General features: G+C 42.6%; 3 protein-coding genes across 7 annotated transcripts; 2 read left to right on the top strand and 1 right to left on the bottom strand.

Moving 5' to 3' along the window:
• The first annotated feature begins 27,422 nt into the window (after window positions 1-27,422).
• SLC35E1 (solute carrier family 35 member E1) lies at window positions 27,423-43,026 on the top strand. Its single transcript, XM_075280821.1, has 6 exons — window positions 27,423-27,900; window positions 36,326-36,396; window positions 36,808-36,945; window positions 39,731-39,856; window positions 40,915-41,160; window positions 41,530-43,026. The coding sequence occupies exons 1-6, from the start codon at window positions 27,546-27,548 to the stop codon at window positions 41,755-41,757; spliced, it is 1,164 nt and encodes a 387-aa protein (XP_075136922.1). The 5' UTR covers window positions 27,423-27,545; the 3' UTR covers window positions 41,758-43,026.
• Window positions 43,027-57,012: 13,986 nt separating this feature from the next.
• On the top strand, window positions 57,013-85,834 carry CHERP (calcium homeostasis endoplasmic reticulum protein). 4 transcript variants are annotated; one of them, XM_075281150.1, is made up of 18 exons: window positions 57,013-57,116; window positions 57,531-57,704; window positions 62,193-62,377; window positions 63,240-63,377; window positions 64,860-65,011; window positions 69,803-69,914; window positions 70,589-70,678; window positions 70,974-71,223; window positions 71,797-71,975; window positions 73,331-73,730; window positions 75,383-75,621; window positions 75,775-75,908; window positions 76,427-76,513; window positions 78,275-78,421; window positions 78,569-78,679; window positions 80,562-80,656; window positions 82,749-82,934; window positions 83,116-85,834. In XM_075281150.1, the coding sequence occupies exons 1-18, from the start codon at window positions 57,092-57,094 to the stop codon at window positions 83,151-83,153; spliced, it is 2,742 nt and encodes a 913-aa protein (XP_075137251.1). In that variant the 5' UTR covers window positions 57,013-57,091; the 3' UTR covers window positions 83,154-85,834. The 4 variants fall into 4 exon arrangements, with proteins under 4 accessions (XP_075137251.1, XP_075137235.1, XP_075137226.1 ...); XM_075281134.1 differs by having other exon boundaries at window positions 73,298-73,730; window positions 78,575-78,679; XM_075281125.1 differs by having other exon boundaries at window positions 73,298-73,730.
• Window positions 85,835-86,564: 730 nt separating this feature from the next.
• Window positions 86,565-116,301, bottom strand: C1H19orf44 (chromosome 1 C19orf44 homolog). 2 transcript variants are annotated; one of them, XM_075280809.1, is made up of 10 exons: window positions 116,187-116,301; window positions 113,024-113,134; window positions 110,640-110,953; window positions 110,240-110,531; window positions 104,629-104,968; window positions 100,492-100,562; window positions 92,857-93,340; window positions 91,144-91,230; window positions 89,584-89,750; window positions 86,565-87,307 (listed from the first exon to the last, which is right to left on the bottom strand). In XM_075280809.1, exons 2-10 carry the CDS (start codon window positions 113,126-113,128, stop codon window positions 87,293-87,295), a joined length of 1,875 nt encoding a protein of 624 aa, XP_075136910.1. In that variant the 5' UTR covers window positions 113,129-113,134; window positions 116,187-116,301; the 3' UTR covers window positions 86,565-87,292. The 2 variants fall into 2 exon arrangements, with proteins under 2 accessions (XP_075136910.1, XP_075136900.1); XM_075280799.1 differs by lacking the exon at window positions 116,187-116,301 and adding an exon at window positions 113,879-113,975.
• Window positions 116,302-120,086: the final 3,785 nt, after the last annotated feature.

Here is a 120,086-nt window from a genome sequence, read left to right as displayed (position 1 = left end):
AAGAGAATTGCCTAAATCTATGTACGATTACCTTTTATGAGGTGTTTTTTTTTTTGTTTGTTTAATAAATTTGAAAAGTTGGTTAAGGTAGGAATGGTCACAAAGGTTTGGTAAGGCTTGAACAGGGTTGTATTTCATATATACCTGCAGGGCCAGCTACAGGTACATGTGGGCCCTTGGGCAGCAGAACCTCAAGGAAGCCCCTTTTGAAGCATCTCAACAGAAATTGATTGTTTTTTTGCTGAAGCAGACCTACTGGAGTGGACTCTAACATAGTCCATTCCATACACGTACATAGAATTGGTGGACATCTGTAGCATCTCTCACACTCTCGACCCCCACATAGCATAGTGCCCCATTTCCACACACTATAATGTCCTACAGTGGCCCTGTCACACACGTCCCATAGTGTCCCCTATGGTGTTTCTTGCAAAAAAAATTTGGGGGATCACCACCCACAAGTTATTGTACCCTGGGTTCTTTTCAGACCCCCAAGTATAATGAGAGATAGGTAATTAACATTGTGGTTTTTTTTAGGTTTGCCAGTTGATGAGGCCAGTCCTGTATTCTTTCAAATGTATATTTATACTTTTACAGATGCGTTTGATGTCACAAAAAGGAGTAAAATTGACCAAGTTTTATTCTTGTGGCTGCAGGAAAACAATATATTTATGTTTTGTTTTGTTTTATATGTTGTGGTGTTCTCACAATTCCCATTCATACGTGGTTTTTAAAAAGAAAAAAAGACCGAGGCTGCATGTTGCGGAAATTCAATAGGGAAAAAAGTTTTAGTCCTAGAAAAGTGACAATGCTGAAAAACACCTGTGGGTCTTTTTTGTTAAAGAATAGAGATGAGCGAACAGTGTTCTATCGAACACATGTTCGATCGGATATCAGGCTGTTCGATGTGTTCGATTCGAATCGAACATCACGTGGCAAACTCCCAAAAAATTTGATTCCCCTCCCACCTTCCCTGGCGCTTTTTTTGCACCAATAACAGCGCAGGGGAGGTGGGACAGGAACTACGACACCGGAGGCATCGAAAAAAATCGGAAAAAGTCATTGGCTGCCGAAATCAGGTGACCTCCATTTTAGACGAATAGTGGATTTCAAATCCCGGTCATTTGAGAATGTGAACTTTGTGACTAAGAGACAGGGATAGCTGTACAGGCAGGGATAGCTAGGGATAACCTTTATTTAGGTAGGAATGTTATTAAAAATAACTTTTTGGGGCTCTATCAGGTGTGTAATTGTGATTTTTGTGACATAAACTTTTTCCCATAGGAATGCATTGGCCAGCGCTGATTGGCCAGAGTACGGAATTCGACCAATCAGCGCTGGCTCTGCTGGAGGAGGCGGAGTCTAAGATCGCTCCACACCAGTCTCCATTCAGGTCCGACCTTAGACTCCGCCTCCTCCGGCAGAGCCAGCGCTGATTGGCCGAAGGCTGGCCAATGCATTCCTATGGGAATGCAGAGACTTAGCAGTGCTGAGCCAGTTCTGCTCAACTATACCGTGTGCCGAGTGTGCACACTCGGCTCTGCTACATCTGATGTAGCAGAGCCTGCTACTGCAGAGACTTAGCAGTGCTGAGCCAGTTCTCAACTACACCGTGTGCCGGTCAGCCCATCTGATATAGTAGAGCCGAGTGTGCACACTGGGCTCTGCTACATCTGATGTAGCAGAGCCTGCTACTGCAGAGACTTAGCAGTGCTGAGCCGGTTCTGCTCAACTACACCGTGTGCCGGTGAGCCCATCTGATGTAGCAGAGCCGAGTGTGCACACTCGGCACACGGTGTAGTTGAGCAGAACTGGCTCAGCACTGCTAAGTCTCTATTCCCATAGGAATGCATTGGCCAGCCTTCGGCCAATCAGCGCTGGCTCTGCCGGAGGAGGCGGAGTCTAAGGTCGGACCTGAATGGAGACTGGTGTGGAGCGATCTTAGACTCCGCCTCCTCCAGCAGAGCCAGCGCTGATTGGTCGAGTTCCGTACTCTGGCCAATCAGCGCTGGCCAATGCATTCCTATGGGGAAAAGTTAGCTTGCGAAAATCGCAAGCTGACAGGGATTTCCATGAAATAAAGTGACTTTTATGCCCCCAGACATGCTTCCCCTGCTGTCCCAGTGTCATTGCAGGGTGTTGGTATCATTTCCTGGGGTGTCATAGTGGACTTGGTGGACCTCCAGACACGGATTTGGGTTTCCCCCTTAACGAGTATATGTTCCCCATAGACTATAATGGGGTTCAAAACCCGTTCGAACACTCGAACAGTGAGCGGCTGTTCGAATCGAATTTCGAACCTCGAACATTTTAGTGTTCGCTCATCTCTATTAAAGACCTTTCACCACCTGGGGCACATGCAGTGTAATACACCGCTAGAAAGCTGTATTCAGCGCACTATTGGGTTTCATGTTCTGTGCCCCCAGTGAAGAGCTATCGGTGCCGATACCGTAGCGCTTCAATGACAGAGGGGCCTTTCTGACAGTCAGTCAGGAACGTCCCTCCTCTCACAGTACAGCGCTACATACGCTGCTGTGAGGGGGCATTGCTTACCGCCCAGCAATGACCGTAAGCGGTGAGGGACACACACACACACACACACCCACACACGTGTGTCTATGGACAAGTACTATCAGGAGGGGAGGGAGTGCAGTACTCACAGTACAGTGCTATAGATGGTACTGTGAGGAAGGACGTTCCTGACTGTCAGAAACGCCCTTCTGATGGTGAAGAGCTATGGTACCGGCACTGATAGCTCTTCACCGGGGAACAGAGCGTGAAAGCTGATAGCACACTGAATTCAGCGCACTGTTGGCTTTCTAGCGGTATATAAAACCGCATGTGCCCCAGGAGGTGAAAGGTCCTCTTCAATGCATGTTAATTTTACATGCTTTTAATGCTGCATTTTCCCCATAGATTTGCATGTGGGTGGGGAAAAATGCATTTGTATTTTTTAGTTTTGGGGTTGTTGCTAAAGTGGGGAAGAAAAAAAACTCTAACCCTGGTCTGGTGTCATGGGAACTCTAACCCTGGTCTGGTGTCATGGGAACTCTAACCCTGGTCTGGTGTCATGGGAACTCTAACCCTGGTCTGGTGTCATAGGAACTCTAACCCTGGTCTGGTGTCATGGGTGTGGGGTGTGCTGGGTGTCCATCAGGTTTCTTCAGTTTTTATACTGAAATCGGATAGACCTCATAATTCATAGCAACCTAATTTTTCACAATGTTAATTGAAGACTTGCAATTTGCGGGTAAAATATTGGGCTCTGGATTCTCCTTGTCTGGATGAATGGTAGAATCCAGTGCTGATCTATTGAATGCGTCCTAAAATATGAACATGGAAGTAGTAGCTTGTACATCTCCATGGTTTTTGCTTCTTGACTTTGTCCCTGTTTCATTGTTGTTTGAAAATCTTTAATAAAAGTTGATTTAAAAAAAATTGGGGAAATAACAGGATGGATCAATACAACACTTGCTAAGGGCGGGTTCACTCCCTGGACAGGAGATGGAAGCCAGCAGGCAGTTTTCAAACCCATTCATTTGACTGGGTTTGCAAAGTGTCTGCCCGTGAGCATCTTCTGCTCTCCGCGGTTAAACGGTTTTTTTTTGTTTTGTTTTGGTTTTTTTTTTTTAGCCGGACACAGTCTGATATGAAAAACACCTTCGCCGCGGACAGCAGAAGTCACTCACGAGCAGACATTTTGCAAACCCAGTTAAATGAATGGGTTTGCCTGCCAGGTGAACGCTGAATGTCAGGTTTACGTCTCCTGTCGGCAGAAGATGAAAACCCACGAAGCAGAGACCGGGCACAGATGTGAACCCACCCTAATATATATATCCTGTTTCTGCATAGTTTATCTGGTTTATTTTCTGGTCATTAACCACAGTTGTGATGTTTCATTTGCTAGCACAATACAGCCCCTGTTGGGCAGTTCAGTGAGCAAATGAAACATTACAGCAGCATATGACCACCTTGCTCTTTGAAGTCACTCATTGGAGTGATTTATTGCCTGGTCAGATAGGCAGAATAGAGCGTTACTGCATGTATGAAAGAAGGGAATCCCAAGACAGACCCTGTGACAAAACGGACCCTGTAGCAGGTAGGAAGTTTGCACACAGGTGGGAGGGGAAAACCGAGAGTGAGGGCAAGCACATCAATCATAGGAAATGTAGTTTGTCCACAGATTCACTTCATGTAAATAACGATGAGCAAGTAAAATAAAGCCAAGCAAATGGTGCACAAGGGAACAGTTTATTTACATTTAAAGTGGTTATCTAGCTTCCAAATAATCAATATGAGACATCGGCCAATTGATAACTGAATTCCACCATCAACATTAATAATTGGCCTGTACACATTGGCATAGTCTGCCACTTTTGGGTTAACACTGATATTTTTTGGCCAGAAGCCTATGAAATAGCTAGAGCATGATCTACTTTTTTTTCACAGACTAAACAACTATTTGCTAAAAAAAAAAAAAGGGCCCCCCATAAAATGCTCCTTGCTCATCAATTATTTAATAACGCAATATAAAACATCGGCACATTCGTGACATTTGTTTCCCTGTATGTTGAACAAAAAGAGAATTTTTTGCAGACTTTTTTTTTTTAACAATCTAAATTGAAAGTCAGTCATGCATTGCCTGAAATGGTACCAATTAAAAATGCAGCTTGTCCCACAAAAAATAAGCACTTGACCAGCTCAGTCAATGGTGAGAGTGCAAAAAAATTTTTTATTTTTCAGCAAATGGATTTTTAATTTGTAATATTAGTAATGCATAATAAAACTGTATGTCAGGCATTGCCGTAATCGTACTGACCCATCGAATAAAGCTAAGTCATTTTTTTATGTTGTACGGTGAAAGGAAAAAATTGTGTTTTAAAATCTATGCCAGAATTGTTTGTTTTTTTTTTGTTTTTTTGGTGTCCCCCCCCCCCCCCCAATCTCCCAGAAAGTTAATGCATTTTTGTCAATAAGTTAGACACCCCACAATGGTTTCATTATAAAATGTATGTTATCCTGCAAAAAATAAACTTTCATATGACTACAGTCCTAGAAAAATTAAAAAAAGAAATCTATAGCTTGTACAATACAAAAAAAAAAAAATTGGGAAAAGTGGCATGAAAGAAATGTGTAAGCTGTACGAGTGAATATCGGGGTACACCCCAGATTTAGATTTTCAGGTCACCAGAGAAGTCACCAGAATTGATACCTCCACTCCCAAATATAGCAACTACTTGGAAAATAATAGGGAATTTGGGTACATCAATCTACTCTGCACAGCTTACATATTTACTTTTTATCATCCGTAATGCATTCTCATCTAGGAAAACTAATGCTCAGTATTCCCTTTATTAAATTCTTTGAGGGGTGCAGTTCTCAAAATGGAGTCAGTCCCTAGGGGATTCTACTAGGGTCTCTGTAAACATAACATGGCGTCTAAATTCCAAACCTCTAAATCTGGGTGTAGTTTCCAAAATGAGATCACATGTCTGTGGGTTTGTTTACTGGCAATTCAGAGGTTCTGCGAATGTGGTATGATTTCCAAAGTGTCCTCCAAAACTCAAATAGTGCTGGGCATTTCCAAAATCGGAGCACAACTGGAGAACTGACTTATTCACAGTGCCACAAACTGGGTATGACTTATTGCAGAAAAAGGAACCCATTGAAGTGAATTGGAGGCTTTTTTTTTTTTCGGTGCTGAAATGCCTCACCATTTTCCTCCATGCCAATACACCCTATGTCTTCTCCTTCCTTTTTCCTCCTTAAAACCATTAGTATTTATATGAGTGTTACCACCCACCACCACACTTTGCAGCTTCTACACTACACACTTCTAGAAGACTTTGTACAAGATTTTGGAGGGTATCAGAAGAGAGTTTGTGAGGTTAGACATGGATGGTGAATGAATTTCTGTTCTAGGTCATCCCAAAAGTGTTTAATATGGTTGAAGTCAGTACAGCAGTCTTACCCAGCCATACCATTTATAAATAGGGCGGGGGGCCCGCATCCTCTTTCACAGACTGTTAGAATACTAAAGGCCACAGTATTAATGGAGTAAGAAAAAAAAAAATATTGCAATCTTTGGGTTTCTGACTTTTTAAATGCCATTTGTAACAAAAATAAGTGTATATAAATTGTGTTGTTCATTTTCCTGAATTGGAACATGGTTAGTTGTGAATATGGCTACTGTTATCTAGGTTTAAGTCCATTGATACTAAATTACTGGGAAAATATACCGCTCTATGCCTTCTGTTGCAGGGTACTCTCAACTGCAGATTGGGCAGTGGTCTCTACTGACATCCTCTGGTCGGTCAAAACCTGGCTGAGCAGTGTCAGCTTCTCCTGCTGCTGTGCTTGCGCTTCCTGCTGTCGCCTCTCAGCTTCCATCAGGGCTTTTTGCTGCTGTGACAACATTTGCTGCTGCAGGATGACCTGCCCAAACTGTTTTACAAAGTCCTCCATGTTGGCAGTCTCCTTTTTAAATCTCTCCTGCTGCTTTCACCCATGACATAGGAGAAAGAAAAAAAAAAAAAGGGTGCATGTCTCTTTAAGACTGTAACTTGGGTTTGCCCGCTGCTGAAGCACCATATGTGGGGAAGGTAGCTTGGTAGAAGCAGTGGTGCGGATCCAGCCAGTCAGGGACATAAATCTTGCAGCAAAGTGTTTATTTTAGAAAAACAGCAAAGTGAATAAACCTTTACATCATGCCCAAAAATGAGCAAAATAAAATACAGCCTTAACTTCAGGCAAAATAATGTCAAACAAAATCCTGCTCGTCTGCGCTAATTAAACAGAAAATACTAACTGTGTGGCTTACTGCCAGCCACACGAACCAACCAAAACAACACCGTACCGTATCACACGGTTCTCAGTGTCAGGACAGACCCAGCCACCTCCTTCCTCTCCTTCCAGGATCTGCCCTGAAGTGCAGGCTCTGCAGCCAGCGCCGCACCTCCCATGAGGCGACCTGAAGCGAGCGCTTCAGGCGGCGCTATGCCATGGCCTCAGGGAGGGCGGCATTTTTGCTAACCTAAGCCAGTCCAGGACAAGCTGTCCTGGACTGGCTTAGCACCGAGCGGTGGTTTGGGGAGGCCACTGGAGCAGCGCTGCTCCAGCAGCCTCCCCTCATGCTCATGCAGAGCGCAGGCAGTCTCCGGGCCTGCTCTCTGCCGGCGAACGGCGCTAAGCCCCGCCCCCTCTGCTAAGCCACGCCCCCACCCGCCCCTCTCCCGGCGGGGGGGGGGGGGGGCGGCTTTCTGTAGTTCGTCTCGGGCGGCGAAAGGGGCAGGATCACCCCTGTCTGCAGCTCTTTATGGGCCAGTAACGAACCAAGGACCCACACCTGGGGCTGAAGCCTATTCAGGACCCGCCCTGGACCACACATAAGTCACGAATCTGGGGCTGATCTAGCAGAACTCCAGCACTCTGCCTGTCACCTTTCAACAAGACATAATTCTCACTTTCATCTAATTTCACATTGGCAAAAATGTTACTGATATACATAAAAAATAAAATATCTCCCCACATTTATCATCCGTGCCAGGTAACACAACATCACAGATTATTGCCAGTATATAGTGAATTAAACATGTAGTCTTCTCAATGTTGCTTTATAAAGGCGAAAATATGCACTGCACCAGTTAAACATATTGGTTATTAACCCCTTAGAAACACAGCCCAAAAGTGCCTTGAGGACCAAGCTTCGTTTTTCAAAGCTGACATATGTCACTTTATATGGCAGTAACTTTGAGACGCTTTAACTTACACAAGTGATTTTGAAATTGTTTTCTCATGACACATCGTAGTGTTAAAATCGAATCAATATTTGTGTATTTATTATATTAAAAAAAATAGGAAATTTGCAAAAAAAAATCGCAATTTTCAAAATGTGAACTGCTCTGCTTTTCAAACTGATAGTTATATCACACAAATACATGAATAAATATTATCTCCCATATCTCTGCTTTACATTGGCATCATCTTTTGATTGTATTTTAATTTATCTTGGATGTTACAAGGCTTTGAAGTGTAACAGCAATTTTCCAGATTTACAAGAAAATTTCCCAAACTAATTTTTTAGGGACCACTTCAGTTCTGAAAGGAATTATAAAGGCCAATATAATAGAAACCCCCCATAAATCACCCCATTTTCAAAAATGCACCCCTCAAATATTTCAAAACAGCATTTGGGAAGTTTTTTTTAACCCTTTAAGTATTTCACGAAAATTGTAACAATATGGAGGCGAAATTTTGACATTTCATTTTTTTGTATAATACATTATATAATAATAATAATAATAAATTTTATTTATATAGTGCCAACATTTCATATAGCCCTAAAATTAACACATTCCCAAAGGGAAAAAATGCATCTCACATTTTGTTATGCAATTTCTCCGCAGCACAGAAATATCCCACATGTGGGTGTAAACTGATTTTTGGGCACACGGCAGCGCATGGGAGGGAAGCGGCGACAGATTTTGCTGGAATACTTTACAGGCACCATGTCTCATTTGAAAAGCCTCTAGAGTACTAATACAAAGGACCGCATTTTGGAAACTACACCCATCACCGAATTCATCAAGGGGTATGTGAGCATTTAGACCCCACAGCCTTTTCACAGATTTTATTAACATTGGGATGTGTAAATGAAAAATTACTAAAATGTCACTTTATCTCCAAAGTTTTAATTTTCACATGGGGTTAAAAGACAAAAAGTCCCCCCCACATTTTTACACAATTTCTCCTGAACACGGCAATACCCCTAGTTTTGCAGAAAAAAAAAACAATTTGGGGAAAGAAATCAATTATTTTTGCATCGTCATCTTCTGAGATGTGTAGCATTTTTTTTTTTGGCTGACAGAGTTGATTGAAGGCTTATTTTTTGCTGGACGATCTGTGCTTTTTATTAGTACTGTTTTGGGGTATGTGTGACTTTTTGATCACTTTTTATAGCATTTTAAATAAAGTTAGATGGCAAAAAAAAAATCATTATTTCTTTGTTTAATTTATTTATTTTTCATAGACTTAAATTCTTTTTTTTTTTTAACTTTTTATTTTTTTAACTCTTTATTGATGTCCCACTAGGGGAACTTGAACCAGTGATCCACTGGATCGCTGATTCAGCATTATAGACGTGCAATACACTTGTATTGCAGTCTATGGACGCATAGGCTAACTTCCTTCAAAGCAGGCAGGAATATAGAGGCTTCATGCAGCCTGGGGTCACTGTCCAGACCCCGGGCTGCAGATACAGTACTTCATATGGGCACCGTCCCATCTAACTGCAGGGGGTGCCCAGAGGCCCCTTTACCCGGCGGAGCCCATTGTATACGGCGGTCATGTTTGCCCACCATATCCAAAGGGTTAAAACCCCCGATTGAAGCGCATCTTTGATCGGGGGTTAAGGAGCAGGATATTAGCTGTATGTTACAGCTAACTCCAGCTCCTGATGCCGCCGGCATTCTTACTTTCGCTTTGAAAGACCTAAGATGTGGCTATGACTATTGAAAGCCGCATCTTAGGGGTTAAACAACGGGGATCGGTGTTATCACCATCCCCGCTGTTACAGCGGGAGCTGGGCTGTCAGGCTCCCATGGTGTCGCACGGCCTCTGCTTCTGAGCCCATGCGATCTCCATCACGTACATGCACGTGGGAATGACGTGCACGTAAGTGAAATAACGCTAAGGGGTTAATGCATTACACTTAAAGGGTTTTCCCACAAAGATAACTATTTTTAAATTTGTAGATAATTGAAAGGTTAAACATTTTTGCAAATAAAAAATAATTTAAAATTTTGCCAAGTTTTAAATTTTTTCTCTTAATATAGTTGTTCTCTTAGTTGTTGTTCTCTTAGTATAGTTGTTGTTTTGATCGGTTGCCAATGGATAAGACCATGAATGCAGGACCTTTCTAATGTCAAGAAAATCAGCTAAGAGTTCCTTATTGTGGCCGGATATCTTCTCATACATGTAGTGTCCCTGCCTGATAACCCAACTACAATAAGAAAATCGTGGCTGTCTTCCTGACAGGTCCCAGACCATAGAAAGTTTTTGCATTTGTGGTCGTAACCATTGGCAAGCAATCAAAACAAAAAACTGTCACCACGAAGATGGTTAGAGAAAATCTTTAAAACAAGAATTTGTAACTATTTATGTTTGCAAAAATGTTTAAATTTTATCTATAAATATAGATATGATTATGTTCATGGGAATAACCCTTTCCCTGCATCCGCCATACTAGTACGGTGGACGCCGGGTGTTTAACTATGGCGGCTGCCATAGCTGATGGGTGTCTACTGTTTTACACAGTAGACACCCAGCACTAAAGCCCCCAGTCAGTGCCCGCACCGATTGGGGGCATTAATCCATTTGGCGCCTCGGTCAAAGCTTGGCCCGTCAAAAAAAGACGCCCTATACATCCCCGTACACAGAAGTATAAAAAAGTTACAGGTGTCAGAATAGGGCGACTTTTAGAAAGAAAAAAAATTGGCACAATTTTGGATTTTGTTAAGGGTTTAAAATGTAAATAAAACCATATAAATTTGGTATCTCCAGAATCGTACATTGTACAGAATAATTAATGGTGGCATCATGAAGAAAAATTTGTCCGTAAACATTAAAACCTCATATGGCTCTGAGGCGGGGGAGGAGTCAAAAAAGAAAATCAAAAAATGCCGTCGGCGGGAATAGGTTAAGAGAAACATTAATTTTGAAAAAGTCTAGGATCCCCTTATAATATTAATAATAACAATAATGTGTAAAACCATTCATTATAATATAATGTAATATGAATTACACCATCAGTTGAAAGATTGACAAGCCAATTTTTGGCTAGCAGAATGCTGTGAATGCTGAATGCTGTGGGGATTGAGCTGATTCTGATTTTACCTTTGGTGGGGAGTTTGCATCCTTGATGAGTGTGAGTGGGGGGTCATGGTGGTTAGTTTTCCCCAAAAAAATTACTGATACTTTATGTGGTTGATCTGGATTTTTTGGAGCTCCTGCTGGGTAGTTTTACAGGAACTAATTGTTGATGACAAGGTACCCCTAAGTCTGTAGTTCCCAGCTGCTGCTAAATAGTGTGGTGGGCAGATTGGCCGTCAGACCTTTGCAGCTCCAAGCACCTCTTTGCCCAAAATTCTCAGGGAACAGTTGTTTTAGGTTTTGTTTATGATTGGTTGATTTGAGTTCTGTTAATTATTAAACGTTATTATTATTAATGTTATTAACCCCTTCCCGGGATCTTCCTATTATGGCTGATGATGGGTGTCTAAAGATGGCAGCCGCTCGCGACTTGGGCGGCCGCCATTGCTGCCGGGTGTCTGCTGTTTTATACAGTAGACCAACGGTGCTAATGCCTGCACCGACTGCGGGCATTAACCCCTCTGGTGCCAAAGTCAAAGCTGACCAAGGCGCCATTTTACTCAGCGCCTGGGTGCCACCATTTTCCCAGGGATCACAGACGGGTGTCAGAATATGGCGATTTGTAGAAAAAAAAATTTTGGCACAGTTTTGGATTTTTGTTAAGGGGTTAACATGTAAATAAAACCATATAAATTTTGTATCCTTGGAGTCGTACCGAAACATAGAATTCAGATGACGTGTCATTTTGGCCGTAAATGCCATAAAAACAAAGTCCGTAAGAAAGTCGCACAAATGCACTTTTTTTTTCAATTCCACCCCATTCTGAATTTTTTTCCAGCTTCCCCCTACATTGTACAGAATAATTAATGGTGGCATCGTGAAGAACAATTTGTACCATAAACATTAAGACCTCATATGGCTCTGAGAGCAGAAAAATAAAAAGGTTATAGGGTTTGGAAGGGGGGTAGTGTGAACCAACCCTTAGGCTAAGGCCCCATGTTGTGGAAACACAGCTTTTTTTTTTGTTTGTTTCAGATTTTGTTGTGTTTTATTGAGCAAAAGGTAGAAGTATAAGAACTTTCTATATATTTCTCATTCTTTTTGAAGCCATTCTTAGTTTTGGCTCAAAAAATCACAACAAAATCTGCGTTTCTGCAACGTGGGGCCCTAGGCTAGGGCCCCATGTGGCGTCCCGCATCAAAGAATTGCTGTGAGAAACTCTGCAGCAGCAACGCATAGAGATTCTTCCCGCAGCGCTTTGGACAGAAAGTTCAGAGTTTTTCCTCTGAGTAATTTTTGCTTAAACTAGAACTTAGGGAAATTGCCAGCATTCCTGTAGGTATAACTCACATAAGATAAGATAATCCTTTAATAGTCCCACATTGGGGAATTTTCAGCATGTTAGAGCAGCATAGTAGTACAGGTACAGGATAATACACAGTAATATATTACAGACGTAGACACACATAAACTGAGAGGAGAAGATATACTAGGAGTCCATAGCAGCTAAGGAACAAAACGGAAGAGGAAGACCTCATGGTCATCGTCATAATCATTAGTTCTCTGTGCGGAGTGTCTTCGCTTGGTTTGATGTAGATTATACAGCCTGGTCGCGGTTGGAAGGAAGGACCGGCGATAGCGCTCCTTCTCACACTTTGGGTGAAGCAGACGGTCACTTACAGTACTGCCAAGTCCCATCAAGGTCCCATACATGCTGCGATTTCCAAATCCACAATGGTTTTGGAAATCGCTTCATGTCCGCAGCATGTATTTTAACGCAAAGTGGAGGATGAGAAACCGTGGCATTTTCTGTAACTATATAACAGCATTTTTTCCACAGCCTTTACACCATGTGGGGCCCTGGCCTTAGGCTAAAGTCCTACGTAGTGAGCCGCAGTTGAAAAATGCTGTGGAAAAGACCACAATGTAGAGTCATTTTAGCTTTTCTGCAGCGTTTTTCACAGAGTTTTTCTCTACTTCTCTACAGATTTTCTGTCTCTATTATGCCTATACAGAAAATGCTAGTGTTTCCTTAGGTATAATTGACATGTTGCGATTTACAAAAAAGCTATGTTTTTTGAGATCGCTGCACATCTGCTGTGGAATTTTTTCTGCAATATGTGTCTGGGATTACCCAGAATTTCATCCACTTTGCCCATTTTTTTTTGCCATGGTGTTTGCACCCTGGTCAATACAATGCATATTCACAATGTGGGGCCTCAATCTTATAAAGATTTTTTTTTTCCTCACGCTTAACCCCTTCCCGACATGCGCCGTAATAGTACGGCGCATGTCGGGTCTGTAACTATGGCGACCACCCGGGAGCCGGGCGGCCGCCATAGCCGCCGGGTGTCTACTGCTTTAAGCAGTAGACAACCGGCTCTAATGCCTCCGATCGGTCCCTGGACCGATCGGAGGCATTAACCCCTCCGGCGCTGCGGTCAAAGGCGCCGGAGGCGCCATTTTCCCGGCGGCGCATGGGCGCCGCCATTTTGGCCGGGATCACCGGCTCCTGGAGCATGCTCCAGGGCTGACGTCCCGTTGCCATAACAGCCGGGAGCCTTGTACAGGCTCCCAGGCTTGTCTGCAAATCCTCTCTTTTGCAGGCTGGTCTATGCAGCCTGCAAAAGAAAGGATGCTTTTTTGCAATGCATTGCAATGCATTAGCATTGTAATGCATTGCATTAGTGATCAGACCCCCTGGGGTTCAACACCTCTAGGGGGTCTAATAAATGCAAAAAAAAAATTTAAAAAAAAGTTTAAAAAAATATAAAAAGAATTAAAAGTTCAAATCACCCCCCTTTCCCTAGAACACATATAAAAGTAGTTAAAAACTGTGAAACATATACATGTTAGGTATCCCCGCGTCCGAAATCGCCCGCTCTACAAATCTATAAAAATATTTTTCCTGTTCGGTAAACGCCGTAGCGGGAAAAATAGTCGAAAGTGCCAAACCGCCGTTTTTTCACTGTTTTGATTCTGATAAAAATTTGAATAAAAAGTGATCAAAGCAATAACATTTCCCGAAAATGGTAGAATTAAAAAGTACACCTGACCCCACAAAAAAAGACGTCCTATTCATCCCCATACACTTACGTATAAAAAAGTTACGGCCGTCGGAATATGGCGACTTTTAGAAAAAAATTTTTAGGGGTCAAAATGTAAATAAAACCATATAAATTTGGTATCCCTGGAACCGTACCGAAACACAGAATATAGGGGACATGTCATTTTGGCTGCACAGTGAACGCCGTAAAACCAAAGCCCGTAACAAAGTCGCAGAAATGCATTTTTTCTTCAAATCCACCCCATTCTGAATTTTTTTCCTGCTTCCCAGTACATTATATAGAATAATTAATGGTAGCATCATGTCCCGCAAAAATTAAGACCTCATATGGCTCTGGGAGCGGAGAAATAAAAAAGTTATGGGGTTTAGAAGGAGGGGAGTCAAAAATGAAAAACGAAAATCAAAAAATGCCATTGGCGGGAAGGGGTTAAAAGGGTTGTCCCATCACAAGGATCCTATCTATACTGCTTGTTTATGTGGATGTAAGACTTTTCCTAAATACATTGCTTCAGCAAAACTGCTTTGTTTGTCCACTATCTTACTTTATTCAATTCTTTGTGGCCATAGCCCTGACTTAGCTGCTCATGAGTCAAGTGATGTATCTGCTGCTCTGAGGGGGGAGGGGCTAAGTGCAGGGAGCGAGCCTGTGTATCTAGCTATTCCTGTGTCTACACCACCTGACCTAGCTTCCTGCTATCAGATAGGGGAGAGGAGCTGCTTTCATTTCTTCTGTTCTCCCAGTTATCAGGCTAGCTAATACAATTGTGTTCATTATGGCAGAGACAGGCAGTCTCTGTATGTATCACAGAATGGAGTTGCTGCTGCCTGTACTTCATAGTTCAATATGGGTGGGCAGAGCTACATGCGAATTTGGGGGCGGAGCTAAATGGCAGGTTGCATGTGAAACCCCGCCCACCAAATGATGCAAGAAACCAGGAAGAAAGAAGATTTTACAGCATGGGAAGAATATGAAAATCTGTCTTCCATGATGTAATTAGGAAGTCAGCTGCTGCCTCAGTATTGCAAATCAATAGAGGGCGCTCACTGGAATGTGCAAGCCTGTCTTCCCTGATGTAGTTAGGAAGACAGAACTCCAGTGAAATAACCCAATAAAGGCTGCTCCCTTTCGCATCATGCTCGACTTTTCAAGAGGCCTTTGTTTTGCAATGACGCTGGGATTATTGCCAGGTATAGTCTCTCAATCGAGGACGGCCGTTTTGATGTACTTGCATCTCATCAGCTCGATGTAGAGAGGACTATAACCTGGTAGAGGTGAGAGGCTTAGACAGGGTTAGGGGGATATTGTCACTCCTTAGGGAGAGACCACCATCCTTTGCAAAGTGGAGTGCTAAAGGCTTAATAAGTCTCCACACACCTATATGGTGGTCTCTCCCTAAGGAGTGACAATATCCCCTTAACCCTGTCTAAGCCTCTCGCCTTCTCGAACTGTTTGTCTTTTATTTTGCTCTATGTAAATATGTTATTTTATGTGTATTTTATCCCTTTTTGTAAGTTCCCCTTTTTAATTTAATCCACTCTTTGGCTACCTGTTTGGTTGACTTGGTACAGCCTTAGCCAATCACAGTCCTCTGGAGACTGCATGTCTCCAGAGGACTGTTAGGAGTTCAGTTGAGTGTATGCTGCCAGTCAAGTGAAACGTTCTGAGGGTCCTCTGCAGCCCTTGAGGGAGAAGAAGTATCCACGACCCTACAGCAACATTGAGACAGAGTAGAAACTGCTGCCTGCCCACAGAAAGCCACCATCCAGGACTCAATTACATCCAGGTATCTGGACCCTGGGACTTTCAGTTGCCATAGCCAATAGTAGGAGAGGCAGAGACTTATTTATTGTCTAGAGTGGAGTAAGGACACCATTTTATCATCATCTTACTCTTGGCATCCTTCATCCCAAGTCTGGGAATAGTCATTGAAGTGGAAACTACTACCCCATCAGGAAGCTGCGTGAGTTGTGTGTTATAATTCCACAGAGTAGCGTTTCATCTTGGTTCAACTGCACCACTGCCTCCTGAGTCATTCCTGCACTTACCATCAGCGCCTTTCCAAACTCCACAACATGGCTCAGGGTAGGAGAGAAACCCTCTTCAATAGAGATGAGCGAGTACTGTTTGGATCAGCCGATCCGAACAGCACGCTCTCATAGAAATGAATGGATGTAGCCGGCACGCGGGGGGTTAAGCGGCCGGCCGGCGTCAAAGCGGAAGTACCAGGTGCATCCATTCATTTCTATGGAGCGTGCTGTTCGGATCAGCTGATCCGAACAGTACTCGCTCATCTCTACTCTTCAACTGGTATCACCCTAGGGTACAACTACCACCACCATCAGGTACCCTTCGCCAGTGTTCGGCCTGGGAGATTGAGTGTACTTGGACTATCTGTGAGATCACCACCACTACTACTACTCCCATTCTCTGGCTCCTCCACTGGGTTGCAGAAAAACAATCATGAAATAATGTACAAAGTTTTTGAACAGAACTATCCTCAAAATTCTGAGATACAGGAAAAAAAAATTATTTGATGACTGCATCATATAAATCATTTACAAAGGAGATTATGTCACTGTCCCAGCAGGAAAAGGGTTGCTTGGGTTTTAGAAGAAATCATTTTCTGTTGCGGAGATAGTTAAAGAATGTATGGCTGAGGTTGTAGACGCCATGTAAACAAAAAGAAGAAATTAAAGGAAAAATTAAACATATTCTCTTATCCGACTGCACAACAGCTTGCTAAAACTAAAGTAATTTCAGCAGCTTCAGCTTTCACAGCTTCAGGTTAGAGTTAAAATATCATATTGCATTTCATTATCTGTGGATGAATCATGTGATGCCCAGCTCATGGGGAGGTTTTATGATAACACACAAAATGTCTTTCATGAGGATCTGCTGGGCATGACTGCATTTCATGCTTGTACAAGAGGGGAAGGAATCTTTGGAGCAATAACAGAAATGCTGAAAAAAAGGACATAAACATAGATTCTGTTATATCAATTGAAGCTGATAGAGCTGGGAAAAGAGAAAGGTCTGGTATCATGCCCAGTGGGGTGTTGGGGGCCCATGGCCAGCTGGAGATGACTGTGGCCCTGCAGCACTATGATAGTGGTCAGGGTAAGTCTGGTTCCCCGACTACTATACATCTCAGGAAGCAGAGGTTATTACTCATCTCTGCTGCCAGTGGACGGTGCCGTTAATGGAAAGGGGCACATCTTATATGGTACAGACACACCAGGACCATTTCAAAAATAGAAGCTTGCCCAGGGAGGGCAAGAAAAAATAACAAAAATATAAACTCACCTCTCCTGGGCTTCCGACAGTCCCCAGCATGCCCTTCCAGCCTCCAGCTGGCGTAACACGCTTCAAGGATCACTGCTGGGGCCTGTGATTGGCTCTCAAAGGTCACATGGGGCATAATGATGCAAGGTAAGTATAAGTGTTTGTTATTGTTACTCACCTCCCCTAGGCCTCTACCTACTAAACTCTGTGGTCTGGGGAGACCCCAGTGTATAATAATAATAGCAAAAAGAACCAGAAGACTAAACCTCACAAATATTAATCAAAAACGAATTTCAAACTGTTCGACTGAAGCGGCCTAAGCTTTCAGAGCATATTATATTGGGGAGATGGGGCTCGTAGGAGAATATTATACTGCGGGGGGTCACTGTGGAGCTTATCATACTGTGTGGGGCCATTATGGAGCATTATACTGTGTGGGGGCTATAGGGAATATATTTTACTGTGTGGGCCCATTGTGGAGCATTATAATGTGTGAAGCCACTGTGGAGCATTATAATGTGTGGGGCCTCTGAAGAACATATTATACTGTGGGGCCACTGTGGAGCATTATACTGGGTATAGCCCCTTCACTATTTATATCACATACCATCTGTTTTACAGCAGCAATGCAATGCTATTACAGGCGGTAATTACATTGCAGATACTATGCGCTTTTTCCTGCCCCTTTTTTCTTCTCCCCTCACTCTCTTTATATTTTGTTTACATTACCTCACTCTTTGTATTCTTAAATTTTTGTGAAAAAATTTACAGTTAAAAAAACCCAAACAGATACTGTGCTATGCAAATAGTGAAGCATTCACGGTGCTCATAAAAGCACCATGGTACCTTTAAACAGCTGATCAGCAGGGTCCCCAGGTGTTGGAACCCCCACTTATCTCTTAGATCTTAGACTGATAGGACCTCTGTAGATCAGCTGTTTCCCAAAGCACACATCTCCCAGCATTGTTTATATACCAGGCACAGCCTGCAGTCATGGGAATTATCATTGTATCCCTTTCAAGTATCTGAGATATTAATGCAGTTCGTTTATCTGATAGTGATCCTGTTACATTCTGGTCAAACTTTGTTCATATCTGCGCCAGAGACTCCACCACAGAAATTGCCAGAAATCAACGGAGAGAAAAGTCCTGCATGGAGGTCCCAATGTTAGCGACAATCTTCCATTTAGTACAATGTTCACCAGGACTACATCATGCCCCTTATACGTTGATATACAGTCCTATGAAAAAGTTTGGGCACCCCTATTAATCTTAATCATTTTTAGTTCTAAATATTTTGGTGTTTGCAACAGCCATTTCAGTTTGATATATCTAATAACTGATGGACACAGTAATATTTCAGGATTGTAATGAGGTTTATTGTACTAACAGAAAATGCGCAATATGCATTAAACCAAAATTTGACCGGTGCAAAAGTATGGGCACCTCAACAGAAAAGTGACATTAATATTTAGTACATCCTCCTTTTGCAAAGATAACGGCCTCTAGTCGCTTCCTGTAGCTTTTAATCAGTTCCTGGATCCTGGATGAAGGTATTTTGGACCATTTCTTTCTACAAAACAATTCAAGTTCAGTTAAGTTTGATGGTCGCAGAGCATGGACAGCCCGCTCTCAAATGATCTGAAAACAAAGATTGTTCAACATAGTTGTTCAGAGGAAGGATACAAAACGTTGTCTCAGAGATTTAACCTGTCAGTTTCCACTGTGAGGAACATAGTAAGGAAATGGAAGAGCACAGGGACAGTTCTTGTTAAGCCCAGAAGTGGCAGGCCAAGAAAAATATCAGAAAGGCAGAGAAGAAGAATGGTGAGAACAGTTAAGGACAATCCACAGACCACCTCCAAAGAGCTGCAGCATCATCTTGCTGCAGATGGTGTCACTGTGCATCGGTCAGCAATACAGCGCACTTTGCACAAGGAGAAGCTGTATGGGAGAGTGATGAGAAAGAAGCCGTTTCTGCACGTACGCCACAAATAGAGTTGCCTGAGGGATGCAAAAGCACATTTGGAGAAGCCAACTTCATTTTGGAAACAAAGATTGAGTTGTTTGGTTATAAAAAAAAAGGCGTTATGCATGGCGTCCAAAAAGAAACAGCATTCCAAGAAAAACACTTGCTACCCACTGTAAAATTTGGTGGAGGTTCCATCATGCTTTGGGGCTGTGTGGCCAATGCCGGCACCGGGAATCTTGTTAAAGTTGAGGGTCGCATGGATTCCACTCAGTATCAGCAGATTCTTGAGAATAATGTTCAAGAATCAGTGACGAAGTTGAAGTTACGCCGGGGATGGAGATTTCAGCAATACAATGTCCAAACACCGCTCCAAATCGACTCAGGCATTCATGCAGAGGAACAATTACAATGTTCTGGAATGGCCATCCCAGTCCCCAGACCTGAATATCATTGAACATCTGTGGGATGATTTGAAGCGGGCTGTCCATGCTTGGCGACCATCTAACTTAACTGAACTTGAATTGTTTGTCCAAAATCCCTTCATCCAGGATCCAGGAACTGATTAAAAGCTACAGGAAGCGACTAGAGGCTGTTATCTTTGCAAAAGGAGGATCTACTAAATATTAATGTCACTTTTCTGTTGTGGTGCCCATACTTTTGCACTGGTCAAATTTTGGTTTAATGCATATTGCACATTCTCTGTTAGTACAATAAACCTCATTTCAATCCTGAAATATTACTGTGTCCATCAGTTATTAGATATATCAAAATGAAATGGCTGCTGCAAACACCAAAATATTTAGAACTAAAAATGATTAAGATTAAGAGGGGTGCCCAAACTTTTTCATAGGACTGTAATATCTTATGATGGCTTTGATGTAGGAACCAAGTTAATAAAATCTTGCTCTTTGAAAAAAATCAGTGCTATTATAAAAGATGAAACAGTTGTATGATAAAGTATGGTGCCTTTAGGGGGCATTCACACAATGTAACGCAGTGCTGATTCTTGTACGATAACTCGCGTAAGAATCAGCGCTGCAAAACAGAATCCCATTGAGGTCAATGGGTTCCATTTAACGTGCGTAACACGTTGAAATCAATGGGTTAAAAAGCCTCCCATTGATTTCAATGTGTTACGTGTGTTAAACAAAACCCATTGAACTCAATGGGATTCTGTTTTGCAGCGCTGATTCTTACGCAAGTTATCGTACAAGAATCAGCGCTGTGTTACATCGTGTGAATGCCCCCTTTGTTTGACAATTCCAGAGCCCTTATCCCTGTTTATTGTTTACAGCTGCAAAGATTGGGATTAAACAGACTCCTATCTTTCACTCTGCCAAATTTAGATTTTTTCCCCTATCAATGTCTTTGGAGTGAAGGAGGCAACCTACACAAACACAGTGAGAACATATAAACTCCTTGCAGATGGTTCCCTAGGCTGGATTCAAAACCAGGACTCCAGCAGTGCAAGGCTGCAGTGCTAACCACTGAGCCACCATGCTGCCATCGATTCTAAGACATGGAAAACAGTGCACATTGTTAACCCATGATCTAAGTCTATCTTCTCTTCTTCTTTTCTTTCTTATCTGAAAGGGATGAATATTTCATACTCCTGTCTTTACCCCTTTTTTTCCCAAGATGGTGCTGCGTGAGTGGCAGCCTGTTACAAAAGCTCCAAGCTGAGAGTAACCTTATCTTTCCTTTTTTTCACTCTTTTTGTCTGTATCTTCAAGAATCCTCTACTCAAGTACTCTTGCACTATCAATAGCTAACTATTTGAAATGGAAAAAACCTTCAGTCTATTTCTCTAAGGTATTCTTTTGTGTCCATTATTTATGCATGGAAGATGCCTGCAGTCAGCTGAATGGAATTTCCTGTGTACATATGGAGGCTTTGTTATAGCCTTGTTACCATCCCCTCAAAAGCTAATGGACAATGAGAGGCAGACAAGGTATGGAGGAGAAACTTACAAGAAAACTGCGGACTCTTTCTTTCAAAGGAAATCTTTTGGTGTCTATTGTTTATGCTTGGAAGATGCTTGCTGTCGGCTGACTGGAATTTCTTTTCCTGTGAATATGTGTAGACTTTGTTACAGCCTTTTGTTACCATCATCCCCATGAGTTAAGGAAGAATGGCAAGAGAGCAGATAGTATGGAGGAATAATCAGCACCCTGCCTCCCTGGATGGCTTCAGACTTCCTAAGGCAGATAGAACATGTGACAGCAATAAGAAGAAAGGAAGAGGGATTGCAATAAAAGATGGTGCACTTTTGAGGCATTTTTGTGGTTAAGGAATAATAGTGCTGATTTCAGATATCGAACTATCAGCTGTGAGCATGAGATCTTACTACCTACCAAAGGAACTATCTTGTTATCGTGATAGCTGCATATGTTCCCCACCTCTGCTAAAAGCTGATGTTGCCTGTTATGTCTATTTCTTTCTCTTTAATTGCTATGACTCCTAGTATCTTTTCTATCTGCTAAGAGCTTGTATGTGTTCTCTCTTGCTATATACTACTGTACTATCCATGGTGCATAACACACTGAATTTCTCCATGGTGTCACTATTAAAGGATTATCTTATTTTATCTTGGGCTCGCGATACAAGGCAAAGGAAGACGTTGACACTCTGTCCCAGATGCCGTAACGTTCTTCCTGGCAGCCAGCTCAGTGGCTCAAGTCTCCGAAATTCAAAAGATCGCTGCAGCGTCTACCTGAAACATCGTAACTTCTGGTTTGGCTGGCACCTGAGTTTTTCACTTATAGTCATCCTGCTTCCTTTACAGAAGACAGACATCATATGATAATCCAGGTGGAATTCCGTAATATGATGCGTTTTTTTTCTGCTAACTCACTTTGCTTTTATAGAGTTTGTTTTCACTAGTAGGTTTTGTGAAGTCTAGATAGGGTCAACAAAATACCATATGTCTGCTTCACTCCATCAAATTTGCCAAATCCTCAAATGTCCCTTTGTCCTTCTCAGCCTAAGACACTGAGAAGACATTCGATCAGGTCTACTGGAAATTCATGACAGAAATACTACCAAAATTTTGCATCTCATCTGCCTTCGTGACAGCAATTTTGTCGTTATATACTAGACCGACTGCCAGATTGAAGATTAATGGGACACACTCACCCTCCTTCTCCATATCTAATGAAATGAGGCAGGGATACCCATTATCCCCTTCCCTGTTCATCCTAATGTTGAAACCTTTCCTGCAGAAAGTAAGAGAACACCCGGAGATACAGGGCCTCAACTTTGGATCTGACGCCTTAACATCCTTGGCATTCGCAGACGACATGCTTTTTTTAGCTACTAATCCGGAGGTTGGATTACAAAAGATTCTGGAAGTCGCAGAAGACTGTGGTACCCTATCACATTACGAAGTAAACATTGACAAGTGTGAGATCGTATAGATCCTTTCCAGAGACATCTTGCAAGCTGCATCCTCGCCAACCAGCGAGGTCAAGACGTTGGCAGCGATGAGGGGCAGCTGCTCCTGCAAGTAGGTCTCCGGCAGGCCTCTAATAAGAAGATTGCGGCGGCGGGACTGGTTGTCTAAGTCCTCCATTGCCAGGTAGGTATAGTTGAAATGGGCAGCATGGGTGTCCAGGTGCTCAGACATGGAGGAGGCCACTTGTAGCACCTCTCCCTGACAGGACTCCAGCACATCCACTCGGCGGAGTGCACGGAGTGCAGCTAATTTGCTCAATACAGGAGCAAGTGCTTGTGAGAGAGCTTGAGAAAGAGTCTTCTTCAAATATCCTTTGGAAATGGGTGCCGAAGAGTTATCCTGCAGGGAGCCATTCCCGTCGGAGTCAGGTGTCACCTCTCTCAGCCGAACAGCATCTTCCGGAGCCATCTTCCTCGGGGGAGCAGGAGAGCCCGAAGGCTGTTTTTTGAGGAATTTCTGCATCCTCGCCGACTGGTTTTGACAATCCCTCGATTCGGGGGGGTTCACTAGGTCTGTCACGCCCGATCTTGACCATAGTTCAGTGAAAAATAGCTAATTTAAGGCGAACAATCTGGACTTTGAGACGGAGCTCACAAGTCAAGCAGCCATCACGCTCTGTGGCCAAGCTCCGCCCCCTCTGTCCTTCATCTCTACATTAGCCCAGTCACAATCTCTAAACCAGCATTTGTCGAGAAATGGGAAATAGAACTAAGTGTGCATCTAGATCCACTAGTCAGTAAATAGGTCCTGGAAAGATCACATGGAGTGTCCACTCATGTTCGATTCCAAGAATGGCTCCATACTCATGGTCTGGCAACATCACCTACCTGCTGGAGATGGCACTCAGAAGTTGGATCATTGCTGCATCTGTTGTGGTCCTGCCTCGTATTAGCCACCTTCTGATCATCGGTGAAGAGACACATTAGAAGATTAGGCTTTGAAGATTTCACAATTGACCCAGCCCTGCTTATCCTCTTTCTCCCTATTCCCAACATGGACTCTAAGTCGCAATTCCTGATTTATCATCTACTGACAGCGGCCAAGTCACTGATACCTCTTTTTTGGAAACAAACAGAGCCACCAGAAGTAGAGAGATGGATTGCAAAGGTGAACTAGATCTCTAGGCTGGTCTAGGATGACACACCCAAAATTCCTGGCAGTGTGGGCTCCCTGGCTAGAAAACAGGCCTCCGCTGATCATGTACTGAAATTTCAGACTCCTGTACTGAAGCTCGGTTCCTAGTCAGTTGGCCATCGCATAGCTGATACCTAGCGGTCGTCCCTTGCAGGGAGTGCCTAATTCCCCCTCCCCCTTTTCACTTTCCTTGTCCTCCTCCCTCACCCTTCCTTCTTTCTCTGCTATTCTTCCCTTCCTTTCTCTCTTTCTCCCCTTTCTAACTTTCTCACCCTCTCCTTTTGAACTTATTACATTTTCTCTTTGCATATTCAGTTTGACCACACATACTTATAATATAAAAAGATAAACGTTTGTTGACACTATCAATATTATTCTCTTATTGAAGGGGTGCACGAATTTCCCATCGATAATATGCCGGTAAGGTTAAAGAGGACCTTTCACCATTTTGCCCACAGGCAGTTCTATATACTGCCGGAAAGCTGACAGTGCGCTGAATTCAGCACACTGTCGGCTTTCCCGATCTGTGCCCGGTGTGAAGAGCTTACGGTCTGGTACCGTAGCTCTTCTATGGTCAGAAGGGCGTTTCTGACACTTAGCCAGAGACGTCCTTCTTCACAGCACAGCCTATCGCGCTGTGCTGTGAGAGCCGGGAGGAACTCCCCCCTCCCTCCCTGATAATGCTCGTCTATGGACGAGTACTGCGAGCAGATGGAGGGGGCATTCCTCCCGGCTCTCACAGTACAGTGCGATTGGCTGTGCTGTGAAGAAGGACGTCTCTGGCTAAGTGTCAGGAACGCCCTTCTGACCATAGAAGAGCTACGGTACCGGGCCGTAAGCTCTTCACACCGGGCACAGATCGGGAAAGCCGACAGTGCGCTGAACTCAGCGCACTGTCAGCTTTCCGGCAGTATATAGAACTGCCTGTGGGAAAAATGGTGAAAGGTCCTCTTTAAGCACTGTTTGACAATCACTGAGTTGCCTCTGTATGTTTTGCTTTTTGTCAATAAACTATGAATAAACAAAAATATATATATACTAAATATCTAAATATATAGTAATAGATATACTAAAGATAATGGGGTATTAAGACTGGTGTTTCATAAGCCAGTGTAAATTCAACATTTTTCATAAATACATTGCTTTGGAAATGCTGCTTTAAGTGAGATTATTCCTCTCTATTGTTTACACAGAGTTGCCTAGGTCCCTGCAGGGGTGAACCTGCCCCTTTTGCCGCCCGAGGCGAATGACAGAAAGCGGAGCGGAGGGGCGTGGTGGATTACAGGGGTGGAGCTAAGCGGAGGGGGCGGGGCTTAGCGGCATTCGCAGGCACGGAGAGGACCTGCTCTCTGCCTGAGCGTGAGGGGAGGCTGCTGGAGCTTGTCCTGGACTGGCTTAGGTTAGCAAAAATGCCGCCCTCCCTGGGGACCTGGCATAGCGCCGCCTGAAGCAGTCGCTTCAGGTCGCCTCATGGGAGGTGCAGCGCTGGGTCCCTGGCCTGTTCTTATCTAGCATCTGAGGAGGGGGACTGAGTTGTCAGGATGTGGCTTGCTCTCAGAGCTGTTATCTCCTGCTCATAGGACATGAGAAATCAGGTCAGCTAATTGCATTTTGCTAATAGAGGGGTCATAGTGTGAACTTGCTCAGTGCCTGTTATCTCTATATGTAAACAGAGATAAATGCTGAGATTAATACAAGCCGATCACCATCCTGGCAGCATGTAGGTTTATTTCTCTCCAAATCTGTGTAATGCAATGTACATTTACTGTGCATACTAGCTGATCTGCATTTATATTAGCTTTCTAATAATCATAATAAATAATCTTTCATGGTAAAGGTAATGTCTATATCTGCTGAAATACTTCATAGTGTCCTGTACTTCAAACAGCCAAAGCCCACCTACAAGCTTATTGAAGTGTGATGAAAGAACTCTACTTGTATGTATTATCAGTGGATTGTATGTGTGTATTATGTGATGATCAGAAGTAAAGAAGCATTCATACTTGGCCGCCTGCTGTGAGTCTGCCAAAATAGCTTGCCAGCAGTCAGTTTAAAAACCCATTTATTTCAATGGGTTTTTAAAGCAAACTGCTGATATCCGTATGCAGCCTCTCCATCATGAAACACACACAAATGCACAGACACAAAGTTGGACATGCAAGTGACATGAAACTTATGAGTTTGTAAACCGACCGCCGCCTTTAGAAAGGCTATTTAACACCTACCTTTTGTATGTAAATTGCCTCAGTAGATGTGGAATAAGTCCTTTTTCATTCATATGCTAATTAGCTTCCACCTTGCACCGGAAGTGTCTCTGTACAGTCTGCTCTATGTTTATGTACATACACATAGAGCAGGCGGTGCACAGACACACTTCCGGTGCACGGTGGAAACTAATTAGCATATGAATGAAAACGGAATTAGGGTGCATGCACACTACGTAACGCCGGGCGTGTATGAGAGCCGTACACGCCGGCGTTACAGCAGGGCTGCCGAGCACTTCCCATTCACTTCAATGGGAGCGCTCGTAAACGCCGCTGTTACGAGCGCTCCCATTGAAGTGAATGGGAAGTGTTCGGCAGTCTGCTGTAATGCCGGCGTGTACGGCTCTCATACACGCCCGGCGTTACGTAGTGTGCATGCACCCTTATTCGAAAACTATTGAGGCAATCTACATACAAAAGGTAGGTGTTAAATAGCCTTTCTAAAGGATATACAAGGATGTGCTTATCTAAAAATTACTTTTCCCAATGATAGAGCCCCTTAATTCATCCAAATTTCCCAGGCAGGAGAGGGGATACCCTGACAAGTGGCATGTCTGAATGAGTCAGTGGCTCATTATTACAAAGGTTGTAGGTTTTTCTCCCTTTCATCTTATAAATAGTTTTGACCTTTTGTCAAGTTCTGCCCTCAATCACAGTACCTTGTTGAGATGATCCTATAGATTTCTTTCTGTTACCCAGCTATGGAGCCTAATTTTAAGATAAATTGCCATTTTATCCATAGGCAAGGAACAGTGCTTTCCCAGGAATCTAGAGCTGCCACCAAATTCATATGCAAATTAGGTAAAAGTGCTCTGGGCGCATATTAGCATGCCTGGTCAGGGAACCTTTGGCTCTCCAGCTGCTGTGAAACTACAACTCCCAGCATGCTCCATTCACTTCCATGGGAGTTCCCAGAACAGCAGAGCCAGTATGCATACTGGGAGTTGTAGTTTTGCAACAGCTGGAGAGCCGTACGTTCCCTACACCTGAGCTAGGACATGGCCCACAAAGCACTTTTACCTAATGTGCATACAAATTAACACTAGTTTACCTATTGAGCTGAGTGGTAGTCTGACAGCTGGGGCCACCCCCGATCAGGAGAATAAGGCTATTCGGCATCCCTGTATGAATGCAGCGGCACACACCATTCATTTCATGATGCACATTTCCAAACTGCTGCTCCATTCAGGCCAATTCTCGCGATAACGGGACAATCAGCAGCACATTCTGTACCCGAAACCAATATCTGCCGACCAAAGTGCCTTTGGTCGGCCAATCTTCAGTCACACACAACCCCAACCACACGGAACAGCAAAGCAGACCGACACACACTCTATAGCGGAAATGACGATTGAATCATTGTCCTAGCGGAAGTGAGGTCATTGTGAAAATGCTCTATCACCACCCATTCTCTTGACGTCTCCACTTCCACGTCTCTCGTGTGTGTGTGTCCCGGTCTGGTGTGACGCTTCCCCCTAGTGGAAGAGGAGGAGGATTGGGGTCATGGCGGTGGTGTCCGGAGCGGGGGGTGGCGGACCGGCGGCGCTCGGTAATGTACGAGAGGGGGCCCGGGTGGCCATGCTATGCCTTCTCTGGTACTCTGTCAGCTCTGGTGGCAACGTGGTGAACAAGATCATCCTGAACAACTTCCCATACCCAGTGACTGTGTCCCTATTCCATATCCTGGCCATCTGCTGCTTCCTGCCCCCGATGCTCCGCGCCTGGGGGGTCCCGCACACCCAGCTGCCCGCTCGCTATTACCGCTGGTACATCATCCCGCTGGCCTTCGGGAAGTACTTCGCCTCAGTGTCTGCGCATTTCAGCATCTGGAAAGTGCCCGTGTCTTATGCACACACCGGTGAGTGGTCCGTCTGCTGGCATGGCTGTGTGCAGTGTGCACTCATACTAGGTTAGGGGCTTCTGAGTGTCAGACTGTCACTGGATCTGGAGCTAAGACACCTGGCTACTGTGAGGTGCTACCAGGTCCCTAAGGACTGCAGCATCATGTAGGAGAACTTTGGCTCCTCCTCCTTGACTCTCTGTATAGATAGCAGAATACAGTCCTCTTCTGAATGAGAGTGAATCTGACAGAAAGGAGGGACATTGGGATCATCGTTTGGGGATTTGATTTCTCATGACAGGTTCCTTTTAGGGTATGGTAACATGGGTCTTGTCTGCTGCTGTACCTGTGGCGTTCTTTTAGGTAGGTGCTGCAGATACGCCATCCTCAGGGAAAACCTGCAGCCACAATGGACAATGCAGCCAACAAGTCCACAGCAGATAAAGCATGGTGTGAACATACCTTTAAAGTAGCAAGTATCCTTGGAATGTGTTATTACTAATGCTGATCAATCAGATTGCCGTCTAGACTATAAGCTGTGGTCATAGCCAGCTCTGATTGTTTGTCTGCTTTGTGTCTTACACATGAGCCACGTGCACAGGGTCTGTATAGATGCCAGGATTGGGTAGTATATGGGTACCATAAGTAGCCCATAGGCATGGAGTTGAAATATTTTACAATTCTTCTTTTCCGTTCTGTCTGCAGTCAGCTTTATTGGTTTGTACTTTCAATGTTTGACATTTTCCTCCGCTGTTAAGATGTGTTCACATCTATCTGGTGAGGAAATCCATTCCCTCTCCATGAATAAGGAACTATGTGATCGGTACAGTGGACACACATGGGGCCCATCCTTCCCGTACTCAGGACATTTGGTCCAAGCTGAAGCCAGTTAGTATGCAGCATTTCTCAAAACAGGACTGATGGCTTTTAAAGTCATCTGGCAAGAAATACACTACATGACTTTGTGGTATAAAAGATCACGACTGATGATGCCATTTAAAACACTATGGTCAGTTTGCCTCAGTTTTCTTATGTGTATTAAAACAACACAACATATTCTGAACATTCAATGGATCTGCAAAATCTTTACATGTAGTAAATCCTATAACCATTCAAGTCATTCAGCTCGAGAGGCAAGTTCCTTGTTTACAGCAATGTGTGCTGTGTTGGTTCTCTAAAAGCTATAGTCACTTCTCCGTCTATACAGTTTGGGTACAAATGCTTAACGTGTTTGTCCAACTGAATTGCACAGGCAGGAGTACGTACCTCCTGAATTCACAGGATAGGTCATCAGGATCTGGTCTGTGACACCAAGCAGATCAGCTAGTCCTTAGCCAGTGGGTGCCTGAAGCTGCTGTAGTGAATGGGGAGCTGCAGCTCTACTTTTATTCAAGGAATAGGAACAGGGCCCAATCCGTTGTATATTGGTGGTTTTGGGGAACTGTAGCGCTGCTTCAATAGGAGCAGAGCTGCATCCGTTTGCTCTTCCACTTAGCAGCTGGTTTGGAAGCTCTGTTGTTGGACCCCACAAATCAGATACTGATGACCTATCCGGCGGACAAGGTGTATCTCGTATTTATTCAGTGTATAGTGCCATTAGAGCCATACAGGCTTGAACTGTATCTTTTACAGTTTGCATGATAAATTGCAGAGGTATTCTTTGCCAAAATACTGTAGCAGATATAGTTTGCATGAGCTGTAATGCAGACCCATACAGTGCTTTTTTAAAGGCAGATTTTGAGGCAGAATCTGCCGCAAAAGAAACCTCATAGCTAGACAAAAAAAGAAGCGTCATGGCCTATAGTCAGGCTGATTCTGCCTTGCAAACCCCATTGCAGAAAAATGCACGGAACTCCTATCGGTTTCAAGGTGCTCAGATAGGGATTCTCCCCAAGCACTTAGGAAAGTATTTCAGGCACTCAAGTATTCTTGTGAAATTCGTTATTTATTGAAGATGATGTTATGGAATAAGCAATCCACATACGGTGTGAAATGTTTTTCGTCTCATTATGAAGCGTTTGTCAGACCAGATTGCCTTTAGGTAGAAAAAAGCCAAAGTGATTGCATCATTAGGAGAAAGCATGCATTCTGGTCCGACACAGACTCCATAGTAAGCCGAAAAATGTTTCACACCATATGTGAACCGCTCATTTCATAATATACCCTCCAATAAATAACAAATTTCACAAGAATACTTGCAAACCCCATTGACATGAATGGAAGGGAGAATAAAAAGTTTTTTTTAATATATATATATATATATATATATATATATATATATATATATGATCAAAAATCTCTCCAAAAAAAAGCTAGTTTGCCTCCTTTTCACTTCACTGGGCATTGCAAGGCAGAATGATGGATCCTGAATCTTCTTTCTTCCGCTAGAGCAGGGGGCACGGCAACACCATGCATGGCTCATTTCCCTGGCACGGGCAGCCAGATTCCTTGCCCAGCTGTTTCAATGGGACCAAACATAGCTGAAACAAAACTGGATATTATTATACTGTAGGGTCTCCTCAGACCCCAGAGTATAATAAGTGAAGCCCCAGGGGAGGTGATGAAACATAAAAAAAAAACAAAAAAAAACTCCCCTTCCCTGCGCTATGCAGTGGCTCTGTTCTCTTCGACACTTCTGCCGGAAGCCAGTGACTGCTGAAGTGGGTCGCATGTGTCACATTGGTGTCTTAATGCATAATGACACCGGACGTAACCCCTGAGACCCTATCCGCGGTCTCTTCAGGCAGAAGCGCTGAAGAGAACAGAGCTTCTGCAGAGCGCAGGGAAGGTGAGTAACAATGGGGGGGGGGGGGGTTAATGTTTTGTCACTTCCCCTGGGGCTCTGCTTATTCCACTCTGAGGTCTGGAGAGACCCCACAGTAAAACATTATCTAATGAGTGGCAAAAATTGGAATGTTATAAAAGCTGGAATATAATACAGTGCTCAGGGACCGCGATGGGACATAATACTGTGCTGTGTGCAGGAGTCACTATGGGACATACTGCCGTGTACAGGGGCTGCCATGGGACTTTATTCTTTATAACGATTAGAGATGAGCGAACACTGTTTGGATCAGCCGTTCCGAACAGCACGCTCCCATAGAAATGAATGGAAGCACCTGGCACGGTGACCGGCCGCCGGCAAAGTGTACGTGCCAGGTGCTTCCATTCATTTCTATGGGAGCGTGCTGATCCGAACAGTGTTCGCTCATCTCTAATAACGATGTGTTTTTGCACAAAAACACAGGCGTTTTTTTTTTTTTTTATGCAAAAATACACCACGTGAACACAGTTTTACTTGGAAGTAAAAGTTCCAGTTTTCCATTTCCAAGAAATAGCAGTAAACGCATGCATCCTAAAGCATCTGGTGGCAGCACTTCTGTGTTATGGTTTGTGGTATAAGACTTTAGTATAGGGGCCGTCAGCCTTACGTTTATTGCACGGCACTCCAAGGACCTTATCTTTGATTTTTTTTTTTTTTAAATTTTATTTAAATTTGCACGCCAAACAAAAAAGGTTGCCTACCCCTGCTCTAGAGGAATAAATCCGCCTGACTCCCAATGAATTGAATGGGAGAGTTGAGAGGCGTTTTAGAAAGTGGATTGTGCCTCAAAAAATTCAACTGCAAAAACTGTGAACATACCCTAAGGCACTATCCATGCACATATACATGAAAGAAATCCACCTGGAAAAAAAGGCGAGAGCTTTGTTAGCTTTCATGTGCACCTGGAAGCTACTGGAAAATTTCCCACAAGGCATTTAATGGAAAATTAATATTGGTTTAGTTGACATACCTGTATAAACTGATGACAGTCTTGAAGCGGTTTGCTTAGTTGCAAAGGAAAAGTCTTAAGAAACTCTGGCTTCACACACAGGCAGACTTCCTAATGTGTTTGTGTGTCAAGAAAACGCCCTAAAACCAGGGGGCAGAAGTAATTGCTTGCATGTATTTAAAGCATAACTAAACTTTCAGATTTTTGATTTTCTGGGTGTTTTGTGAGTTTACGGAACCAGAGAGATGAAACCACACTTCATCAGTGACCCAAGTGTCTGGCAGTATTGCATTTAGGGAACATTTTGAACCTTGTTGCATGATGATACATGCACGCCTTGCAGAGTAATTTACATTTTTAAAGTTGTATTCCTGAGTGGGACACCCTGTAGTATATAACTAGTTAAGTAGATATAGTAGGAATATAAGTGATTTCTTATACAGAGGCATCTAATGAAGAAAAAAATTAAATGGTATACTGAGATTAATATATGGGATTTTTTGAGAGACAGAAGTGAAGGATGTCACTGTAAGGCTTGTCTTACACGACCATAATGATTCTACGGTCCGCATGTTGCTGATCAGTAACACTAGTTGCTGATCGGCAACATACACTCCGCAGATGTCCGTGTCCTGCCGCACTCGGCCATAGAGTTCTATGGGCGAGTCCGTGCAGTGCCGTAATTCACGGCCATTACGGACATGTTCTATAAATTGCGGACCACGGTTGCAGCCCGGCCACGCCACGGATAAAATATCCGGTGGTGTAAGAGGCCGCATTGAGTATAATGTGTCCGCAATTGAAAACCCTCAATTGCGGACTTACATTACGGTCGTGTAAGACCAGCCTAAGCTATGTATGGGGTAGTGTCAGACAAGGCTCTGAAAATGCAGTGTAAATGCTCCTTAAAGGGGCTCTATCACCAAAATCATGCTGATAGAGCCCCACATATGCGTGAATAGCCTTTAAAAAAAAACGTAAAAGTTATATTAAACTACCCCCCCCCCCCCCCCCCCCCCGTTTTAAAAAATAACTCTAAAACAGAATGTGATAAACTTACCCATAGTGCACGGTGGGCGGGCATTCAGGGTCCGCCATCTTCTTCAGCCACGCCTCCTCTTCCTGCTATGTCCTTGGGTCCCGTCCTACTCGCGAACTGACATTGATAAAAAATGGCGTGGGCGCATGCGCAGTAGCATGCGGCTTCTACTACGGCTACTGCGCGTGCGCCCACGCCATTTTGTTTTATCAATGTCCGTTCGCGAGTAGGACAGGACCCGAAGACATCACAGGAAGAGGAGGCGTGGCTGAAGAAGACGGTGCACCTTGAATGCCCACCCACCGTGCACGATGGGTAAGTAGATAACATTCTTTTTTAGGGTTTTATTTTAAAGGGGGGGGGGTAGTTTAATATAACATTTACGGTGCCTGAATAGCCTTTTTAAAGGCTATTCACGCATATCTGGGGCTCTATCAGCATGATTTTGCTGATAGAGCCCCTTTAACAAGGGTGTGTGATAAAACTATTATGTTACTCCTATAAATTGAATGGGACTGTGTAACAACACATCAAGGCTATAGAATAGGTTGTAAGAGTAATCTGAGGCATGGCTTTATTGACTCAACAACAACATTATCTGCAGAACCAGAGCAGTTGTTTATAGGATGTCTACATTACTGTTCCAGGATGAAGGTTTCTACACAATGTAAACCACTGGTTACCAGAAACCAGGACATGTTCCCACGGGTCACACCCAGGAATCAAGATTTTAACAATACTGAGCTTTTAACACAGTTCACACTAAAGGAATACCTTAAACTTCTTAGGCCCCAATGCTAAATCTGTAATGGGGTCTGTATCTGCCTTATACCATTTAGTATAGAGGAAAATTGTTTGTGGCAGAGGGGCCACTGGAGCTCTGTTTGGGTCATGGGCCTCATGGCAAAAAAAAAAAAATATGGATAGAAATGGATCTGCATTAACAAGGCCCGAATGAAAGGACCTAAGCAGAAGAGTGTGGCTGACTCGGGTGCGGAATTCATGTGAAGATAGGGCATGTCGCATATTTCGACATGTCGAAAAATCTGTGAGTGACTCCCATTGAAATGAATGGGAGGCGTTTTTGCAGGCGAATTTTGAGGTGGATTCCGTGTCAAAATGTGCCTGTAATAAACTATTTGCACATTGCGGAATTGTGGATTCTGTGGAGGATTGTCGGACTCCACATCTCAAGAATACCTGCTCATTAGGCCTATTCATCTGTGTCTGATCAGCAGTAGAAAGCTGCAACGGAATGCCGATGCCCTTCATCAGTATGCCATCGCAGCTAGAGTGCGGGCAAAAATACCAGTGGCAGAAAATGAAAAGAAACTCCTCTTCATTTTCCACCGTGTGAAGATACCCTTAAACCCCTAGTGGTATTGATTGTCTTCCCATTATAAGAGTGCCCTTCACCTGGATGAGAGTTCTTAGGTTCGGTTCACATCTGCGTTCGGTAATCCGTTCCGGGAGTCCGCATGGGGAAAATCCCATTCAATTGGACGATTAAAAAAATTTCCGAAACAAGTCTGCCTTGGGCTAATATATTGATAAACATTTTGGCAATGACATACAGCAGGAACCCAAGAAACCAGACATCCTGCCCTGCTGCCATCTGCATACATCCCTGGAGAGCAGGGTGCAGTGTTGGTGATATACAGCAGCTAACAGTGTGTGTTGGGCCCCTCTGCACCCATAGGTTTGTGTACCTCACTTATTAACCTGTTAATGCTTTGCTCTAATTAAATCGGTCACTCCTGTTATTTATGTGCTGGAGCCTTCTGCGGGTCATTGCCTTCCCCTAAGGTAGATCTCAGGGCTCTATAAACAAAAAAGTTAAAAAGCTAGTAGAGCCTCAGCATCGCCTGGAGATGTGGAACTATACTCGGGTTAATAGAGGCTTTAACCTCCATACAGGTCAACATATGGTTACTGGAGATGTTTAGTTTCTCAACACTTGACATTGTAGGTGATATATAATGTACGTATTGTAATACACCAACATACATTGTTAGGGCGGTGTTATTGGGGCACCCTTAATCATTGAATCCAGGTGCTTCATTCTGTCCCATTGCCATTCAGTCCCCAACTATGCAGTATGTTTTGTCTATGGGATACTGCAATTGGAATGCCATTATTGCAACAAATAAGTTTGAGACATTTCTTCCCTCTTAGATATTCTACCAACTTTGAGTCATATTATTAAAAAGTAGAAACTTTGGCGGCCACAAAGTTACAGATCACTGCTGAGATACATAGTGCTTAAAAGCCAGTAACACTCTGCTGGCTCCCTAACTGCAGAGTGCCAAACCTACAGTAGCATTAACATGAGCCATGGGACACATGAGACGTGTATCGTGGGAGCTTCAAGGCATAGAATGTCGTGATCGAGCACTTGCGTACAAGCCTTACATCACCAAATACAATGCCAGTAGTGTGGAGTATTATAAAGCACACTGTTACTGGGCTGTGAATCTTTGGAAATGTGTTCTGTAGAATATTGAATTCTTTCTCTCTCTGCTGATGGCCGGGTTTTGGCGCTTGCCACGAAAATGTTACCTGCCTGAATGCATTGTGCTATGGAGGAGGGATAATACTATGGGGTTGTGTTTCAGCAGTTGGCCTATGCCTCCTAATTCCAATATACCAAGACATATTGAACAATTGTAAGCTTCCAACTTCATGGGGACAGTTTGGGCAAAGCCTCTTTGTTTCAGCACAACTGTGCCCCAGAGCACAGTCTATAAAGATATGGTTTAGTGTATTTGACTAGTCCGCACAGAGCTCTAACGTCAACCCGAATAAACACCTATAGGATGAACTAGAATCGAGAGTGTGAGTCAGGCCCTTTTGGACATCAATGCCAGGTCTAAAAATTGCTCTTCTGGATGAATGGGAAAAAATTCCCACCAACTCTCTCCAAAATCTTGCAGAAAATCTTCCCATAAGAATGGAGAGTGTTTTAGCTGAAAAAAGTGTGGAGAGGAACTTCAAACCATTGCTTATGGCTTTACAATGTGATTCTGTAAAAGTAGGTGTCACATACTTTTGTCCATATAGTGGTTTTCAGATGTCTCTTAAACTTAGTGTGTGGCTATATATACATATTATTGTGTATATTATGCAGTAGAAGTTGAATGTGGTTGGGGAGGTGGTATACTCAAATTAAAGCGGTTTCAAGGCAAAAAAAAATACTGTTGACACATACAGTACTAAGAATATGTTATCAATTATCAGGTCGATGGGAATATGACAAACAACCCCACTGATCACCTGCTCTGAGCAGCTGAAAAACAGAGAATGGAGCAGGATGCAGATATCATTGTTCTCAGGTTATTGCAGCTAGGCTTCCATTCAAGTAAATGGGAGCTGATCTGCAGTAACCTGGTTTGGCCACTACCCAACGATCCCAATGGCATCCGTTTTCTGCTCCATTATGTGTTGCAGCTGCTCAGAACTGCAGATCGCTGAATGTGACTGTTGTCAGACTCCCACCAATCTTATCTTGATAACTTATTCTTTGAATAGGTCCTTGATATTTTAACCTCAGAAAACCCCTTTAACTTTTTAAATTATTATTTCAGGCAATATCACCCAGCCTTTCCTCAATGTTCTTCTCTTTGCATTTTAGTAAAGGCGACTATGCCAATATGGGTGGTACTTCTTTCAAGGATTATAATGAAGGAAAAGCAAACAACTAAGGTGAGTGTTAATAAGGACTACATAAATCAATGTTGTCATGTATGTCAGCAGAATAGTTGGGGTGTATTTAGACGTTTGTATCTGAAGGCAGGGTTTACATGGTGCTTTGTCTTTGAGCTGTATGCAGTTTTTAATTGCAGCAATACCTTGCACATGCTCATACACATACGCATTCAACTGGCATACTGGTTGTTAGCATACAGTTGAACGGTATAGTAACATGTGCTGCTGTTAAAAACTTATTAAGAGACCGCTTTGGGGGCTGGCTGACTATAGCAAAGTCAGGCCCCATAGTACAGGAGGCAAAGTCTAAATACATCTAACGTCAGTACTTCATAGACTATATATATGCATTTATTTATTTATGTATTATTTCTTTAATTTTTTTATTTATTTTCTTTCCCCCTTTAGGTGTACGTTTCTCTCATTCCAATCATAGGAGGTGTCCTCCTGGCCACAGTCACTGAGATCTCCTTTGACATGTGGGGTCTGATCAGTGCATTGGCTGCAACTCTCTGCTTTTCTCTGCAGAATATCTTCTCCAAGAAGGTTAGTGTTACCAATTTCCACTTTACATATCCCAAATACATTTCTATACACTTTGCATGCAGTCTTCTACAAAGAAACAGGAACATTTGTTATGACTAAGAGGATTAAGTCCCAGAAACGCGTAAGCTAAATCTTTTTCTGCATATCATGGGCTGAATTTTTAATGACTTTTTAATTTTTTTTTTTTTTTTTTTTTTTTGTGCAAATGGAATAAAAGTTAAATTTTAAGGTACTATTCCGTTATCGGGCCAGCAGCAGCGCATTTCAGCACCAGCTTTCGGGACAGCAGTTCAGTTCAGCAGCGGGAATTACAATGACATCCGAGGACTGCTGGCCCGATGCTTGTGCCCAGTAGCCAGTACATCAATGACCCCCCCTCCATCTCCTCCTCCTTCCAGTGCTGCCCCCCAGCTCTCCTTACATCTACCCCGTACCCTCTCCCCGCCACATGACTAAGCCGATGCTGGCCCGATGATAGAGGCCGTGCTTGTGTGTAGTAGGCAGTACATCGATCGATGCCCTCATCCTCCTCTTCCTTCCAGTGCTGCCCCCCAGCTCTTCTTACATCTGCCCCGTACCCTCTCCCTGTAATAGGCCTCACCGTAAATCTTGAGCAATGAATGCTACTAGATAGCCGCCGGACGCTGCAGAAAGTTTGTCCCTCTGGCTCGCCGTAGCTCACCGTTCCTATAGTCGGCGTGTTTCTTGTCAGGGCCTGGATTGAGCCCCGGTGTCTTTCCTTTCGGTCTCGGTACTAGCGCTGAGGTGAGGCCTAGTCGTGTGGCGGGGAGAGGGTACGGGGAAGATGTAAGGAGAGCTGGGGGGCAGCACTGGCAGGAGGAGAAGGATGGGGGAGGGGGGTCATCGATGTACTGGTTACCGGGCACAAGCATCGGGCCAGCAGTCCTCGGATGTCATTGTAATTCCCGCTGCTGAACTGCGCTGCTGCTGGCCCGATAACGGAATAGTACCAATTTTAATATTGTGTCTAGCTCTATCCATCTTTCCATCAACTCTGACCAGCTTCCCTGTTACTGCTGAAGAAAAGCCTCCCCCACAGCATGATACTGTGACCATCATGTGTCACAGTGAGGATGGTGTGTTCAGGGTGATGAGCAGTGTTACTTTTCCACCACACAACGCTTTGCATTTAGGCCAAAAAGTTCAACTTTGGTGTCATTTGACCAGAACACCACCTTCCACATGTTGTTGTGTCCCCTATATGGCTTGTGGCATACTTCAAACAGCACTTCATATGTCTGTCTTTCATCAATAGTTCTCTTGCTACTCTTCCATAAACACCAGATTTGTGGCGACTTATATTTGTCCTGTGGACAGATTCTCCCACCTGAGCTGTGAATTTCTACAGCTCCTCCAGTGTTACCATGGACCTCTTGGCTGCTTCTCTGACCAGTGCTGTGATTGCTTGGTCTGTCAGTTTAGGTGGACGGTCATGTCTTTGTAGGTTTTGCAGTTGTAGAATACTTTTTCCATTTTTGGTTGATGGATTGATCAGTGCTCCTTGCTCAAAGCTTGGGATAGGTTTTTACAATGTAATCCAGCTTTAAATTGACTTGTCTGGTGAGTTCCTTGGTCTTCATAATGCTGTTTGTTCACTAGTGTTCTCTAACAAACCACTGAGGTCTTCACAGAACAGGAAAATACAAGCAAACAAGGGGAAATCAAATTGAAATGTGTTAAATAAAATAAAGCTTTGAAATACATTTTCTATTCTCTAAAGTCTATTTCTAGTCCTATATTCCTTAATCAATAGGCTCCAGCTAGGCTATTTACTGTCACAATTCCTAGCTGTAGGAGAGGTGTGGTTCCCCTTCTATAGCATTGGGGTTCTTACTCTTACCCTCACGCGCTAACAGCCTGTAAGAAACTAAAGAGTTTATTACAGATGGCTTTAGTGCTGCCAAGAGGCTTTTCCTCATCTCTGTTGGCACAGCGTGCCAGTCATATTTGGGGCTGATTAGATGACTGATCTGTTTAAGACAGTCTGATTTGTGGGGATTAATTATCCACCAACCACAATCCTTCATTGATACTGTGGGGAGCACATTGCTAGCAGTTGGCTCAAGTTACCTATATCTTTAGTTTACTAAGCTGAAGCCAGCAAAAAAAGAGCAAGGGTCTGTTCACATGAAGGAATTTGCTGTGGATTTTGTCGCGGAATCCGCCTCCCATTGTTTTCAACGGGTGGCAGAGATCGCAACAGGACATGTATATCACACGTGGGGTCTGCTTCTCGAGACTCCCTCCTGATTAAGCCCATTCAAACAGCCTAATCAGGATCAGGGTGCCACAACAGAGTGCTGATGCACTGCATCGGCATCCCTTCACGGCTAGACTGCGGCGTAAATGCCGGTAGAAGAAAATGAAGAGAATTCTTCTTCATTTTGCACCATGTGAACACACCCAAAGATGGCGAGGCAGTTTTGATGACTTTCTCAACCCTCTTAGAAGTATGCACATGGCATCACATATTAACTAGAGAGCCAATGTGTGCATGTACTTCAGTAGTATATTGACCAGTGGACTATGGTCAGTCAGACATTGCATTGTAAAGTGCACATGCGGATTGTGTATACTTTAATAGATGAAAAAGAGGTGAGGGTAGAATACAGTAATTTAGCTCTGACATCGTATACTGATATTAAAAGACTTGAATCAAGCTGACTGCTTTTAGTAATGCTGTCTTTGCTCCATTGTTTAATGCACAGCATAGTACATCAATATGTCTTTACTGTTATATAAGATGTCCTCTTTCATTCTGTAGGTGCTCCGAGACTCCCGCATTCATCATTTGCGCTTACTCAACCTCCTAGGCTGTCATGCTGTCTTTTTCATGATCCCCACTTGGGTGCTGTTAGACCTGTCATCCTTTTTAGTGGAGAGTGATCTGGTGAGTTGATTTATTTGCTGATCATTCCACCGATTGTTATATAAGGAATACAGGACTACATTATTCTTTCTCACAGTTACCAGCTATCTCCATATGCAGTCACTAATGACTGTTAGAAAGAATAATTGAGTCCATGGGGTGTTTCTGAGCATAGAAAGAACAGAGAAAAACATGGATAAATGACAAGTTATACTGAAGCTTTTCCCATAAAACTATACATCAATATACTCGGCTCCTCCTAGTCAGGAGTGAACCTTCCCCTTTCGCCGCCCGAGGCGAACTACAGAAAGCCCCCCCCCCCAATCCGGGAGGAGGGGGCGTGGCAGAGCGCGAAGGGGCAGGGCGACAAAAGGGGGCGGGGTTTAGCGGCGTTCACAGGCAGAGAGCAGGCACGGAGAGGACTTGCTCTCTGCCTGAGCGTGAGGGGAGGCTGCTGGAGCAGCGCTGCTTCAGCGGCCTTCCCAATCCACCGCTCGGTGCTAAGCCAGTCCAGGACAGCTTGTCCTGGACTGGCTTAGGTAATCAAAAATGCCGCCCTCCCTGGGGCCCTGACATAGCGCCGCCTGAAGAGCTCGCTTCAGGTCGCCTCATGGGAGGTGCGGCGCTGCTCCTAGTCTACAATATGCTGCCTGCAGGTTACACAGCATTTTCTTGGTAACAGGTTCCTTTTGAAGTTATGGAAACTTCTGAATTCTGTTTTCAGGCATTAAACATATAACCCCCTCCCCCAGCAGGAAAAGCCCTGCATAGGGCCAAATGAGGTGGGAACTAGGAATTATTTGCCTGCTATTGTGGATTGTACCCACTTTACAGACCTTTGAACTTACTACCAAGCCCTCCTCATGCTCTACTACACACATGACAATTTCTAGACAGGAGAAACAGCTTGTCCTTACAAGTGGTTTGCAATAGTTGCGCTTGGTACTCACTATGTCAGCACATTCACACACAACTGATTGCTGGACTTGAAGGTTCCCTTAAATGAACACCTTGGTAAAGGAAATCCTATTTAGATTTTACCATTGTTCCATTTTTGTACTTTTCTGTTTCTCCTTCAGACTTCTGTTTCTCAGTGGTCATGGACGCTCCTCCTCCTCGTGATCAGTGGAACATGCAACTTTGCTCAGAATCTCATTGCATTCAGCATTCTGAACCTTATCAGTCCACTCAGTTATTCTGTGGCAAATGCCACCAAAAGGATCATGGTGATCACAGTGTCTCTCATAATGCTTCGTAACCCTGTGACTATAACCAATGTTGTTGGAATGTTAACTGCAATTCTTGGAGTATTTCTTTATAACAAGGTGAGTGCAGAACATTTTAAGACCATGGATCTGAAGATAGTTGTATTGTAAATATGTGCTGTGGTTTGGAGGACGTATTTTCTTGTGTTTGGTGTCATTCTTACTTAATATGAAATGAGTTTTTGGGACTACAAAACAGATGTCCTGTCCTTATGATGGGCCATCAGCTAACTGAAGGGGTCACAATGTTCCACCAAATGCCATTGTTTACCTGGGACATCTCTATACTTTTGATAGTGATTGTACCTGATATTTGTTCTTAAGTTAAAGGCCTGAGCTGCAGTACAAGATTTTACTATTAGCTGCTCTATAGTTTTGATCATACATGTCGATCTTGATTTGTACATTGACTTTGTATGATTATTTCAGGCCAAGTATGATGCTAACCAGGAGGCAAAGAAGCAGTTACTTCCTCTTGCAAGTTCAGAAATTCAGGGGTTGGACCACCATCGTGAACTTCCAGAAAAGCTCCAGAATGGCATGCCCTCCTTTACTCCTGCAAGGGACTATCAGTATGGTCGGACCAGTGTTCTGACTGATCACTTTCAGTACAGTCGACAGAGTCACCCCAACACACATAACAGATATGATGTCTGAAGCATCTTTCCCGATGAACATTCCTTCTTCCTCCTCCATCCCGCTTCACATTGCTCATATTCTGAACGCAACAAGGCATGTTGTGTACTCTTCAGTTTTGTCCACCCACCAATCATTGGCTGGTTTAGAATATGATGTGTTGCTTGTTCATTGGAAGCAGAGGAGCTACAACGAAAAACTCTTCTATGGGCCCATGGTCAATTCAGTTTGACTACCTGGTTCACCATGTTTCCATATTAACTGTTGGACTGCAGACGGTGCAGGGTATGCGGACTAAATCACATCTTGATCATCTATTGAATCGTTCAGTTCTTCCCACATCTTCAGAAGTATCTGAAGGCTGCTGCATGCAATTCTTTGACCTTTTAAGGAGTGGGATAACTTATTTTTTCATGTCAACAATTTTTTTTTTTTTTTTTAAAAGCAAATCAAATGTATAAAAAGACCTGATGCCAAATAGTGGCTCATTCTTGGATTTTAGAATTGTACAAATTGGAGTGTAAAGTAGTTGTGAGTATACCTACCCATTTCTATTTGAGCTCAGATTTAGAATGAATAGTTTTAAGTAATGCTCTGTTGGCCATATTTAGGGTATTCTCCTCTGGTAAGCATGAAGGAGCACAAATAGTAATGAAGTTACTTTAACCCATAGATCTGACAAAACATATCTGATAGCTAAGAGTTTCAACACATTGGTTTTTGCACAGTTTACAACACACTTAAGACATTTTGCACATTAAAAAAACAGCACAATTGTTGCATCAGAATAAATGGTTAGTGAATGTAAAGATAGCATTGGTAAAACTGACCTGTGGAGATGAATCTATTGTGGTTTACGTGATTTTCTAGGTGTAAGTAAACCATGAAAGCAAGCATCTAATGCTTAGTGTTACAGACCAATACTGGTCCTGGCACGTTAGAGGCCCTGTCACCATTGCCTCTGTGGCTAAATGTTTGCTTCAATGACTAGTGAAGCAAAAGTATAGCACCTTAGCAGTTAACTGACAAGACCTTAAAACACTGGGTCTCAGTTGTTATCAGATCAAACAATACTTCTCCTCCTGTTTTTAAGCCTGCTCTTGGAAAACAAGGGTGCAGTTCGGTGAGTCATTCTGGGCAAACGCTGTGCTGTTGTAAATACATGAGGTAGATTGGCAAATCTTTTATGTTCCTTTTAAATATCTTCTTTAAGGGGGCGTTCACACTACCGTCGGTGTCGGACAGGTAGTGTCTGCTCCTAGTGTCCGCTCAAAATCTGGCATGGACATTAGCAGCGGACACTAGCTAGTGTCTGTGACACTTGTCATTCACTTAAATGGCGATCGGGTGCGTTCTATTGCACTCCGTGCCCTTCCCTCACTGTCCGCTTGTAAAGATGTCCGACTTTTCAAGTGGACAGAAAAACCCGACATGTAGGTTTTTTCTGTCCGCTTGAAAAGTCGGACATCTTTACAAGCAGGCAGTGAAGGACAGGCACGGAGTGCAATAGAACGCACCCGATCGCCATTTAAGTGAATGACAAGTGTCACAGACACTAGCTAGTGTCCGCTGCTAATGTCCGTGCCAGATTTTGAGCGGACACTACCTGTCGGACACTGACGGTAGAGTGAACGCTCCCTAACCTGGTATTTATTAAAACTGGCTTTTATTTTCTAAAGAGTAGACGAAAGTGATGGTGCAACTTGTCCAAGACTAAGTAAATGTAAGATACAAAGCATACACATACTGTGCATAGCACAATAAACCTATTGATAGTGTGGAACTCTGTTTAACCTGGACCTGTCTTTAACAAAATCCATCATTAAACAGCAACTGCAAACCAGTCTTTGCTTCGGTCCGTATTGTTATTAAAACTCTTAAAGTTTTCTATTCCAACATTTGGACCAAAACATAGAAGAAATGCTTCGGCATAAAGAAAGCAGCTAGTAATTTATGGCAAAGGTATATATGGTTTAAGTAGTTGTATAAGATTTATTGTTTTCAATCATGAAAAACTGCAGCCGCCATATTGTTTTCTTTTAATGGGTGTTGGATCTTCAATGACCCAATTGTTGATATTTAGTATTCATTGATGAAAGGTCCACTTTAAACAGAATTGCACCCTGTCTTTGATATACAAAAACTGTCCGACAGCAGTTATCTCACACTTTCCTCTATACACATGTATGGGCAGTGTACGTATGTTCTGAAAAGGCAGAAAGAATACCACTCTTACACCTCTCTGGTTTCTTTCCCCAAATTTGAGAGACCCTATCCACATTTGATGGGTGTCTGGTACTGCAGAAATTGGTTGCATTGGCCCCAATACATCTAATGTGTATGGTCACCTTGAGTAGCTATTTCATTTTTTTTTGGTCACATGTACTTTTGTTAAGTTCATGCACCTACATCTTGCACTTTTATGTCTACATTTAACGTGTCAGTGAAAATTGGACCAGGCCAGGGTGGCTTTGCTTATGTGCTGCTTACTGTAGCTGTTATAATGGAAACGTTTTAATCTGTATGTAGCAAACATTAGCCAGTGTTTTAAAAGTAACTTGTAGTTCTCTACATTATTGAATCTTCTGAATACCCTTTAAATGACTGCTTTTCTACGGTTAGACCCTCTTGTCAGGTTAGTGGGAGATGTAATACCAGTAGTGGATTAACCCCCTGAATACTGGCTGCTGTACTGAATCTCCCCTGGTTATAAGTTCTTTTTAACCCTTAAGTACCATCATGGTTTCTATCATAATGATATGTGTATGGTAGTGGTATATGATAGACACCATGATAGTACTTAAGGGTAAACTGACAACGTGGGCAGTTGAAGAGTGTTTTACCTACCTCTAAAGTAAATATCTACCAACCCCAATGAAACGTGAAGATCTTGCTTCTAAGGTACATAGTATCATATACTGCTGGTGCAAGGCTTTGCTTGTGCCACCAGTATTTTTGACTCGAAGAATAGCAGCCTGCAATACTATTGTTACTGTCAAAAATATACCAAATCCTCAGAGGGTGACCTTCTTTATAGATTAAAGTAATCTGTAAATAGCTGCCATTACTCCTTTATAAACGGAAGCTATGCTGCTAGTGTGAACAAACAATAATCTCCAGACAGTGTTGAAGGGCCAAAGTGGTGCTTCTGTTGCTTTTTTTATGTACCATTAACTGAAGGGGTTTCCCTATCTTGTAAAGTAGTGGCATATTTTTGGAATATGCCATCACTTTATGATCCACAGTAAAAGGAACGTAGTGCTGGTTAATCACTGTCTCCTCCCCCCACCTTTTACAGTTGCCCCGGCCACATCACTAAGTCCTGCTGCGTGGGAGAAAATTTGAAGGGGACCCTTCATCCATTCTGAGGATGATTAGTGGTCCCAAAGATGAGACCCCCCCCATAAGTGATCATAAAGTGATGGCATGTTCTAGTTCTAATGGCTACGAAGGAATGGTAAATATAAAAGGAGGACTGCTAAATCCTCCCCCTAGTTTTGGCTTTAAAAAAAAAAAAAAAAAAAAAAAAAGCCTTTCCTCAATGTTTGGCCCAGACTGACATGCTTATATCAAATTACATAAAACATGGCTGTTGTCTTCCAGATTTGGAACACAGATGTGAATTGGCTGTATGATATTGGAAAAAAGCTCCGTTAATTGGTCTGTACCATTTCTGGAGTAAGGCTACCAGGATTCCTGACCTCAAAAACCCTTTGAGGCTAAGACCTCATGGGGAAAAGTGAATGGGTTTCTAGTGAATCCCATGTCCACTTTGGGGTAAAAACTGCGATACGGACATGCCACGATTTCCAAAACCAGCACGGTTTTGGAAATCGCATCATGTCAATTATACATATGGAAATGCTGGCAGTTTACAAATAGGTATAATTGTAACAGTGCTGCAGGGAGAGCAGTGATGCGTTACCGCCGCAGTTTGTCCCGCTGCACTTTTTTGCTGCGGAATGCCCCATACGGCCTTAGCCTTTAAATGAATGAAGGGTTATGTGTGTATTCTGTTCTATTCAACCCTTGAGTTGTAGTAGGATGTAATATTGCACATCAGATCCATTTGTAGTTTCCACAACAGATCAGCTGTAACCCAGGTTGGTTATACCACCATGGATGGTAGTGGAGCGTGCTGCTGGGGTCCTCTTCTGTGAGATGAATACCGGCCTGTTCTGTGTCTTACGAATAAGAGTGCCTGTGTTTAAGACTGACCCAGATGTAAATGTGAATTTTTCTGTAAATACAGTTGGGTATAATATATAGATTTTAAATAAAAGTGTGCGTGGCTTTGGATATTGGATTGAGTTATTAGAAGGCTGAGTAAAAGTAGATTGTAAATGAAGATCAGATATTTCACACATGTAGAAGTGTAAAAAGCTTGGTGAGGCATTTTAAGCAATATGCTGTCCCAACCAGCCCAGTAGATGCACACAACCTCCCAACAGCAACCGTGGGAGAATCATTTTGCCATAAGTAATATCCGTTTATAAGCTACAATAAACTATACAAACATTTCTTTCTTTATTTTTTCAGCCTGTTTTTTTTGCGTTTTTTTTGTATTTGTATTGAGTTTAGCCGAACTCCACAGGTATATTTAGAAGATCTGTACAATGTCACACTATGATACAGTTGTGTTCATGAGGCCTTACAATTTGAGGATACCCGTCTGCATCTTATTGGTTATCCATTAAAAATATGCACTTTTTCATTAAGCTTGTCACAGATACAAAGATAAACATATGTGCCAGTGAACTCTGTTTACAGCATCATAATGTCAAAGCAATCAAAATATGGGTTCAATAAAGGTGCTAGAACATTAGATAATCCTATATTTTGCTATGGAAATCATATGGTCTATGGTCCTCTTAAGGTCTTTTTCACATAAGTCAGGCTAGGTTCACATCCATGTTGGAGACTCCACGCAGATTCCGCCTTGGACTTTTCTCTCTGCTGGTTTCACTATTAAACCGGTAGACCGCTTCTTTAGCGGACGGGCTCTCCGTCATTTGGATCCCCATGTGGACCTGTAGGATGGAGAGACCAATGCTGTCTTGAACCTAGCGTCAGAGTTAGGAAAGGAATAATTTAAAGAAAAGACGAAATCTGCATCATGAGAACCATGTGTTGTTCAGAAAGGACTTTTATTCCCATTAGTTAACATTTAGTGTATTAGTCCAATGTGATTAGGATTCCAGCCAACAACAGCTAGTAGGAATTCCTATATATATATATATATATAATCTATCACACACGCTGTATGCACTGAAATGTGTGTTGAACTATTCTACTGCTCTTGTCTGCCAAGACCAGGGTAAGGCATATACTTCATGTATATGACCCTAGATAGTGCCATTCCAGTCTCAGAACACTTCCCTTTCAGGCGACTTATAATTGTTTTGGATGGATTCATGTATAACAAAAAGACTACTAGACTCTCCTCTCCTGGCTGTGGATTTAAAAAAAAAAAACAAAGCAAAAATACTAAACATGTAAATCCAGCCTCTGTGATTCTGATCAATTATTTGTACAGAAAAATAGTGAAATTCTTTTTTCAAAAGGGATTTTCTGAGATCCGTATATGGATAGCCTTTGCTTGGGTTAAGTGATCAGTATCAAAATGGCTCTCCTCTCAAGACTCTGCTGGTTAACTGTTTTAAGTATGTAGCGCTCATGTATGTGCTGCAGCATCATCCATGTTTAGCTTAACCTTTCTACCAGCATGTCATCTACATAGTAGTAGCAGTGCACAGGCTGTTGCATTTTTTTTCATCGTATAAGCACTGCGGCCTCTTCAAACATATAATCCATTGGGGGACTGTGAGTCAGACTCTTAGCCATCGGATACTGATGGCCTATTCTAATAAATACCATGTTTGCCTTTCAATGGGAAATTTTGTAGTGTCAATGGTCTCAGTTAGGCCGGGCTTGGCAGTGACTGAGTTTCCAGGTTAAAAGGTGACCATCCTTAGCCTCTGTTCAGTCTCGGCTGTTTTGGTCTGACATGATGGCATAATATGCAGCACTGTTCTTGGCAGCCACACAGTCTATAACCTGAAGGTACCCAATAAAGCTAAGATCTGAAGCTTGGATTTCTGGTAAGCCCAATCTGGGTACATTCAGGTGGCTATATTATGGCTCTGTACAGTAGTATTTGTTCTACTAAAAGCAATGTTACAGACACTACTCTAGGAAGGTGTATCTAATACTTCTAGTTCATCCACAGAGCCATATTACACTTATTTGCATTTGTTTTAATAGTAATAAAAGGGAAGACCTGAAGCTGAACAGCATAATGGAACATGCTATGAGATTATAGACCCAATGAAGAAAACCTGACATACGCCTTTACAGTCAATGAAGGCTGTTTGGTATCTCTTTCCATCATGTAACTTATCCAGCACTAGTGGTTTTATTTTTGCGGTTTCTAGCATGGTACAGAAAAATGGAAATATTAGTGTGGATGCGAAGCCATCCTAATAAAGCTATGAATGAAGCAAATAGGACGACTTAGAACAAGGGAAAGGATCAACATAATTTAGACTCGAGCTGTTTTTTAATTTGTTTTAATGGGGTTAATGAATTTAGCAGCAGCATTTAATGGGGTAGTGATGTAACATATGAAGTGTTTCAGTAACAGTAATATCTGATTTAATACATCCTAAGGATTTCTACCTGCATGCAATAGTCTGGGCGATCACTGCTGTACCTCTTATGCTCCTTCAGTTGTTCCTGGACAAAGTAAAACACTGGCTTTATATGTAGAATGATCCTATTTATTGGCAGAGTTTGTATATAGAAATGTTACATTTTATGTACATATGATCATTAAATGTGTCCTATAGAAAAGAATGAAGCCTTCTAGTAAACTTTGTGTGCTGTCATGAGATTCATAATCTCAAACTGTATAAAGAGTGTGATTTGGATTGTTTGTCAGTTTTTGTTTTTAGGTTTGTTTGTTTTTAAATTAATTTTGGGAGAAGATGACTGTTTGGGGTGTTATTTTTTTTATCTTTACTGTGATTATGGATTGCATCCTAAAAAGAAAATAAAACTAGAAACTGATACACATCTTATTCTGGATACAGAGCCTTTTCCCTCCGTCTGTCAACACTTCTTACATTTTGTTCTTTTCTGTTGTAGGTTGGGTGGTTGCCTTTTTAATAAACTTATTTTTGACACATTACATTACTTAAGTTGTTCTATATTTTAGTCTTTGTTGAGTTAAATATAGCTTAAGACCTTTTACAGTGTGATGCAATTTCTACCCTTCACTTTCTAACAAGACAAAGTGTAAGGGTAGGTTCACACAGAAGAATCTGCCACAAATTTGGGAGTGGATTCTGCCCCCAAATCCATGGCAGATTCCGCTTCAAACCTGCTTCCCATTGAAAACAATGGAGGTAGAGGCCGCATCAGGAAAATGCTCAAACATGCCATGGATTTTGTGGCTCAGTAGGCGCTGCAACAAAGGAAAGCCGTGACAGAACGCTGATGCGCTGCATTCTGTTGCGACAACACTGCGGCCAAAAATGAACAGGGAATGTCTCTTCATTTTCCGCCAAGAAAACGTAGCCTTAAAGGATGACAGGAGGAGAAGACATCCTATGGCCTATCATTAAACAGATATGTCCAGGTACCAGGCCTTTCACTTATGTTGAATACTCCTATCAAGGTATTGCTGAAAAATAAGATCCAAATATGAATGTAGGTAAAGGGAGGAGGAAAAACACACAGCTCACTCAGTGTATCCAGAAATTGCTTGTAGTGTAATCTTGGATCCAACTCTATCCAGTCAGGAAAGCTCTGCACGGATTTGTAGATAACCCCCTTTGGCCAGGGTGAAGATGCATATCCAGGCACAAGAAAAAAAATCCAGCAAAGCATGAAATCCGATAAAACATAACTTTTAATTAAATAGACATGTAAAAATTAAAAGTTCAAGAGAGGGGAAAAAAACGAGTAAAAAAACAAAACCCATGTCCTTATACTGTGCCTGGCTAATACGTTTCGGAGGTAACCTCCTTACTCCTAGCCATGCTCTGAGGGGGGTCCAATTCAACAATGCCTGTGATCAGAGTAGATAAATTCTGGGTCTCCACTGTACATTAGCTGGTGACCAGCTGCTAGTACAAGAGTCACGGATTGGACCCGGACAGTTGAAATACTACTTGGGACAGGGTGGGGTTCACTCTCAACGATGCTCGCAATCAGAGTAGAAACTGATCGTGGGCATTAATTCCTAGACCCGGTACAGTAGCTATGGTAGCTGTTCTGCAGAAAAGCAGCCGCCATCTTTAAGGACCTGGCATCTGCCGTAATTGCATGGCAGATGTTGGGAAGAGGTTAAAGTAGCTAATGCTTAATTTTGGAGTAAAGCCTATACTTCAAGCCTACTCCAAAAAAACCTGGAAAATCTAGCTAGGGCTTATTTTCGGGGTAAGTCTTATTATTGGAGAAACACGTTATGTCTTATAATTATTCTGTTTTAGCCAAAAGCAGTGGTCTTGTTAAAGACAAAGCTGAAAAACTAGTGCATTGTGGTTTAGATATGAAAGGAATTATTCCATACACTCTAGTCTCCAGGAATTTAAACCTTAGGGGGTTATCAAATATAGGATTATATATCATAGCCGTAACTTACTGAACAAATCATGTGTGAATAAGGCCAGTAAACTATTCTTTTTATAGGGGCTCTATCAGCAAAATCATGCTGATAGAGCCCCACATATGCGTGAATAGCCTTTAAAAAGGCTATTCAGGCACCGTAAATGTTATATTAAACTACCCCCCCCCCCCCCCCCCCGTTTTAAAATAAAACCCTAAAAAAGAATGTTATCTACTTACGCATCGTGCATGCTGGGCGGGCATTCAGGGTGTGTCTTCTTCATCCACGCCTCTTCTTCCTCCGATGTTCTCTGGTCCCCTCCTCCTCTGGCGCTCGCGAGCAGACACTGATATAAAAAAAATGGCCTGGGCGCATGCGCAGTAGCATGCGGCTTTTACTACAGCTACTGCGCAGGCGCCCAGGCCATTTTTTTTTTTTTTTATCAGTGTCAGTTCGCGAGCGCCGGAGGTGGACGGGACCGGAGGACGTCGGAGGAAGAAGAGGCGTGGATGAAGAAGACGGCGCACCCTGAATGCCCGCCCATCGTGCACGATGCGTAAGTAGATAACATTCTTTTTTAGGGTTTTATTTTAAAACTGGGGGGTAGTTTAATATAACATTTATGGTGCCTGAATAGCCATATGTGGGGCTCTATCAGCATGATTTTGCTGATAGAGCCCCTTTATTCTCTTGTTAAAAGGAGTCTACAACTAAGAAACTCAATTTCAATCCAGTCATTGTGTATTGCACGGCATATTACACTCAGAAACTGCTGTGCAGGTTGTCTGTGAACAAGAGGGAAATGGGGGTGCAGGGCAGGTTGTGTTTGAGCAAAGGGAGGAAATGGCGGCCGTGTGTGAGTATGAGGGGTGAAATGGGGGTGTGGGCTGTGTCAGAAATAAGGGAGAACTGTGCAGGATGGTTGTGAATGAGAGGAAAATGGGAGTACAGGCTATGTGTGAGCAAAATTGGGAAATGGGGGTACAGGCTGTGTGTGAGCAAGCAGAGGGAGGGGGTGGAGGTACAGGCTATGTGAGAAATCGGGGTATAGGCTGTGTGTGAGGGGGAAATGGAGGTGCAGGCTATGAGAGAGCGAGGGGGGGGGGGGGTACTGGCTGCGTGAGAACTAAAGGGCACTTAGAGTGTAGGGAATAAAGGGGAAATGGAGGTGCAGGCTGTGTGTGAGCAAAAGGGAGAAATAGGGGTAGAGGCTGCATGAGAAATAAAGGGGAAATGGGGGTGCAGGCTGTTGTGTGTAAGGGGGGGGGGAGAGAGAGAGAGATAGAATCTCCATTGTCATGATTGGTGGGAGTTGCAATGTGTTTACAAAACACCAGAAATTTGTGCTGTAATGTAGCAATTAAGATGCCAATTTACATCACACAGCCCAACATGTATACCGTATATACTCGAGTATAAGCCGAGTTTTTCAGCACAGTTTTTGTGCTGAAAAAGTGCTCCTCGGCTTATGCTAGAGTCATTACAGTAATTTTCTGCTAGCAGGCCAGGAAGGCAGACCCCCCCCCCCCCCCCCCACTGCTCCATCACTGTCTGCTTCCTGGCGTGCAAGAAGAAGTACCGTAAGTACTTCTGCAGTTTTTAATGTACAGCATCGCCATGCTCCACCGGCCCCATACCTTTAAAGTTGCCTGGCAAACAAATCAATGATTGCAGGTTAAAGTCCCCCAGGGAGGGCTAAAAAAAAAATAGTAAAAAAAAAAAAAAAAAAAGTTTTAAAAAAAATATAATAAAAAATAAAATAAACAAAAGTTCTAAATCACTCCTTCCCTAGAATACATATAAGGGCGGGTTCACAGCACCCGATCTCAGTTATGCAGGTTTCCGTTTTCTGTCGGCAGAAGACAGAAACCGACATTCAGTGTCTAGCGGTGAGCATCTTCTGCTGTCCATGGCGAAACAGTTTTGTTTTTGTTTGTTTTTTTTTTTTACTGGAAACAAAGTCCTGCATGTCCAACAAAAAATAAACAAAAAAACGGTTTCGCTGCGGAGAGCAGAAGACGCTCACCGGCGGACACTTTTCAAACCCATGAATGTTTCTCGGGCAGGAAACGGAAACCTGCATAACGGAGATTAGGCGCTTGTGTGAACCTGCCCTCAAAGTAGAAAATTACTGTGAAACACATACACATTAGGTATCCTGTGTCTGAAAGTGCCCGGTCTACTGAATATAGGAGATCTGCAGTGCTTCTATTCCGTCGAGAAGGGGTTAATAGGAGCACTGCAGATACCCTATATTCAGCCAGGCTAAATTCCAAGTGGGGGTAAAAAACCCAGTCCTCAAGCTCAGGGAAGGGGGAGACAGACAACCAAAACACCCCCTCCCCTTCCCCGGCACTTACTGCACCCAAGAACTCCGGCCATTTTAATTTTAGGCTTACACTCGAGTCAATAAGATTTCCCAGTTTTTTGTGGTAAAATTAGGGGCCTCGGCTTATACTCGAGTATACTATTTTATTAGTCATCAAATAAATACATTAAAAAAAAAATAAAAACTACCCACTGTGGATCATGATACTTTCTGCTGCCAAATACACATATTTCGTAACTACAAGACAGACAGCACATCCCAATTAGAACTCCTCAGACCCCAGAGTATAATAGGTAGAGGGCCAGAGAAAGTGATTAAAAATAACACTTATACTCACCTTGCCTCACCTCTACTGGGCATCCTCGCTCTGTCTGGCTCTCTACGGCAGCTACTTCGGTTCTCTTCTGTCTGCGACTTAAGTGGTGCTCCCCGGACATCACTGCTGGGGCCTGTGATTGGGCCTCAGTGGTCATGTGGGATGCACGGACGTCATTACACTTCAGTCACAGGCCAGAAGAGCCGTGGAGAGGATACTGAGGACTGTCAGAAGCCCAGGAGAGGTAAGTATAGTATTTCTTATTTTTATTCACCTCCCCTGGACAGGCATTTATTGGAAAGGAGCCGAATGACACACCAGGCCCTTTTCCATTAACAATATGTATAGTAGTCGGGGAACTGGGCTTTCCCGGACTGTTATGGTGGTCTGGGGCCCTGGTCATCTCAAGCTGGCAGTAGGCTCGTATTACTCAGGGACCTGTTGCAGTCGCACCCCGTTACCCCGATTGTTACACCCGTGCCCCTGGGCCACCGTTTATTATACTCTATGGTCTAAAGAGGGCACAGATTATAATAATACCTTGCAAACATCTGGAATATTTATCAAAACAAATTTCGAGAGGTATGCTTGAAGCAGTCGAGGCTCCTGGGCCATTGTGGAGCATTATACCAGGATCCAGAGAAAGTACACGTTAGATAGTGATTACAAGACCCAAATTGTTGACCTGATGCAACATTTCCATGAAAAGAATTACCCCAAGGGATTTATAGAAGGAGCCCAGAAAAAAAGCTAGCTCGCTAAAACAAACTGACTGTCTAATTCCCAGAATACAACTGAAAGATTTCCAACCAACTTGTGTTGGTGAAAGACCCTTTTCTGAAGAGCTCAGTACCTGACCTACCTGGTATCACTTTCAGAAGAGCCAAGACCCTGAAGAGCAGGCTGAGATAGTAAAAAGACACCCCTTAAGACATTCTGTCTAAAAAGAATTGCAGGGCATCTTTCATTGCAATCACAGCAAATGCTACCTGCATGGTGAATATGCCATGCATTAATAGCCAAAATTTCAGCTCTGAAAGGTTTAGGATATCTCCTATAGACCAATGATTCTGAGTAACCACCATCTATAAGCTGAACACGCTCACCCCAGAAGATTTGAATGAGGTTTTAAAAAAATATTCTGGGTCAATACAATTTCATGTACTTATTTATATCCTGTATCTTTAATATTTTTTATATATTGCCTTAATGTGTTCATAAAGCTGAACCTCACGCATTGTTTATTATAGCTAAAACATCTGTTCTTATCAATTTAATGTTAGTTCTTATATTATCGATTCACATTGCTCAAAAAAATAAAGGGAGCACTCAAATAACCCATCCTAGATCTGAATGAATGAAATATTCTCATTGAATACTTTGTTCTGTACAAAGTTGAATGTGATGACAACAAAATCACACAAAAATCTTCAATGGAAATCAAATTTATTAACCAACAGAGGCCTGGATTTGGAGTCCAACCCCCCCCCCCCCCAATTAAAAAAAAAAAAAAAAAAAGAATTAAAGTGGAAAAACACACTACAGGCTGATATGACTTTGATGTAATGTCCTTAAAACATGTCAGAATGAGGCTCAGTAGTGTGTGTAGCCTCCACCTGCCTGTATGACCTCCCTACAACGACTGGGCATGCTTCTGATGAGATTGCGGATGGTCTCCTGAGGGATCTCCTCCCAGACCTGGACTAAAGCATCTGCCAACTCCTGGACAGTCTGTGGTGCAACGTGACGTTGGTGGATGAAGTGAGATATGATGTCCCAGATGTGCTCAATCGGATTCAGGTCTGGGGAACGGGCGGGCCAGTCCATAGCTTCAATGCCTTCATGGTGCAGGAACTGCTGACACACTCCAGCCACCTGAGGTCTGGCATTGTCCTGCATTAGGAGGAACCCAGGGCCAACCGCACCAGCAATATAGTCTCGCAAGGGGTCTGAGGATCTCATCTCAGTACCCAATGGCAGTTAGGGTTGTGTGGCCCTCCAAAGAAATGCCACCTCACACCATTACTGACCCTCTGCCATACCGGTCGAAGGATGTTGCAGGCAGCACATCGCTCTCCACAGCGTCTCCAGACTGTCACATGTGCTCAGTGTGAACTTGCTTTCATCTGTGAAGAGCACAGGGTGCCAGTGGCGAAGTTGCCAATCCTGGTGTTCTGTGGCAAATGCCAAGCATCCTGCACGGTGTTGGGTTGTGAGCACAACCCCCATCAGTGGAAATCGGGCCCTCATACTATCCTCATGGATTCCGTTTCTAACCTTTTCTGCAGAAACATGCACATTTGTGGCCTGCTGGAGGTAATCTTGCAGGGCTCTGGCAGTGCTCCTCCTGTTTCTCTTTGCACAAAGGTGGAGGTAGCGGTCCTGCTGCTGGGTTGTTGCCCTCCTATGGCCCCCTCCACGTCTCCTGGTGTACTGGTCTGTCTCCTGGTAGTGCCTCCAGCCTCTGGACACTACGCTGACAGACACAGCAAACCTTCTTGCCACGGCTCGCATTGATGTGCCATCCTGGATCAGCTGCACTACCTGAGCCACTTGTGTGGGTTGTAGAGTCGTCTCATGCTACCACGAGTGTGAAAGTACAACCAACATTCAAAAGGGACCAAAACATCAGCCAGAAAGCATTGGTACTGAGATGTGGTCTGTGGTCCCACCTGTAGGACCTCTCCTTTATTGAGTGTGTCTCAATAATTGCCAATAATTTCCATCTGTCTATTCCATTTGCACAACAGCATGTGAAATTGATTGTCAATCAGTGTTGCTTGGAGTCACATTGTGTTGCTTAAGTGTTCCCTTTATTTTTTGAGCAGTGTATATTGTGATGTCTATATATTTTTATTCTTTCATTTTAGACATCTATTCACATAATATGTAGTGTTGTTTTTAAGGGCCTTTATATTTATTTATTGTATAGATTTAATGTACATTTTGTACATATTTTTTTATGTACAGGATATGTATGTTAGCCCATCTGTAGAATCCATATCTTTTATTTCTATAGTGGAAGGACCCACAGAGTCTGACTGATTTGTTGAGTCTGTGGACAGGAGTCTTTTATACAGGTGACAATATAAGACAGCTGTCTTTAATGCAGGTAATCGGTTGCTTAGGAGCGTCTAACAGGTCTATAGGAACCAGAACTCTATATGGCTGGTAGGAGATCAAATGTGTTTTTTTTGGATTTTATTTTTGATATTCTCTCTCTCACTGTTAAAATTTACCCTACCCTTAAAATTATAGACTGCTCGTGTCTTTGTCAGTGGGCAAACTTACAAAATCAGCAAAGGATCAAATACTGATTTCCTTTACTGTATCGCTAGCGGGCAATGAGACCTGGATCTTTAGCCCCCTAGGATTTAGCATCTCTCTCTATAGTAGCTTAAATCCCAATGGGCAGAGGAACCTGGTCCGTTTGCTCAAAACTAGATATACGTAGTGGGCAGAGTGACCAAGTCCTTTAGCGCACTAGTATTGGCATCCTTATATACAATGGGCTAAATCCTAGCGGACAAATGGACCTTGTCCTTTTGCTCAAGACTAACTACAGAGGGATCTGGTACTTTAACCCACTAGGATTTAGGATTCTTATATAGAGAGGGCTATATCCTATGGGAACACCTGGTCCTTTAGCCCACAGCATTATACTTCAATATACATTAAATGTCCCTTAGCCAACTTGGATTTAGGTTTCTTATATGGAACAAGCAATATGTTAGTGGTAAGAGGGACCTGGTACTTTAGCCCACCAAGATTTAGACTCAATCACCCTTTCAATGCAGGACGCCGTAAAGCAAACAACTAACTGTCGGAAGGACTTTTTACAGATGACATGTATATGCACTGAATAAAGATCTTTTTCATACTCTCCCGCCGCCAGAGGCGCGTACATTCATTCTCACTGAGTACACTGAGCTTCCGGCGCCTGTTTCTCGTCAATGGCCGTATTCCAAGCCCGAGCCGCTGCTGCCATAGCAATGGGTCGTAGAGCGAGGAGTAGTTTTGCGACGCTTCCGGCTATAGTGGACGAGTGGTGGCGTTCTGTAGTGAGCGGTCGGGCTCGGTTTAGGCCGCGGTCTACACCATGGAGGTCCCGCTCCCCCCTGAAGGTGAGAAGCAGGAGTTCCCTCTATAATGTGAGGTGGAGAGAGTGCGCATCCTTGTCGTGGCCTCTCGTGTGAGGCTTCCTCCTTGTATGCATGGCGACATTTTCTTCACATTGAAATTGGTGATTTTCTCGGGACAGACTTATGAGTAGTCCTTGTCTACACTGCTGCGTTATGCAGAATTACACTTGGGGTTGGTACAGAAGTTCTAATTCCTGGGAAAGCTGTGTGACCGTGGGTATCCAGCTTTCCTGGAGGTCTTCAGGGAGGGGGTTCTGTTCTGAACTGACCATGGGTTTCTGGGCTGGCTATGACCCCTATTGGCTTGTAAGTCTCCTTGTGACTACGCTGCAGTATGACATATATATGGTAGTGTATAGAACCTGCATATAAATGTTCTATTGTCCTTTTCAATAGATCAAGAATTACGCAATGTTATCGACAAGCTTGCACAGTTTGTTGCCCGAAATGGGCCTGAATTTGAGAAAATGACTATGGAGAAGCAGAAGGACAACCCAAAATTTTCATTCCTATTTGGGGGCGAGTTTTACAGCTACTACAAGTGTAAACTTGCCATGGAACAACAACAGTGTAAGTCTGAATTCTCCAAATAACGCCTTTATGTATATCATTTTTTTGTTTTGTTAAGTATATGTATTACAGGCAAGTGTCTCCTCTTTCAATCCAAGCTTCACATTTCATTGAATATTTTTGCAATATATAAAGGAAGCACTGATCAAATTGGTAACATCTCTTATAGGTGTATAATCACATGTGGATTCGTTACAAATCTTTGTGAATTTTTCCCTTCCTATCAGCCTTTTGTCTCATGAGTTGACAGCTATCTGGATTTGTGCATGTTGATGGATAATAAATACTTTTACATATGTGTTAGTTAACATCTTCTCACTCAGCTCTATACTATTGCATTGTGAACGTTCAGCAGTATAGCAGCACAGTTCTATCTTGCTAGAGACACTTGAGCTGTGCCTGTGGCATGACTTCTAGGCCATAGCTGTATTACACAGCCATAACCCTGGACTAGCTGCCGAAGTCGGCATATACGCCAACTCTGGCAGCTGCTAGGTATCCCAGCTCGTGTACAAGTTCGCACTAACAATGTTATTTATCCCATACGGTAAACGCCATAAAAAGGATTATACTGCTATGTGCAAACTAATTTATTGTGGCCACCTCGCCTCTCTAAAAATATGAATTCAGCACACTGTTTGCTGCCCCAGTGGTGGAGATATCGGTGCTGTTAATTTCTGAACTGATATCTTTCCAGTGTCAGAAGGGCGAGCCTTTTAGCTCAGTGTCATCACTTTGCTGTGAGGAATGTTCCCCTTGACTGTACTCCAACATAGCCTTGTACTGACAGAGGAGGTGTTATTTAGCACCCAGAGATGACACTGAGCTGTGAGGAACATTTATAAACTTTTCTGACATTATTCATTATTGATGGTACAGTTAATAATCACCATATGCTCCATATTATATATAATCATATATTTGTATTTGGAGCACACTTGAGTCATTATTTTAGTTTATTCTTGCAGTGTCTGATGAAGGTTACATTAATTCAACCAAAATGTCACATGTATTTTGGATTGTACATCACAATAAATGGGAGTGCTGAGTTTATTTGTATGTTGATTATTAGAGATGAGCAAGTACTATTCAAAACAGTTTCAAATAGTACACATCCATAGGAATGAATGGACGCAGGGGGTTAAGTGACCTTCTTGTTCTAATGGTATTTTTCCCTTTCTCAGTCTACCGAGATCAGGGACCCACAAGTTCCCTTTAGCAATCCATGTGGATGGGAAAGTGTGCAATGGGCTACCATTCCATTAACTTCTGTGGGACTGTCAAGACGGCAATCTCAACAAGTACCATTTCTGGTATCCCTGCAGTCAGACCCTCAGCAGTCAGATGTTTATCCCCTATCTTGTTAATGTGGGATAAATGTCTATAGTAGTAAACACTAGAGATGAGCGAGTACTGTTCGGATCAGCCGATCCGAACAGCACGCACCATAGAAATGAATGGATGCACCTAGTACTTCCGCTTTGACGCCGGCCGCTTAACCCCCCGCGTGCCGGCTACGTCCATTCATTTCTATGCGAGCGTGCTGTTCGGATCAGCTGATCCGAACAGTACTCGCTCATCTCTAGTAAACACCTTTAAATAGAACCCTGGTGCCCTTAAGGTTGACTGATGTACATTGTTTGACACAAATATTTACATCTAAAATGCAATTTGAATACATTTTGAATTATGAATGCCTAGTCACACTGTACCTTTAGTTTAATGAAGTTATGGATAATAGGTTGACCAGCAGAATTTGGCTGGAGTTGTGATATATTACGCTAGGTTCACACTAGCATTCGGGTCTCCATTCTCAGCTTTCCGTCTTCTGTATGCAGAAGACGGAAAGCTGTCAGAGCGGGTCCGGCGGTGAGCGTTTTTGCTCTCCGCCGCGAAACCAGTATTTTAAAATCGGACACAGAGTACTGCATGTCTGACTCTGTGTCCGATTTAAAAAAAAAATGGTTTCGCGGCGGAGAGCATAAAACGCTCACCGCCGCTCACGGCCGGACATCTTTCAAACCCATTCAAATGAATGGGTATGAAAGAATCCTGCAGGTTTCCGTCTCCTGACTCTGTTTTGTGCAGGAAGCGGAAACCTGCGTAACGGAGACCCGGGCGCAGATGTGAACGAGCCCTTACCGGTATTTAAAAAAAAAAAAAAAAAATAGAACACACTTTCCAAAATTGATAAACTAATTATATTTGCCACTGTTTTTATTTCAGGTAATTCTCAAGTTCATGAACTCCTTTAGGCTAAGGCCCACATAGCGGGCCACAGCAAAAAAAAAAAGTGCTTTTCGTAGCACTTTTCACAGAAAGTCCACAGACTTTCTGCTTCCGTTATACCTATAGGGATACTGCTGGCATCTCTGTAGGTATAATTGACATAGTGCGATTTCCAGAACCTGCATATATTTCTTTGCAGTGTGCAGCATATATTTCTCCACTGCTTATATTTCACTTTGCAGTGACTGTATAAAGCTATGATTTTTGCCACAACGTTTACGCCAAGTTGGTCCCTGGCTGTAAAGTGTTTGTTTGTTTTTTGTTTGTTTTTTTATCATTCTGGAATAAAATTAACTGATGGACTGAAAAAAATAATTGCTAGATTTTCCATTTCAATTATAAAAGATAAGAATTGAGGTGCAGTTAGACATCTGCCTGGCAATGAGCTGTGTGTACCGGTTTGCTCATCACATGATCATGAACTGATTTTTGTCCACTGGTTAACTAGTTAACCCCCACGATAAAAATATATAAATTTGGTATTGCCGTAATCGTACCAACCCGCAGAATAAAGGTAAAATATTATACAATATTCATGTGACGCTGGGTTCACACCAGCACCTGAACTCCGTTTTCAGGTTTCCTTCTTCTTCATGCAACCTGTCATGCCGAGTCTGGCCGTGAGCGTCGGTGAGCGTTTTATGCTCTCCGCGGCGAAACAGTTTTTTCTTTAAACCGGACACAGAGTACTGCATGTCCGGTTTAAAAAAAAACGGTTTCGCCGCGGAGCACATAAAACGCTCACTGCCGCACACAGCCGGAAACATTTCAAGCCCATTCAAATGAATGGGATTGAAACATGCCGGCAGGTTTCCGTCTCCTGCCCCTGTTTTGTGCAGGAAACGGAAACCTGCAGAACGGAGTCCCGGGCGCAGATGTGAACGAGCCCTGAGCAGCACTCTCCTTAGCTTGCAGATAGGTGAACTTATTCCATCGGTGGCTCACAGGAACCCACCATTTTTAAATAGAAGCTTGTTTTAAAGGATGGACAGCAGTCCAGGTAGTTGAGCTTGCTTTTGTAAGTTTTATTTAATTCCATGCTAGAGCAATATATCATATACAGGGTGTAGATATTGTAAGAGCAAAGAGCCGAGAGCAATGTTTCAGGCTGCACGAGCCCTTGCTCAGGCAATTAGAATCTGAATAAGAAGGCGTGATGGCTGTCACATATCTAGCACAAATATATTTCTCGTGGTGCCCAGGAGAACTGATCCTGGCAAGGAACCCAAGGATGGGGAGATGTATGTCTTTCCTTAGCAAGCTCTGGAAATATTGTTTGTGTTTTTTGTTTGTTTTATTTTTTTCTTAAATGGACATCTATTTGTAATAGTGGGTCAATTTTCTGTGCAATTCCCCTCAGCATCTCAAGGGGAGGGTTAGGCCTAGTTCACACGGTTACGGAATAGCGTATTTTGGTCCTGATTTTGACATGGGAAGCCGCGTCGAAATGGGGACCAAAATACACCTGCCCCAACTGTCAGTCACGGCTTCCCACTCCGGAGTAGGCCCAAGTCTGGAGGGTGCTGCTGTGACGCGGACGGCGTGGTTAAATGAGCTGCGGAATCCGCCTGAAGAAGGGGCAGCTCGCAACATGCTGCTGACAGAAAAAAGATCGCTAGCGGTCTCCATAGACCACCATTGTGAGGGGGTGAATTATGATGTGGATTCCACGCCAAAATCCACCCCCTCTGTCCCCGTGTGCATGAGCCCTTATAGGTAATGAGGGGTACCTGACCCGATTGTACTATTTTGTACTGTAATAACTCACATCTTACTGTTTTGGTGACTCTGACAATATGGTTTTCAACTGTTTGTAAATAGTAGCAAAAAATAGAAAAAAAAGCTTGATCTGTTTGTTATACCATCTACTCTATCCCTATGCACTGGATGTTTTTAAAAAGATGAAGTAGTGTCTTCTGCTTTTAAAGAACCTGTTGTTTGGTGAGTGCCCTGCGCTTATTTTCTATTTTTTGCTACTTTTTGGATGGACTTCTTATGCAGAGAGCACCATTTGGCAAGCTTGTTAGCTTTTATATTTGACAACGTGGTTACCTGTACTTTATGCTCCACCTCATTGCATCTGTTTTTCTCAGGAACAAAGAACTTTGTGTGTTCGGTAGTGCCGCTTTTTTTCTACTTTTCTACTACTTGTTTGTAAATAGTAATATTCCCTTTTAAATAGTTTCTTTCTCATTTCAGTGATTTGTAAGCAAGCTCAGGACATGGAACCCAAGCCTCCGATCTCCACAATTCCTCCACCAGCTCTGCCTCTGCCCCCTACTTTAGTACCTCCACCACAAGGTGCACCTGCGATAGAAGAGTTGATTCAGCAAAGCCAGTGGAACCTTCAACAGCAAGAACAGCAGCTACTCACTATGAGACAGGTATCAGTCAGTGTTATTGTCCCTTAACATGTTCACAAGCAGTCACTTGACATACTTGGTGTCATCACTGTGCAGTCATGTGTTTTAGTTGTATCACTGTGCAAATATGCTAGAAGCATAATGCACTACTGAAATTGAGTTTAAAGGGGTTGTCCACTTTAATGCATTTATAAAATAAGACATTATACAATTTTCTGTTATACATGCATCTAAAATTTTGCTGACATCTCTCACATATACCATGTTATAGACCACCTTGTCAGGGGACAAAATACAGCCCTGCGGTTTCCATAGGATGCACTCCTATAGACTGAAGATGGCATTAGTCTTATAACCCACTACCCACTTTATGTGACCTCCAGTACTGCCCAGGTGTCTCGTGTCGTCTCATCGTGTCCCATATTCTTCTCAGTTTCCTCTGTGTGTGTTTTTTTTTTTGTAACACTTTGTACGCACATAAGAGAGCAATGTAACAAACACCATGTTTATTCTTGTTCATGGATGCATTACACAGAACTGACTGGTCTATGGACTATACCATTCTACAGTGTAAAGACTGGATTTACCAACTGGTATAACATGGTTATGTTAGCAGGATTTTAAATACATGTGTATTACAAAATTGCATGATTTTCTATTTTCCAAACAGATGCAAATATTAAAAACAAAACCCCAGAAAACTCTAAAGTAGACCCTTTAAGGTGAAGTTTTCAAATCCATAGTATTCTCTTGCGCAAATTCCGAATGTTCATTGTGCTAATTTTGTTATGGAGATGCATTCTTCAGTTTGTGAAATAATGAAGGTTATAACAGGTTATGGTCTACTTTTACAACAATGGTTTGTTCATGTTTTTCTTGTCAGGAGCAAATTACAGCTGCAGTGGAGCATGCAATTGAACAGCAAATGCAGAAGCTGCGGGAGGAAACCCAGTTGGATATGAATGAATTTGATAACTTACTCCAGCCTATCATTGATACTTGTACTAAGGATGCCATATCAGTAAGTCAGTCTGTTTCATTCACATGTACATTATTGTGTTGAAGATCTTTAGGATAGGTCATCAATATCAGATTGCTGGGGTCTGATATCTAGCACCCCCACCCATCACTGTTCTGAGCTCCATGTACTGGCCGTGTAGGGTGCTGAAGCTCATCTCTCATTCAACTGAAAAAAATCAATGTTTATATTAAGAGTATTCCCATCATATGAATTAAAGTTATATCTGACTGCAGATGGATCTATCGAGCCCAGGAGAACAGACTCCTGTATAGACATAAACTGCGCAGAACGCCAGGTGCTGCCACATCCTTATTTAGGCAGCACCTGGCACTGCAGAAGTTTTATGGGAGCTGGATGGAAAAATGCTGTAGGTAACGTTTTTCCATCTGGCTGAGGCACAGATTCGGCGACAGAACCAATGCTTCTTGTTCCATAACCGATCCCATAAAAAACTCTGGGATCATTCTGGCATTAGTTTCCCTCTGCTTGTGCGCACCATGCCAGAGAGAAAAACTGATAGTGAGCTCTAACTTCCATTTTATTTTGCTGTTTTGTCAAGGGTTGTTAGGTTAATAAGTATATTACAAAAATGTTTACCAATACAACTGCCTTTTAATAGAAATCAGGCTCTTTTTTTTATTCTCGCTAACAACCCTCACGTCAGTTGTTGCTAGTTAAAATCTGTACACATTTGTATTGTGAATATGTACAGCTGTAGCATTTTCAGTGTTATTACAACTAGAAAAATGGTTCTGGCATCCCATGAAAGCTGGAATTCTGACTTTTTTTTTTCTAGGTTGTATGAAACCTGAGGTACAGCCAATTTAAGTGACCATCCATTTCAGCAAATGCTACAACTGTCCATACTGCATTGAGTACAGGTGTATTGGATAGACTCTCCCTGGTAATGTTTATAACCTGTTTTCTTTTAAAAGACAGGTAGGATAATTAAAATGGTTTTCCTGGCAAAAATTTTATATATTTAGTAGCCCGGGGAGGTGAATTATTATTTTATTTTATTTTTCTTTAAATCATATTATCCTTTCTCCAGTGCCTCCCAGTGTGGTCCGGTCCTGTCAGTCCATTGTTGTCTCCCGGCAGGAAGTCCCTGCCGCACATGACTGCTGAGGAAACTGATTGGCTTTAGCGGAAGGCACCAGTGCACCGTTTTTTGGGGGGGTTTTTTGTTTGTTTTTTTACACCTTCCCCAGCCTATTTTTAAAAATATTTTTTTTGTCCAGAATCCTCTTTAAGTTTATTACAAAAATGTTGATTCCACACAATAACAATAAAATAAATAAAATGTGAGTTTCCCTTTAACATTACTAGCCACAAACTTAAAGCGATTAGCCTGTTTTGGAATTTAATGACTTTTTAGGGTGTGTTCAGAGATACACAATTGTACATGAATTCAAGCCAAAGGTAGACACTTGGACAAATTATGATAAGCTAGTGATACATGCATGAATATTCTATTTTTAGGGTGGCAAAAATTGGATGTTCAGCAATGCAAAGTCCCCACAACACTGTGAGCTCATGGCTGGTCACCTTCGCAATCGTATTACGGCTGAAGGAGCACACTTTGAATTGCGCTTACATCTTATATATTTGACAAATGATGTCTTACACCACTGGTAAGTAATTCTTATGTTATAGTCAAGCAGAGCAGTTGTCATTAAAACATAGGCTGTTACCAGAAAGGATAGTTAGGAGAAGAAGCAGTGTCCTCCATGCTCCAAAAGACTTATGCATCTGCGTATACGGAAATACAAACAAGTTACAGGTGTCAGAATAGGGTTTGGGGTTTTTTTTGTTTATATAAGTGTTTTATTTCTACCAATCCACAGAATAAAGCAACACGTCATTTTGGTTGCACAGTGAATGCTGTAAAAATGAAGCCCATTAGGTTAGGTTTGCAGGTCCCACCCAAAATCGACAAGAAAACTCTTTTCTCTCTTTTGGTTTTAGTTTAAAATCAGCAGACCCTATTATAGTCTATAGGTTCCGCAGGTAACCACTGTTTAGTGGACAAGCCCAGCGATAGTGTGAGCCTAGCCTTATCTTTTACAAGCACAGTTTTTCTCTATTTCCACCCCTTTCTGAATTTTTTTTTCCAAATTCCCAGTACATTCTACAGAACATTAAATTGAACCTTTTATGAATTAAAATGGTGGGTAGTAAAAAAACAAAAAACATTGGCTGTGGTGGGAAGGGGTTAAAGAAACTTCAGTGAGCTTGCACAGAGAGAAGCAGTGTGATAATGTCTTTATTATTTATTTGGAGGACACAGCACCATGCGTATACCGTATTTTTCGGACTATAAGACGCACTGGACTATAAGACGCAGGTTTTAGAGGAGGAAAATAGGGGAAAAAAAATTTGAAGCAAAAACTGGTAAAATATTTAATATATGGGAGTTGTAGTTTTGCAACAGCTGCAAGGCCACATTGACAGGTGACCCTGCAGCTGTACGGGGACGCATAGAGCGTTTTTTTTGCGGGGCCAGCTGTAATTTTTAGTTATACCATTTTGGGGGATATCTATTGCTTAGATCACCTTGTATTGAAAAAAAAACAGGAGGTGATTTAGAACTTTTATTTCATATTTTTAAAGCTTTTTTTTTTTTTTTTTTTTTACTATTTTATTCCCCCCCGGGGGCTTGAACCTGCGGTCACTTGATCGCAAGTCCCATAGACGGCAATACAACTGTATTGCCGTCTATGGGACATTCTGTCTATTAGTATTACGGCTGGTCATAGAGACCATCCGCAATACTAATATAGCCGTGACAGGCCGGGGAGCCTCATTAGGCTCCCGGCTGTCACCCGAACAGGTCAGCTCCTGCGATATCGCCGCGCAGGAGCCGGCCTGCAACTTTACAGGTACGGGGCCGGTGGGGACCGGCCCCGGGGGAGAAGGGGCCGCTGATACTGACCCGGCATCCGCTGTACGGCATCCGCCTCAAAATCCTGACCAAAAATACGGCCCCCATTGATTTCAATGGGAGCCGCTCAGGTCTTTTTTTCCGGGAGCCAGTTTGATCCTGCTCCCCGAAAAAGAAGCGAGATGCTCATTCTTCAGGCTGTTTCGCCTCGCGATTCGGACTGAAGACACTCTCTCCTCCGGACTAGGCCCATTCATTGGGCCTAATCCAGAGCGGAGTGCGCAGCTGGATGTCTGTGCAGTGCCCTGGCTTTCAGTCACGGCTACCCGGTTTTTGGTCCCGAACCTCAGGTTCCGGACCAAAAAAACTCCGTCTGAACTTACCCTAAAGCTGACACTAAGAGTAGCAAAAGATGTCGGCTCTGTCTCTGAGCTATACCCTCTCCACAGACACCACGCTATCAGTTTTAGCCTAGTGTCCGTACGACGCAGACACGACCTGACTTTGGTCTTTCTATTTTGCATCATTTTTATTTTTACTTTGTTTTTGAGGTGCAGGTTTTTTTTAATCATGTACGCCACATTAGTTGCACCCTGCAGCGCTGCGATCTGTTAAGAGCACCTTACCAGTCACCTAGTCCCTACTATCGCATCAGCGGATGTAGTGTGGTGACCCCACTACCATGTGTGAGGTCTCGGAAAAGGGATACGGTGCCAGAAACGGCAGCTCGGATAAGTACCTGAAGTTGCCACAATATATCCAGGGCACAATCCTTGGCCATCTTTCCTCTGTGTGGTCCCTTCCCAGAGGTGGGGCTGCCTTTTTGGCAAATAAGCCCCTTCTTTTCTTGCTGGCACTGGGGCCTCTGTTTCTCCCTGGGGACACCTATTTTCCAGTGCCCTCCTTGCCTATTTTCTGAGGTCCATTTCCAGGCCAATGGCTTACTTTTTTGGCCCCTGCTGGGTCTTCCAACCCCCTGGTGGGGGTGCCTTGCCACTGGCTGCTGCCTTCTCACTGAGGACGAAGCCACAAGTAAGACTCTTTGTTTTGGTTTGTTTTCGGGTTCAGGACATGATGGTTGTTGGTTCCTTGTTCTTTGTTGCTTTATTGTGTCTCTCCTACTGCTGCGACACTAACTGGTTAGTATAATGTCTGTGGGGCAGGTATAGCCCAGAGGCAGAGCCGACGTCTTTTGCTATTCCTAGTGTTAGCCTCCTAGTGGTCAGGTCTATTCCCATGGTGCTGTGTCCCCCAATTACCGTATTTTTCGGACTATAAGACGCACCTAGGTTTTAGAGGAGGAACATAGGGAAAAAAAAATTTGAAGCAAAAAATGGTAAAATATTTAATATATGGGAGTTGTAGTTTTGCAACAGCTGTAAGGCCACATTGACAGGTGACCCTGCAGCTATACGGGGATGCATAGAGTGTTTTTTTTTTTTTTTTTTGCGGGGCCAGAAGTACTTTTTAGTTATACCATTTTGGGGAATATCTATTGCTTAGATCACCTTGTATTGAAAAAAAACCCGGTGGTTTATGATATGCTTTTCTACTTTTATATATATATTCTAGGGACAGGAGGTGATTTAGAACTTTTATTTATTTCATATTTTTATTATATATTTTTAAAGCTTTTTTTAAATTTTTTTTTTACTATTTTATTCCCCCGCCCAACTGTATTGCCGTCTATGGGACATTCTGTATATTAGTATTACGGCTGGTCATAGACCCAGCCGCAATACTAATATATAGCAGTGACAGGCCCGGGAGCCTCATTAGGCTCCCGGCTGTCACCCGAACAGGTCGGCTCCTGCGATATCGCCGCGCAGGAGCCGGCCTGCAACTTCACAGGTGGAGAAGGGGCCACCGATACTGACCCGGCATCCGCTGTACTAGAGAGGCGGATGCTGGCGAGGGATAGACGCTGGCACAGGTGCCGGGGCCTGAGACATCACTATTCTCCTCTGCCCTGCATGAAGCCAGCGGTGGGGGGACGGAGGAGCGGAATAGCATCGCCGCTGCTGGCTTCATGCAGGGCAGAGGAGCGCAGCGATGTCTCAGGCCCCGGCGTCTATCCCTTGCCGGCTTCCGTCTCTCTATTACAGCGGATGCCAGGCGCCACATTCGGACTATAAGACGCACCCTTCTTTTTTCCCCCAAATTTTGGGGAAAAAAAGTGTGTCTTATAGTCCGAAAAATACGGTAATACAACCAGAAAAGGATTTTACAGTGAGTACAAAAATCCAATTTTTCAGTTTCCTTTTCCTCATATCCACCCATGCCCATCTTTGTGTATCCCCCCCCCCCTTTTTTACACTTTTTTTTTTTTTCCCCTCCATACTTTTTTATATTTAATATTGGCATTTGGACACTGCTACTTTTTTTTTATCTATTACTTATGTTTGTCTTGTTGCCACTCGATGCAAAACTATAGAACTTTAAAAAAAAAAAAAAAATCCAATTTTTTTTTTTGTATTTAATGCTGGCTTGCTTGTCCTACTACCAAGCTATTGACTACTGTGATAAAACTGTTGATCATAGATTGTGGGGGGCAGCCAAAATTACATATCACCTGTATTCTATGGATTGGTACAAATACCAAATTGATATTTTGTTCTTTTACAGTTTAGCCTTCAAAATCCAAAACTGTGCAAAAAAAATAAAAAATTCTTTGCCTTGTCTTATTCTGACTTTCATAACGTTGACATGTACAGGGATGCATAAATCGTTGTTTTTTTTCCGGGTCCAGGTGCATTTTTTTTATTTATACCAGTTTAAGGAGTGTCTGATGGTTTGATCGCCTTTTCAACAATTTTTTTATTTATCTTTTATTAGCCACCTATAGGCGGCTTGAACCTGCAATCTTTTCATTCTATACACTATACCTATGCACTGTAATACAGCTGTATTGCTTTTATGAAATATTTGCATCCATGATCAGAGTGAACTCTCATCATGCCCATTAGCTCAGTATATTTGCTATCCAACACAGTGGAGACCTGGTGGCTATTGTGGCCCCATGCTTCAAAGCAGATGCCATCCCCCCGTACTATTGCAGCAGATGTTAGGAGGGATTAATTACAAAAAAAGCATTTCAAGAAATGGCGCCCTTTTTTACAAGAGCTTTGTGTGGTTTGGCCATTTGGCCTCATTCAACTGCATTAAGTAAAGTGTGTTCACTACAAGGCCAGTTGGATGATGTAAAATTGGTAAGAGAGTTAACAATTATGTAATAAGCATGTAGGTTTTTTCTGTCTGCTTGAAAAGTTGGACATCTTTGGGAACGGACAGTGAAGGACAGGCACGGAGTGTAAAAGAACGCACCCGATCGCCATTTAAATCAATGCAAAATGTCACGGACACAGCTAGTGTCTGATGCTAATGTCCGCACAAGATTTTGATTGAACATTATGAGCGGACACTACCTGTCGGACACTGACGGTAGTATGAACGCCCCCTAAGTGGTGAAACATGTCTGAGAAATAATCCTATACCTAACAAGCATAATACAGATGTGTGTTTATAATTGTTGTTTTCACAGTCAGCGGAAACAAGCACGGGATCTCCTGGCTGCTCTGCAGAAAGTGGTTGTTCCAATTTACTGTACCAGCTTTTTAGCTGTGGAAGAAGACAAGCAGCAGAAGATTGCACGTGTAAGTAGTACTCTTTCAGATAGAGCTAATTTATAGGGCCACTTGAGGTTAAAATATTTCATAACCTGAAATAAAATACACAGTCTTTGTGCTTCTAGCACCAATTATTTAATGATGCTCATTCATAGGATTAAAAGGGTATTTGCATCTCAGACATAAATGACATCAACAGAATATGCTATAAATATCTGTTAGGAGGGACTCTACCAATTTCTCTGATCAGAGATATATCTGACTGCGCTCATTGCCACCCAATCCCCACTATCTAAAACACCTGGCGACTGTTGTGCCCACTTAGCTCTTCAGTGAGCACCATATATAACTGCTCACGTTTCACACAGATTACCTATGGACTGGTCAGCAAGAAGTGAAAATGTTCCTCCAATTATGAAATGTGTAAATTAGACCCACGCCTAGTACACTTACAGGCTGACCTGATATCTGTAAAATATTTATCTCTGTATTGTTTTATCGGTTTGTTGCCAAAAAATTGATATTTCTGCCTCTACATGACACTAATATTGGTTTGGGAGGAATTTTGGATCTCCCATTTCATTTTAAACAAAGCGTGAATTTCAGGAAAACAAAAAAAAAAAAGATGCATTATTCACTAGACAAGCAGTAATATGTTAGTAACGTAAAAATATACATTAGAGTGGTCCTTTTCTCTGTAGCTACTTCAGTTATGGGAGAAGAATGGATACTTTGATGAGGCTACTATCCAGCAGCTGCAGAGTCCTGCTCTTGGCTTGGGACAGCACCAGGTAATTTTGACTACCATAGTTCTAGTCTAAAATCCATGAAATATTAAATTTCGATTTCAGTATGTAGTGTTGGTCTCCTCTTCTTTTTTTTTTTCTTTTTTTCTTTTTTTTTGTTTGGTATGTCAGTATGTTTTTAATGACATTTTTGCACTCAGTGTCTTTGTGATGATTTTTATCTGAACTTTGTTTTTTCATTAAAAGCTACGTAATTATTTTTGGATTTCTTCGCTATGCTGGACACTTCTTTTGCTTTGCTTTCAAATATTAAATTGACCTATGTTGGGTTTGTCTTCAGGCTGCCTTACTGGGTGAGTACTCTACTGTAGTGCAGCCAATCCTTATGGCATTCCAGCAACAAATTCAGAACCTAAAGACACAACATGAGGAATTTGTGACTGGTCTGAAACAGCAACAACAGCAGCAGCAGCAACAACAACAACAGCAGCAGCAACAACAGCAGCAGATTCAGATACCTGTAATGGAGCCAATTCCTGAACCACCAGCTCCGGCCCCAGCTCCCACCCCAGCTCAAGTCCCCCCACCAGGTAATCGTTGTCACGTGTATGTTCTTTCTTTCAAAACCGTTTTTGAGTACCAAAAAAAAAAAGAAAATACAGTAAACATATTTTGCGTGTATGTAAAATTGCAAGCAGATATGCGAAATACAATACTCAAATTTTATTAATAGGGGAGAGGAACCGAAGTGGGGGGAGGGGGCACTGCATGGCCGGAAATAATAGAGCGGCCAGACCAAGCAAGTGGGAAGCGAGGATGAATTTTCATGGCTAGTGCTCAAAGAGTGCCTGTTTAATCGATAACCATGGGGTCCAAGTCTTGAGGGAATGTAGGTTTGGACTTGGTGTTCCAATTCTTCCATCCTATAAATGTTGTTGACCTTACTAACCTGTTGAGAGAAGGATGGGTGGGTGGAAGGTCTTCACAACATGGCAGGGATTAAGAGTCTTGCTGCTGTTAGTAGATGGCGTGGGGGGGGGGGGGGGTCTTCTCTGTGTAGCTGGAAATTGGTGTGTCAAATACACGTTCTGTGCAATATCTCTCTCTCTATATCTATTATTTATTTATATATATATATAATAATTTTTTTTTTTTTTTTTCAGAGGATGTGAAACCTGCACTTGCTATTCCAACTGCTGCTGAATTTGAGCCTCCTGGGAGTGTATCGGATCCAGGAAATGCAGGAACCAGAGGTCCAGTGCCTCATGAAGCAATTCCCCCTAATAAACCACCTTGGTTTGACCAGCCACAACCTATGGCCAACCCTTGGGGCCAACAGCAGGTATTAGTTGTTTGAAAAATAATGTTAAAAAAAAAAAAATTAAAAATCAAGTCGCTTATAGGTACCGATGCATACAACTAGAATAATACTTAGAATTACAAAATACTCATTCTTCATACAAGGTGCATTGTGCATTTTTAAAATATTGTAAGCCATATTTTCCATTGCGATTGGTGACTCTTGTGATAAGAGGTAGTATATTATGTAAGCCACACAGTGAATGTATTACTTTTCTGAAACAGGACATCTTAAAGGGGTATTCCGACGTCGCATATTCACCTGGTTTCCCTGCTGGAAAATCTTCTTTCTTCCTGCTTTGATGTGTCATTGGTGGGCGGGGTTACATATGCAAAGCCAGCGGCCTTCTATGCCGCCGGCTCTGCGTGCGCGCTCCCGTACGGCATTGTGAAGACCAGTCTGTTCCCCAGCCTTCACAATGCCAATACAGACCCGGCATCCGCTGTAATAGAAAAGCAGATGCTCGGAAGGGTTAGACGCCGGCACATCGCTACACTCCTGCCCTGCTACACTCGCTCCTCGCCCCCCCCCCCCCCCCCTTCCCGCGGAATAGCAGCATTGCTCCTGCCACTGCTGGCTTCATGCAGGGCAGGAGTGTAGCGATGTGCCGGCGTCTAACCCTTCCCGGCATCCGCCTTTCTATTACAGCGGATGCCGGGTCTGTATTGGCGGCCCCTTCCCCCCAATGTAAAGTACCCCCCACCGACCCCATACCTGTACAGTTGCAGGCCGGCTCCTGCGCGGCGATATCGCAGGAGCCGACCTATTCCGGTGACAGCCAGGAGCCTACTGAAGGCTCCCAGGCCTGTCACTGCTATATTAGTATTGCGGCTGCGTCTATGACCAGCCGTAATAGTAATATACAGAAAGTTCCATAGACTGCAATACAGTTGTATTGACATCTATGGGAATTGCAATCAAATGACTGCAGGTTCAAGCCCCCTAGTGGGGGGGACTAATAAAATAGAGAGACACAGGCACGCTCCCGAGAACTTAGCCCCTCCTCCCTCCCCCCTCACAGCAGGCAGCTAAGTCACTGGACTTTTGACCAGATAAGTCAAGGGATGTGTAAACAATAATTGAATAAAGTAAGATAGTGGACAAACAAAGCAGTTTTGCTGAAGCAGTGTATTTAGAAAAAGTCTTACATCCACATTAACAAGCAGTATAGATAGGATCCTTGTGATGGGACAACCCCTTTAAGGCGTGTGTGTGTTTATTTCTTCTTTTTGAACTGTGAGCACATTTCAACTCTGAGCAAAAGTACCATTTTTAAATTCTTGTCATTTTAACTTTATCTATAGCCCTGTGATCAGCCCCCTTTTCCTCATCATCAGGGCCCCCCTCATTGCCCTCCATGGAATAATAGCCACGAAGGCATGTGGAGTGACAGAGATCCAAACTGGAACAATGAACCTGAACCAGCATGGAACAATCAAAGAGAACCTCCATGGAATAACCAGTTTGATGCTCCCTGGAGTAACCAACATGATCAGCCACCGTGGGGCGGTGGTGCTCAGAGGGACCCACATTTTCGCATGCAGCATCCTCCACATTTTCGAGGGCCATTTCCTCCTCATCAACAGCACCCTCCACAGTTCAATCAGCCACCTCATCCTCATAATTTCAACCGATTTCCACCACGTTTTATGCAGGATGATTTTCCCCCACGCCATCCTTTTGAGAGACCACCCTTCCCTCATCGTTTTGATTACCCTCAAGGAGACTTTCCTTCAGGTATTGTTGACTGTACTCCATGCTACTAATATCCTTTTCTTCTTAGATGATTTTGCAAACATATGCTTCCTTATGACCTTGATTTAAAGTGTAAGTTGCGTTTCACCTTTCTATCTTTTCTCTTATTGAGAACATTTTTTGTATTGTACTTTCTTAAAGGGGCTCTATCATTGGGAAAGCTCATTTTTAACTAAGCACATACTTGCATAGCCTTTAGAAAGGCTATTTCACACATACCCTTTAGATGTAAACTGAATTTTATTTGAAATTTTCAAAAAAAACAAACAGATAAGACCAAAGGACAATACAATATTGCAAAATGAAAACAAATCAAGAGCAGTTCAAACATCCTGAAAACAACAGAACAATGTCCAAAGTGAACGAAACAAGAGGAGCATGCGCCTGCAGAATTCAATGCTAAAGAACCCCAAAAGGAGCATTCTGTAGGCACAGCACGGCCCCTAGAGCGGGACCACAGACACACATACCCTTTATATGTTAATCCCCTCAGTATGACCACTTTAAATGGCTGTATCTTCAAATAGGTTAATGAAATATCTTACAAAAAATGTTCACCAAGCTGTATTCAAGTCTGATATTGCCCCATATAAATGGTTTAAAACGGAAGAACTATGTAGGATAGTGAGCAAGGGCTCCAAGGCCAGGAACTGAATTTTTATTAAATTACTCGAAAAGCAAACCTGTAGTGACACAAGCTTACACTGCTCAAGGTCATGGCTGTGGTGTCTACATTATTTATTCTTTTTAAATATAACAAATATTACCTCAACTTAACCCCTTAAGGACACAGTAGTTTGTACATTAATGCTCAGCAACTTCTCGTTTTTTGTTTTTTTTTTATCTTCCCTCCCTGTCTTCCAAAATTCAATACTATACTTTAATTTGCCACCATTTTGGGGTACATATAATGTTTTGATTAGCTTTTATTTAAGTTTTTGGGGGGCGTTCATGGGAAATAACCCACAATTCTATCATTTTTTGCATTTTGCTTTTACTGTGTTCACTCAGCATTAAAAATGACATGGCGGCTTTTCGAGTTGGGTCATTACAATTACGTTAATACCATATTTATATTGGTTGTTGTAACATTTTACGGCTTTTACAAATAAAATGTCAGTTTCTGAAAATGAATGATTTTCCTGTGGTCACCATATTCTGACATTTTTATAATTTTATTTTTTTTAAACTGTAGTGATGACTGAGATATGTCAGGGCTCTTTATTTGTGGGACAAGTTGTACTTCCATTGGCACCAATATTTATGTATGACTTTTTGATCACTTTTTATTAATTTTTGGAGAAAGCAAAGTGACCAAAATACGTTCATTAATTTTATTTTTTTTTTTTACAAATTATCTTTAAGTTTTTTCCTGACTAGAAACTGGGATCTGAAATCCACACATTAGTTCCTATGTTAATAATTAAATAAGAAGCTCTGTTTCAATTTCCCACTTTTTTAAGGTTTTTTTTTTTATTTGCATGTAATATTTAGCACATCTAAAAAGAACAATTAATGAAGATGCCACAGTCATGACCTTGAACTGTGCACTATAAAACTGCATAGAAATGATCAGCCAGTTTAGTAGATTATCGTTTTATTTTAATATAATTATGTCTCGTCAACTCCTTTAGAGATGGGGCCTCCACATCATCATCAAGGCCACAGGATGCCACACCCAGGCATGAATGAACATCCTCCCTGGGGAGGACCCCAACACCAAGATTTTGGCCCTCCTCCACATGGTTTTAATGGGCAGCCACCTCACATGCGTAGACAAGGACCTCCACATGTCAACCATGATGATCCAAGCCTTGTTCCAAATGTTCCTTATTTTGATCTTCCAGCAGGACTTATGGCTCCATTGGTGAAGGTAATATCTCCTGGCTGTTAAAGGCATTAGTTTGTATTCTATGACCACAGAAATTTTGTATTTGTGGTGGACATATAATTTCCAGTTTCATTATCATTGTAGTGGGTAGTAAAATACATTTATTAATATCTTATTTATTTCACTTGCCTACAGCTTGAAGATCATGAATATAAACCTCTTGACCCCAAAGACATCCGTCTCCCCCCTCCGATGCCTCCAAGTGACAGACTTTTGGCTGCTGTTGAGGCTTTTTACAGCCCCCCATCACATGACAGACCTCGGAACAGGTTGGTTTTACTTTTGTGGTAAAACAAGACATGCTTGTGCCTTAATTTTACTAGGGGTGCAAGAAATTAATTTTTTGCTTAAAGTAAACCTCAATTGAGAACTATTTTAGTACATTTTGGAAGTGCAATAAACGGTACATGCTGAGGTGGTCATGGGTAGCTGTAACTGTATTTTTCCCTTCACAGAGCCATATGAGGGTTTAATGTTGGCAAGACAAATTGTACTTCATGTTGGTACCATTTAATATGCTATACACTGCACTGGGAAGCTGGAAAAAAATACAGAATGGGGTGCCACTGCAGAAAAACTGCATTTGTGCAACTTTCTTCCAGGCTTTGTTTTTACAGCGTGACAATTTCCAAAAATCATTAGGACTTCAACCAAAACCTTTGATACTCTGGAAAGCCAGGAAGTGAAAGATGCACTTTTTTGTTTTTACCATTTATATTACACTACTTATGTGTCAATTGTTTAGGCCTTTAACACACATATATTTGTTATCCTTATTTTTCCCCAGTGAAGGATGGGAGCAAAATGGGCTGTATGAGTTTTTCAGAGCAAAAATGAGAGCTCGGCGGAGGAAAGGCCAAGATAAAAGGAGCAGGTATGAACTGCCTTATGTTTAATTACATTTTCATAGACCAATACAGATGAACGCAATGTATAGGAACCAAGTCAGTTCAAGCCCTACCGAGTTACAAGAAAAAGTAAAGTATAGTAACTACCTTACAAGTAACTACCTTACAAGTAGTGAACCCTGTATTATGATAAGAAACTCAATTACATGTGAGAGCTTTAAAGGGGACCTTCTACCACCTCCAACAAGTCCTGTATTCCTGTAAGGCTTGATTCCAGTACAATTGAAGTTTATGTTTTTTCTAGATCCCACTGTTCCAGAAGTACTGTTAGTTTTGGTGCCTGATATGCTATTTAGACTCTGTGCTGTGAAATGGGCAGTGTCAGGCAGGAGCAGGCAAGGGGTGTGATTCTGAGCTCTGATTCTGGCTGCTTTAGATTAGAACTGAGAATCACACCCCCCTGCTTGATACAACCTTTCTGACATTACAGAGGTTAAATAGCATATCAGGCACTGGAATCAGTGGAGCTGTACCTATTAAGAGATATTAAGAACTAGAATTGGTGTAGGCAGTGGGTCTCTTTAAAGGGGCTCTATCATTAGGAAAAGTCATTTTTAGATAAGCACATCCTTGCATATCCTTTAGAAAGGCTATTCCACACCTACCTTTAGTATGTAAATTGCTTCAATAGTGTTTGAATAAGTCCATTTTTATTCATATGCTAATGTGCAGCGGAAGTGTCTGTGTGCACTGTGTGCTCTATATGTATGCAAAGCAGAGACGAGTTATCAGCACAGCAGCCTCTGCTGTACATACACATAGAGAAGAGAGTGCACACAGACACTTCCGGAGTGCACTGAGAAGCTAATTAGCATATGAATAAAAACGGACTTATACAAAATCTGCTGAGTCAATTTACATACAAAAGGTAGGTGTGGAATAGCCTTTCTAAAGGCTATGCAAGGATGTGCTTAGTTAAAAATGACTTTCCCAATGATAGAGCCCCTTTAATCTCCACAGCAGAAGAACACATGTAACACTACAGTCTTCAATTTTGTCAATCCCTGTAGCACCGAATTTTTTTGGGCAGACATCTGTGTGTTTCTTTTTGTTTCGTTTATGAAAGTAACTGAAATTGATTTTATTGTATATATTACTTTATGAAATATAAAGGACTGTTGCAATTCTATTACTAGGATTAGGTATATTATATAGGTTCAGTAGTGAAACGGATAGATTGTATGTTCCCTGCTAAACATGTACAAAGGGATATACTGCAACCTTTCCAAAATAGGAACTTTTGGTCTGGGCATCAAGGAATGACTGCGTTAATAAATATATAAAAATGTATAAACCGATTTGTAGAAAGACGTGGTATTTTAAAGAACATTGAATACTTAGGGTCTGTTCACACAGAGTTTTTTGGTGAGGAAAAAAAAGCCTCCCAATAGAGTTTGGGAGGCTTTTTCTGGAGGCTGACTTTGAGGCATCAAAATCCTCGCCAAAAACCTCTGTGTGAACTGACCCTTATGAGGGGTGGGGATGACTTTATAAAGAAAAAATAATTAATAATTATGCGTAATTGTTTTTAATTAGCTCATTGTATTACAGTTACACATAAGGATTTGTCCAGGAAAAAAAAATGATATGCATAAGTTGTAAAAAAAAAATTCAGCAGTTTTTATTGCTGAATTTTAAGATGTTAAATGATTCTAAGATGTTTATGATTTTAAGAAGGTTTTCTTTTTTATTATGACTCTCTATAAAGTTACTGTTGTTTTGGTTAGGCCATCAAGGTCCAACAGTCGATCAAAAAGTCGTGGCCGGTCATCATCACGATCCAACTCCAGATCTTCAAAGTCCTCTCGCTCATACTCTAGGTCTCGGTCAAGATCTCGATCCAGATCTCGTTCTTATTCTCGATCCAGATCAAGGTTAGGCATGCACTTCTATCCAGCATTTGGGAATTTTACTTTGCTATGTCCTTGGGTTTTGTTTTCAGTACTTTGATATATATGCAATATGTGCTCCATTAATTTAATAATTATTATAAAATTGAATTGTACTCATGTTTTTCTAAGGAGCAGAAGCCGATCTAGGTCATCCCGAAGTCGCTCCAGGTCTCGATCTAGATCAAAATCCTTCTCACCAGGAAGAAAACGTAGATCTCGATCTCGCAGTGCAACTCCCCCGTAAGTAAAGACTACAATAACAACCAAGTACTGTGGGGCCAGTGACATTTCATTTATATTGCCAAATGAAAGCATCTTCAATACCCTAACCTAATTGCTCACCAAAAAAAAGCATTGTGGTTTTTGTTCACCTTGCCATATATGGTAGGTTTCTGTCCTTTCAATTCCATTGATCATCTGGCATCAGGTGAAAACCTTCCTGCAAGGAGTGGCGCTCTGTACTCCTCCCCCCCGTCCTCTCTGGGATCTTTAATATCGTCCATGAGGTGCTTTGCCTTCTGTGCTGCAAGATTGCCTTCCTGGTGTCCATTACTTCCATCTGTAGGCCCTCTGAACTGGCTAGGAAGTCCCAGTGCCTCATTTTTTTTGTTCTCCACAAGGACAAGGTTGTTGTTCATCTGCCACCTTCTTTTATGCCTAGTATGGTGTTTTTGGTTGTTTTTTTTCCTTCATTCTTTGCCGGGATCCAGATCTATTTTTTTTTCCTCACTCTGCCCCTTCCATCATTCGGACACCTTGTTTTGTTTTTTTCTTCCTGAAGGCCCTCACAGGGGCCTGGCTGCTTCCAAGACTTCCATCTGCAGGTGGATTTGGTTTGCTATCAGGAAGGTCTATTGACTCATAAACAGGCCACAGCCTCTCTGTGTGACTGAGCCTCTTGGGCTGTTCGGCATCAGGCTTCTGCCGAACAGTTCTGCAAAGCTGCCATCTGGGACTCTGTCTACACATTCTCCAAGTTCTCTCCTAATTCTGCGGTACGAACTGATTAGCATAGTGTCTGTGGAGAGGTTATAGCCCAGATTCAGAGAAGACATCTTTTGCTATTCCTAGTATCAGCGCCAGTTTATCAATATGTCCATACATATAATAAGTATAGAAATGTCAGGAGCAGAGGGTGCATACTCATTGAGCTTGGCAGTCGGGAGGTGTGGATACTTCGTGGGAGCTGTAAGTATAGAAGTGTCCGTAGCTGAGTACTCAGTACTGAAGTGCAGCCACTGTGTTGAGCTTGGCAGTCAGGGATGTGAAGGGGAGTGAAAGGAGTTGGTGTCAGGGCTCATTATATAGAAGCCACTTTACATAGCGCTCAGCTACCTTGGGGAGAGACAGAAACACAGGAGCTGTACTGAGAAACTGTACTTTGACTTTTGTAGCTGAGCTCTGTGTACAGTGGCTGCTGTATAGTGAGCCCTGAAACCAATTCCTCTAATTCCCCTCCACACCTCCCTGCCCGGACACAGTCTAGAGGTCAACACGATGCAGCTGCAAAGCCCTGTAAAAAGACTGACTTAGGCTCAGCGATCTGCATGATGTCAAACAAGGGGATGTGTGCACCATTCACATGCATACCACCTGCCTATCAATACACTCCAATAGCCCGCACACCACACCCCCATATTCATCAGCCTAGAAATGGAGTACTGATCTCAGCAACTGAAAGAAGTGCCAAAGATACAAGCAAAGGAATAAAGACCAAAGAGACAGTTTCAGGCACAGTTGTACACTATTAAGAGGCACATTTTGATTAGGAAGTAAATTATAGACTTAATTAACTATGCAAATGCTGAAAAAAAAATAAAAAATTTAGTTTATTAAGTTTAGTTCCGCTTTAAGAGCATTCCCTTTTTAGCCAAGCACAGGCAAGGTGTAAGTGTTTCTCCCATAGAGGTAAATTTCAGGATATTGAAACTGCTTAGCTCAGTGAGCTCCACTCTTTGCATAACTTCAGGAGTTTGGGCTTCATTTGACTGATGGAGACTGAGATACGAATATTCCCATCTCGGACGTGATAGGCTGAATTGGGAATAACCTTTTAATTGTTAGCTTTATGTAGAGGAAATCTAACTGGGCTAAGAAATAACGTGATAATGTGCTTTTCTAGTTCTTCTTCAGGCTTAGGTTCGGGGCCTGGAGGAAATGTGCCCAATGTACGTCTAGGGGAAGAGAACAAGGGCCATCAAATGCTGGTGAAAATGGGTAAGACATTTATTGGTATTTCCATATTTATAGATAAGGATATGTAGGTATTTGTAGCCAATTGTAGTGCTCCTGTGTTGTAAATGTCTTCTTTTAATTCAGCCCCCCTCACTGTGCTTGGTATGCATGACTTTTTGATCACATTTTGTTGCTATTCATTTGGGGAAACGAGATGCCCAAAATGCATTTTTTTACATTGTGGTATATATATTTTTACAGTGTTCATTGTACAGGATAAATAACACTATTTTTCGGATAGTGGGTAAATATGCGCACGCGGGGATACCTAACATGTTTGTTTAGCAGTGTAAACTACTGAACCAGCGATCAGAATAAAAAGAAAAAAAATGTGAAAAAGCAAAGTGTGTTAAAAAAAATAAATGAACTTACTAGGGAAATGATACCAGAAACATTCAGAGGTCTATTTCCCAAGATGGAGGTCATGTGTCAGGAGATTTCTCTTTATTGACATTTCAAGGGTTCTACAAACTTGGCATGACGTTGAAAAACCAAAATGGCGCTCCTTTACTTCTTTACCCAAACAGCAATTTATCCTCGCATATGGCATTGTTAAGCACGTTATCCTTGGTACAAGTGTCATACACGTGAGCATAAACTTCCATTTGAACACGTAGCAGGAGCCCGATATATGAAGGAGAGCCATGTGCTTTTGGAGTGCAGATTTAGGTTGTTTGGTTTGCAGACATCATGTCACATATGTGGAGACCCTAAAATTACCCCTGCAAAAAACCATGTGACAAATTTAGCCCCCTCTCCAGTGTTTGAAGCAGGGTCATAAATTTACACTCATGAATGCGTCGTTCTCTCTTTGATTTGAAATTCCCTCCCATTTTCAAATCAAAGAGAGAACGGCGCATTCATGAGTATAAATTTATGACCCTGCTTCAAACACTGGAGAGGGGGCTAAATTTGTCACATGGTTTTATGTCATTTTACAGAAATCACGGACCTGAGAACTGATAAGGACCTGTAAGTGTTTACATTGTTTCTACCAATTACTAACAATCCTCCACCCCCCTTCCTCCTGGAATTCTATCCCTATGTGCCCTTTTTGTATATAAATATGCATCCTTCAGAAATGGTTCTAAATTTACTTGAGAAAGGAGCCTAGACGTTCCGAAACGTTGTAATCTGTCATCATTATTAGTTAGCCATTAAAAAGGTGTCAACTACTGAAGACTCAAGTTTTTTTTGTTTTTTTTTATGCTTTATATGTGAAATTATTCTTCACATTGTTTGTACACCTTATCAAGGAACTCTGCCTGTTCTATCTCTTTAAGATGGTTGAAGTGACTCACTGCTCTCTGAACTAGAGGTGGGCTGAGTTCTCTGAATACTTTCAGAGCTGTTTTTTTCCTGCTATTAGGTCCCAGGCAATCATGTCTGCTAATTGCAGTTTGTTGATAAAGGCTTAGACAGTTTAAGTTTACTGCAAGTTCACTGTCAGTATGGAGCTTCCCTTACTTAAGGGAATTTTAGGACATTTCTTTAAGGGGTTAAGGAAGCTGATATCCGTATTCCACCACAGCTCATAGTTAAAGGGGCACTCTTAATGGAAAAAAAATTAGTCTCCAGCATGCACCGGGAAGTCTTTGTACACTGTATATACAGCAGGGAGAGGAGAGCTGGCTGACAACTTCCTGTGCACAGAGGAGGCTAATTAGCATATGAATAGAGATGAGCGAACACGATTCAAAACAGCCGTTTTGAATAGCACGCTCCCATAGAAATGAATGGACGTAGCCGGCACGCAGGGGGTTAAGCTGCCGGCAAAGTCTGCATGCTGGCCGCTTCCATTCATTTCTATGATAGCGTGCTATTCGAAATGGCTGTTTCGAATAGTGTTCGCTCATCTCTACATATGAATAAAGGCGGACTTATTCAATCACTACTGAGGCAATTTACATACAAAAAGTAGGTGTAGAATAGCCTTTCTAAAGGCCATGCAAGGATGTGATTAGATAAAAATGACTTTTGCCAATGGTAGAGCCCCTTTAAGGAATCCATGGTGTGTAGTATTTGTGAGCCAGAAAGCTTTTATATTTCGTGGGTTTTTGTTTCTTTTATGTAGGATGGAGCGGAGCTGGAGGCTTAGGTGCCAATGAACAGGGGATTCAAGACCCAATTAAAGGTGGTGATGTACGTGACAAGTGGGACCAATATAAGGGTGTCGGAGTTTCCCTAGATGACCCTTATGAAAATTATCGTAGGAACAAAAGTTATTCTTTCATAGCACGCATGAAAGCCAGAGATGAAAGTAAGTAAAAATAGAGCATTGTTGTATTTTTGGAGACCAGGATTGCCACATTTCATTTGGGTGTGTGTGTGGGGGGGGGTTAGATAATTAATCTTGGATATAGTGTTTCTCTGGAATAACCTTGCTTAGAAACAGATCATGCAGTAAGAAAAGTGGTGTAATTTTCTTCTTTGTATTCCAGTAAAGCGTGAGGGCCAGGATCCTCCAGCCCAAGAGTGATGAAGCACACATTAAAGGACATCTCTGTCTCATCCTGAATAGTTGCAGCAAACCGTATATTTGGAAATACAGACTGGGGGCAGACTATTATATTCATCTAAAGTAATCTCCAAGATGGCTTTTGTGCTGCTCAATAGACTCCAATTCTAGTTACTATTCCCCTTGCACAGGGATTTTTCTTCTTCTAAGATTTAAATCAAGGTTACCTATGTGTGATGATCACAAAAGAGTGAATTGGGAACTACTAGCTGTTTTTCTGATCCTGGTTTCAGATAGCAAATAGGTGTGTATCATGGCCATGACTGATATTCCAGGATGCTCACCAGTTTTGTCACCAGCAGTAGGTTCATATAATGTGACTTTTGCAACTTGATTACATTTTTAGCTCCATAGCAGATATACCTTAAGCTGCACAATCTCAAGGACCCCGACCCTGCGGTATCTCCTGACAAAAGTATTAGTTCCATTTACTACTGTTTTGCCTTGTAAGAGGGTCTTATTTTGTGCTGGTTTTTGTTATGGAAAAGTGTATTTGTGCTACAGGTAAGTATGACCGCAGCGCTTTATTTTTATGTGAACTTCCCTTCTCTTCCAATTTATTTTGTAAAATAAACTATGGATTTGGACACACTTTTGTTCAGCGATAACTTAGACAGTTTGGTCATATAATGGTATAGCTCACCAGCAATATTGTAGCAGTCTAGTTTAATTCCTTCCAGCTATGTTGCGTCAACACATTTTGAAACCCTTTAAATCTTTCAGGACCTCTTGGCTTCAGTGTGGTTTCCTGTCCTTGGAGGACAGAGATCATGAGAGCTTCCATTTAAGCTTAGATATGTTAGGACCTCAGGACCAAACATATGACGACCAGGGTCTAGACAGGTCTATGTGGGTATCCTGCAGCTCAAGTCCCCCAATTGGAGCAGCGACACTTGTGCATCCCCCCCCATCCCCTTCATATTCACCCTGTTGTAAGGGCTGTTGTGATGGACAGGTTGACCCGTGCTGCAGGCTGCATATTCCAACATTGTGCCAATGGCCCATGCCGGATGGACAGTGTGACTTCCTCCTCCTCTGCATAGCTTCAGCCAAGAGTCAAGTTGTCCAGGCAGGGGGAATCCATCTGATATGGGCAGGAAGCAGAAGCTCCTTACGTCACATCCGGGAGGAGCAAGATTCCGTTCCCAATCCAATAATCACTTTGCCAAAAGGAAAGGTTCCTTTTTGACAAGGACATATTTGCGAAGGAGGGACCTTTCTCTTGTATATTGACAGCAAGAATTAAAAACTGCATTGGGGCCTGACAAAAAAAACAAACAACAACCGCCGAGCGGCACAGAGCGTGATACTGTAAATAAAAATGTAATATAGGTGTGATAGTGAGAAAAGCTGGGTGCACCTCACAATGTGAGAAATGCAACAACGGGCACTCGAAGGGAAAACAGAGATGGCAATTAGTGACAACTGGTAACTGACAGTGGCAACTGGAACAGCACACAATGTTAAGATTGCCCCCTCACCTGGTATGGTTGTGAGTAGTCACAACCACTTTACAAACACGTTACACCAATATCATAGCTGCAGGGCCTGCCAGCGTCAGGACTGCACAATCCAGGCGATAAAAAAATAGTAATAGCAAGGAATTAAACTCCACTTGATAGAGGATGTCTGTGCTTCTTTTTTGAGAGTAATCCACTTTATTGAAAGCTCATATGAGGGGTGTGGTTTCTAAAATGGGGTCACTTTTGAAGGGTTTGTATTGGTATTTTAGGGGCTTTACAAATGAGACATGGCACCTGAAAACTATACCAGCACTATCTACCCTCCAAAAGCAAAATAGCTCTCTTTCCATTCGGAGTCCCATCATATACCCATACAGCAGAGTATGGCCACATATGGGGTATTGCCGTGTTCAGTAGAAATTGTTTAACAAACTGTGGGAGGGCTTTTTCTCCTTTAATACCTTGTGAAAATGAAAATTTTGGAGATAAAGTGACGTTTTAGTAATTTTTATACATCCTAATGCTAGTAAAATCTGTGAAACAGCTGTGGGGTCAAAATACTCACTATACCCCTTGATGAATTCATTCAGGGGTGTAGTTTCCAAAATGGGGTCACTTTTGGAGGGTTTCCAATGTATTATTGGTCTTCTAGGCTTTGCAAATGAGACATGGCACCTGAAAACTATTCCAGCAAAATCTGCTTTTCAAATGTCCAGTGTCGCTCCTTCCAGTCCGTGTGGCCAAACATCAGTTTGCACCACATGTGGGGTATTTCTGTGCTTGGGAGAAATTGCATAAACTGTCAGATGCATCTTCATCTTTTAACCTTTTGAGGATGTGTTAATTTTAGGGCTAAATAAAGGGATTTTCCCTAAAATTATATGTCTAGATTTTACCTCCATATTGTTCTAATTCTTGTGAAATGCTTAAAGGGTTAAACTTCCCAAATGCTGTTTTGAATTATTTGAGGGGTGCAGTTTTGAACATAGGCTAATTTTTTAGGGGTTTCTAATTTATATGCCTCTATAATCCCTTTCAGAACTGAAGTGGTCCCTAAAAAATGAGTTTGGGAAATTTTCTTGTATATCTGGAAGATCACTGCTACATTTGAAAGCCTTGTAACATCCAAAATAAATTAAAAGATGATTAATAGATGATGCCAATATAAAGCAGAGACATGGGAGATGATATTTATTCATGTATTTGCATGCTATGACTATCTGTCTGAGAAGCAGAGCATTTCACAATTTTGATTTTTATTTTCCAAATTTCCTATTTTTTATTTTAGAAATAAATACAAAAATATTACAATCTCAAAATCACTTGTGAAAGTTAAAGTGTCTCAAAGTTCTTGCCATATAATAAATTGACATGTCAGTTTTGAAAAATGAAGCCTGGTCCTTAACACACTTTTGGCTGTGTCCTTAAGAGGTTAACTGCAGTATTTTACAATATTCAGGTTCAGACTTATGCCCGGTTCCGTCCGAATGAGGACCCCCTGGGACGGAGTGCAATCGCTGTGCAGTTAAATCGCATGGACCCCGGGGTCCATGTGCTTGCAGCGCACTGCCCAGACGAATGATTTGTGCTTGGCAAGCACACGGACCACATTATAGTCTATGGGGTCTGTGCACTTTAACTGCACAGCGCTTGCAGTTGCGCTTGTATTCTGTCCGGGGGGGGGTTTCTCATGTGGACTACTTGCGGGCGGAACACATAAGTTAGTGTGAACCGACCCTTAGACTATTATAGTCACTGAAGTGTCTGCCTAGGTCAAAGAATAGCACCTCCAAACAGTACCCAGCTGAAATCCCTTATCGGCTACTGCCCTTACTTCCATCTGACTTGGACTTCAGAAAGAGGGTAAAGCACTAACCTTTACTGGTACAGAGTGCAATGCTTTCCTCATTTACAAACAGTATGGTTTCGTAGTTGCTCCTAACTGCTACTTGCTACCCCTCACATGCACTGTAGTTAAAGGGGTATTCTAGTAATAACAAGTTAACATGTATCCACTGCTCCATTCAACAACTCTTAGCTGTGGTCTTGCAGCTGCGGGGAACACGGAACAAGAGATGCCAGTTTTCCAGTTCTGGCAATGGTGGAGATCAGACCTTCACTTATCTAGCAGTAATCACCTATCCATATGGTGGGCGATACACTTGCTTTTGCCAAAATACCTTTTCAAGTCTTCAGATGACACCACAATACATTTACACAGTTTATTACTGTAAGTTTAATAGGGAAGGCTTTTTATTTTTTTACACTTTTGGTTTTGTGCCTTTGCAGAAGACATAAGCCGGTCTTTGCTTCTAAGACCACTCAGCAGAATATTTGCTATGCTATTACATTTTATTACTTTATACAATAGAACATGACGGTCCATATATGCGGGAGATTTATGAACCTACCAAAATGAAAAGACTTTAGTTCACTAGAGCTCTGCTATTGGAAAATGAAGCTGCAATGCGAAGGGTTTGCTTTGGACAACAGACAATCTTTCTGTCAGACAGTTTCAGGGCTCTGCAGCAGTATACCTTCTGTGCATACAGTTACATTGTCACTGGTCCTGGTCTCAATACAAAGAATGAGATCCACTCGATCCCTCTCTCGCTTCTGCTTCCATTTAAGAGCCATCTACTGATGACTAACCTAAATGAGAAAAGAAAATTGAAGTAAATGTTAAAGCAGGATCAGGATGTGCTGCTTAATAGGGTCAAGATGCTAATACTAGGCTCATGTACAGGTCAGTAGGTTTTCTCAAACTATACTATTCACAGGAAAGGTCGTCTAACTACTTGTACAATCTTTTCTCTGGAAATGAAAGAGAAGTCTAATGTGCCATTTCTGTCAGATTCATACACATCACACATTTATGGTTGGTCATGTGCATGGGTGAGAAATATTGTTTCTGGGAAAACCACTTTTGGCTAAGGCCCCCACGTAGTGGACTGAAGTAAAAAAAAAAAAAGTAGTGCGGGAAAGACCAAGGCGGCAACGCTTTTTGGATTTTTTGCTGCGTGAAAAACTTCAGCTGTTTCCACTGCAGACTTTCTACTTACATTATACATATAAGAAAACTGCCACCGTCTCTGTAGCTATAATTGGCATGCTTCGATTTCCAAAACTGCGCCGGATTTGGAAATTGCAGTGTTTTCACTCCGCTTAGTAACTGCAAAGTGGATGGGATTCTGGCAAATCTCATCCACATTGCAGAAAAATGTTTTTATGGCGGTGCATCTGCTGCAGCCAAACCATGGCATTTACGTTGCGTGGGGCCTGGCCTTAAAGTACTTTAAAAAGAGAAAAAAAAAAAAATCTGTGCTACAACTTAGACAATTGCCTACACTGCAGAAGTCCAGTAGCTAACAGCAGTATTACATTAGTATCAGGTCAGTGTTGCTCCATTTAAAAGTCTCCCCCCCCCCATCCCACCATCATCTATACCCCACAAGACTCTACAGGATAATTTGTAGGTCAGATGAACGTCGTCTAACCAACAGTGTTAACAACAATAAGCTGCATTATCCCATCTCTTCCATTAAAATCCATGTCTAGAGTGTGCAAAGTCTCTTCAGATCCATCAGACCTGTGTGTGTGGCCTGACCCTGCAGTCAATTACTTCATTCCCACTATCCCCTTCTCTTGTTAAAAGGGCAATTCCACTTGAATAGAAATGAAAAGATGACAATGCTATTGTAGCACATGGCCCCTTCAAAGTTTATCACTTAAAGCCATACTGAAGCTGGTGGCCAGAAACACCACTGTGCAAGGAAACAGCTGACGGGGTTTCTACATTTTCATTCTCAGAACTAGTAGGATTTACATAAGTTGGATCCCCATACATCATAATGAGGCATATCCTAGTAATATAACATCATGTGCTGGGAAAATACTTAAAGGGATGGTCTGGGATAAAAGCTAATCCCTACACTAATCTATACACCCTCACCTACTTTCTAAATAACAATCAAAAATGTATATTTACCCATATCCCTTGGACAGTCATGTGACCGCCCCAGGGACATTTGCTGGTTATCCGGTGACAATCTCTTTCCCCGATTTTGGAAACGGAACATCACTATTACTCCTCCTCCCCCACCCACTCCATCATACTTACATATCTTCCTTCCAGACTTCATCCTATAGGACTACTCTCTTTTCTGACTTCAAGTGCATACTACTGTCCCAGTGCTACTCTTGCAGCAGGTCCCATGCCTGTGCAGTAGAGGTGGATCATCAGCTGCAGAGCACACAACAGCGCTGGGACAAAAGCGTGCGTAGGCAGAATCAGAAAAGAGGGAGGAGCCGTCCCGTAGGAGGAAGTCTGGAAGGAAGATAGGCGAGTATATATTGGAGTCGGGGGTTAGGCTGAGTAGGTAGGGAAGGGCTAGTAGTGTGTGGGATAGCAAGAGAGATAGGGAGGGGGTGTATGGGAGGGAGGGAGGAGGTGTATGGGAGGGAAGGGGGGAGTGAGGTGAGAGGGGGGAGTGAGGTGAGAGGGGGGAGTGAGGTGAGAGGGGTTAGTGAGGAAGTTACATAGCAGGAAGCTGAACCAAAGTAGACAAATGCAGAAGATACCAAGAGCTCCCAGAGACAACCAGAAATCACTCAAAATACTGCTAAAGGTATATGATTGCATTTATTAACCCATTAATAGCTCTTACAGAGATTTAAAAAAAAATTGCCTGTAAAACCCCGTAATGGACAGTAGAAAGAGGGGATATGGAAAACCATCATACATGACTGCAGAAACAGACCATACACAGGCCCTGTAGTCTAACCATGGAGACAAATAATACTGCCTTGGATTCTGGGGCACTTTTTATAATCGAGACTCTTGCATCGTTGCTTCATTTTTATTTTATATAAACTGAAGCAATAAAGAAAGTTCAAAAAAGACATAAAACAAAATCTATAAAGCTTACCGCCTTAATATTCTCCAGTGTGGTATAGCAATAAGGTTCATTCTCTAAGGACTTCACAGTAGAAAGATATAGCTGTTGAGCCATGTCGACAAATGAACGTGTGAGGAACAGCTGCTGCTTTATCATATCATTCAGTGCCAGGGCCATTGGACTGTATGTGGTCAAAGCTGATGGAATGGGTATAAACAAAAAAAAAAAACATAAGCATTATCTGCATATGATTTACATGTATTTTATAGGCTCAAGCTTAAAGGGATTCTACCACTAAAACACATTTTTTTCTAGTTAACACGTCGGAATAGCCTTTAGAAAGGCTATTCGTCTCCTACCTGTGGAAGTGCTCTCCGCCACACCGTTCGTTCAAAATACCGGTTTGTACCGGTATGCTAATGAGTTCTCTCGCAGCGATGGGGGCGTCCCCCATTGCAGCTCGAAAACCGACCGCAGCGCCGCCTCTATGTTCTTCTGTATCCTCCCCTTGCTTCTTCAGCGTCTGTCGGAGGCCTGCGCAGTACGCTCTGTTCGGCGAAGATTGCCGAACGTACTGCGCTTGCGCGAAATTGCAGTGCCCGCACTATGGCTGGGGCCGCAATTTCGCACATGCGCAGTACGTTCGGCAATCTTCGCCGAACAGAGCGTACTGCGCAGGCCTCCGACAGGACGCTGAAGAAGCAAGGGGAGGATACAGAAGAACATAGAGGCGGCGCTGCGGTCGGTTTTCGAGCTGCAATGGGGACGCCCCCATCGCTGCTCCTGCGATGGGGGACGCCCCCATTGCTGCGAGAGAACTCATTAGCATACCGGTACAAACCGGTATTTTGAACGAACGGCGCGGCGGAGAGCACTTCTAAAGGTAGGAGACGAATAGTCTTTCTAAAGGCTATTCCGACGTGCTACCTAGAAAAAAATGTGTTTTAGTGGTAGAATCTCTTTAAATCAAGTAACATTTAGAATAATATAGAAATCAGGCAATGACAAAGATGATGGCTGAACAGTTAATGTTTCCACTAATGTTCCTGAAAAAGAAGTATAAGGTTTTACAGCATACGTGGGTTAAATGGGTTTTATAAGGCCATTTCATGCAAGGATACAAGACTAGAGCTTGTGATAGGCCGGAGATGTGTCACCAGTGGCGTAACACTTGTTTTATGTCTTTTTCAGTTCACTACCTGATAACAATTGTGAACGCCATACAATTCCTTGCACATACCTTGGAACGTAGGAAACTCCGTGAGATGATAATAATGAAAATGTGCCTGCGCAGAAACACGGCCCAGCCTACATGTAGGGTTTTGCTGTCCGCTTGAAAAGTCGGACATCTTTGTGAACGGACACTCAAGGACAGGCACGGACAGTAAAGGATACTGCATGGGGTGTCCCATTTAAAATCATGCAAAATGCAACGGACACAGCTAGTGTCCGATGCTAATGCCCGCGCAAAATTTTGCACGGACATTAGCATTAGACACCGATGGTAGTGTGAACGCCCCCTTGGTTTTAGTTGTTAGCTGCAATGTTCAGTCACATCCTATATGTAAAAACCCAATGATAAGAACATACCTTCAATTAGATCAGGGTTCACCAAGTGACTGACCATTGACACTGGATCCATAAAATGTGCAGTAGTGTGGTTAATGCCAATACTTGCTGTAAACAGAAAAGCAACAGTCAAATAAATATCACAGTATCATGTTCAATATATAAAGAGCTATAGTGTGATTGCCACTTATTAGCAGGAACTTATCAGCAGAAGATGACATTTATTAAACCAGGTTTTTGCGTTATTTTTCAAAATAACTTTTATTAAAGTTTAACCCCATTTCATTGACTTTTGTGTTGGGGGTGGCTGTGGTAACATTTTTATAATATATTTTATTAATCTATCAAACTTCCTTTTAATAGAAAACAGGCTGTAAAGTTCCTATAAGCAAAGATCTAACTAAGCAATGCCAGAGACTGTCTGTACACTTGTAGAGATGAAGCATTTACCAAAGAGGGGTGGTCCATTCAAATACTGATATGTTTGGTTTTATACTGCCGAGAAAAATGGTATCAATAAACTGAGATTCTCAGCCTTCATATGATGCAAAGATTTAAGAACTAGCCAAAACATAATCTGAGATATTATCAAGGCTCATTCACATCTGCGCCCGGGGTCTCCGTTTTCAGGTTTCCATTTCCTGCCCGAAACTGGGCAGGAAATGGAAACCTGAACGGTGAGCGTTTTATGCGCTCTGCGGCGAAACAGTTTTTCTTTAACCAGACACAGAGTCTGACATACTGTGTCAAATTTCAGCAGCAGCCGTTCAGCCGTGTCTAACATAGACGCTGCTAGAACACTCAGACAAGACAACCCCTGTGATCCAAATTGCCCGATGAGCAGAGCTGAGGCAGCGCGGTACCACAGCTTGCTCTGCTCTCCATACGGAGGTGCATACAGCTGGGGCTGCTGCACATATGCACAGATGTAGCAGAGCTGATACACGGACGCAGGCGGATCACCACCAACCACATTTGGCTAATTATAAATGGCTCATCACCAACAACAACCCGCAGACGAAGCCGCGGGCAGAAGCTAGTAATATATAATTTTTTGGAGGCAATATGACCAAAAACTGGCTACTTTTTATGTATTTTTTATTTAATAGACAGGTAATATTAAATAAGGACTTGAGCACTAGAGGACATGACTGCCTGTACAGTATTCTGAAATTTCTGTTTATTAGTTTTCCAAGTGAAAAATAACTATTTAAGATTGTAGATTTACGTATGTTGGTGATCTGAGACCTTCAGTATCCCCCCTCCCCCATCACAATAACAATGCATCACTATTCCATGATGGGCAAAAAGGGAATTAACTCCAAAGAGATCACCTAGATGCCACCATCTTTGTTGACGGTGGCATCTAAAGGGGTAAATGGCGATGAACAAAGTTTTCACCAGTTGCAGCCATCAGACCAGCATGTCATCTGTGTGTTGCAGCTGATATTCTCCTCATGGCACCGGCACAGCCACATCTTCAGCTTCCCTTATTTCACTGGGGGACACAGCATCATGGGTATATACCCAGCCGGCAGAAATGATTTAACAGTTTCTTTTGGTCCCTGCTGACTGGTAACAGGATTGACTCAAGGTACCAGACCTTGCCTTAAGTAAACAACTCTCTTTTCCTAATTAAAGTCATTTAGCATATTTTTTTTGTCAGTCATTTAGGAATTTTACTATTCCTGGAGAACCCCTTTAACCTGTCTATCACTATAAAAGGTTACTTACCATGTGGCCACTGATAGATGAATCGCTCATCATTGGTCTGCACAGCAATTTCCTTTACGGTGACTCTCTGTATGTTCCCAGCTCTTTTTCTCCTTTGTCTTGCTTTGTGGGACGCAGTTACAGAATGACTCGAGGAAAGGGCAGATTTTTTTGCTGACATAGATTCAGAGTATGAATATGAATCAGATTTTGAACTAAGTTTGGTATCGGTAAGCACAGATTCTTCAAAATCCTCCGAATAAATAGAATTAACAGTGGATTCATCTGAAGAGGACGGACTGTAGTGCTCAGAAGAGCGAGAGTCTTCAGAAGTTTTAACCCTTCCATACAATGAATCTTTGTTGGGCTCAGTAACGGCTTCTAGAACAGATTCCTCTTCGGATATGGACTGTCTTGTAAATAACTTAGCACCTCTGCTAGGTATGTGTCTTTTGTCTTGACTAGAAAAGATATGTTTACTATCCTTTGGTTTTTCACTAATCACCTGCGATGAGAAAATACATACCGTAATCATAAATAGCAAAGATTATAGAACACTTACACTACAGTCATTACACTATTTATAGAATATTCAGGTGTACAGTTTTTCAAGTGTCAAATCAGTTGTATTTTTCTGATCTTTCACTGTTCATAAATTTGTCGAAAGTGCTATGCAACACAAATTTTGGCATAATGTAGAAAGAAAACGGTCAGACTTCTATTGATAAATATGCCCCATTGTTTTACTAGATGCCTTGTAGTGGCTGTGCTATTGCCTATAGAAGAAAAGGCATACTGATGTATACAAATGCAACAAAAAAACTATAATACAGTTTTTTTGGACTTCATTTTATGCCTGTGTGTGCATTTGATATTTACCTAGATACAGCACCTTGCAAAAGTATTCATACCCCTTTTTCACATTTTGTCACCTTACAACCACAAACTTACATGCATTTTATTGAGATTTTAAGTGATAGACCAACATAAGTAGCAAATAATGGTGAAATTGAACGAAAATGATGCTTTATCTATATTGCCTTGTCTATCCCATCCCTGTTTGCCAGATACTGCTCATTCTGCCTCCCTAATGTTTATAGGTCATTGACTAGGTTACTGATCAGCTCTCTTTATCTAGCTCTAGTGGTTGGCTCATGACTCAGTAAATGTTCCGTGCATATAGTGGCTTGCAAAAGTATTCACACCCCTTGGACTTTTTCACATTTTATCACCTTATACTTAAATGTATTTTGTTGAGATTTTAAGTGATAGACCAACACAAAGTAGCAGATAATTGTGAATAGGAAGGAAAATGATACATGGCTTTAAAAATGTTAATCAAATAAAAATCTGAAAAGTGTGATTTATCCCCTGTACTCCAATTACTCTAAATAAACCCAATGCAATTAATTGCTTTCAGGAGTCACTTAATTTTTTAAACTCGTTTTATTGAAGGAGAGGTAACATAACAGACGATGCAATCAGGAAAATACAGGCAAATAAATTCAAAAATAAAATACAAAGTAAATTCCAAACAAAGATCTACCCACCGCGGTCCACCATCAGAACACACACAGGGAAATGCAGCAGGAAGTAAAGCAATTCGACAACTCCTACTCAAGGTGTAAAGGCACCCAGCGCCGAGCGCATGGAGGGGGGGGAAAGAGTACTGGGTAGCAGGAGAAGCACACCATGCTCCCCAAATCTTAAAGAATTTCTGGGGGCAGCCCCTACCCTTATCTATAATTTGATTAAACAGGAGGGTTGAATTGACCAGTCTCCGCCACTGAGATACCGATGGAGACTGCGAGGCCATACACCAGAGGGCAATGGCCTTCCTGGCATAAAACAGACTCTCTCGAAGGAAGATCTGGATGTGATGTTGTAATGAAAAATCATAAGTAAGCGTGGGGAAGCCATTTTGTCTGAGGTCAAAGTCAGGCAACTTCAAATGGAGTAAACAAGTACTATATTATATCATCAGCAAATACTATCGAGCCACAGCTGTTATCGCCTCTATTCAGAGCAGTGGGCTCCTTCTTGGCAGTCTTCCCATGGGGATGGCCACTCTGTGGAGGGATTTCCAAGAAAGGTGATGAATAGCTCGCAACTAGCATATGCGAATTGCGTGCTGTCCAGGAATAATCCGCCAACAGGTTATATAAAGTCGATGGCAAACATCAGCCAGTAGTGTTCACTCATTCGGTGGGGGTGTGGGGACGCCCGCATCATCAAAGTCCACCGATTGGAACTGTCACTGAAGGCTCGATGGGAACCGATCGGCATCGATGAGGTTGTGACAGTAAGTAATCCTAGCTAATCTACATAATAAATTTATGTTAACCTGATAGTATGTGTCTGGCCTGTCTTTTTCTTTGTTCTATTTAACGGAATCCAAAAGAACCTTAGCAATCTTACAGGAATCCAGAGATCCCTGTCAATTTTGCAATACAGATGTTGCCACAGCTCCTCATCAAGCACTCCAAACAGACAGACCTCGGGAGAGAGTGGAACAGGACGGCCCAAAACATCGGCCAGAAGGTCCGTCACCCCTTTCCAGAAGGCCTGCACAACAGGGCAACTCCACACCATGTGCCAGAAGTCCGCCTGAGGACACGGACACCTGAGGCAGTTTGGGCCAGGTAGACGACCCCTCTTAAAAAGACGGGCCGGGGTCAGGTAACACTGATGTAAAATAAATATTTGAATCAGTTTATTATTAGCCGAGGGTGAAACGTACAAAGGAGATTCTAGAACATCCTGAAATGTCTCATCCGTCAGCTCCGGGATATTGGTGCGCCAGCGTGCCAGGGCTGGGGCCTCGGTCAAGGAGACCTTTGCGTAAATTAAATATTCATAAAGAACGGAAACCAGACCCCTCGGACACTGGGAACGGAGTACACCAATAAGCGGGTATTCAGAAATAGCACATGGCTGAGCGGGGAATATGGAGGAAAGGGCATGCCGTATTTGGAAAAAGAATTGATGGCGGGGGATTTCACGTGAGGAGATTAGGGAATCAAATGTAACAAAGACACCTTGTTCGTATAAATCTGATAGGAAGGACACACCATAACGGGACCAGGACTGGGCATCAGGCAATCTATGGAGATCGGGCAAACCAGGGTTGTCCCATAGTGGGGTCTCTGCAGGGACGTCAGAGAAGGAAGACACTTTCCTGGCTTGCTTCCAGACCTTCGCTGCCAAAGAGTGAAGGGGCAAGAGTCTGCCCCTAAACAGTCGGGGATGTTCCAACACAGGCCACAAGCTACGCAAGTGCAGATGGTGAGCCAGGTGGGCCTCGGGGCCCGGAAGCAATCCGGGGGAGAGCCAGGGTTTGAGAAAACGAAGCTGGCCAGCTAAGTAATAAAGGAACAGATCAGGGAGAGATGTACCACCAAGCTGTTTCGGCCTCCGGAGGGTAGACTAGCATCATGGTGCCCCCCACCGCCGCTGAAGCTCGGCTAATGAGCATATAAGAGGATTTAGACCAATTAGTGCGGAGGCCAGAGTAATTACCAAATACATCTATAAGCTCCATGGCCCAATGCAACGCTACAGAGGGATTAGTCAAGAAGAGGAGGAGATCGTCGGCATAGAGCGCGACTCTCCCCTCTCGGGAACCAATGAGAATACCCCGGTAGACAGGGTCTCGCCTAAGAAGTATGGCCAGGGGTTCTACAGCTAGAGCGAACAGCAACGATGACAGTGGACAGCCTTGCCGCGTGCCTCTACCTAGTGAAAAATACGGTGACAGCGAGCCATTGATGCACAAAGCCGCCCTAGGGGAATGGTACAGAAGGGACACCCATGTAATGAAGCCGTCACCAAAGCCATATCGGTGTAGAGAGTGCAAAAGAAAAGGCCACTCGACCAAGTCGAAGGCCTTAGTTGCATCCTAGGAAGCTATTGCCCAATCCTCTGAACAGGCCAAACCAATCTGGGTCACCACCTGGACACGTCTCAGATTGACAGACGTGGACTTGCCCGGGTGGACCAGATCAAGGACCACCAGCCTATTAGCTAACATTTTGGCCAGGAGTTTATAATCAATGTTTAATAGACTTATAAACCTGTAAGAGCCGCAGTCCAGCGGGTCCTTATCCGATTTAAGTAACAGGATAATAGTAGCATCATAAAAGGACACCGGGAGACTGCGGCCCTCAAAAGCTGAATTATAACATTCAAGCAATATAGGAAGAAGGACATCCTTATACTGGCCGTAAACCTCCACAGGAATGCCTTCCGGGCCCGGGGATTTCCTCATTGCCATACCCGACAGCGCCTCCGTTAACTCTTCTAAAGTAAAAGAAGAGTCCAAAAAAGCACACTGCTCGGCAGAAAAGGTGGGAAAGGGGATGGAGTCACGGTACGCATAAAATTCCTGGTCACTAGTCCTAAGTTGGAAGCGATACAACTCACTATAGTATTGATGGAATCTGTCACGAATATCCCGGCTGTTAGAAATAGTGTCGCCCGTAGCCGAGCGCACACGAAGAATAGGAGGGGAAGCCATATTCTGATGCACCAAGTGCGCTAGTAAACTGCTCCATTGGTTACCCAGTTCTAAAAATCTCTGCTTATCAAAAAAAAAAAGGGATCTACGGGCTTTATCGTGCAAGGCATGCAAATATTGTCTACCAGCATGGAGCTATCGGGATCTAGTGTCATCAGTTGGGTTGGCGACATAAGCCGCCTCTAAGGAGGAACATTGAGCCGCTAAACTAGTTTCCAACAAGGACTCCCGCTTAATATAGGAGATGGAGGATTTAATGTAACCTCTGAGGTAAGCTTTAGTAGTCTCCCACAAAAGAGAAGGGGGAATACCAGGGGAGTTGATCTCTAAAAAAGTCTGCAACTGATCAGGGATCCGGTCAGTGGGCAAAAACAGCTTGAGCCAAAAGGGGTGTATGCGGTAAGTCCGATGTGATCTAACAATATCTCCATGATTCAACGTGAGGAAGAGGGGAGAATGGTCTGAAACCGCCCTAGGTAAATATGATGCAGAGTGTAAAAGGGAACACGTTTTCACATTCCCAAAAGCATAATCTATACGTGACAGGACGTGATTATGGGCAGAATGGAAGGAGAAAGCTCTAGTCAGCAGACAAAATCCTCCACAAGTCCAGCCATCCCAACTCTTGGACCAATCTGGCCAAGGGAGTGGGACGAGAGGAGGGCGGAGGATCCGAACCAGTATGAAACCGGTCCAAGGCATTATTCATCACCCTGTTAAAGTCACCCAGGCATAGCACCATTGCCCCAGGGAATATGGCTACAAATTGGGCCGCTGACAGTACAGACAGGTCAGACGCTGGGGGCAGATACACTCCTAATATCACATATAAGGCCGAGTCATTCCAAGCCTGGACATACACATACCGCCCCTCTAGGTCTTACTCAACCACCCCCAACTCCCATCTGAGATTGCGATGCACCAAAATGGACACCCCTCTGGAGAAAATGGTGTGCATAGAATGAGTGGCCCATTGAACCCACGGCTTCTGCAACCACTGGGAAGTCTCGGATACCAAGTGGGTCTCCTGAAGACATACTATATGAGGATTAGACTGCCTGATCAGGGAAAAAACAGAGGAGCGTTTACGTGGGCTACCCAACCCCCTCACATTCCAGGAGAGAACATTAAGTGACGCCATAACAACCTATTACCCTATCAATACAAACCAGGAAATGCAGGACACACAGGCAAGAGAGCGCGTGGCAGATCGCGAACCAAACAAAACATAAGTAAGACATGACAGCGCACCCACAAAAGGTGCAAACATTAGTGCAAACAGATCCAAAACAACAGCAAGGGGCACTGTGTAATCCATCATCTAAAAATGGAAAAAGTATTCTACAACTGCAAACCTACCAAGACATGGCCGTCCACCTAAACTGACAGATCGAGCAAGGAGAGCCCTGGTCAGGGAAGCAGCCAAAAGGCCCATGGTCAATCTGGAGAAGCTTCAGAAATCCACAGCTCAGGTAGGAGAATCTGTCCACAGGACAACTATAAGTTGCCACAAATCTGGCCTTTATGGAAGAGTGGCAAGAAGAAAACTATTGTTGAAAGAAAGACATATGAAGTGTGTTTTCCACTGTAATCCCTGCAAGGATCACTTTGCATACAGCAGGTGCTGCATTTAATGCCAAGCCAGGACCCATTACAGAAGACATCAGCCATTTCATTCAGAGGGACAGTGGATTACCTTTTCCTACAGCTCTTTCTCCAGGGGTAGGTGTACCAGAGAAAGGGACTGATTGGCTGAGCAGAGGAGTATGGGAAAGGTCTGCACAGGAAAGAAAGAAGGAAGCCACATGGCTGCAGAAAAGGCTTCAATCAACAACTGCCAGGGGGCACATAGCTTGGTACTGGGTAACCCAGGACATAGACAGTCCTGCCTACTCACCAGCTCACTCTGAAGGAAGAAGCAGCATCCCAGCAACAGTGGCACCACCTGTCCAGATTGACCAGACTCCTAGGAGATACCCAGGGCTGCATCCAAGAAGACTCCTGCCTCATATACTCCATTACGATCCTCTCATGTGAAAGCTGCAGCCCCCAGTGATACTCCAGGCTGGCAACAGATTCGCAGCAAGAGGTAGTAAGTAAACTTTGCTGGAAATTTACTGTACTGCTGTTAGAGAGTTTATAGAATTATTGCAGAAAGGATCTGCTGTGTCTATAGTGTACCAACCTTTCCTAAAGGCACGCCATCGTCCACAGCAACTGGGCCCCAACGGATGGACTGTTTTTTCATTGCTGCAGCCATTAGTAATTCTGCATTGTTTGCTGTTATTTAGGAGTGCGAGCTGTTACCTGCAGTATGATTGCATGTTTGTGATGACTCATCTGTGGGTAACTACTGTAACTTAACCCTGTGCTATTCACTATAGTGTATTATACCCGCCAGGCCTGGAACATAGTCCATTCCCACCACTAGGGAGTTTAATACTATATGATGTACCTGTGCATTGCCAATTCAATCACTGAAACATTTCTCTGTTCATATTTTATCAAGTTTGTCGTGTTTACCCTTTCCAAAATAAATCAGTTAAGTATTTTTACCCTCAAAATTTGCAAGTGCATACTGAGCTCGGGTGGGGGTATCCCGAATCGACCCTTAGCAGAAGAGGAAGACTCTCCCGAATTACTACAGAGCTCCTAGGAAGATTCGGGTGGAGGCACTACGCCATAGTGAGGTGAGAACTACAACACATCCTGCCTACAAAGGTCGGCCCAAAGGGGTGTTACACCAGTTTAGCACAAGCCATGTAGGGGACGCAGCAAACATGTGGAAGAAGCTCCTCTGGTCAGATGAGACCAAAGTTGAAATTTTTGAATTAAAGGCAAAGTGCTATGTGTGGTGGAAAAGTAATAGTGCTGTAAACACACCATCCCCACTGTGACACATGGTGGTGGCCGCATCATGCTGTGAGGAGGCTTTTTTTTCAGCAGGGACAGGGAAGCTGGTCAGAGTTGATTGGAAAATGTGACAAAATGTGAAAAAGTTCAAGTGGTGTGAATACTTTTGCAGGACACTGTAGCTTTTCCAGGCTATTCGACAAGCGTAAATTGGAAATGTAATGACGGTAGCCTTGTAACTTAATAATAGTGGATGTGATAGTGCAAAGCTCAAAAGGAACCCCAACCTTTACTTTGTCCTCTTCTGCTTCTACAGGAGGTGCCAGATCATCCAAACTTAGTATATTCAGTTTAAAATCTAAAAAGGGAAATTATGCAGAATATTATAAGAATACAATAAATGCAGCAGATTCTAGTTAGAAAACAACAAATAGAACAATAGCAATGGTATTAAATGGCACACAATCTATTTTTTGGAGAAATACTTACAATGCCATAACCCTTTAATGAATGGCACAGAGTAATTTTGGGCATTAACCCCTTGAAGACATAGGCAAAACTGCCCTAAGAAACAGAAGCACCGAGCCGACCCTAGTGTAGTATGTAAGGGCAATGGATAATTGACAAGGCAAGCTAATAATGGCCACTCTCCTTAGGTGGTTGTGTGGGACACAACAACCAAGAAGATACATAAACAATAGGAAGATCAATCAGGGGGCCGCATGAGGGAACGTCAAAGGGACGTTAGAGCATCAAGGTATCTCGCAGAGAGGCCGTTCCTGAAGAAGATGGAGGCGGAGCTCTAGATTTCTCTCGCAGCATTGGGGACGCCGCCAGTGCTGTTTGAATGCTGGGGCCCTCTCCCAGGGCTGCGAGATAACTCATTTGCATACAGACGGAAACCGTGATTTCTACCGAACGGCGGCACAAAGAAGACATCTAAAGGTAGGAGAAGAATAGCCTTTCTTAAGGCTATTTCTATGTGTGATCGAGAAAAAAAAATGATTTTAATGATAGAATCCCTTTAAAACTAAACTACTTCATTAGAGGTGTATTAATTCTATCTCAATATAACAGCAAAGTTAAGTGATCCTGATGTAAGGCCGCATCTGCTGGTGGGAACTTTGGCTATATAAAACTTAATGCCCACGATCCAACTGGGGAATGGATGCATCTAACCATTTCCTCTTTCCGAGACTGCTACGAGTAGAACTGTATATATTATAACAGTATCTTGGTAATCCTGGAGACCACATTAGCAGTGATCAAAACTGACAGGTAAGTATATTCATAAAAAATAAAACAGCTCATGAACAACCAAGGAAATAAGATGGACATATGATCAACATCAGTCATATGATGAAGATGAAGATGGGAAAAGAGAGGATAGCTACATCCAGTCCGAGGCCACTGGTACTTTCAATATGATGTAAAGCTGCATTCACATGCTGCATTTTTGGACCACAATACATGTATTTTTATTGGAAAACTGCCTGCGTTTTTTTGTGTAAAATCACACCGTTATACAGAACCACACAATATAATGTCCCAGAGGGGCCCCTCCAAATTATACAATGTTTCATAGTGGCCCTACCTAACTTTCCTCAAAAATTTTTGATTGAGTTGAAGCAAAAATTTTTGCTGTTCACCACTCACAAGCTATTATACTCTAGGGCCTCCTGCATCTGCCTCCTATGGACAATAGGTTAAAACTAACTAAGGCTGAGGCCCCACATTGCGGAAAAGCAGCTCTTTTGTTGCAGATTTTGTTGCGGTTTTTTAAGCCAAACCAGGAGTGGATTGAGCAGAAGGAACAAGTATAAGAGCTTCTTATATATTTCCCATTCCGTCTGTAGCCATTCTTGAGTTTGGCTCAAAAGAAACAAAAAAATCTGCAACAACAAAAAAGCTGCGTTTCTGCAACGTGGGGCCTCAGCCTAACACAGTGTCTGTGGAGAGGGCATAGCTTGGAGGCAGAGCCGACATCTTTTGCTATTCCTAGTGTCAGCCTCCTGACTCTAGGAATAAGCGAGAAATTCCATTCAGGCTTCCTGGTCCTACCACCAAACTACAGTGAATACACATAGTCAAAGTTGGTGGAAGAAGAAGGAAGCTAAAAAACAACTATACTCTGTTTTACTAACTCCTTAAATGTGCAGGATTGTAAATTAAAGAGAGTCTTACCCATTCTGGGTAACTCCCACGTACATCACAAATATATACACAAGCACCATGGGTATGCTAAACACATACAGTATACTCATATATGCTACATACACATATGCTGTTTACATACAGCATATAAACACTATATACAAATATGAATACCTAAACCAGATATACACTACACACATACTGTATATACACATACAACATGTACACTCATATATATATATAAGCACACTCGAAGATGTAAAGTGCCCGATTATGATTAATGAACAATTATTTTCATATAAGTCCATTATATTCCCAAGTTTTGGGCCACGGGAGTCTACTGAAGTTGAGTATTTTTGGGAGAATTTTGTGAGATTTGTCTTGTGAATATTTGTGACGTTCACCCTGTGGCTTCACTTAGATCTATTAAGTTTGAACAGGTACTGCTATTGTTATACTCTAGATCTCTTCAGAGTTCAGAGGAAAATTATTTAAAGGAGTTGTCTCATGAAAAACATCCTATCTATACTGCTAGTTTGTGTGGATTTAAGACATTTCCTAAATACAGTGCTTTATCAAAACTGCTTTGTTTGGCCATTATCTTAATTTATTCACTTCATTGTTGACACTGCGTTTCTAAGGCCACTGGGCTTATCTGCTCATTGTAATGCAAGCTGACTTAAATCCAGCTCTGCTACATCAGTTTCCACATCAGCTTTATACTGTGGTAAATGCATTTACATCCAATCCCTCATTACTGACTGCGAACATAGCAGTAGCAGAGCAAGTGAAACCCCGCCCACCAATGTGTCGAGAAATCCAGGAAGTGAAGAGAGCACAGAGCCTGCAGGCTGCAGAACAAGAGTTATGGGAATACCCCTTTAAGACCAAGGAGAGGTGAGTAAATATAACAAACAGTGTTACTCACCTGCTCTGCACTCCAGCGAGGGTCCCCAGTCTCCGGAATGATGTCAGGGATCAATGAAGCCTGTGACTGGGTATCAGTGGTCACATGACATCATGCTGTTTGTTGTGTACTTAAATTCTCTAGGCCTCTGAAGAGACCCAAGAGTATAATAATTGTAGTTCTGGTCTGGACGTGTACAGTCCAAAACAAAAATGCAGGTAGAACCTCACAAATACTATAATAAGCAAAATGAAATAACCAAAGTGTACAAAATGACGTTGGTTGGACTGATGTTCGGTTTTGGGTTTTTTTCGATTCATTGCCTAGCTCTCCCTCTTCTTCACAGGCCCACTAATCAATGTTCCTGCTTTTCTTTCAACACACCCCCCTACCCAGAAATTTAGCCCCATCAGGTCCACACACAGTACTAGTCCCAGTTGGATGCATGTGTCCGCATGTTGACCATGACACAATGACAGTTTGTGACACAGCCACAGCAACGTACAGGTGTCCCATGCACTGCACAACTGACAAACCCTATTACATGGCTTTTAAGTCAGCTCTAAAACTTACAAACCTTAAAGAAACAAAACTAGACACAACACTCATGGATGATGAAGTGCAGGCAGGACTCAAACAAATTGCTGAACTATTAAAGGGGTTGTCCCATCACAAGGATCCTATCTATACTGCTTGTTAATGTGGATTTAAGACTTTTCCTAAATACATTGCTTCAGCAAAACTGCTTTGTTTGTCCACTATCTTACTTTATTCAATTCTTTGTGGCCACAGCCCTGACTTATCTGGTCAAAAGTCAAGTGATGTATCTGCCTGCTGTCAGGGGGGAGGGAGGAGGAGCTAAGTGCACGGGAGTGAGCCTGTGTATCTAGCTATTCCTGTGTCTACACCATGTGACCTAGCTTCCTGTTAGCAGATAGGGGAGAGGAGCTGCTTTCATTTCTTCTGTTCTCCCAGTTATCAGGCTAGCTAATTCAATTGTGTTCATTATGGCACAGAATGTAACACAGAATGGAGTTGCTGCTGCCTGTACTTCATAGTCCAATATGGGTGGGCGGAGCTACACGAGAATTTGGGGGCGGAGCTAAACGACAGGATACATGTGAAACCCCCGCCCACCAAATGATGCAAGAAACCAGGAAGAAAGAAGATTTTACAGCAGTTAAGACTGATGAGTATGTGAGGTGGGAATACCCCTGAGGACATCAGTGGCTACCATAGGGGGCAAATTAAATCACTAACTATTCTATGCAATAAAAGAATTAAGTGGTTCCTAGATGGTGAATTAATCTGATGAATCACACAGTCCTAATACAGTATAAGTAAAAGATAACTGGAACATTACCATTGGAACTTGCACTACTAAGATCATCAGGTCTTGAGAAGATTTCATCAAGGGATTTCATGTCACTCCTCTGGGACACTGGTGTTCGACTTATTCTCCCCAGCCTTGCCCTTGGAGATGGACTAGTTAATGAGCTTCTTACAGATGGTGAAGGTGATCGAGATTTAAATCGACTTAAGGAGTGTTTTCTTCTAGGAAACCTAGGGCTTCCATAACTAGGAGGTGATGGAGTTCTAGAAGGTAAGCGGCGAGGAGAAACAAATCCCAGAGCTGAGGGACTGTGACGAAGATTTCTGCGAGGGGTTGATTTGTTGGGAGGTGATGGTGTCCTAGGTGGTTTCTAATGTAAAGGAAATAAAACATATAGCGTTTGTCCTAAACTTTACAGAATAATACACTTGAAATTTTCCAACACTGTAATTGTATACACTTTTGACATACACAAATGAAACCTGAATGTTAAAGGGGCTCTATCATTTAGAAAAGTCATATTTAACTAATCACATCCTTGCATAGCCTTTAGAAAGACTATTCCACACCTACCTTTAGTATGTAGATTGCCTCAGTGGTTTCTGAATAAGTCCGTTTTCATTCATATGCTAATGAGCTTCCAGCCAGCACAGGAAGTTCCCAGCAGCACTTGTCCCTGCTATTATCTCCTATGTGTGTGCAAACAGGAAGCAGGAAGTCATCAGCAGCAGCAGTACCCTGTGCTGTATACTCCCATAGGAAACAATAGCATAGAGGTGCACGATGTATCGTGCACCGCATCGTACACCAGTCTAATTAGCATATGAATAAAAACGGACTTATTCAGAAACCAATTTACATACTAAAGGTAGGTGTGGAATAGACTTTCTAGAGGCTATGCAAGGATGTGATTAGTTAAAAATGACTTTTCCCAATGATAGAGCCCCTTTAAAGGGGATAAATAAAAATTTATACATTAAACTAACCCCCCCACCCCACCTACTTTATAAATTACTTCAAAAAAATGCATAATTACCATTATTGCCAGAGTGATCACGTGACTGCCCCTGGCACATTTTTCTAAGGATCCTGTGATATTCCGTTTCGCAGCTTCCGAGTAGGATCAACCAAGAATGTGGGCAGTGGGAAGCCCCAATAAATTACCTCATTTTGGAAACTAAACCCCTCAAGGAATTTATCGAGGGGTATAGTCACCATTTGGAACCCACAGTTGTTTAACCAAATTTACTACCAATGGGATGTGAAAATTACAAATTACTTTTGTCCAATAAAATGTCGCATTAGATCCAGGTTTATAATTTTCACAAAAGGTTAAAGGAGAAAAAGCCCCCCCCCCCCCAGTTTGTTACACAATTTCTTCTGAACACGGCAATAACCCATATGTTACCATAAACTGCTATATGGGTACATGATGGAGCTTGGAACGGAAAGAGCTCTATTTGGCTTTTAGAGGGCACATTTTGCTGGAATAGCTTTTGGGTGCCCTGTCTCAATAACAAACCCCCTAAAGTACCAGAACAATGGAAAACCCCCCAAAAGGCCCCATTTTGTAAACTACACCCCTCAAGGAATTTATCAAGGGCTATACTGACAATTTTGATCCAACAGCTGTTTCATAGATTTATTAACATTGGGCAGTGAAAATAAAACATTATATTTTTTTGCAATAAAATTTTGTTTTAGCCACAAATTTTTCATTTTTACAAGGGGTTAAAAGGAGAAAATGTATCCAACAATTTGTTACACAGTTTCTCCTGACTAAAGAAATACTCTACATGTGGAGGAAATCTGCTGTCGGCAGGACACAGGAGGCAGAGAGTGTCATTAGGCTTTTAGAGGAGAATCATTTTCAGGTGTCATGATGTATGTGACCCTAAGGGGGCAATGCACTAGAGCAGGGGTGCCCAATACGTCGATCGCGATCTACCGGTCGATCGCAATGGACGTATGGGTCAATCGTGGGATGCAGCCAGGCATCCCCACTGTCTGCTTCTTCACAGCGCAGGCTGAGAGTTATCTCTGGACACTGGAAGGCTGGGGATGCGGCAGCCCCGCCTGCCAGTGTCCGTAGATGACTCTCAGCCTGCGCTGTAAACAAGCACTTGCAGGCCGCTCTTAGGGATGGAGGAGGCCGGGGTGCTGCTTCTTCACAGCGCAGGCTGAGAGTCATCTACGGACACTGGCAGGCGGGGCTGCCGCAGCCCCAGCCTTCCAGTGTCCAGAGATAACGGTCAGCCTGCGCTGTGAAGAAGCAGACAGCGGGGATGCCTGGGCGGCCACCTCTCACGATCCGACTGGCCACGCCCACATGCCCCGCCCACAGGCCCGCCCTGGCCCCACCCACAAGAAGTGGGTAGTGGATCTTAGGGCTTGGTCATGTTAAGAAGTAGCTCACATGCTGACAAAGTGTGAGCACCCCTGCACTAGAGAGTACCAAGAAGTGACTTTATTTTGAAAACTGCACCACTCAAAGGGTATAGTGATCATTTTGACCCCAAAAATGCTTTCCAAAAAGAAATACGCAGTAGATGGTGCAGAATCAAAATTGACATTTTCCCAGATAGACCATTTCAGTGGCCAATCGGTCCTACCAATATCACAGCACTGTAAAATGTCAGCTCTCCAGTTATTATGCTCTGTCTCCTGATTTTGGAATGGGTCTGAGGAAAATAAAAATGCACCCACATTTTAGAAACTACTTCTCTCAAGGAATATATGAAGGGGCAGAGCGAGCATTTTTATGTGTATGAGAGCAGGGAGAGGAGTCATCGGCACAGCAGCCTCTCTGCTCTCATACACATAGAAGATAGCAGACGGTGCACAGAGATACTTCTGGGGTGCACGGAGAAGGCTAATTAGCATATGAATAAAAACTGACTTTTTCAAAAACTACTTAGGCGATTTACATACAAATGGTACGTGTGGAATAGCCTTTCTAGAGGCTATGCAAGTATGTGTTTAGCGAAAACTGACTTTTCCCAATGATAGAGCCCCTTTAATTTTTTTTTTATGTACAGTGTACAGTATAAGTAACATGTTACCTTTATTCTGCGGGTCCGTGCGATTACATAGATACCTAATTTATGCTATTTTTTAATGCGTTGCTAATTGGGCAGAATAAAATTCCATTTAGGGGAAAAAAATTATGTATAAAACTTAACTTTTAATAAATAGAATTAAAACTAGGGCAATGGATGGCCCCTAACAATGTTGTTAACAGAATGAGGGTGTGTGTAACAAAGACACCTGGTGTCTGCTATAGATTCTTATGCAAACACCAGGATAAGGAGTGAGAGAGGTTACGCTGGGTTCACACCTGCGTCTGGGGTCTCCGTTCTATGGTTTCCGTCTTCTGCATGCCAGAAGACGGAAACCATAGACCGGGTCCGGCCGTGCGCGGCGGTGAGCGTTTTGCGCTCTCCGCCGCGAAACCGGATTTTTTTTATCCGGACACAGAGTACTGCATGTCCGACTCTGTGTCCGGATTATAAAACCCGGTTTCGCGGCGGAGAGCGCAAAACGCTCACCGCCGCGCACGGCCGGACAGCTTTCTCACCCATTCAAATGAATGGGTGAGAAAGTCTCCTGCAGGTTTCCGTATCCTGCCTGTGTTTTAGGCAGGAAACGGAAACCTAAGTACGGAGACCGGGCCGCAGATGTGAACGAGCCCTTAGATATTCTAGTACCCACTACCCACGCTTATTAGAGATGCCATACCTGTCAATACACTGGGGTAGTGATATTAACTGTTTCTCTCCCCACCTTTAGGAGTGTGCAGAGTCCTAGTGCAGCCTAGTATTTGGGTTGCTGATGCTATAACTGTTGCTGAGCTACTAGTGGCTATAGGCACAGATATATAGTGTGCCTGTGGCTTTATGGCAATATTTTTTATGTGGATTCCACAGTCATTTGAATTTTGAGCCGCTATCACAGGGTTTAGCATTCAGCACCTGTAGTACATCTAAGGCACGGACATCTACAGTGCCTGTAGCCATCTGGCATTAGTGTGACGTGGGTTTTTTACTATATAGCCACAGGTATTTAAGATTTGAGCTGCAACTAGGGCTTATAAAATCTAGTTCCTGCATCACATCTAGTGGCAGTGAAATAGGGAATTTCTTCCTTACCCATTCGCTATTTGAAACTGCAGTCTTTAATTGGAACACTAGAATATCTAACCTCTCTGCTACTCCTTATCCTGGTGTTTGCATAAGAATCTATAGCAGACACCAGGTGTCTTTGTTACACACACCCTCACTCTGTTAAAAATATTGTTAGGGGCCGTCCATTGCCCTAGTTTTAATTCTATTTATTAAAAGTTAAGTTTTATACATTATTGTTTTGGGGGGCACTCCTTTTGGTTTTCCTGTTACTGATTAGTAGTCCCAGATCCATTGCTTGATATTATAGCGATAAAAAAATCAATTATTTTTCATCACCATCTTCTGAAAGGCATACCATTTTTTATTTTTCAGTAGACAGAGCTGGTTGAGGGCTTATTTTTTGCAGGATGTACTGTGCTTTTTATTGGTGGCATTTTGGTTTTTATCTGACTTTTTGATTACTTTTTATTGAACATTTTATGAGGCAAAGATGGCGAATAATCATGATTTTGTGTGGGTTTTCTAAAATTGTATTTTTTTAATGTCATTCATAGAGATGAGCGAACACTATTCGAAACAGCCGTTTCGAATAGCACGCTCCCATAGAAATGAATGGACATAGCCGGGGGGTTAAGCGGCCGGCCACCGGCAAAGTCAGTGTGCCGGCCGCTTCCATTCATTTCTATGGGAGCGTGCTATTCGAAACGGCTGTTTCGAATAGTGTTCGCTCATCTCTATTCGTTCAGTGTGCGGGTTAAATAATGTGTTTGTTTTATGGTTTAGGTTTTTACTGATGTCGTGATACCAAATATGTAATTTTTTTTTTTCTTTATTTTACATAATAAAACATTTATATGGGAAAATGGGATTTTTGGGGCTTTAATCGTTTTTGTATTTTTTACATTTAAACATTTTTTTTTTTCCCAATAGGGGAGTGAAGCAGTGATCATGTATTGCATTGTATAGGAAGCTGTCAGCCTGTGCAGATGCTTGGGCTGACAGCCTCCATTTTGGGCAGGCTCAACCAGGTTTGTGGAGCATCAGTGGTGGGGCAGACCCAGGGATCACTGATCAGACCTGGGGCTGCCTATTAGGAACACCAGCACCCCTGATATTGCGTGTAGGGGGATGGGGGGGTTGATCAGGAGCCCAGTATATAAAGAAACCCCTGAGATGCTGCGGTTATGCTTCGACCGGGGGTGCTAGAGCACAGTGTCAGCAGTGTGCGCACCATGCTTCTGCCACAATACTACAGCAGTTTGTAGGAAGTCCTTCATGGCAGCACCGTACTATTACAGCGGATGTCGGGAAGGGGTTAAACATGGATCTGTATACAAGCAGAGAGCTATCCGGTTTTTTTGCATCCGTTATCTGCTAAACAGATACAAAAAAACCCCAACAACATACTTTTGCCAACCATTTGATTGTTAAAGCATATGGGCATTTTAGTGCATCCTGATGTGGTTTGACCTAAACCTTGAACAGCACCCATTACGCAAACAATAAATTACACTCACCGGCAGCTTCCACCATCTCTCATCACTTTCTGAGAATTCTACTGAGCTGCCAATAAGATGAAGCATTTCTTCCTCTTCACTTTCCATTGTTCCTTGCTTACTTTTTGCCTTTTGGTTCCCAAAAGCATGCCCGTTGCTCAGCCTTGCAGGCTCTGGTTCCATTATGTTAACTTTCTTTTTAAGAAACCGTTTGTCTTGGGTGCTGAATTCACTACTCGATCGATTTGAAAAAGGCCTTTCTTCAGAAGTCCTGAGGTCGGAGTCATTCTCAGATATGTCAATATCCAGCTTTCTGTAAACAATAGAGTCAGGATATGGCTAATACTGCACATAAACCAAATGAAAATTATATATATTGCACAAAAAAAAAAAACTGTTAGTTTCTCGCTCCCATATATACCTTAATCTATGTCTGTTCTCAATTTCTGCCAGTCTCTTCAGGGCTGCACTCGTTGGCAGCTTTGACTGGAGAAGCTGGGGATGGACTGGTCTTTCGGCTTCAGTTGTGACAACAGCATCACTCTTTACTTCACTACTAGATGTTGTTTTCTTCTTTAGAAATCTACTCTGTGTTCCTGATGCCTGCTGAGGATGGACAGTTGCTGCATACTTTTCACTCCCTTGTTCTTCGACTGACAAGTCGCTCAGGTCAGTAACTGATGGCTGGGAGAATTTTAAAGCACTTGTCTTTTTGTTTAGTGCACGCATATATTCCTAAATATAGAAAACATACATACATATTATCTACAATATATGATAAAAACACAATGTATAAGTACTTGCTGTCTAAACACTGCACGACCTAAATAATTTGCAATGAAGTCAATGTTGATGGATTTGCATCAATACATCAATGGCAGGTAAATTAAAATTCAGAGCAGCCATCAGCCATGAATGTTCTTACTAATGTGAGCAATTTCAATAAAGCTAGAGCTCCTACAAAGTGATGGACGAAAATACTTTGATTACTTATAACAAAATGTCACTATGGCAAAGGATGCTTTATTTCCATTTTCGTAAAGCATGGTTAAAAGGTGTGTTCTTTTAATTACAAGTTATCTTCTAGCCATAGGAGAGGGGGTATTTACTAAACTGAAATAATTGGGACCTCCACGACTACCAAAATTGATTCCCCATGTTTCCAATATGAATGAAGATGCAGACCACGGGACTGCTGGATATAGTTGGATTGCCAGAACAACCCATTAAAGTCCAATATACGGTAACTCTTGCAAGGAACTCACCATTATAAAAAAAAAAAAATCTAAACACATATAAGGCCCCGTTCCCACAGAGTAACGCGGTGCTCAATCTGACACGTAAACACGTGTCAGAGTGAGCGCTTCAAAACAGAATCCCATTGACTTCAATGGGTTCCGTTTAACGCGCGTAACGCATTGTAATCAATGGGTTAAAAAGCCTCCCATTGATTTAAATGTGTAACGCGTGTCAGCCGGAACCCATTGAACTCATTGGGATTCTCTTTTGAAGCGCTCACTCTGACACGTGTTTACGTATCAGAATGAGTGACGCGTTACTCCATGGGAATGGTGCCTAACACTCTGCTAGGATGCAGTAGTATTAGATGCTTTGATACACAGCTGTGAAGTAAAATGCAGCTGCAATCGGCAACAAAGGGATTACAAGGATATAATAATGGCATTGGATTCCCCCGGTTAATATCATTAGCCCCATTATACATGAAAATTCAGCTTTATATAAAGATTTGCCGTCTTTTATCTCAAATTTCAATATTAACACTATATTAGGAATTTACTTAAATCAAAAAATGGGTACGTTCACACATGTTGAATTTTACACGTAGGGGATCTGATGTCTATATTCGTGTGACCGCCCATGCATTTGATTGGAGTTTCCGCAACCCAGTACACTAACATGTGAAAATGTCCATGCACATTTACGCCAGCACAGCTAAAACAATCCATTGTGGAAATAAGTGGTGTATCACTTAGTTTCATCTGGAAATGTTGAGCATTAGCTTCCCTGAATTCAATATTTATTTATTTTGCTTATGCTAGGTTCACACCTGCGTTCACCTGTCCGTTCTGAGCTTTCCGTCTTCTGCATGCCAGAAGACGCAAAGCACAGACCGGGTCCGGCCGTGAGCGGCGGTGAGCGTTTTATGCTCTCCGCCGCAAAACCGGATTTTTTAATCCGGACACAGAGTACTGCATGTCCGACTCTGTGTCCGGATTATAAAACCCGGCTTTGCGGCGGAGAGCGCAAAACGCTCACGGCCGGACAGCGTTTTCACCCATTCAAATGAATGGGTGAGAAAGCCTCCTGCAGGTTTCCGTCTCCTGCCTCTGTTTTAGGCAGGAAACGGAAACCTGAACTACGGAGAGGAGAACGCTGATGTGAATGAGCCCTTACTTAAACAGCACCCCAATTCTCAGGCTAATCTGCTACATTCCTGCTGCACAAAGATATACACATTTACAGAAATCTGTGGCTATAGCCTCACATCTGTCATGAAAATATATGTTGTGTAGTATTGTCGTTCACAGAAAAGGTTAATTAGTCGAAGCCTGAATTTAGATGGCCTTGTTCAGTCCTGAACATCAGTCTGTGAAATATATTATATACATTATACAGACTAACATTGCAGGCTGTGTTTGGCCTGGGAAATGCAGTTGTCACATGTACCATGTTTTATGGACTGAGCAAAGTCCAAATCTCTCCATTTTTTTTAAACTCTCTTTAGGATACATTTCTAATTTATACTATAAATAAATAAATAAATAAAAATTGCAGAATACAGACCTGTAATTCATCTGTTACATCCTTAGGTTTCACAGGAACTCTCTGACCAGCAAGTTGAGCCTGTGCTCGAGCCAGGGCTGAACTCCTCATACCACTTTTGGCCATTCTATCCTGATGAGCACAAAAAGTTTATAAATAACTTTCAAGAAAATACAGCAAAAAAACTTTGGCTACACTATAGCTTGAGAAGAGCAAAGGAGAATCCGAGCACTTAATAATTCTGGCACAAATTGAAATCTATGCAACTTAAAGAGGACTTTTCACCACTTTTGGGCACATGCAGTGTTATATACTGCTGGAAAGCTGACAGTGCGCTGAATTCAGCGCACTGTCGGCTTTCCCGATCTGTGCCCGGTGTAAAGAGCTTACGGTGCCGGTACCATAGTGCTCTATGGTCAGAAGGGCGTTTCTGACCATTAGCCAGAGACGTCCTTCTGCCTCGCGGCGCCAATCACGCTGTGCTGTGGAGCAGGGAGGAACTCCCCCCTCCCGCTCCTGATAATGCTAGTCTATGGACGAGCTGTGTGAGCAGAGGGAGGGGGCGTTCCTCCCGGCTCCACAGCACAGCGCGATAGGCGCCGCGAGGCAGAAGGACGTCTCTGGCTAATAGTCAGAAACGCCCTTCTGACCATAGAGCACTACGGTACCGGCACCGTAAGCTCTTTACACCGGGCACAGATCGGGAAAGCCGACAGTGCGCTGAATTCAGCGCACTGTCAGCTTTCCAGCAGTATATAACACTGCCTGTGCTCAAAAGTGGTGAAAGGTCCTCTTTAAGGGATTCTACCACTAAACCAACATTTTTTTCTAATTACCACGTTGGAATAGCCTTAAGAAAGGGTATTCGTCTCTTACCTTTAGACGTGGTCTCTGTGGCGCCGTTCCTTAGAAATACTGGTTTTAATCGGTATGCTGCATGAATGTACTTGGACACGCACATATATTCCACGTCTATCTCCTGGCAGTTATGTTTGCAATTGCCGACCAAAGACTCCCCAGATGTGCTTGATGGGAGAAAAGCCTCGAGACACTGCAAGCCATGAAAGCATGTGTAGACCATGCAGGTTATACCCCAAGGACTGCCAGCTGTTTTACCCTGTTTTTCTGTTTTACCCAGAAAAAAAAAAAAAAAAATTCTCCACCAATGTGCAAATAATTAATAGCCCTCGGGCACATGCGGTTTTCATTCAGCGCACTGTCAGCTTTCCCATTATGTGCCCCGGGACAGAGCTATCGGTGCCGTTACCAATAGCTCTTCTGTCAGAAGGGGGTTCCTGACAGTTGTATTGCCGTCTATGGGACTTGCAATCAAGTGACCGCAGGATCAAGCCCCCGGGGGGAAGAAAAAAAAAAAAAAAAAAACTTTAAAAATATAATAAAAATATGAAATAAATAAAAGTTCTAAATCACCTCCTGTCCCTAGAATATATATATAAAAGTAGAAAATCATATATCATAAACCACCGGGGTTTTTTTCAATACAAGGTGATCTAAGCAATAGATATTCCCCAAAATGGTATAACTAAAAAGTACTTCTGGCCCCGCAAAAAAAACCACTCTATGCATCCCCGTACAGCTGCAGAGTCACCTGTCAATGTGGCCTTGCAGCTGTTGCAAAACTACAACTCCCATATATTAAATATTTTACCATTTTTTGCTTCAAAATTTTTTTCCCCTATTTTCCTCCTCTAAAACCTAGGTGCGTCTTATAGTCCGAAAAATACGGTAATCAGTGTTTAATCCTTATGCAAAGTAGGTGAAAAGGACTTTAGAGGCGTTTCTTCTCCTGTAGGGGCTTCATTCTATGTGCTAGATCAAGGCCGGCAACTCTCGCCACGTGTGCCAAGAGTGGAATGGCACATCAGCCCAAGTCCCTGAGAGCGCAGCACTTGGGCGAACTCGCCCAGCATTATTGTTCAGACCAAGCACATCCAAAAAGAAACTGCTATTATTATGCTCCGGGGTCTCTTCAAACCCCAAAGTATACTAAGCAGAGGCACAGGAGTGGTGATCAAATATAAAAAATACAAAACATTACTCACCTTCCCTGGACTCTGATGCGTGTCACTGTTCTTTTCAGCACTTCTGACTGATGCAAGAGACTGCTGATAGGTCCTCAGAGGTACTGTTGGCATAATGATGCCGACTTGAACCCTGAAACCCAATCAGCACTTGGTTATTTAAAGCAGAAGTGTCAAAGAGAACAAGAAGCCACAGCTGAGTCCAGGGAAGGTGAGTAACATTTTTTTTTCTTTGATGACGTCTCCTGGGTCTCTGCTTATACACTGGGGTCTGGATAGACATATAAAGCAGGCTCTGTGCAAAATTACTTTACACAGGACTGCCTTACATGGAGGATTTACTTATGCTGGCCCTGCTTACTTGCACTCAGCATAACTATAAAATGGGGCCCCATTTAAATTTTTTTCCAGGGCCACTTTCAGGTCCCAGTCTGCCCCAGGCTCTACATGACTCTCCCACCTGATAGGACATTGAGTGTGGAAAGACACAACCATCAGGCCTGGTTCTCATCTGCGTTCGATATTCCATTTGGGAAGTCCGCTTGGGGACCCACGGAACGGAATGCCGAATGCATTGACAAGCGGTGTGCAATGAAAGCACATGGACCCTATAGACTATAATGGGGGCCGTGTGTTTTCCGTGCGGTATCCACACGAATCATACGGAGAGGAAAGTAGTTCATGAAATACTTTTCTCTCTGCATGATTCGTGTGAATACCGTGCAGAAAACACACGGCCCCCATTATAGTCTATGGGGTCCGTGTGATTTCATAAGCTCACCGTTTATTGATGCGTTCAGTATTCCGTTCGGGGGGTTCCCAAGCAGACTAGCCGAACGGAATACTGAACACAGATGTGAACTGGGCTAAGTATCATGCATGGGTCCTATTTTTTTTAATGTATTTATTATGCTTAGTTATTATTACAGAACGATACTGAACATCCTATGACTTTCGTGTTAGGTCTCTCTGCAGCCGCAGAAAACTATGCCTACCTAACCCAAGCAGTAAGGGGCAGCAAGACCCCACTAGGACTACTGCTTTAAGTGTGCCAAAATAGCATTAAAATAAGTGCATACTGGCAGCATGGGTAGCAGAAGACATATTGAAACGTATACCTTTCAGTAACGCGAGCCCCTTACCTCGTATATAGTGAGCCCCGGAGGCTGACACGAGCATCTAAGGGTTAAATGTGACCAGAGCCCCGTGTTACGCTAGATTTCCGTAAGACGCCATGCTTCCGGGTACCATGGCAACTCGCACAGCCGCAGTCAACGTCCAGTACTATTGCTTGTGTTCCAAGCCTCGTTTGTTTGCACGTGAAGCGGAAGGAGTTTTCTCACTGAGCCGAGTGTGGAGGCAATTCGCAGAGTGCTCTGCCATCTTCACTATTGTGGGCGAGGTCTCTAGTACATGGCGCTTCCGGCTTTCACACTGTCCAAAAATACTTCTAGTTGCATTGTTTTCTCACAGTGGAGTTTTATGTGTCTCCTTCTGTAATATAGTACAGTTATCATCCTCTATCTGCATTACCATGCTGCTGGAACACACTGAAAATCTGTCGTATGATTGATATTTTAGCGGACATAATAACGTGGGTTGCAGGACTTGTGTCCATTCAAAATGACAGAATTATGATGGACATTATAGAAACACTTAGACCCGATCATAACAACATTTTGATAGTAGTGTGAACGGCCCCTTAGAGGGCATTTTTCGATTTTTGTTTCAATTCCCCACAACCCAGGACACCAGGAGCAAAAACAGCAGCTGGGTGGTGAAGCAGGAAGCGGATGGCTCCCTAATTAATCACTGTCTTCAACTCATCTGTGTCCTTTGGACGCCGAAGGGTTGATTCAGACCAGATTCACTGCCCTGGACAGTGGGACAGAAAATGCAGGACCCTCCCACTGTCCAAAAGGAGTCCCTGCTACCATAGGGCCTGTGGCAAGTGCACCTTTGGCCCTATGGTTAAAGCAGCCCTGATGGCGGCTTTGGTTAAAGCTACTAGGGATACATATACTTTTATCAGAAAAATGTCAGTTCTATAATCCTTTGATGGGATCTGAATCATCAGCTGGAAAAAAAAGGTTTTTCTAGATAGGTTTGCAACTGCTGGATCTACTCTGGCAGCCTCTTCCCAAGCCTCACATTCCCAGGATCTAATCTGTACACGGTTTTAAACCTAGGACCAAGCTCGCTTCTTCTAGCTAGAAATTTTTCATTCCATCTCCATAATGGTTTTTAAGATTAGATTCCCCCAGAAGACCTGTCAGCTTTCTTTGGAGAAATAAAACAGACTCTCCCTGTCCTGTTACCATAATTTTTAACAATTTAGTGACCAGCCTGTTTTGGACCTTAATGACCAAGCCAAATTTTGGAAATTTTCCCTGTGTGAATTGTATCAGTAAATAATTGTGTTACAGCATAGCGCATCCAAGCGATTCTGATATTGCTTTTTCGTGAAATGTTGTACAGGGAAAAAAAGTTAGTAGTTATATATTTCAAGATGTTCCTTTTGTGTTTCAAGCATATTTGAAATAATTTTAGCATATTTGAGTAATTTAGACAATTTACAAGTTTATAAGCAAATTTTGGAAACTTTGAGTATGTTTTTCCTGTACCAAGCTATGTTTGTAGACAGGAATAGGTGGCATAATGAAAGAACCTCCCACCCAATTTGTAAAACTTAGACCCCTTCAGGTATTCTTTGAGGGGTATAGGGAGCATTTTGATCAAACAAATATTGTTTTGCAAGAATGATTACAAAATTACGAAAAACATTTTTTATTTTCTTCAAATATGTGTCATTTTAAAGGCAGTTTTTTTGCACACAACACATCAAAAAGAAGAAACACACCCCAAAATATATCACCCCACTTCTCCCGTGTTAAAAAAATGTACACTTTGTGGCTTTAGTCCCATGTACGAACATACAGGAGGGCCCAAGAGGTAGGGAGGGTCAAATGGATTTCAGAACACAAATTTTGCTTGCAGATATTATAGGCCCATTGCACATTCAAACAAGATTTAAGTTACCAAAGCAATTGAAACCCCCCCCATAAATGACACCATTTCATAAACTAGACCCCTTAAGGTATTCATTGAGGGGTATAGTGAGTATTTTGACTCCATAGGGTTTGAAAATTTTGCATCAAACTAAAAATTTTCATATGTAGTTCATATTTTCATAGGTAGTTTTTTTTGCACACAACACATGAAAATGAAGAAAAACACTCCAAAATAAATGACCCCATTTCTCCAGTGTTCAAAAATGTACACTTTGTAGCCTTAATCCTATGTACGGACGCACGGTAGGGCCCAAAAAGAAGGGAGCACCAACTGGATTTAAAGACACAATTTTTGCTTCAAAATGCTTCAGGCGCATTGCACGTTCAAACAAGATTTGAGTTACCAAAACAATTCAAAACCCCCATAAATGACCCCATTTTATAAACTAGACCACTTAAGGTATTCATTTAGGGGTATAGTGAGTATTTTGATCCTATAGTCGTTTCACAGATTTTACTAACCTTGGGATGTGTAGGTTAAAAATTACTAAAATGTCCCTTTATCCCCAAAGTTTTCATTTTCACAAGGGGTTAAAGGAGAAAAAGCCCCCCACAGTTTGTTAAACAATTGCTCATGAACACGGCAATACCCCATATGTGGCCATAATCTGCTGTATGCGTACAATTTGAGGCTCAGAATGGAAAGTGCCTATTTGGCTTTTGGAGGGCGGATGTTGCTGGAATAGTTTTCAGGTGCCATGTCGCATTTGCAGAGCCCCTACAATATCAATACAATGGAAACCCCTCAAAAGTGACCCCATTTTAAAAACTACACCCATCGAGGAACGTAACAAGGAGTATTATCATTTTGATCAAACCCAAAGCAATCTCAATACTAGATAAAAAACAAAGATACCCACAAAAACTCAAAACATCAATTAAGTATCAATGTATAAATAACACAAAAAATTCCTTTGATTTTAAATCTAAATTTATTGTTACAAAAAAAATTTAAAATGTAAAAAATATTGGTATCAGGAAAACACAAACACATATAAACATTTAAAAACACCAGATGTCAAACAACAAGAGTGGCGGTCGCATTGGACTGAGCAGCTCCAGCAGGTGCATAATCTGGTGTAGGGGATGAAAACAGCCACAATTAATGTGTGTATATAAAGGCCCAGTATTTTGTATATATAAATGTAAATGGGCTCCTATTGCCCACAATATCACAAGATCAGGGCACTTAATTGAAAAGTATCTGTATCATTGCAAAGATCATACCCACATCACCACTATATAGTTAGAGCATATAAGGTAAGGGCTCGTTCACATCAGCGTTGTGAACTCCGTAGTTCAGGTTTCCGTTTCCTGCCTAAAACAGAGGCAGGAGACGGAAACCTGCAGGAGTCTCTCTCACCCATTCATTTGAATGGGTGAGAGAGATGTCCAGCCGTGAGCGGCGGTGAGCGTTTTAGGCTCTCCGCCGCAAAACCGGGTTTTATAATCCGGACACAGAGTCGAACATGCAGTACTCTGTGTCCGGATAAAAAAAATCCGGTTTCGCGGCGGAGAGCATAAAACGCTCACGGCCGGACCCAGTCTGAGCTTTCCGACTTCTGCCATGCAGAAGACGGAAAGCTCAGAACGGACAGATGAACACAGGTGTGAACCTAGCGTAACAGAAACAATGTAAAGTTACACACACATGCCAGTATTGCATAAGCCAACCTACATAGGACAAAAAATGTAAAGCATATACATAAACCACTGCTCACCAGCTGCGACCTCCACTCTGAGCCCCAAAGGTTTATGTATATGCTTCACATTTTGTCCTATGTAGGTTGGCTTATGTAATACTGGCATGTGTGTGTAACTTTACATTGTTTCTGTTACCTTATATGCTCTAACTATATAGTGGTGATGTGGGTATGATCTTTGCAATGCTACAGATACTTTTCAATTAAGTGCCCTGATCTTGTGATATTGTGGGCAATAGGAGCCTATTTACATTTATATATACAAAAT

This window comes from Leptodactylus fuscus, chromosome 1 (genome assembly GCF_031893055.1).
Source record: "Leptodactylus fuscus isolate aLepFus1 chromosome 1, aLepFus1.hap2, whole genome shotgun sequence".
NCBI lineage: Eukaryota > Metazoa > Chordata > Amphibia > Anura > Leptodactylidae > Leptodactylus > Leptodactylus fuscus.
This window is presented reverse-complemented; position numbering and strand designations above follow the sequence as displayed.

Excerpts from the sequence above, each read along its gene's own strand:
- SLC35E1 (XM_075280821.1), top strand. The coding sequence starts at position 27,546 with ATGGCGGTGGTGTCCGGAGCGGGGGGTGGCGGACCGGCGGCGCTCGGT. Across the intron at positions 27,901-36,325 it reads CGTGTCTTATGCACACACCG|TAAAGGCGACTATGCCAATA; the intron begins GTGAGTGGTCCG and ends TTTGCATTTTAG. Across the intron at positions 41,161-41,529 it reads GAGTATTTCTTTATAACAAG|GCCAAGTATGATGCTAACCA; the intron begins GTGAGTGCAGAA and ends TGATTATTTCAG.
- CHERP (XM_075281125.1), top strand. The coding sequence starts at position 57,092 with ATGGAGGTCCCGCTCCCCCCTGAAG. Across the intron at positions 62,378-63,239 it reads AGCTACTCACTATGAGACAG|GAGCAAATTACAGCTGCAGT; the intron begins GTATCAGTCAGT and ends TTTTCTTGTCAG. Across the intron at positions 63,378-64,859 it reads GTACTAAGGATGCCATATCA|GGTGGCAAAAATTGGATGTT; the intron begins GTAAGTCAGTCT and ends TTCTATTTTTAG.
- C1H19orf44 (XM_075280809.1), bottom strand. The coding sequence starts at position 113,128 with ATGGCCAAAAGTGGTATGAGGAGTTCAGCCCTGGCTCGAGCACAGGCT. Across the intron at positions 110,532-110,639 it reads GAGAACAGACATAGATTAAG|AAAGCTGGATATTGACATAT; the intron begins GTATATATGGGA and ends TATTGTTTACAG. Across the intron at positions 93,341-100,491 it reads CAGAAGAGGACAAAGTAAAG|GTGATTAGTGAAAAACCAAA; the intron begins GTTGGGGTTCCT and ends TTCTCATCGCAG.